We start from the raw sequence: 144,179 nt of genomic DNA on the forward strand, positions 1-144,179 counted from the left end.
TTCTCATGTTAGCTCAACTAAATGTTTCCTCTAGTATTAACTAAAAAATGTCAGTTAGTATAACTAAGAATTTACAAAAGTTGAGTGAACCAGAAACAATTCAGGGAAATTCTGTACCAGGTTTTTTTTGTTGTGCAAGCTAAACAAATTTTACAGTGTTGAGACTGTGTGATAAAGTGCGTCCCTCAACCTGGCAGTATGCTCTGGCAGGGGACACACCTTATGGGTAGCGCAGGGGAAGTGGTCCAAGTAACTGTCACCTTTATTTACACACTAACACTCAGGCTTATATACATATTTACACGCGCACACATCACAAACGAAAACAAAACGAAAATAGTCTCTACAACTATGCAACGGACCAATGACTGCAAAGTCATATAGGTCTAAACTCATCACCTTCACTCCTCCACCGAGCTGAAAGAAGGGATTTTTTTTCCCCTGTACCCTCCAGTAATGCTTCTTATATTTGGGGTGCTCCTCCCCTAGAATATACCATTACTGGCCCGGGTTAAAACAAGTGCTTCAGCTATTTAAATATATTTACATTCAACAGTAAATTATTCATGTTCTTCACTTATTGATCAGATTTACATTCACAACGTCATTAATATGCATTCGCAATACATTGTACACTTCTTAAACAGTTTTACTCTTCTTGCAGGTTTTGTCCTTCCCTCCTCCTCTACAAAGGATGGACTCACCCAGGTAAGTAAATCACAGGTGAACCTGTTCAGTTCTCTTTGCTCCTCAAAGCAGGGATAATCAGTCAAGTAAGTACAGGTAAGTGTTTACAATCACAATTATACAATTATACAATTATAATGTGATGTGTAAAGGAGTACTTTACATCATCACAGACTGAAATATGTAAATGAGTTCTGTTCTGATTGGCTGTCCTGCATTGTGTCTCTTTCAAAAAGCAGTTCAGGGTGAAACACTTCTTATAACTTCAGTGTGAGTGGGCGGGACTAAACTACCGTAGGGTGAATGGATGTGTTGGTTTTCATGAGGTTAGAGAAACAACGAACAGTAACAAAAACAGCCAGTTATTTCTAAGAGATAAAGAGAGAACTGGACTCAGTAGCTCCTGCTGGTCTGTGATTTCCAGAGGTGGGTAGTAACTACATTTACTCAAGTACAGGTACTAAAGTAAAATATTGATGGATTGTACTTTCTGGAGTATTTTCAGATCATAATACTTTTACTTCTGCTCAAGTGTATTAGTGAGTAAAGGAATCTACTTTTTACATTTTTGCCATTCATATTTAGCTACTAATACCTTGTTTAACTGCATTCTGTTTTGTTAGGCCACTTCTAAGCCACTTATCCTTCTGGGTATGGCTCATCAGATGAGCCTCAAAAATTACTTCATGTAGTAACAAACAATTGAACTGGTTTTGTTCTAAAACAAAAGGACATTGAAAGAATCAGTCATTCAAACTATTTATTTGGGTTGAATAAAACTAGTTAATTTACTTCTTACCATATGAAGTAATTCATTAGGTTGATCTGATATTTTACAGTGCAGAGCTGAACAATGTTCAATTCCTGTGCTGATGCTGGATGCATTAAGATTTTCCACTGCAGTTCTTTCAATTGAGTGATTAATTTATACAAATATCAATACCTTTACTTTAGTATGTGTTCTGTCTGCTCTGCATTAAAAAGGTGAGATGTGTTGTCTCAAGGAATTTTATTGAGTTGTCAGATTGACTTCATCAGTGTTTGCTTGGTTAGTGTAATCTTGTTGAGTTAAACTCAGCATCTTTCTCATTAGCCCCGTCATCTTTTTTTTTCAACAACATTTGTTATCTTTAAAAAGTTTTGTGTTCTCTCACAATAGTTTTGCATTCTCTTGCAAAATCCTTTGTATTTGCAAGTGAATGCAAAACTTTTGTACAGAAATTATTACGAGGGAATGCAAAACTGTTGTGAAGAATACAAAATTATTGCTGTGACACAAAATCACTGCGAGGGAACACAAAATTATTGCGATACAAAATCTATGTGAGGGAACACATTGCCATTACTAATCTATTTTGTGTGTATCTTTCTTATACTCCACAGATAAGCGCCTATCTATATTATTGTTGGCTGTAAGTGCAAGTTACCATGTACCCTACAGCTGATTGTAATTCTATGACAGCTCAGTGGCACAGTAATAACTCAACGTAACTACACTGTAAAAATGGCTCTTCAATTCAACCTAAAAAAATACTTTATGTGGTAACAAGAAAATTAACTAGTTTCATTCAAACTAAATAAATACTTTGAATTAATGATTCTTTCAATCAATGTAATTTTTTGAGTTGAATAAATCTAGTTCAGTTGTTTGTTACTACATGAAGTATTTTTTTAGGTTGATCTGACGAGACGTTTTTTACAGTGTATATAGATCTAACTTAACCCTATTAAGGCAAGGCAAGTTTATTTATAAAGCACCTTTCGAACACTGCTGTCATTCAAAGTGCCTTGCAAATGAGAAAATACAGAGTCAGAATACAGATTTGTTTTAAAAAAAGTAAACAAGAGTAGAAATTAAAAACATGATTAAAACACTAGATTTAAAAGAGAAAATCATCAAATTAAAAATCAAATTAGAAATAAAAATTAGGATAGTTAAATCAAATTCAAAAATTAAAAATTGAATTAAGTTATTAACTGTAAATTCATTTTCTGCTGGAATTCGCTGACCTCGTATTATTTAACTGAGCATCTTATAAGTTACTTGACACAGTTGCATGGAACCACTTAACATTTTGAGTAAAACCATTCATTTTTGGGTAATACATAAAAATGATCAATCATGTTCATTAGAATTCACTTAAATCATTTTATTGTGATTTACTCAAATTCATTAAGTGCCTATTACTCAATCAAGTATCTTAGAAGCTACATTACACACTTTGTGGAACAATTAACTTAACAATTACCTTTTTTTAGGTAAATCCAACAATTTATTTTGCTGAGTGAGCTCTGCTGGTTTCCCTCGCTACATCATTCTCGGATGCTGAGTTGTGTGGGACGTGTTTTCTGCTAAGCTGCATCTTCCACAGCGCTCACTGGGAGATCCAGACACTTGCACGACTTTATATGACTCAATCTCCAACTTCTGAATACATGTGCGAGCAGCATCTTTCGCTCTTTTATTTTTTTTTTTGCTACCTGAGGATAACTTTCATGATTTTATGACTCGTTGACTATTCAATGCACAATGTACTTCCTGATATTTGATATCAGTATTTGTTTTTGTGTATCTGGGTTTGATACCTGCTGATAACTTACATGATGTCATGACTTCAAGGCTACAGTTTGCTGTCCTATGCAGTGACTGTTTAGTACATAATGTATTTCCTGGTATTATTTGCATCTTCATTGCACGCACAAGTATAAGAATGAATAGCCCAGTCATGTACATTAAGCCATGTGAGTCTGAAGACCCCACTCTCCTCTGTGTCTAACCACTTACTGTAATTGTGTTGTAGAACAATAATGCACTAATCTCCCTTTCTTCTGGCACATGTTGAGACAGGTTTTAGCACAGTTTAAGATGACTGACAGGCTGAGAAGGCGACTGATTGAGGTATAGAATGCACTGTTAAGGAGATGGAGGTGAGACAGACTGGAAATACATTCTGATTTTTATTTCCGCCTGAAGAAAACAGCCTCCTATAAAAGGTAAGCTCAACTGCAGGCTGCTGAGTCATTCACACACTGAGAGGACGGCTTTTACAAACAGGTATGTACCGCAATAATAATAATAATAATGACAGTCCTTTGTATATTTTCTTACCATACATCAGTGTTATATATCAGCAGTAGTGTCATTGTGCTTTACATAAAGCAAAAGAACATCAGCGCAGGAACTACAGATTTTATACACATTTTGTACAGATCTAAAAATTTTACAAAAAAAGACGAAATTTTTCCAGGTTTTATTTTTGCAGCCAGCTATTTTCACTGTTGAAGATTTTTAACTGTAGTCACTATCTTATGTTTATTTGACCTTTTTTGTTTAACTTTTACATCTTAACAGTCAGTTGCATTTGAGTTAAGCTATGAATGAAACATTCATTCACAACTTCAATAATAAAAGAACAAAATTTGGACGGAATTGAAAATAAAATGCTTTGGTTTATAAAATAAAATAAAAACTATTTTGAAAAATTAGGCATAGGGAAGCACCCTGAGTGAGTGAGAATATCACCTGTCAGGAAAACAGGTGAGCAGTTAACCTCCAAATGAGCTGAATGATCAGCAGTTAATAAATTGTTGGATTATCCCTCTGAGACAGTAAAACAGATGAAAAGGTATCTGAGAATCAATAATAAAGTGCTAAAAAGATGTAATAAAGAAAGTTAAAACAGAGTGCAAATTAGATAAACAATTTAAAAAAGTGAAAAGTCTGGACAGAGAGTTTCACCATCAAAGGCACGGCAAAAAGAAATGTCTTTAGTCTGGACTTAAAGTTGGCCTTAATACACTTAATTTAATGAAGAATGCTGGATGGTCAGTGTTGTACTTTGTCGCCTCCTGAACCTTTAGGCTGCTTTTAAAACGCTTCTCCAAATTTCTTCAAATCTTTCATTTTCCTCCATTCAGCAGCTTTATTTGACCAATTTCTTTATTTCTTTGTTTTCACTCTCTTCCTCGACTTCACTGCCTTCAGCAAAGCTCCAGCTCTTTATTTTTATTATTGAAGTCCATTTCCACCACATAGCTTATGTTGAAATAATGCTGTATTTTCTCAGTATTTTGGCCTATTTGTGAGATTTTTTCCCTCACAATTATGACTCAAGTTGGTAATTCTGTCATTCTGTTTCGAGATGCTAAGTTATTAGTTTGGAATCAGAAAGCTGAACTATTTATCATTTTTATATAAATGTTAATTACAGAAGCAGTTTTATTTATTTATTTATTTTCAAAATAATGCTTTCAGAAAGAGAGAAGGGAACAAACAGGCGTTTTTTTCTCTCTTTCTAGCAAGAAAACACCTTCCGTACTTTTTATAAATCAATCTTGTTTCATTAATGACAGCATTTTTAAGGGGAGTAAGCACAGGAATGACAGTTTTTTTTGTTTTTATACAATTTTGAACATATTTAAAAAGAAACAATTTTAAACATGAAGGAAGACATGTATGAAACACATTCACAAGCAATAATAAATTAAATTAGATTAAAATAAAAGAGAAAGACACAGGACTATATAAATATATATATATGTATGTATATATAATGTGTCTATATGGGGAGAGAGCGAGAGAGAGAAATACATGCTTTATTTTTATACTTATTTCATTGTTCATTGAAATAAATAGTAAAAAATACTTTCTGTTTTTTATGTTGATGTCGCATTCTCTCTTTATTAGGCTGTGAATAATGTATCTGTCCTAAACAGTCTATTATAGAGTTTTGCTTTGACAGCCAAGAAGCAGCACTTTTAAGAAGCATTTCAAACTTTAGGCCGGTTGAATGCAGCATATTGATATGCAGTCATCCATGCCGAATAAGAGCTGGAATTATGGAGCGATAACAAAAAGAAGAGCAGGGTTATGAATATTTTGCAGTGTTTTAATGTTGTGACAGGTTCTGCTAATGAAAATGAAGTGAGCCACACAAGGTTTTTGGGGGGGGCCCAAAATTCCTTGTGGCACCCCTGTTTTATGCTGATATTATATCTCATATCATATCTTATGTCTTATATTTATAACTTTTATCTGCAGAAACACACAGCTAGACTCGTTTTCGATCCAGAAACCATGAGGAGGCGCGCATGCGCGCAGCTTGCCGTCTGGGCTCTGCTCATCAGCTTCTCAGGCAAGACACTGTGTTATAAACTAGCTCTCCCAGCATACAGTTCACACAGAACACTGTCAGTAATAGTTAACTATGTTTAACAATGTCATTCACAGCCTTTTAGTTCAACCTATTTATTAATTTCAATCATTATATTAAATATGTCCCTCAGGAGCGCAGCGTGTGGACAGAGTAACCCCAAATTACGGCAGCACAAACGGAGCGACGCGGCTCACCATAGAGGGGCAAGGTAAGCAGAGGAGGACAGAACGTACTGACATTTACTCTCCTTCATGTAAATAAAGCGAAGTTTTTGCTGTTTTGATGGATTTGTACATTTCTGATTATGTTCAAGCTGTAACATTCAATATATTTGTGTGGAAAATTCTGTTTTCTCGATTGCATTTTACTCATTGTTGCTTCTCTTATGAAAAAGAGCTGTAGTAATACTACTGAAAGAATCTTACAGTAAATTCACACATTTATGTTAGTGAACAATATTAGAGAGGTATGATAGATTGCAGAAGACAATATTATAGGAAGAATATATAGTGCAATTTTAGATACCATTCTAACGAGTATATAAATAAGTTATCATTTAATATGTGGTGTCAGTGCAGAAGGAGATGCAGAGGATACCATTTTTCTGTTGCAAGAAGTGTACTTTATTTGCACCATACAGAACAGACACACATTAACACTGCTCTGTCACCAGTGGCCATAGGCAACCAACCCATGGTGACTGTCCCAAAACACAAAACCACCCGCAACTGCCAACATACAACACACATAACAATACACAACATAAACAAGAACCTGAACAATCCATCCCTAAGTCCCTCAGCCCAGCACAGAGCCACCACAATATAATATTAAATGGTTTACATGTAGACAAAGCCACAAATGTTCCAATTCAGAGTGTTGTTCACAATGGTGGTGATAGGAACCAGACATCCACCTCTAAAAGCTCCCTCATATGCTGCTTGATGCCTACGACATTGTTTTATTCTAAGGATTAGGCCTAAAACATATTTTTATAAACCATTCGGTACATGCAGAACATTGTAAGGCAAAATAGTCCCCAAAGAAAATTTATTTTTTCAGATGTACCACTATTTTACCGTCATCAACGTTGCAAAAAAAATCATCACAACCACTGGTTCCTATCAGCACCACTGTATCTCTACCTCAGCATGTCTACAGCAAATCACAGAAAAGTGTTTTCGCAGGAAAGTGTATCTACATTATTTACATCTTAATGACTGAATCATGCAGAAATTTTGAAAAATCAGTGGAATTCCCCAATAAGTTACCCTGCAGCTCTTTATGGGAACTCTGCGCTCCAGGAGTTTTTAGACCTGATACATTTATAATTCCTCTCATGCTGTTTTTTTGGGCTACTTTTTGTTATAATTGTTATTCTACTAAAATGACAGCACATATACTGGCGTGTGGATTTAGCCTGTATCTATGCCTTTGGTTCTCTGTAAGATCATTACAAGTGTCTTGTAAATGATGTTGACCTGTTTTTCTCAGGTTTTGCCCAGCAGAGTCAGTTCAGTCTCAACATCAACGACCCCGACTTCGGCAACTCTGTGACTTTGGTGTCCAGAACCAGATCCTTTCCCTGCGATGTGGAGAGAGATGCCAGTGTCTCCAACAAGATAACCTGCTACACCAGGTATCCCTGCTCACACGCTCACACAGGAGGATAGGCCCTTCAGCACTGAGTTTAAAAATATCAAAAGAGCTTCTCATTCCACCATACAGCTCATTATGTCATCTTATTTATTTATTGTTTGTTTAAAATTGTTTAGGTTTTCATTCTGTTCTTTCTTAAATAGTGTATTTTTGCAGCACAGTGTTGCAAACTTCTGAGCTCACATTTATTAACATGATTTTTTTTAAATGTGTATGACATGTAACACACTGAACAGACCAGACAAGCAAACAGACTGTTAACAAAGTATTTAACTAAGGGGGAAAATTAAAAAAATAAGGTAAAGAGAAGTCTGAATACCTGAACATATGCAGATAAGAATACCTATACAAATGAAGATCTGATGATACTATAAAAGCTGTTATGTACAGAATATTACAGAATGATATGAATATTTGTAAAAATGTTACATCTGTACAGTTGTGCAAATAGGTATTATATTATAGAGGAGTTACTGTAATGCATTAAGTAATACATTGGTGTTAGTTTGAGCTAAACACTGATAAAATACCAGGTTGCTAATTGCTGACACTTAACTATAATACCGTGGAACAAACATTTGTATGATGTCAGCTTGTTTTAACTTTTCATGTTTCCAGTTTTACATGTGAGGAGTTTACACTCTGAGAATCTCACTTCAGCTTTTGACAGCATTATTTCACTGGTGTGTTCAGCTACATGGTGTGTTCAGCTACATGGTGCGTTCAGCTACATGGGGAAGTTTTGTTCATTTTCATAGTTCACAGTGAGTCATACTGGGTCCTGAACCACACTGACAAGTTGACGCCACCTTTATGAGCACATGAGTCTGGTTTGAGTGGGTTGATAGAAGTTTTGGGGATGTATTTACAGAAAAGATTTGGGTGACTATTGACTTCCAGTGTGTGTTAGCAATGTTTGTCTCAAATATCTAGTGCTAAACTAAAGAAGCAAAATTTGGACATTGTGTTTTGGCAGATTGACCAAATTTGGGTTCAGTGGAAAACTGTGTGAATTTGATATTTTTTGCTGAACAGTTATTTAAAGTATCATGATGTTATATTGGTGCCACATCACCCACTCATAATTATGAACGCACAGATCTCTAGTCTGATGTGCTCAGGTAGGAACACATTGTTGAATACATAGCTATCCTACTATAGCTTTTACCTAGACCAGTTTTACACTCCATCAGCGATTGTGTAGATGCAATATGTTTCATTCATGTTCAACCAATTGAATATTTGAATCATGTAAATACAGACCACTATTTTTTAGTTTATCATAGTGAAATACATAAAACTATGAAGTTAAATCCGTAATTAGCTAGCTACCCAGTTGTTGAGAGATACTTTGAAAATGTTAATGGTGCACTTCTGTCTTTTCCAGAGCGATGCCTGAGGATAACTATGAGGTCCGTGTTAAAGTGGATGGCATTCCCATTCCTGCTAGTAGTGTGTGTTGGGGAATTCCATGGTATTACTGGTGCAATTTCTATGTAAGTGTGATTATTATGGTTTTTATCCAGAGCTGAAGCTGTCTGCTTTACGTTTTACCTTATAACACACGTTCGTGATTGATGTTAACACATACATGTTGCTCATTCTCAGACTCGATCGTACAACACGCCCTCTATCCACAAAATCACACCTCTGACCGGCCTGCCAGGTGCAAATTTTCCCATTCTACATTTTTCATATATAGTACTATAATGCACTTAAAGGACCAATATCATTAGAATTTTTCTTACAAATAAAAGAGGTAAATATAGTATGTAAAAGGGTTCATGTTTCAAAGCATACCATTCACTCCCCAGTCCATACAGTCTATATATGAGAGCAAAGCTGGAACAGCCCATTTTGAGCTGTCACATAAACCAGTTTATTTATCAACACATGCCTTTTAGTTTTTTCTGCTCCCACCACACCTGATCCAATTAACCAGCTCTATAACAAGCCCCTCCTGAGTAGTAGTGGGTGTGTTAGAGCAGGAAAACACAAAAATGTGCAGGACAGGGGGTACACCAAGACGAAGGTTGGGAGCTTGTGTTCTAAGGGATGAAGAGAGGCTGGAAAACGGTCATGTAAAAATGTTTTTGGTGTGAAAAACAACTCAAACTTTACAAGTAGAGCTCAAGTAAAAATGCAAGCAAAATGTAGGACAAGGGCCCTTTTTATTATCTCACACTGATTTGACACATGCATTCACAGTTTGATTCTCTTCTGTCCAATATGCAGGCACTCTGGTTACACTCCAAGGGAGAATTATAACTGATGTTTACGGCAGCAGCACTGCCACAAGCTCAAATGGCAGGAATGCACGGTTTGTGAGGTACTGAAATTTTCAACATTATGTGAAATAAACTTAGGCCCAATCCCATTTCTTATTTTTACCCCTACCCTTGGTTTCAAGTGTCACCTTGCCTCTTGGAACTGAGTTACAAGAGGTAGTGGTTGAAATGTTCCCTCTGAAATGAGACCCTCAAATAAAAAGAGCATTACTTCATTAACAGCTACCAGCGCTGCTCTGTAGGCGACCCTGCCAGTCTGCAGTGACAGCAGAGGAGGGTAAAGTTCAGCTCCTCACTGCTGGGCTTTAGTTACATTTAGGGAATCATATGCCTTCAAAGAGGGGGGCTGCGATAAAGTCAGCTATTCGCCAGCTTCTTGTTTTAATTTTCACATTTTATCTTAAATGTTGCGTTTAAGGTGGAATGAGAACTTTAGCTTGCTAGCTACTGAGACATTGTCATATACTAGTGATTTTTTAAGCTTGTTATGAAGAAAAGGACCATAATACTTTGAAACGACATTAAACTAAAATAATACAATGGTTATCGTAATTTTTAGCTGAGAAAATACTCACATTTATGGGTTTGTTTGGTCGCTTGCAATTAAAAGTCACTCTTTTGATCAAATTTCATGTTGTGTTGATTTTCTGTGTGAAAATAAGTTAACACCTCCTCTGCAGAGAACACACCTCGCACATTTTAATGCACTATTACTGTTTATTTGAATTTTTAACAAATTGGAAAAAATAAAACATAAAATGGGGCCTGTGAAAAAGATATGGCACATTTTATGTTTTATTGTTTTTTCCAATATGTTAAACTTCTACTTGTGTATAATAATTTGTGTTCAAACATTTGCATAAATGACATATTTCAGGTGATTTATTAAACCTGCCATTTCTCTTTGGCATACAACTCTGTTATCACACATTTAGCACTTAGTATTTTTCTTAGTATCTGCTCAGAGGTGAGATGATGTGGGTGCCTGGAATGAATTTATGATGTATTCATCTAAACTAGCTATTGTTTAATTTATTTTTCCAAAATCATCTAAAGTTCTTTGCTGATTCAAATTTTGCGGCTTAAAAAAAGACAAAGCTTTCAAAAACTAAATAGAAAAACAAATTCCAATGTAACAAATCAATGCTTGAGTATTCAAAGTATTCAGCCCATCCCTACAATATAGTAGTTGTTTTTACTTAACATCATATGATAAAGAACTATTGTTCATTTTCTATTTTGTTGTAAAATGTTTGAGGTACTAAAATGGGCAACACTATTTTTTTCAATGTAGCTGTGCATCAACAAACTTTTAATGTTCATAATGCTTTCTATGCTGCAGAGCATACATGGGAGGAATGCCATGTGTTCTCCTGAAGCCCAACTCAGACGAACTGTGAGTGCACATCACTTTAGTTTAAAGGACTGAACGACCATATTTTCAGTGCTCATCATGTGCTTTCCTTTCTTCATCAGGTATGGCTTGAGATTGGATTATATGTACAGTGACTGGGGATCCATGAGCTGTAAAATGACTGGAACGTATGTGGGTGAGGAGATGGGTCATTCATTTTTGGCAGCAATGAATTCAACTGAAGCAAAGATCTGATATGTGACATACTGTACAGCGAAGATAACATTCTTTTTGTCTCCACTAGGACACCATAACTTCAGCTACATCCTAGACGGTGAATTTGGCAGGTCAGTAAAGTTCCTTACCTGCTGAAACATTCATATGTCTATTATACAAACCTCAATTCCAAACAGTTGTGACGTGAAAAGTGAAGAAAAGTCCAAAAGCAAGTTGTGTAAGTCCAATTTCACTTGCATTTAAACGACAGTATTACAAAGACAAGATATTTAAGCCGGATGTTCACTTCTCAAATTTCTGGGCTCAGGTTCATCTGAAATGGACTTATGCGCATTTGAAACATTTATTAAGGTCTGAAGAGTCAAGCTTTCAGACTGTTTATGGAAATAATGGGCATCGTGTTCTCCGAGCCAAAGAAGAAAAGGGCCATCCTGATCGTTACCAGTGTAAAATTCAAAATCCAGTGCCCGTCATGCTGTGGGGTGTGTTAGTGGGTAACTTGCACATCTGTGAAAGCGACTTTAATAATATATATATATATTATATCAATATATCCAAGTCAGTGCCTAATTGAACATTACAAGTGTGGGAGAGTGTGGGAGCTAGACTGGCATGCCTGTCTCCCATTAACCCCTAAATGACCAGGGCTCACTGGTGGGCCCAAAGTTTTATTACACACTTCTCTAACTTAAGAATTGCTCAGCCAGTTTGCACTGACGTCCCTGTAGTTACTAAATAATAAGCTTTAATATGTAAGAAGCCTGGGATTTTAAGGGGTTAAAAAAATGTGTTGCACATGATGAAGCACATAACAACAAAGGCCATGTATTGGATTAGTTTGTGTCTTCGGTTCCCATTAAATTATTAAGTGCTGTTAAAACTGTCCCAACTTTTTTGGTAAATTTTGCAAGCGTTACAGTCGGAATAAGCATATTTTTACATAAAATGGTAATAATTTTAAAGGGTAAAACATAGAATATTGTGTTTTTCTACTGTTCTAAATAGAATACAGGTCAGACAGAATATACTACTACTAATTCACTGCTCTCAGTTTTTATTAGCATTAGCAACATTCTGTCCCAACTTTGTATATTGTCCCCAATTGTATATTAAAAGTTTTCCTGTTTTATAGGAGCCTGCCAGATTTTCAGGTCTACAGCGTGTCAGCACTGAACAAGATCTCAATGTTCCAAACCTATGCAGGTATTACAGTGAATTCAGCATGAAGCATGAATGAATTGCCACATGGATCACTGTATACAGGAAAAAGCTGTTGGGCAGCTCTAATGATAATTTGCATTTTTATTGCAGAGGTCACTGGAGTGTCCCCTTCTGAGGGCAGTACGCTTGGAGGCACATTGTTAACAATTCATGGACACTACTTTGATGAGACAGACCGTCCAGCCGAGGTTTTAGTGGGAGGTAATTTGGAAAAAAATATGACTGCTGGTGGTAATGTGCTCATTTTGTTGTAGAATAGAATGGATTAAAATAGAAATGTATTTTCCAGCTATTTTATCTCAATTTGTCCTCTGTTAAAACAGCAAGCATATAACTCTTTAGATGGCCAGCAACCGCCCACAGGTTCAGATATCCATATGACGCTCTTATATCTTCTCTTAGCTCAAAATTTCCACACAGTTCAGTCACTGAGATGTTAACAGAGTCGTTCAGAGTGGTTTGGTGTGAAATGGTTCATTGTAGAGACTCAGATTTCTTTACAGTGGTGGTGATAGGAACCAGGGATCGAAATGACTACAACACAAATATAGCTGTTTTATTTACTATCTAAAACCTCCAGTGCACCTACAGGTACCTTCTGATGATGGCAAAGTAATAGTTCATCTGAAAAACGTTTATTTGGGGACAATTTTGCCTCACAACACCCTGTACCACTCCACCAAGAATGGCTTTTAAAAATACAATTTAGCTTGAAATGTTCTTAAAACTATCATAAAACAATGTCTCAGGCAGGGTATTCATAACGATTTCATGTAATAACTTTCTGTGAGGGAGCTTTTAGAGGTGGACGTCTGGTTCCTATCACCACCACTGTGAACAGTTCACAATTCAGACTCAGTAAGTTCCTCTAGAACAGAGCATTTCACACCAAACCACTCTGAATGACTTTATAAGCATTTAATTTAATTATGAAATTCCCCTTTAAGAATAAGTACAGATTGTTTTCCATGTATTACCTATTAATGTGCCTGGAATGTTAAAGGATTGAACCACATACATTTGTGTAATAATAGTGCATAAGAAGCACTATATTAATATATATACGTACAGTTTGTCCTCTTATTTATTTATTGATGTGTTTGTATTTATTGTTAATGCTTATTTAGTTTTAATGGTTTGTAATGGTTTATTAATTACTAATACTAGTAATTTAATATTGGATGGTTTCTACCTGAAAAAAAACTACATTGCATATTATACTGTGCTTTAGTGATGGATTAACCTCTGCACATTTATAGTAAATAACCCTTTGTTTTTGTGAGGTCGTAAATGCGAGGTACAGAGTGTGACGGAGGAGACAATCACCTGCAGAACTCCGGAGTATGAATGGAGCAACAAGACAGTCTTTCCAGGTACAGCATCACTTGACCTCTGCTCTCACATTTGTGGTGCTGTTGTCCGGTAGGCAGATACTGTGTCAGAGTGTAGCAGTGTGTCCAGTAAAGCCCATTGCAGCACAGTGCCTTTGTGACAGTGTGGTAGTAGGATGTGATCTGATCTGTGATTGGATGCTCTGAACTTGTGAACGAGTCTGTCATCCGGCTGATAAGTGTTACTCATGAGCTACACTGAACTGTGTCAAACAGATCTAAATTTGGAGTGCAGAGTTTTATCCCTAAGGAGACAGTTATTATCAGTAATAACAAAAGCATGATGTCAATTGATGTTAATTATTTGTTACTCATAATTTGTTGAAACAAGCAGAGAAATTTAATCCATACCACATTAGCATTTGCAAGTATGCATGGACACAAAAATGGCATATTTTTCAATGCTGAATATTAGAATGCATGGGAAAAGGCATTACTGCAGATTTGAACCTGTCAATACAGAATACAATTTAAGTGCAGAGTATTTCATTGAGTAACTCACCTAAAGTATTGTGATATAATATTTTTTGCCAAATCACCAACCTCTGAGGCAAACCTCTGAATTTCATGTAATACAGTAGTTATAATAGTTACTTCTCGTATAATTTCCATATGTATTGTTTTCATAATTTTCGTATAAACAATTGCTGAGTCATGTTTGTGTGTCATGTTTGAAGGTGGCAGAGGTATCAAAATGGAGATGTGGACTAATACCAATGTGCAGTATCTTGAGGACGTTCTGAACTATACCTCCAGTCGGCCTGGTTACACTGTCCAGTGGGTGGACTCTCTGTCCTACGAGTGGCCCAGTGAAATTGGCTACTTTGTGGCTCGATTAAGTGGCTTCTTTGTTCCCACGGAGACCGACAACTACTATTTCTTAATCAAAGGAAATGACCGATTTCAGCTGTATTTCAGTTTGACTGGTCGACCTCAGGATAAGGTAATGCACAGGCACTTTAACAAACTCACTATATTTTATAACAAGGGGAGAAATCGGACATTCCTCATTTTCATCCTGCCTAGTATTGATTACAGTGTTGACCTCTTAAATGGCCAGAGCCCACCAGGTGGGCCCAAAGTTTTATTACACACTTTTATAACCTAAGAATAGTTTGCATTGAAATCCCAGCAGTTACTGAATAAAAAGTCTTACAATTTAAAGAGTCTGACAATTTAAGGGGTTACATTATACCTTCATGCCTAAAGTACTTACGTTCTATTTTTAATGCTAAATTCATTTTCATAAGTTGCACCATTTGATAATTACAACTCAATTATGTGATTTAGGTCAAGATTGCATATCTAAATTATTGGAGCTACAGTTACTACACCAGCTCTACCCAGAGGTCTGAAGTTATGCACCTGGAGAAAGGAAAGGCGTAAGTGTGACTCCACATACTGTATTCAGCAGTTTTAAACTCATGATGTAAATTGTACAGTACTGTGCAAAAGTCTAGGCCACTGTATTTACCAGGGCAGTGAGTGCTTTTAAAAAGCTATGAATTGTTAAAAATACAATTTCACAGTTTGAATAATATAACAAATTAAAAGTAATTAAATTAAATTAAATTAAAAGTAACAAGAAATTAAAAGTAACAAGAAAGTCTTATTTTTTTTTCAAAAAAGCTATTGTTATGAAGTGCGCTGGATAGAGGATCACAAGTTTGGTTCCTCTTCTCTGTGCTGTTCTAGCTATTGCATGGATTTGTTTAGTTCCACCAGCAGCACACCTGATTTAACACAATGAAGGATTCATTAAACTGATACAATTTAAATAATGATTGATGTTAATGATTTACTTTAATGAAGCTTTGATTAAACTGATTCTATTTAAAGAGGGATTGATTTAAATTATTTACCTTAATGAAGCTTTGACTAAACTGATTCTGTTTAAAGAGGGATTGATTTAAATGATTTACCTTAATGAAGCTTTGATTAAACTGATTCAGTTTAAAGAAGGATGATTAAACTGATTCAGTTTAAAGAAGGATGATTAAACTGATTTAACGTAACGAAGGATGGATTAAACTGATTCAACTTAATGAAGGATTGATTAAACTGATTTGTTATAATGAAGCTTTGATTAAACTGATTTAACCTAATGAACAATTAAGTAAACTGATTTCACTTAATAAACGATTTATTAAAATGATTTAGCTTAAAGAAGGCTTGATTGAACTAATTTAACTTAATGAAGAATTTATTAAACTAATTTACTTGAATGAAGCTTTGATTAAACTGATTCAATTTAAAGGAGGATTAATTAAACTGCTTCAACGTAATGAAGGATTTATTAAACTAATTCAGCTTAAAGAATGCTTGATTAAACTAATACAGGTTAAAGAAGCATTGATTAAACTCATTTAAATAAAAAAAATATTGAACAGGTTTAACTTAATGAAGGCTTTATTGAACAAATTCAGCTTAAAGAAAGAATTGTTAAACTGATTTAACTCAATGAAGGATCGATTAAACTCATTCAATCTAATGAAGGATTGATTAAACCGATTAAACCTAATGAAGGATTGATTCAACTGATCCAGCTTTATGAAGATCAATTAAACTTATTCAGCTTAATGAAGGTTTGATCAAACTGATTCAGGTTAAAGTAGCATTGATTAAACTCATTTAAATTAAAGAGATTGATTAAGTTGATTTAACTTAATGAAGGTTTAATTAAACAGATTTAACTTAATGAAGGTTTGATTAAACTGAAGAACGTATTGACTAAACTGACTTAATTAAGCTGTTTATACACCGTGAAAGAGGTTAAATTGATCTACCTTAGTGAAGAGTTGAACTGATGTAACTTAATGAGAGACTAATAGAAGTTATTAAACTTAATTGAAAATTGATTAAGCTGATTAGCCGAATGAAGGAACTTGCTGACTCAGATTTCTTTACAGTGGTGGTGAATAAAGTGATTTTTAATTGATCAAAGTAATTGAACTTCAAACTGAATAGAACTTTGATTAGTTCATGTATGTATTGGATGATTACTGTAAATACTTCATTCACAAGTCTTTGAAAATCAAAATTACTATTCATTTTCTTAACATTTATTTACATTTATTCTAACGTTAGTGTTTTCGGAGCAAATCAACTCCTCAGAATAACTTTAAATACACTTTCCTCAGGTGGCCCAACACTTTTATACAGTACTGTGTGTCTTTTTTTGTCACCCTGTTTAACTACTTTACTCACACATGTCTATGCAGGTACTATATTGAAGTCCTGCTCCAGCATTACACGATGACAGCCTCGATCGATGTGGGATTTTTCAAAGAAAGAAGCCCCTTCACAGCTCAGCAGACTCAAGAAGCTGTTAACGAGAAGCAGGTCATACAAGCCAGCTACAACGTTCTGGATGAGAAACAGGTTTGTCAGAGACGTGTAGTACATGGGCTCAGCCTCAATGGTGATGTTAGTGTTTTCGACCATGCTTTTCCTTATAATGGTTTTGAAATATGCAATGTTTGATTCCATCTCAATTGCTTACAGCATGTAAGTAAGGAAATAAAGTTGTTTTGTACCTATAGCACTTTTAAAACAACAACCTACATTGAGTAAAAGTGCTTTACAGCCTCAAATCAGCACGTCACAAACAAAAAAGAAAAGTTACGCTAAGGTTCAAAAGTTTGGAATCACATTGTCATATATATCATTAATGTATATCATTAATAAAGTTTGGAGTGTAAATTGTAAACATTAGAAGGTCTTTTACAATTTTTCATTCAGTATTAATTTTTATGTGAGCTGCAAAGAATTATTGAATTACAAGTAATATACTGTATATGCAGTAATTGTCTATTCACAGTCATATGCAAATGTTTTGGCACCCTTGGTCAAATTACATGTGAAAATAAGTTAACACATCCTCTACAGAGAACACACATCTGCACATTTTACTGTTTATAGTGCTAAATTAAACATCGGGGAAAAAAATAAAACATAAAATTTGGCCTGTGCAAGTGTTTTATTTTTTTCGAATAAATAGAAACTTGCAGAAGAATGCAACATTTAAGGGCACACACACACATCTTCCAAGCTGCTTATCCTTCTGGGTCGCGGGGGGGGGCTGGAGCCTATCGCAGCAGTCATCGGGTGGAAGGCAGGATACACCCTAGACAGGTCACCAGTCCATCGCAAGGCAGACAGACAGACATATACATTCACACACACTCACACCTAGGGGCAATTCAGCATGTCCAATTAGCCTGACTGCATGTCTTTGGACTGTGGGAGGAAACCGGAGTACATTTAAGGGCATTTTATTATAATTTATAACTTCATTCTCAATGTTATACAGCTTTCTTAATAATTGTATATAGCTCTGTTCATCATTCTGAACACATCTAACATAAATTAATTTTTTACTGCTTCCTATTAATTAGGTATAAACCGATAAAGTTGTGAAGTTGTAAAAGACTAGCATGATTTTAGAATCATTTTATACATATTCATGTAAAAGATTGTTTTAGTAGTATAATTTTCAAGAGGGGTGTGTGTGTGTGTGTCTGTGCTCATTTGTTCTAGTGTGTATTTTTTGTGCTTTTAGGTGGTTCGTTTCGATGGCTGGAGACCAGCTATTCCCGTCCAGGAGGTACAGACTGTGACAATCAGCAGTAACTGCTTTTCAGTGGGCGGTTGTGATAATACCTACTACGCCCTCAGCTATGGAGCCCAGAGAACAGGTTCCATTCTTTCAACTTAAGCTATGTGGTGAAAGTTTGTTAGCGTTGGTCTGAGAGTATTTTTAATCTCTGTTTGTTTGAAGCCAGCATTCAGTTTCTCTGATCAAAAGTGTCATATTCCCATATTGTGCTAACAAAAGCAACACGATCCCTCTACAGGTCTAATCCCCGTCAGTGCACCTGCGCAGGTGGTGCAGGCTGAGCTGAATGCTCTATGGACCATTAAACCAGACACAGTCACAGTCACAAAGCAGGATCTGGACACTCAGTCACAGTACAATATCACTTTCAATTCTAACAGAGGTAAGGTTAAGTCTGTCACTGCTGCAGTGACTTAGTGGTCCTTTTATTTAATGATGGACCAAACAAAGGGCACAGTAATTCTAGCTTGTACAAGTGAAAAATCACTAAAAGGGAATTCCAGCAATTGTGTCTGCATAATTTAATGGTTGAGATGTAAACAGAGACATTCAGAGTGATTTGTTTCATTTCCTTACAACCTGTTAAAAAAGCATCAACAACTTAACAATGCCTTCTGCCAAATGACTGCTGGGGTAGGCTCCATCACCCCCGCAACCCAGAAGGATAAGCGGCTTAGATAATGTGTGTGTGTAAAAATCAGGCTTGGGCGATAATGTAAATTTAGACGAAATTTTAACGATTATAGCCTCCAGAATTATCGCGATAAACGATATTATCGTGTTAAAAATTAATTTACGAAGAAAACCCAAGTGAGTGGGCTTTTCAGTCACGTGATAATTTTATTGCAGCCTACGTAAGTGAACTGCTGCATCTCAGCGGGACAACAAAGGCGAATTATAGCAGTGAGTCTTAATTCTGGAAAAAACAGTTATGTTAGAAGAAATAATAATAATTATTATTAATATTATTATGATTATAGTTTTTAGCAACCTAGATTGTTTCATACACAATTAACAGTTTTATACATCTCATGCACCGCTGTCTTGCTGAAGTATTTACGGCTTGGCAGCTTGTACTGTGAAGTACTTACTGTATTGCCGCCTTTGGTGATCATCAGTTTTCTGCGTAGACGGCATGGAACACTTTAAACATCTAACAGTTCTCAATGTTCGTCTAGTTGGAAACCAAAATATTGCCAAACGGGCGCGGTAACACCCTTCTTCTGTACAAGCTCATCCATTTTTCACCGTATAGGGAGACGGTCAAACGTAGCAGTGTTTCATTTGCATATACCCAGAATTCTTTGCCAGACTGAAAAGCGACATTCTAATCTTTTCAAGATTATACAAAATGTATATTTGTAGTTAATTAGTTATGCTTGCATGGTCTATACTTAAATGCCATCTTTTCTGTTAAGTCTAAAATGTTAACCTACCATAGATTAGAATGCTTGTATAAAGTCAATTGTTAAATATAAAGAACGACAAAAAAAGAAAAAAGTCACATAGCAAGGGTACATGATAAAAAATAAAATGATAATTTGCTTAATATTGTCACTGGTTGAAATTATCACGATATTCGATAATATTGTTTATCGCCCCCAAGGCTAGTAAAATTCCCCTGTAGTAACACCTTTAGAAACAAGTATTTTGGTTCACAAGCTTAATCAGAAAATGCGATCCATTATAGAATGTAAACGTTTTGAATTCAGTTACACTGCTGTTCAGAATTTTAGAAAGTGTTTTTCATACAACAAACCATTTTATTGCAGAAAAAATCTGTAATTCTGCTAGTCTGAAAGCTGTAAAGCATCACAAATAAAGCCTCTTTCCAGAATCGTTTTTTCAAAAGTTTTGAACAAATCTTGAAGATCTGACAAACATGTTAAGCAGTTATAGATGATTTTAAAGTCATAGATGTGATTTGCGTTTGTATTGACTGTATCTGGTTGAGCGTCACTGAGAGAAGTGATGTTTTTTGTTCACTCAATTCAAATGTGAACATCAATCAAATAAAAAAACATGTTACATCAGCACAGTTATTGACAAAATTACATAAACTGAAAGACAGGAACTGTGTTGATGTAATACGTTTTCAACATTTTTATTGCATTTGCACTGAAGTTTTTGACCCATAGCGTATGACTCTGTAAAGCACTGTGACTTTCAGTCTGCATCCAAAGCCATGCTACTGTCTCCCTGTCAGGTGACTTTGATGACCTTCACTACTGGACAGACTGGCCAGGTGTAAACATCACAGTCAGTGAGGTCACGAAAGGAAGAGCTGACCTGAACACATTTACCCTGCTGTGGGGAGGCATCCCGTCCAGCCCTCTGCCTTACAGCGCATCAGAGACTCAGGTGTGAACATCAGCAATCATTCTCCAGATGTGTTGATGAAATCCTTCTGATTCACCTCTGTAGCAAAGAGAATGTTCAAAACAGCAAACCTTCTTCATCTGGGTCCATTTACATCAACTTGCAAGCAATTTTCCGACAAAGGTCTGATTTTGGCCACTTACTTTGATAGTCTTGTGAAATATTGTTATTCCATTTGTGAAAAGTCTATAGTGCTGTGCAAAAGTCTTAGTTAGCCATGAAAATGTTTCTTGATAATAACAATATGTTAACATTACAATAGAATACAATCAAACACAAATAAACTAAAATGTAACTAGAATGTGTGGTTTTCAGTGAAGTTATGAATGGGTAGGTTAGAAAAATGCAGGTTTGTTTCCTCACTGCACTCCAGTCATTGCATGGATTTGTTCAGTTCCAGCACCTGATTTGATTTAATGAAGGATTGATTAGATAAACCAGATGTTGGATGAAGAAAACTTGGAGTCAGAATTGTTCACGGTGGTGGTGATTGGAACCAGACGTCTGGAGAATGTAATGCCTCTAATACTCTGCTTGATACCTGAAACATTTTTTTACATCAGTTTTGAGGTACATTTTGGGCTAAAATAAATCTTATTTTGAATAAAAAAGAGCAGTATAAGGCAAAATAGTTCCCAAAGAATTTTTTTTCCAGATTTTCCACTATTTCACCATCATCAACGTTACATATAAGTAGAAGACACATGTAGGTTTTTGACAGTAAATAAAATGGCTGTATTAGGTGACCTCTGGTTCCTATCACCACAACGATAAAGAAATCTGTCAAAAAGTTTCTCTTAAGTGAATCATTTCACACCAAACCATGCGGAATGACTTTGTTTAAATCTTAGAGCCTAAATTATGCAGACATTTTGAAAAGATGAAAGCAACACATTTACAAATAGCAGCCTATTCAGCCTACAGCAGTTGAAATCCGCTTATTCACTCAGAAGTTATGAGGAGTGTTGCAGTTCTGAGTGTTTTTTTTAATAAGGCACAATACAGGGTCCAGTCAGAACAGGGTTCATTTACATATACCATTCTTAAAGGCACTGTAACAAAAACAGTCAAATTTAAGCAACAAAGAGAGGTTGGAAAATGTAGAAATTGAGTTATGAAATATGTATCTTTTTTTGTATATACTTCTACACAGAGTTCATAAGTGGACCTCAGGGAAAATAATAAAATCCAAAAAATATGTAGGTTTTTGGGCAGTTTTAAGACTTTTTCAGTGTACTTTTTTAATGTACATTTTTAAATGTGAAGCATCTCATTGACCTGTCTTGAAACTCGCTCACTCACATTTAGCAGGCTGAAAAAGCTCCACAAGAGGGCACTATTAGCATTAGCTTTTGGTCTTTAGTAGTGCAGTGGAAAGTCTAAATTTGTTCAATTTATTGTTGATTCAGTAAGGAAGACCGACCCTTGCTTGAGTCCAAGATAAGGTCAAGAGAAAGAACATAGAGAGTCCATGTATTCTCTCCAACCTCCTAGTTTGTGAAACACACACACACACACATATATATATATATGTGTACGTATATATATATATATATATATATATATATATATATATATATATATATATATATTTATACGGCAGCTGTCAGACAACTCTTACACCTGCACCCTCCCCTCTCCTTTACTGTTCTTCAGCTCCCCCCACAGCCTCTGGCCTCTCCATCCTACCTTCGTCTTCCTGCCTGAGGCAGCAGGCCCAAAGTTTTATTACACGCTTCTGTAAGAAAAGCTTCATTAGTTTGCATTGAAGTCCCTGAAGTTATTGACTAATACGCCTTAGTACGAAATAAACCTAGATTGTTAAGGGGTTAATAACATCTTCACTATGTAAGGAGTTAAGGTCAAGAATAGTTTGTTCTTGCATACGTCAGCAATTCCCAGATGTTTTCCCCTTCCTTTCTTTTACTGCTGCTGACAGATTTAGTCTCAGAGTAGACGTGTTTCAATCAGATTTCAAATATCAGATGGTTATGCACAACGATTCTAATGTGAGACACAGAAATGTTAGACACAGATTTGCATTTTTTCCTCACAAGTAGGAGTGTTGCTTCACATTAATGACACTGTTTTTTAACTACAGGTTCTGTCTGCACTGGGTGAAATGATGACTGCCAAATGTCCACAGGAGCTTCTGAGTGTGGAGAATTCGGAAGTGAAATATTTCAGAGACTATGAGAGTGCTTACGCAGGGGTAAGGGTGATATAACAAAACACAAATGCTTACTGTTTTATTTTGTACGTGGGCCTCCAGCCTCAGAGTTTAAAAAGTAGAGAGTCTAATAAGAGCGCTCTATTTAGAGCATCGCTGAAGGCGTTCCACATCAGGGGCCCCCAGTCTCAGTCCTGGTGAAACTTTTCTATGCACATTTTTGTGTTTTCCCTGCTCTACATGCATGACCCAGCCAACAAACTGCTTCAACAAGTTGAATCAGATGTGCTTGGTGAGAGAAAGCACAAAACTGTGCATGGTGTTTTGTCGCCAAGACTGGGAATGGAAACCTTTTACTGAGAAAGGTTCTAACTTTAGTTTTAGAACTGTCATAGACTATAATAAAGCCAACAAGGAGCTGTGATTTTACCTTGAAGTAAAGAAAGGATTTAAATGTTTGGCATCCTCAGTTTGCAGGTGATTTGAGCACCAGAGGGACGATAGTCGAAGACAGTGAGCCATTCTGCGGGCGATGGTCTTTGATGAACCCAGCTGTTCTGTTTAGGTGGGATGATGACACCCCATCTGGAGCCAACTACGAACCTGTGCCTCTTCAGCAGTATGGAACAGTGAGTGTATCCTAAGATCATTTCAAAACAAGAGTATATACTTGACTAGTGCAACCAGCACTTGGGTTAGGCCCCACATGTGCCATAAATCAGTGGTCCCCCAGGTGAGGCAAGGAAAATTGCCAGACGTTCCACTATTAATATTATTATTATTACAAACCTCATTTCCAGACAAGTTGGGACATTTTGTAAAATGCAGTGAAAACAAGAATCTGTGATTTGTTAACTCTCTTGAACTTTTATTTAACTGTAAAGAACATATTTCCAATGTTTTCACTGACCAACTTAATTATAATTTGTAAATATAAACAAATTTAGAATTTGATGCCTTCAACACAAAGAAAAGTTGGGACAGGGGCATGTTTACCACCGTGTTACATCATTTTTCCTTTTAATTAAACTTTTTTATCGTTTGAGAACTGAGAATACTAACTGTTGCAGCTTTGCAAGGTGAACTTCTCCTAATTCTTGTTTGAAATAAGACTTCAGCTGCTGAACTGTCCGTGGTCATCGTTGTCTGATTCTCCTCTTCATGATACGCTACCCATTTTCAATAGGAGACGCATCAGGCCAGTCAAGCTCACACATTCTGTATCTACGAAACTATGCTGTTGTAGCATGTGCAGAATGAGGCCTGGCATCTTCTTGCTGAAATAAACATGGACTTCCAGGGAAAATATGTGATCTTGATGCAGCATGTTTCTGTAAAATCCTAATATTTGCCTCGGCGTCGATGGTAGCTTCACACATATGCAAGTCACCCATGCTGTGGGTGCTGGTGCATATCTAAACCATGACAGATGTTGGCTTTTCCACCACCGTCTTTGGCATGGAGAACTCGATGTCTGCTTTTCCCAAAAACAAGCTGAAACATGGACTCATCTAACTAGCACACATTTGTACTGTCTTTCGGACCATCTGTGATGAGCTTGGGCCCAGAGAACTCGGCGGCATTTCTGCATAGAATGGCGTTCTCCTTGTGTAAAAGAGTTTTAATTGCATTTCCTGACATAAACATTTTATGAAGTACCCTAAAGAAAGTTTACCAGTGGTTGAAGTGTCGAAGTCCTTTTTTGGGGTCACTGTATGTCTAAATGCATAATTAAAGGTAATATTTACCTTCCTTTTTCTGTCCTAGCTCTGCTTGGCATATAAAGGCTATCTACAGAACGGACTGCAAGTGCTGTTTACCTACCAGACAAATGCAGGATATACCTATTCACAGAGCACAGTAATCTCTCAAGTGTTTGAGTCAGGGAACGTGTAAGTTTGAACCTCAATACAATAAGAAAGCTATTAACTGTCTATTTAAGCTCCACAGAGTTTACAAAAATAGTAAAACAGTGACCACTGCATAATATTTTGTTTGCAGATGGCAATACACATGTGTGGATCTTTTAGAGGCTCTGCAGACAAGCTACCCTGGCAGCAACTACAGACTCCAGGAACTGCGTCTGTACAGGGACACAGGAGATTACTATATAGACGCGGTTCAGATCAGAGCAGCCACCATAACTGACATCAGTGGTGAGTGAAAATACTTTGCTTTTCATTTCATTGCTGTTGTCTTAAAGGACCTGTATCATGCAAAAACGAATTTGAAAATAAAAAAGTCTAATGTAGTATGTAAACATTGTTAAAATGCTACAACATACTGTTCACTCCCCAGTTCTTACAATCCATATATGGAAAGTAAGCTGCAAAAACAGCCTGTTTTGAATTCACTGTTTGTGTGATGTCACAAAAACCCGCATGTTTACATATCTCTGCTTATTCAGCCTACAGCAGTTTAGCTCTGCCCATTCATGCTGAAGTTATAAGGGTTTTTTCAGCCTGGATTGCTTTTTGAATGAGGTGCAATACAGGACAGCCAATCAGAACAGAGCTTGCTAACATATATCAGTCTTAGAGGCACAGTAACAAAAACAGCCTGTATAATTTTAAGGGATAAAGAGAGGTAGGAGAAAAGAAAGAACTACTTTTTGGTACATAAATCTGCGCAGAACTGATGTGTCAACTTTAGATTGATCAAAAGAACAGTGCAGAACATGGGCCCTTTAATTAACATCTAACAACACAGTCCAAATAGTTATAACTGTAGATTTGTTCACTTCCATCCTATTTCTCCATATTTCAGGTGCTCTCCAGAGGAGAAAACCTCCTGCTCTGGCCAATTCTGGTCATTTCTTTCACCGGATCTCGGTGCACAAGCTGAGCAACACATCGCATGTCAGTTACGAGATCACAGCCTCTCCTTATAACTGTGCCTTTGGTGTCCCTCTAATGGAGGTCGGCTTCCTGCAGGTAAGTGTGAATAGAAGTAATTAAATGATCTGAGAGAGTTGTAGGCCATACAGGGAGGAGTGAAACTGTGAGGTGGCATCACTACTGCACTACTAGACAGTACTGCACTACTAGACCAAACACTGTTAATAGCCAGACAAAACATCAACAGATACATATCAGGTGACTTGTATCAGATTCTAAGTATGCTAGCAGGGCCTGTGCTATTACACATCAGTAAGCATAGACATCATGTTTGTCAAAGGAAAGTTATTGCCAAACACGATGTTGCCTGCTGGAGTGTCAAAAAATACAGTTGCATGCAAAAGTTTGGGGACCCCTGGACAAACAATATCAGCCTGAATGAGAAGAGTTCACAAGGAAGATTGGGTAAAATTCCTAAAAGAAAAACAGAAAGACTTCTGGATGGATACAAAAAGTGTTTACAAGCTGTGATATCTGCCAAAAGTGGTGTCACTGAGTACTGACTTCTAGTATGGTTTCCAAACATATGCACATGCCACAGTTATTGTTTTCATCCTTAGTTTTTAAATTCATCAAATATAAAATAACTGTGCATTGACATTTGTGAAAGGGTGGTCAGGGGTGACTAAACCTCTGCTGTAATTCTTATAAGACCACAAACTTTTGCATTGTTTTTAAGAGAAATCTTACAAACTTAAATAAAGGCAATACCAACGAAAGGGCGTTCCTCTTAAAACTTTTAAATGTGTTCCATTAGAAAAACTTTTTTCCATTAGAAGAACAAGCTGGTTTTAGCAGAAAATGTTAATGTTAAAAATTAGAGCCTCACATGCTCCAACTATTTTCATTTTTTTCTGTCCTAAAGAGGACAGGCCCTTTTACTGAGGACGCGCTGGTGCTGGTCCAGAACAACGCCACTGTCAGTGTGACGCGCACGCAGAGAGCCAGCCCTCCTCTCAGTGGCAACTTCAGCGCAGAGTTCTTCGGCCAGCGTGTAGAAGGTCAGCAAACTGTCCGTGTTTTCTTTCAGGAAATTATTATCTGTGATTTATATTAGATGTGGACATTATGACTATATTAGGGCTGCATCTATTGAATATTTTCATTTTTTAATAATATAATGAACATGTATACATATATATACTATCAAACATTACCTGAAATATTTGAATATTCTTTAAGAATAAGAATATAATAATAATGATAAGGATAAGTACACAATATGTGTTTCACTTTCAAACATCAAACGTTTTTTTTTAAATAATTATCAAGTATAAGCTGCTTAGGCTGAGCACATGCTTAACCCGTATTAGTCTTATCACCTGGTGAAGTTTTTTGCTGTTTCACACGGACATAGGGGCGCGCAATATGATGATATTTTATCGTTATCGCGGTAAATTGTCACACTACGCTTTTCTGAGCATATCATTTTTCTTGTCAGTGCTTAAAGAATGCTGACCAGTTACATGTTTCATTACCAAGTGAGCATAATTAGGCATTATTATTATTATCATTATTATTATTATTATTATTATTATAGTAGTTTGTGGCAGGTTCTCTTTTGTCTGTTCCAGCTTATGAAATATCATGATGTATGTCATGTATCATGAAAAAGTCTTGAAGTATTGTGATATAATATTTTTGCCATATCGCCCACTGTAGATGGACAGCTCATTAACTAGCTCACTGTTGTTAACTCTCAGAAATGCAGTGGAGAGCAGCTGGCCAGCTGTCCAGAGCAGCAGGAAAAGCATTTGGACTGAATCGGGCAATTAAAACTGACCATATAATCTCAAAGTAGAGCTTTAACACAAACAGTTAGGAACAACTAAGGAGTTTCACCACCTCTGACTACTGCTGGAACATCACCCTTGCTATAAAGCTCATTGAAATATTGTGATAGATATTTTGTATTTGGCAATGTGGCTCACCCCTGCCAGTTTATTGACTTAGTTGTCTGTGGGCATTTTTATTTGATGTGTAGGCTGTTGTGTATTGGCTATCAATAGCTATGATCTCTTGAGAAAAAGGTACTACTGCCTTAAATTATGCCCCACAGTGTATCCCTATGGGGGGGTAAAAATGCATTGATGCATTATAATGTGTAAATCTAGAGGTGTTGAATCAATTGCATTGACTTTGGGATGTTAGAGTCCATTAAAATTGAATATAATTAAATTCAACAAAAACGTTTGCTCTCATATTACACTACTACCTCTGGTTACATTTGTGAAATCGCTGGAGATTTAGAAATAATTCTGATTTGTAGAATCATTCTGGGATCTGAGCTTTGATGAATCATTGAATAATTTCACAAAGAATCAAGATTGAATAGGATCTTTGTGAGGTCAGAGATTTAAATAGTGAAGGTAGTGAAGTGAGGGCAATGTGTTTGTGTCTGTGTCGTAGGTCTAGCTGTGGACATCAGCGCCAAAGACCTGCAGTACGCCCTGCAAGGCATTCCAAAGATGGGCCAGCTGAGCGTGACGAGGACAGGAGACTGCAAAGGCTACTCTTGGGATATTGAATGGCTCACCATGCCAGGCAGCCAGCCCCTACTGCAGGTGAAATCAAGGGGGTGTGCGGGTCCTTATAAAGTATCAGTCTGAAATTATATTTTACAACTTTAACTTTAACTAGTTCAGTTGTTTGTTACTGCATGAAGTAATTTGTTTCAAACTGATAACCCAATTTTACCGTCTACTGATAATATTGGGCTTCCTCTAGACGAGTTTAAGAAATGATTAAATTAACAAACTGACATGACTTGTCACGATCATTAGTTTTAGCTGACAATTAATTGCCATAAGTAATTGCCAGTAACAGTTAAATTGTTTGTTTAAAGTGCAAGGCTAAAGTGTCCAAATTGGCTGACCTGGCTACACTGTCCCAACTGATGACAGAAATGGCTCAAGGTCAGATAAACAAACATTACTGTCATGTTAGGCAGACGAACCAGATGCTTGTGGGAGTAAAATGAGTGAGCTTTATTGAGTAGTCAATTATCCAGGCCAGGTCAGAACCAAGAGAGCAACAGACAGGTACATCAGGAAACCGAGATCTGAGTCCATAAACAAGCAAGAGTCAGCAGCCAGAGAAACAAACACCAAAACCTTCAAAGTAAAAGGAAAATCTGACATGGTACATCAGGGCCAACAAGGATCAAGAACATAGGAGGCAAATACAGCAAGAATGCTCAGTATGCAATAGACAAGGCAATTGGCAATACTTCACAATGTACACGAACAGAACTAATGAGAACAGGTGAGAGTGATTAGAATTCAGAAGAGAAGAAAATGTGTAACAATTCCACAACTGGTTGATGGCAGGCTTATGGCTGTGCCTTTGGAACCAGATGCATTATGGGAGTTGGAGTTCACAGGTGACCTCAGGAGAAATGGGCAGCATGACAGTTACTCAAATAAACAAACATCTGATGAAGACACACTCAGTTCATGTTCTACATTGTACACTGTAAAATGGCTCATTAATTCAACCTAAAACAATTAATTAATGTGGTAAGAAGTAAATTAACTAGTTTTATTCAAACTAAATAAATACGTTGAATGATCAATTATTTCAATCAGTGTAATTTTTTGCATTGAATAAAACTAGTTCACGAATTGTTACTACATTAAGTAATTTTTTTAGGATGATCTGACGAGCCATTTTTTACAGTAGCCACGTTTACATGCAGCCTAATAATCCGTTAATCATCTCACTAATAGCTCAATCGGAATAGAATACGTCCATATATACACCTCAATCACAATAGTCTAGTCCGATTGAGGCCATTCGGAATACAATTTCTATCCGATTGATCGAGGTGGGTAATCCTGTAAATAATCTGTTAAATAGAAGAATAATATCCGTGTAAACACCTGTATCTGATTACATTCCCTATCAGAAAGTTTAAGTACGTTCTGATCATGTTCGTCGCGTCATAGTGAAAGTTTATAATGTTCAACATGGCGGAGCAGAAACTGGTCTGCAGAGGAGACGAAGTTTATGCTCTGATCTTTAAAAGACGGCGGTGGGACGGACGTCCAGCTTATGAGTCTCAGAACACGACGTCTTCCTCTCGGCCTTCTTTAATAAGGACATGTGAAGGACGTTTTCCTGAGTCTGACATCATTTTAAAGCAATTAAAAACACAAGCGCTGCTCACTGCTGCTCATCTCACTCTGACTGGACTCATTAAATGCTGGAAGGATTAAATGCTTTAACTCATTGCTCATTGCAGTGAAGCTAGTTTCTCCTGCATGTTGAATATGAAGTATGTAACATATTTTTTTGTTCTTTACTAGATCAACGACTCTGCTGTAACCGGCGTGAACCCCTCAGTGACAGCACAGGTTAAGGAGCAGGGAGGGCTTTTCAAGCAAAGCATAATGGGAGACTTCCTGCGTGTCCCAAACAATACGACACAGGTGTGTTTATTACTTTCTGGACCTGGAAACAGAATAAAACACTCCTTTATCTACGTGTTTAAATAAATCTGTTCTGCTGGATGAGAATCTAATTCAGACATCTCCTGAGGGCAGACCGGTATGTTATTACTATGTTTTCATTTAATAATAGAAATGAATGTGTTGTTTGGTTTTTATTCAGTTAAATTTAGGTGGTGATTCTGAATAAGTTTTAGAGATGAAGGGACAGTGAAGAACCTCACCATCATTTTCTTCCGAAAGTTCATAATTTAGGCTCTGTGTTATACAATGTTATATTTAATAATGTATATGTTATATTTATTTTATTTCTTATAGTAAAATATACTTTTATTTATTAATATATAGCATATATAATTAATGATAATGAGACTAGATTGAACTACAAACAAATTTCAGTTTTTCCCCTTCTGAAAAAAATCTTAATCTTAGTCTTGGTCTCTGTCTTGACTACAGCACTACTTTCTGCTACTCCTGTAACTCAGCAATGAGGTGTTTACCTAGCATGTATTTGTTTTGCCACTTGTTTAAGCTTTGTTGCCTCGATATCATGTTATATGAGATGGAATGGGATGTTTAATTATAGACTGTTCTCAGATTTGTGTGTGTATAATGGGAATGAATTGTTAATTGAGGATTACTGGTTGCGTGAACCATTAAGGTCACTTTACTTGTCCAAGCTGGTGCGTTAATCTGCTTGTGGTGATTGTTAACATATGACAGATTAAGGCTTGTAAACAGTAGTAAGACATGGATAATAGCTGCACTGGAAAAAAAAAGATTTGTTGTTTTAACAACATGAACCCAAATGACCTGGAACCAGGAAAACAGCTCGTGTAAGTCTGCTGGCAGAGTTACGCCGCATGCATGTTACATTGGCAACAATAAAAACATTCTATCAATTCTATCAATGTAGAACAGGAGCTTTGTGTGTGCTACTGTGGTTTCTATTACAGCATAAACAGAATTCAGGTCAGCAAGAGTTCATTGATTTGTTTATTCAGATTAACAATAGCTTCTTTAAGTTAGCCTCCTTGTTTCTACACTCATTGTCCATTTTATCAGCTCCACTTACTATATAGGTGCACTTTGTAGTTCTACAGTTACAGACTGTAGTCCATCTGTTTCTCTGCGTACTTTGTTACCCTGTTCTTCAGTGGTCAGGACCCCCACAGGACGACCACAGAGGAGGTACTATTTGGGTGGTGGAACATTCTGAGCACTGCAGTAACACTGACGTGGTGGTGGTGTGTTAGTGTGTCTGTCCACTCTATTAGACACTCCTACCTTGTCGGTCCACCTTGTAGATGTAAAGTCAGAGACGATAGCTCATCTGCTGCTGCACAGTTTGTGTTTGTCATCCTCTAGTCCTTCATCAGTGGTCACAGGACGCTGCCCACAGGACGCTGTTGGTTGAAATATATATTTATCATGAAACTTTGACACAATGTAAAGGGCAACAGGCCTTTTCAAATTATGTCAAAAACTGAAAAACAACAAAATTGGAGATATGAGGTTTTGTTCCGACAGCAGCGATATATTCCTATTGCAGCAACAGTGCTGGGAAATCGTGAAATTGTGTTATTAACACAAAAAAGTAGATTAAATGGCAGATAAAGGGTTAAAAGTTTAACTTCAAAATCCGACTGGCTTATTGTTTTACACTCACCAAAATCGAAATGTTGTTAAAGATGTAGCACTGAATCATGTTTACTTACATTGTGAGCGTCTTCTGATAGTAGTAAATGGATAACAGAAGGCTGGTTTGATCAACATTATCTAGAAAGTAATAATAATAATAATAATAACAGGATTAAAATGTCTTTTCAGGTAGAAGTTCTTATCAACGGCATTCCATCTAAGTGTTCAGGTGATTGTGGCTTCACCTGGACTGCGGCTAAGACCCCGACTTTGACCAGGATATCACCATTGCAAGGTAGAGCAGATGATCAGATGTCTTTGAAGTGAAAAACATTGCTTGAATCTGGACAACAAAAACTCTGATACCGTTTTTAGTCAGCCTGCTGTGGGCCTTCAGATGAAAAATGTAGAAGGGAGAGTATGTGAATTGTGTGGATATTTTTAAAGGAGCCCTTTAAAACATTATTCTGAAAGAATGCGATATTCAAATTTAAAAACAAAGAAGGCTCAAATATATAAATGAAACCCTGAATATTCAAAAGCAGAACGTTGATTCTTTTAAACACATTTCACAGTGCAAGCAGTGATACTGATACTGAAGTGCTGCTGCTTACACTAACAACAAGTACTGGACGATGTCTTTTAGGGGCCAGTGCTCTGGGAACAGTTCTGACCATCTCAGGATCTGGATTTGTTGATGGAAATGCCTCAGTGCAGATTGGAAACGTCCAGTGCTCTGTCCTCCAGGTTACCAGTAAGTTCAAGGAAACTTCTAGTAGCTAAAAAGACAAGCTACACTTGTCATTCATGTTGCTGTTCTGTTGGAGAACAGAAGAAGGAAATAAATTTAATTCCACCTTTAATTCAACAATGAAGTAGTTTTACCACAGAACATTACACATTTTTCAATACAGTTACATTACAGTTTTTACAGAAAACACACGTTTTTGCAGAAACAACTTTTAAAACCAGAGGTTAAAAAGTTATATCTAAAAGATGTTGTGTTACTCAGTTTATTTACATGATTTACAGTGAAATTAAAGAATTTAATTAAATCAGTTAATGCTAAAAATCATGTAAGTTAAAGAGTAAACAGAACTCAGCTGAAGAGGACCGTGCTTGTGTTTCTCTGTTAATCTGCTGAAGCTCAAACTGTTTGAATCTGTCTATGCTGTTCAACATCATTCAAATGATTGGTTAAGTGTTACGTTTTGACATTTCATTGTAGACTCAGGCGATCTCTTGCTTTTTTCAGCCAATGTTTCTTCATTTATTTCTTTTTAAACAAAAACCAAAAGTGTCAAACATTTTTGTGTGCTGAAATTTCAGTGCATCTCTGTCAATCAGTACATAAAATCAGAGTACAGGATGTATTTTTCTGTTCATACAGCTTTTGCAAGTTGGTTTAAGTCCCTATTTTTTTTATAAAATGCTTTGTGGTTTTTTGTTTGTGTTTCAGATACATCTCTGACCTGTAGAGTTGGCCCTGCGAGTGCTGGACTGTATCCAGTCTCTGTGAGTTTTCCTGAGGTGGGCTATGCTGTGTATTCAGGTGGCACCCCCTTCAACTTCACCTACCAGATGGGCGTCACCTCCATAGAGCCAACAGCAGGCAGTGCCACCGGTAAACTGCACACGCCACATATGTGACACTGACATAGCAAAGTCATTGCTATGAATATGAATCCCATTCAAATTGAAGAGGAAAAACAAACACCAGACAGTAAAGTTCATGTGCTGAAGCACTGAATGGTGTAGGTATGCTCATATATGACTGTAATTAGATATACAATATATTCAGTATGTGAGTATGTCATGGATATCATTAGTAATTAGCTGCTTAATTATTTGTCATGCAGCACAAAAAAGTCATCATAGTTTGCCATGCAGATCCTACAAATGTAGTGATGCATGTAATATCAAAGTTGCATGCAGATGTTTGTCTGTTTCTGGTCACATTGCATGTATTTGATTTCCTTAGTGAATATAAATTCATGAACTTCATTTGCTGAATTTAACGTATTGGAAATGTGGCCTGTTTGTAGGTTATGGCACATTTAATACAGTTATTATTTTGTTCTGATATGTAAAAATCAGAAAATAAACTAAAATCAGATAGAAGTCTGGAGAGACCATGAGTTGTTGCTGTAATTTTCTGGATTGTTATCTTGAGATAATGAGTTAATTGTCTTGTGATCTCAAGAGAACAGTTAACTCGTTATCTCAAGATAACAATCCAGAAAATTATAGCAACAGCTCATTTTTTTTCTTGTGTTCTCAAGATAACAACAAGGTTGTTTGTCTTGAGATCACAAGATAATTCATTATCTCAAGATAATAACTTTATCTTGAGAAAACAAGATAGTTAACTCATTATCTCAAGATAACAACTTTGTTATCTTGAAATCGCAAGATAATTAACTCATTATCTCAAGATCACAATCCAGAAAATTATAGTAACAGCTCATTTATTTTCTTGTGAACTCAAGATAACAACTTTGTTATCTTAAGATCACAAGGTAGTTAACTATTTATCTCAAGATAACAATTCAGAAAATAACTCATGGCTTCTCTAGACTTCGGTAAAATTGTGCTCTGCAATTTGAAAAAAAGTAAAAGAAAGTGTGTTCTCTGTTGAAGGTGTCTTATTTCCACTGAAAATTCTATAATAATTCTAAATATAAATTCTCAATAATTCTAAATTATTGGTTAATGTCAAAAGATCAAAATGAATCAAAATGATTATTTTTAATAAATGATTTGATAACGTGAATAATTATTAATTTTTTTCTCTTATTCTTTGTAGACTGAAGTCAGCATTATACTTCAAACAATGAAAGAACTAAACCAAACCGAGCCAGCACCAAGCATGCTGTTATACTTAAAAAGAATTCAGTGTATTCTTCTTTCAGTGATTAGGAGTTCTGTTTAGTAAGCAGCACCGTATGAACTTAAACGCTGCATCGCTTTGGCCAAAAAGATGTTGTTTTGCTTGGAAACGGCACCTGCGTTTGAAATACACTGCTGCTGTTAGTCCATTGGCCTTATATAATCATTCTACTGGGTAGCACTGCAAAATATCCTATAGCTAACATGGCATCCTGTGCTCTCTTGCTCTGTAGGAGGAACGATCATTACCATCTCTGGTTATGGCTTTGGTTATGACACTGTGGCCACCGTAGGGAATGCTTCTTGTGATGTTGTTTATGTGGATTCAAGCCAGCTGAGATGCAGAGTGCCTGCTGTAAGTGAATAAGTCTGCGTGCTGCTTATGGATTTTGCTCTGTTAGTAAACAAAACAGATGCATAAGAGCTGCAAACTTCAACAGTGCTTAAATATTAGTGCTTATTTTTACACAGCAAATTGTACAGTATTAAGTGGGTGAATTTAACTTTGTTAATGTCGTTAGTAATGTTTATAGAATCATGTTTTGCCAGAGTTGCCAGTTTATTAGTAATGATAAAGCTACAGTATGTGGGAATTTAGTCAGCTGGCAAAAAAGGCAGTGTATGCTGTGACTAATCGGTTTACTAGTGAGATGCACTGATATAATTGTCGGTTGATACCAATATCTGATGTTTCAAGTACATATCTGCCAATGCTGAGAATAATGCTTTATATAATTTAGAAATTAAGTCAGCTTGGGGGAGATACAACTGTAGGGTTACAAGTGCAGTAAAGTGAATATAATACATTATTTGAAGGTTCTTTAAAAGGTTCTTTACACACACAAACATCGTTTTTAAACATTATTTGGGGAACCAAAAGTGCTTCTTCCATGGCTTTGCTCAAAGAACCTTTATTTTGAAGGGACTTTTAAAGGGTAATTTCATTCAGATGTAAACAGAGTCATTCAGAGTGGTTTGGTGTGAAATGGTTGATTGTAGAGACTCAGATGTGGTGATAGGAACCAGGGGTCACCATGGCTACAACACAAATATAGACATTTTATTTACTGTCCAAAACCACCAGTGAATGTGTTTTTTGTTGATAATAGTAAAATAGTAAAAACACCCTCACCTTACAACACCCAGCATGTACCTCTACACCATGAATGTATTAAAAAAAAGGTTTTGTAAAAGAGGGACCTTTTAGAGGTGGCCATGTGAACGATTCTGACTTGGTAAGTTTTTCTAGAACAGAGCGTTTCACACCAAACCACTGAATGACTCTGCCTATACCTGAACCGTTTATTTATGCAGACTTTTTTGAAAAACTGGTGGAATTCCACTTTAAGATTTAACCCTAAATTAAGGTGTGATGGCAATTTTTCATGAACCATTTCATTTGAGTGAACAAATTGCATTTAAAATGTAAAGTTGAGTTTCTGAATGCTGGTTTGTGTCTCAGGGATCAGCAGGGGCACAGAGAATAACTCTGAAAAGTGGAGGAATGGAGGCCACAGCAAATGACTCATTCACATATGACAACGCCCTGACGGCTGTTATTACTGATGTGAGCCCTCAAACAACAACAGTGTTCGGTAAGATCTCTTTCTAAAGAATTGTGCACAATGTGGCTGCAATATACATAATAATCATGTCTTTTCATTATGCAAATTGGGCTTCAGACCCAGTTTTGCTCAATACTTAATCCCATGTGCAATGGCCAGAATTAATCCATCCATAAAACTAAACACCAGACTCATTTCACCATGCTAATTTTACATATAAAATTTAAAGGTATCATCCCATTTTTAGCTGCATATGGGAAAATGAGCATGCCAAGCCTTGGCTGACCTCTTGTCCGGTTGGTGATTCTTCATTGAAGAGCTGTATACACCACAGTTCTGCTGTTCTAAGAATCTCTGCATTCACTGCAAATAATTTGCACTTTGAAACTTCCGGTTTGTCATTTCCCTCAATTGTGTTATTCATTAAGGCCCAATCCCATTTCTTATTTTTACCCCTACCCCTTGTTTTTGAATGACATCTTGCCCCTTGGAACTGAGTTACGATGGGTAGTGGTTGAAATCTTCCTCTATGAAATGGGACCCTCAAATAAAAAGAGCGCTACTTCATTAACAGCTACCAGCGCTGCTCTGTAGGCGACCCTGCCAGTCTGCAGTGACAGCAGAGGAGGGTAAAGTTCAGCTCCTCACTGCTGGGCTTTAGTTACATTTAGGGCATCATATGCCTTCAAAGAGGGGTGGCAGGCCATTATTTATTATCACCCACCCCTAATTCTTCAGTGATATGAAGCTGAAGTCAACAATTCACCAGTTTCTTGTACGAATTTTCCTGTTCTACCTTAAGGTGGAATGGGAAATTTAGCTAGCTAGCTATTGAGACATCATCATACTATTAGAGATCTTTTATGCTTGTTATGAAGAAAACGACCATATTACATTGAAACGCCACTAAACTAAGATAATACAGTGGTTATCATAATTTTTAACAGACAAAATTCTCACATTTGTGGGTTTGTTTGGTCGCTTGCACAGCCATCTTGCCGTTTCGCTTTTTTCCTCATAACACTCTGTTTGGAGTGTCTCTGAAAAACCTCCGTTTGGAGGAACATGTGTCCCTAACACTTCGCCCTCTTAACAACAATCGGGACACCCTACCCGTACACATGAACGTGCAAAACGGAGGGGTAGGGTTAAGTGGTAGGAGCGAGGGGTGAAATGGGACTGGGCTATGGTATGGCTCTCTTTGCACAGCCTGAATTGTGCAACCTGACCCTGTAATTCAAAGTGTCAGCAGAGTGCTTTAGGTTGTTACAGTGTTCATAAGTGATAGTTTTAGCTGAGCAGTTAAACCCTGCTCTGTAAATATTGTGTATTTTCTCTTGTGTGGTAAAGGTCTCAGGACTCTCATCATCCAGGGACAGAACTTTGAGGACCAAACTAACGGCAGCTCCGTCCTGATTGGCAGTGTGGACTGTGTTGTGCTGACCTGGACCAATAAAAACATCACCTGTCTGTTACCCTCACTCCCTCCTGGTGTCTACGACATCAGTGTAATAATGGGGAACAGGGGCTATCCCCAAATCAGGTACAGTCCTGCACACTTTACAGCGATTATCAGTGCTCACGTTTATTTAGTCCCTTCATCCTGAAGCAAACATGTAGTTACTCTGCTCTTTGTCTGTTGATCACGTGATTTCTCAGTGCTGTTGAGGACTGCCGGATTAAAAGTGAATAGATGTACGATGTTCTCTCGTGACATGAATTTTTCCATACCATGGATACTGTGAAAAGCCCAAAAACAGTGAACCACAAACAGTGCCACTAAACATGAGCATGAACAGCTGAAACATCTCTTAGAAACTCAAAAAAAGTGTTTTAGAAAAAATAAACATGAGGGGAGACCATAGGAGAAAATGACTAAAAACGGCTATAATAATAACCTCAACAATAATAATAATAATATTAACAACAACAAAAATAACAATAATAATAGCAACAGTAGCAATAATAATAGTACTAGTTATTTCAATGATAAATGTTTTTATGGCAGTATTGGTTTGTTATTGTTATTATTATTTTTACTATTACAAATGTATTCACATTTATTGACATTGTGATGTCACATCTTTATTGTCCGAATAGTAGAAACTGTGATGTAAATTTGAGGGCTCTTCGTGGTCATGGGTGTGTATCATTGAGTTTTAATGGAGAACATATCACTCAAAATAAAGTGATGAAAAGTGAAAAACCTGTAGGGAAAATCACTTTTTCTCGGTCACTATTAATTGACCATGGTAAGGCCTTTTAAAGGCCAGATTTGTTTTTTTTAGTCTTGTCTCTTACACTGAAGCTCAGAAATTTGATCTCCTTATCAGAGGCTTTGGCGCAAACTTGTAGTGTCTATGCTGTCATTAAAGCAAAAGGAGATACCACCAAATACAATTAAATTCTTTCCAAATGTTCTGATTTTCACTCAAATTGTTAAATTGATCATTTGTAATGAAAGTGCTACATTAAATATGAAAAGAATGCTTTATAGGAGCATTTTCAGACTTTTGGATTTAAACATAAATTTACAAAAAAGCAGTTCCACTGCTCCACAGCCCAGTTCTTGTCAATGCTTGGGTGACTTTAGGCTCTTGTGCGGCTGCTCCAGAGCGTCTCATTCTGTTGCTTTTCTATGTCAGTACTTTTCTAAAGTTCACCAAAATATCCCTCTCAAATGTAGTCGTTTAACAAACCAACATTTTTATTTCTGTAGAAAAGATGGTTTTAATTATAGTAAAAGCTCACTTCCTACAACGTATATCATGAAAAAAATGAAAATCCATTTATTTATTTTTTTGGATTTTCCCCCCCAATTTTTCCTCAATTTAGTCATGTCCAGTTCCACCCAGGACTCCACCAATCACACAATACCACAAGCACTAGGAGGGCGAAGGCTAGCACAGGCTTCCTCCGAGACCTGTGAAGCGCCACCTACTGCTACTTCACTCATAAGCTGTTGATGTGTCATTGATAATCTGTTAAGAGTTTATTAACCATCTACAAAAGGCCACTCCAAATAAAGTGTTACCGCTTAGGGGTGACCATGCTTTTTGCGGTCGCCACTCTGATGCTGTGGAACAATCTACCTTTAAATATTAGAAATACCTCTTCTGTTACATTTTTTAATTCAAGACTTAAAAAAATTACATGAGCATTTTGAAATCTTGTAATTCTTCAAATTCATCATATTTTTTGTTGATCTTAGTTTATTTTATTATTATTACATTTTGTTTTACGTGATTGACTGTTCAATTGTTTTTATTCTGACGATTCAGGTTTTGGTGGTTTAAAGGCTTTTATGCTAAATTTTTTAGGATTGTTTTAATGCTGGCATGCTGAGGTGCCAAACAAAAATGTTGTTTATTGGTTTTGCCAGATATGAGGTTTTGGTCATGTTTGTGCAAATTACAAGCAAATTTAAAATTGCATTTCAAAAATTCAGATGTTTCATGCATAAATAGAGCAAAACATTGATTAATAATTATTTTGTTCATTGATTTTTTTTTTAGACAATTTTTTCAGACGTTTTTTCCATATGTAAATTTATTGGGTTGCATTACTTTAACAGTTATTATGTAAAAATACAGATAAATACTGTCATTTTGCGGTAATATGTTTTTTAGTGTATGTACGGCATTTGGTAACTGTTGTTGTTTTAAAAGTGCTTTAAAAATAAAGTGTATATACTTTTACTTTTGCATTTGATTTTACCACAAACACAGTGCTGGTGTGAACGCCACCATCAAGTATGTCTTGCAAGTGAGCGGCCTATCCCCTCAGCAGGGCTCTCTCTACGGCGGCACCACAGTGACCATCACTGGCTCTGGATTCAGCCCTGATTTAGCGGACAACACTGTAACACTAGGTACGGTTTATAATGTTTGGAACCTTTATGTAAGTTTATGGTAATTTAAGTTGATGATTTGAAACAGATTTAAAAAGCAGTGATCTTGCAATAACTGGGTATAGAGGTTTTTATTTAGTGTTTCACTGCATTAAACTTATTTAAACAGGACTGATTCTGTTCTCTTTGTAATGAAAGCTTCAGTCTGTGTGCATTAACTGCTAAAATATCCACAATACACTCAGAAAAGTATATTGTGATGTAATTTATCATGATAATGATAAAATATTGTCATATTTCACACCCATAATTACAGCCATGGTTTGAACAGTAGTGGTGATTCACTGTCAGTTTGTACTGCACTTCTGTCCTGTAACAGCACTTTATTATCCTAATTTAGTTCTTAATTAGATTTTTATTTAAATGATTAATTTCCTCTCCTTTAAAATCTGGTTTTAATTGTCCAAGTTTAATTGGCCAAGTCAAGCCCGTGGCACAATCCTATTTGGCCTGCAAAATTATTTTAATTTTCTATTAATATTGGCCCATTTCACCATGAGCTGCACTAGAGTTTCCAGCATGCACTGCAATGTAATGTCTGCCCCAACAACGATCTATGGGACAGCATCATAAAAAAAAACTGGGGACATTTAAAGAGTTCTAACAGTGATCTGCAGCTTATGTAGTCTGCTGTTATATATATATAACGATTTGTTTTCATTTAAAATTCTTTTTCAATCATTCATGTATTCACTGCCTATTTTTTATCGTTGTAATTTTGGCATATTTTGCATAAACAATGGCCAGTTCGGTTCATGCAAAATGTTAAGTAAAAATAAAATAGAAATACAGCTGGCCCACAGATTTGTTGAGATTTTTTTAATATGGCCCTTTTTGGTGGTTGTGTTTGACAGCCCTGTTTTATATGCCTCTATCTAGTTATTTTCTCATTTGTATAGCACTTCTAATGACCACAGTGTGTGAAAGGTGTTACATAAATAAATTTGCCTTGCCTTTTCCACAGGCGGTACACGCTGTGAGGTGACTGCAGCCTGGGAACATCGGTTGGAGTGCAGGACCCAGATAGACGAGCAGACGCACATTGTCACAAACCAAGGCGTCGACCTCAGTAGGTTTACACCAACAGCCAACAGCCCCAAAGCTTGTTTTCCCTTATTCACTAGAATAACTGGCTGAGGGGGTCATTCGTTTAGAGCATGTGCTTGTAAGAAGTTGAGCAAAGTACTGGTAGAAATAAGTGAGACATTTATATTAGGATAAACAGGATTCCAGTCAGAATGGCTTGCGCCTCTGCCGCTTTGGGGGGCAGTTATACTGATTACACACAGTCGTGTGCAAAAGTTTGAATACTTCAAATGACATTTTGTTGATTTTGTCTTTATTTGCTGAGTTTAACATTAATTCATCTTCTAAGCCACTGATCCTCCTGGGTGCGTTTTCAGACTACGATCAGGGGTACGCATGGAGCCCATCCACAGTGATGGTGTCTGTAGGGGACACAGTGGTGTGGAGGTGGAACGCTCCAGATTTTGTTCCAGGCCTGGGCTACAGGGTCTTCAGCGTGGCCAGTCCCAGCAGCACCGAGTTCGACAGAGTGGGCTTCAACAGCGGAAATACCAAAACAGCCACAGGTACAGAGACGAGAGCAGCTTACACGTACTGTGGACAACAAATCACCCCATATTAACCCCTTACATGCTAAGAACCCATCTGTGTTTCTCACGATTAACAACACAGCTTTATAGTAGCTACTGAGTTACTGAATGTTAAGCTAAAAGAGTAACTACACCCCATTATTTCCACAACTGGCTCAACTTTGAAAAATGTTCAAAAAATGGGAGGGGGATGTTAGCTACCAGAAAATATGGAGAGTGACAGAATCAAACAGCACTTTTGCTATTTTTTTTCTCCACTACCATCCCCATCTTCGACAAGGGAAGGTGTTTCTGATCAGGCAGTGAATCTTGAGCCTTAACAGTATGAGCCACGGACTCAAGCAGTCGAAGAGTTAACATAGTGCCAGAAAATTATCAGCAGCAAGCGGGAAACCCACGTCCCGATTTCTTAGATGTACCGAATTTCGAATGAATAAAGTGGATTTCTTTGACGTTTCATTCAGTCTGACATTAAGGTTGCAGACTGCATCACTGGTCAGCCAGGGTTTGCTGCAGTGGGCCTAAATACTTACATTCAAGTTGCTTGTGGCACTTACTGGTGTTACATCCGATTCAGTTCCCACTCAAATTCACGTTTCCCTTCATATATCGAACTCTCAGGTGCTGCACTCACTGAACAGAAATCAACAGCAAGCAACACTGGAACTTTGGAAAGCGAAAGTTCAAGACTAATGTTCACAATGCCATCTCTTAATGTTTCATGAGGAAAAACACTGACACAACTGTTTGCAACTCATGAAGCCGTCAGTAGCCAAATTTAGCAGAAAACTGTTTACTTCTCAGAGTTAATCTTCTATTGAGATATTCATCCAAGAGGTGATTTAAAACACCCAACTTTTTTTAAAAGGCATTTTATGTTTCTGTAACAACACTGACAAAAATCTTAGGACAGGATTCATTATCAAAATACAACTGTATTTATAGGCTTAAATCATCTTAAGATAGGACAAACAAGTTTAATGCATTTTTGTGATTTAAACTGAAAAAGAAGCGTCAAAACGACGCTTAACATAAAAATAATCTGCTGTTTTCATGTATTTCAACGACTAAAAATGAGAAGAATTAAAAATCAAAAAGAAGAAATATTATGTTTTATTTGGTAGATTTATAAATAGAACAAAGGATACACCGACAACAGCTCTCTGTGCTTTGTTTTATTTTGAGTTCATTTTCATGCCTATTCAAAGTTGGGGACACCATTTGCCACCGCCGTGGTAGAATGACCTTTCTGTGAAACAGGTTTAGGGAGGTCTTTACTGTGAATAATGGTTTTATGTACTCACACTAACCACTGCACACCTATAATTACATGCCTAATTGTCATTATGCTTATAGCAGCTCAGTGCTCTGTGCTCATGCCTGGTTGGCAAATATCTGATTATCTGAATGTGTTCAGTGCTAAATTTAGACGCTTTTCCTAGCAAGCGTTGAGAAGGACAATGCAAACTTCTCTAAGCAACACAATGCCTTCAATTTAGAACGAGGTAAAAGAATCTCACTGTGCTGGAATGTGTGTGTGGGTGTGTGTATATGTGTGTGCGTGTGTCTTCTTTTGTCCACAGGGTTCTTCAGCTATCGATTCACAGCTCCTGGCGTGTACTATTACAGCAGCGGCTACGTCGATGCGGCCAACCAGAGGACCCTGCAGGGCGTGGTGAACGTTAGGCCTCTGGAAGAGAGAAGCAGTGGGCTACAAGTCACTGTAGCCGGGTTTCAGGCCCTTCGAAGTCTAGGTACAAATACATCATCTAACTGGGCTTCTCTCTCAAAAAACTGTGTCTGCAAATGTTACAAACCGTTCGCATTCACACTTCACCTCATGCTTATGGAACCAAATCTCACCCCGTGGTTCGTTTTGAGAATTAGGCTTGTAAACTTGTTTAAATCTGCTGACAGAGGAGTTAAAGTGCAGAACCTTTTTGAAAATGGTTCAATATAGCACCCAGAAAGGGTTCTTCTATTGTTACGGGGTCAAGCTTGTAACAGTTTTCTTTTTTTTTCTTGTATTTTTTTTAAGTGGAGACATTCGAATGCAAGAACAACACACAATTCCATGTTTGTGATAATTTCCAATTATATATCCTTTCATACATCTTGTAATCCATACCTCTCCCTCTTTTTTATACTTTAAAAAAATTCCCTCTTTTTGACATTCTTAAAAAAGATGCCTGGGGGTAAAAAAATAAATAAAAGGGAAAAATAAAATAAATTTAAAAAAAACTTTCAGGGAAAAAAGGGGAGTATTTACTCATATTGTATGTCTACAAACCCTGGCATTACAGACTTCATATAGTTGACCCATTTTAATCATAATTTTACAAATTTTGTCATCTTCAGCCTAATAGAAAAAGTATTTTTTTCCGTTACACCATTGACCAGGTTTATCCAGTCATCCACTGTTGGGGGGTCACATTCATGTACATTTTCCATCAGTCTGAGGAACTCTTTCATGATGCAAAGAACCCTTTAATCATGCAAAGGGTTATTTGAGTGTTCATGGTTCTATATGTAGTCAGTCAGCCAAGACAAGAAGTCAAAAACATGCAAAAACATGACATTTGCTTCTTTAGTTGTGCAGTGGAGCTAATGTGGCTAAGTAACAGATAGAGGTTTATACTCCTCCAGTTAGCTTCTGCATGCTCACCACATACTTGCCATAAACTAGGTCAAGTTGTGAATCTCAAACAGACCTGCTGATATGGCTTCTAGCACTGACATACTGTTATCTGTAAACATGGGCAAAAGTACAGCACGTAGCTGAAGACAGCAGTAGCAAATTATTTGGAGCCTGTATGTCGGCTAATTGTTGGGGTATAGGCTTCTATCATTTCACTGAAAAAAATTGGGAATGTGCTTTAAATTTTGAGTTATTTGAATTTTAAATAATACTTTGACAGGGCATGAAACACAGATTCTTGTTCTATTAACTTACTATTCAAAGTTAAATAAACTCAAAGTGTACCTAACTTTTTAAACTTTGTTATTATCTATAGTAGCTCTAGTGTAAATCTAAAAAAACAAACTTCAGAAACCAAACATGTCTCGTTTGACTGAACTTGTTTGGGGGTAAACAAAGAGTGGAAAACGTGGGTAACGCTGATTTTTTGCTGATGTATCCTTTTTAAAAGGAAGACTAACTACACTGTAAAAAGTGTTTTGTCAATTCTACCTAAAAAATTACTTCATCTGGTAACAAGCAATTGAACTACTTTTACTTTTATTTAAAGAATTGTTTATTCAAAATATTTATTTACATTGAATGAAACTGGAAAATTTACTATATTTATTATTTATTATATATAATCTAGATACAACTGTCTTAAATTTGTACTCTCTTACAACTGTCTCTGTAGATTCAGCACATGTGATCCCGTCACCATCTGACTGTGTGGCCTCCCCTGAGTGCTCTGGCTCTAACACCACGTCTGACAGCTTCTCCTTCAGTTTCTCCACCTGTGCCAGCCCCACTGTCGACTCCATCTCTCCCTCGCAGGGCACAGTGCACAACCCCATCGTCCTCCAGGGCTCCGGCTTCAGCAACATGTCCTGTGCCAACGAGGTAGGGAGAAACCCAGAGACCTGAGTTCAAAACTGAATATGTTTAAGATGTGAATAAAGATGCAGTTTACTGCCTTACTTTTGAACTTACAATTAGCACTGTGTTAATTGTAAGGATATACGTTTTCATTACACAAAGCTACATTAGCCTCAAGTTTGGGTGCAAAACTAAAGAAGCACACTTTGTCTTGGCTGATGTACTACATTTCAGGTATGGGGATAATTGTGAAATTTTTGAACTTTTTTTCAAGGAATAAATGTGAGAGTCCACCCTTCATTTATTTAATGTCCAGCCAAAATAGCCTTTTAGTACAAGTCATTCATTTCTGAGGTGATTAGATCCACCTGCATAAGGAAGGAGAAAGTCAAAGTGAAAAAGAAGTTGGACCTCAAAAACTGATTAAAAGCTACAGAGAAAATGGGACTCCTAGCAGCCCTAACCCTTGAAGACCTGGTGGACACCAAAACTGTCCTCATCAGATAAACAACACTTAAAGCTTTCATCTTTGAGAGAGAGGAGAAAATCAAGCTGCTTCAGATCTGAAAACATCCACATCCATCCTTCCACAGTGAGAAGACGACTCGGTCTGAAAGGATGTGTAGCTGTCAAGAAGCCTCACTGAGAAAAGGAAAGAAGAACATTTGCATTAGAACATTGAAACTGGAGAGATGTGGAGAACTGTAAGATGTGGAGTAAGCTTTTATGCACTGATGAGTCTGAATTTGTAATTTGGGATTTCTTAGATTGTGAGAAATAGAAAGTAGAACCAACTTCTAAGACTGAACTTTGGAGGTGTGTCTGCAGATTTCTTTGAGAAACTGAAAGTGAGTCTCCTAAAAAGAGTAGAAGCTGTAATAAAGGTAGAGAGGTTTCAAATATGTTTTCTGCTTTTTCCTGATGCTGAAAAATGGATAACTTGTACCTAATGGCCATTTTGACTGGACGGTAAATAAATATAGGGTTGTCTCTGACTTTGTACAGTACTGTATACCACTTACATCATCATGTTTCTGATTCATTGTTCTTATAAGCCTTTCTGGCTCTTATTTCAGGTCACAGTTGGAAATGCTTCTTGTCATGTGACCAACAGCACCTCCACTGTGATCACCTGCCTCCTCAGCTCTGACAGTGGAGCGCCCGTTGGCGTCCCGCTGCCCGTCCGAGTCCGGGTCAACAACTTGGGAGCCGCGATGCTCACAATGCCCAGCGAATTGAGCCGGCGTGTGGTGATTCTACCTGTGGTGGACTCCATCTCACCATCAGCGGGCAGCACATCTGGTCACACACGTCTGACCGTATCTGGCTCGGGACTGACCGGTGGGGTGGTCACTGTGGCCGGCGTTCCATGCATCGTGGTATCCAGCAACTACACTCAAGTCTTGTGTGACACTTCTCCATCTCCGCCCCAGACTGGATCCGTCACAGTGAGCATCGGTGCGGTCAGCTCGTCCTGCAGCTCTGACTGTTTTTATGAATATTCCGCAGCTTTGGCTCCGCAGGTGTCTTCCGTTTACCCCAACTCCATTAGCGGAAACCAAACGACTGTCATTATATCTGGTAGCGGCTTCGGTAGCAGCCTTGAAAACCTTGCCGTGTTTGCTGATGACTTCATCCTGGAGGTCACGAACATCACAGACAACAACCTCACGGTGTCGGTCGGCGCCCTGCCCGCAGGTCCACATTCCCTGCAGGTGGTTGTTAGAAACAAAGGACTGGCCATCGGAAGTGTTACACTGACCAGTGAACCTCTGGCCAGTTTTAGGCCCATGTCAGGCAGCCTTGCAGGAGGAACCCTGCTGATGATCACAGGGAATGGCTTTGTGGCAGGAAACACCAGCGTGATGGTGGGAATCTACCCCTGCTCCATCCTGCAGGTAACTCCCAGCACCGTGCAGTGCTTGACACATTCCTACAGCGAGCAGCTGGTGCAGGTGAAGATTCAGGTGTTCAGAGTGATTTACCCACTGCTGAGCTTCAACTACTCTCAGGAACAGACGCCGAAGATCACCAGCGTCAGCCCCACAACAGGTATTGACGAATTGAATTGAATTTTTAAATCACATTGCAATTTTACTTAGTCATATTTTATACCGTAATCCATATATTTTTAGATGTTTTATTCAGTATTTCACATTTTAGGGAACAGCAAGAAGTTTTTAAATGATACAGCTGTCTTGTAATTATCCATTTGTCGCAATTGCCAATTTACGTGCCTCCAGGCTTGACCTTATTTGAAATGTATGGCAGTTTGGATATTAATTTTATTAAAATTTCATTCTGCATGTTAATTATTTTAACCTTCATTCTATAAATAAGTTATTGGAATGTCATTCTAATACTAAATTGTAATTCATTTATTGGAATTTAAATACAATTAATTAAACTGTTAAATACATTTCCAGAATTTAATCTAATTTTATTATTAAAATTATATTTTATTTTTGTCTTTTTACAGTAATTGGGTATAAATTTTATTATAATAATATTTTATATATTATAATAAGTAATAATATATTTAATAACTAAAATGTAATTATATTTGATATATATTATCTTTTATTAACTATTTATTTTTATAGATTATATATTATTATTATAACTTATATTTTAGAACTTTATTCTGGAGACGAATATTTAAGAATTCATAAGAACCTCACTCTAGATAACAATTTTATAATTTCTTAGAGCTTCAAATTGGATACAAATTTTATTAGAACTTAATTCTGAATGTTTGAGCTAGAATGAGCTTCATTCTAGATATTATTTTCATCCCAATTTCAATCTGGAAATTAATTTTATTAGAACTTCATCCTGGAGGTTAATTGTATTAGAACTTTCATTCTTGATTTACTGCAGCTTTCTCACTTATTGTAGAATCATCCACAGCTCTCTCTTCATTATTCTGAACACATCTAACGTTTCCTGATTACTATGTGAAATCCATGATGTTTTAGAGTAGCGCCTTCTAAATTGGTTTTATATTACTGAAAACAATGTAAAGCTTTGGAAATATTTTACATTTTACATATTTATAAATTAAATATTTTATATATAATAATAAACCTTTCAACTCTTTCAGCTAACCTACTGTGTTTTCATGTTTCAGGCCCCAGTGGAACACCGCTCACCATCTCAGGCTCTGGTTTTGGCTCAGACGCCAGCCTCGTTTCAGTGAACATAGACGGCGTGCCGTGTACCGTGTCCTCCATCACAGACACAGAGGTGCAGTGCACTGCGGGTGAACATGCTGGAGGAACGTATCCAGTCACAGTGACCCACCAGGTCAAAGGTCTCGCTCAGAGCCAGTCCAGCTTCACCTACGAGCTGCAACTGACCCAGGTCTCACCTAACGAAGGTAACCAGAAGCTCTCAGAGTTGACTGTGGTTCTCTTACAGAGCTCAGAGCTGTTACAACAACTTATAATAATAAGTTATAATAACTCCACAGTGGTTGTACGATATATCAGCGGCTGATATCTACCAATAAATGAGAAAACGTAGTTTTGTCGGCCCAATTTTCAAAATGCAGTCTGTGATTACAATTGATAACATAGCGCCCTATTTTTAACCTCTACATGCACTGACATGTTTGGTAATGCAAGGCATTTTCATTCTTTTCAACATATCAAGTGGCACATATCACATTTTACCGTCTTTTTTGTATATACAAAAGAATTCTAGTTGGAGCAAATAAATAGAAATGATGTGTGCTAAAATTTGCAAAATATTCCTTAGTTAAGTGTGTCCCCTGTAGAGGATGTTTTGCTTTTGAAAAATCATAAAAACTTATAACAAAACATGTAATTTGAACCAGGTGTGCCCAAACTTTTGCATATGACTGCACATATAATAACATAAATGTTAATTAAGTGAGATTTAGACAGGTCGTGTCCATGTAAAATGTAAAATGTTTGTCTTTTACCACACTTCATACATGAATTACAGGTTTTCTAATCGGCTATGGTCAATATACCTAATAATTCTCATTATGAGATTGAGGATAATAGAAGATTATTTAACCTAGTTTTAGACATTTGTTTCCTTGTTGTGAGTTTATCACATGAAACTGTCTTATTCTTTTGGCAGATATTTTTTCTTGTTTTAAAAATTCATTTAAATGCAAAAAGACATGTTTTGTTCATTTTTTTAAGTGAAATAAGTTACACATCCTCTACAGACAAAGCACTTCTGCACATATCAATGCACAATTACTGTTTCCTGAATATAACATATTACGTGTCCTGTACAAATGTTATATTTTTCGATATGTTGAATAAATAGAAATTGTGCAGAAAAATACTGTATTTGTAGTTAGAGGATGAATGATCATATGCTATTCTTACAGTTACAATCTCATTATTAGAAATATTACATACATTCACGTTCGTTTAAAATGATTTCACTTCCCAAAGTACATTTTTTGCAGTGAATCCCTGTACAGCAGGGGTTCCCAACACTGGTCCTGGGGGACCCTCAGCATTTTTGTGTTTTCCTGCCAAAACTCCCGCTTCAACTCAGAAAGGGCTTAGTAATTAGCAGACCTGTTGGATCAGGTGTGTCAGGAGCAGAACAAACACAAAAATATGCAGGGCAGGGGGTCCTCCGACACCAGGATAGGGAACCACTGCTATACAGTACTGCTCACTAACAGACACCTTCCCTTTGCTGCAGGAAGCTACGCCGGAGGTGCGGTGGTGGCAGTCCAAGGCACCGGGTTTGATCCGTACTCCTCGAAAGTTCTAATCTGCAGTAAAGAGTGTAGCGTCAGGAGAAACGTATCCAGCTCTACCACTCTATACTGTGAGGTTCCGCCTAACAATGGTATGTATGAAGATCGGTCACGTTTCAATGAAGGTTTATCTGAAATCCTTTTTCTTCATCCACCATCATATGCAGCTTTATTTTAAACACCGTCAGAGAGGTATGTGATCAGAGTAAAACATGCCAGAGAAGTGTCCAAAGCCACAAGATGAAGGAAGATTGTGTTTTTATGAAGAGGTCACAGACAAATAAAATTAGAATCACTTTGTTACACATACAAGGAATTAGTCTTGGTGAGTCACACATGTACACTGTTAAAAAAGATTGTTCTTTGAGGGTTCTTTAGTAAAGACAATGGTTCTATATAGAACCACAAACACAAAAACGACTGGTATGCTTAAAACGTTCTTTGCATCATGTAAATGTTCTTTAGATTGATGGAGAATGCATTATATATGGATCTACATAGCACCTTTTTGAAAATCGTTCTATATAGCACCAAGAAGAGTTCTTCTAGTGCAACAATGTCAAGCTTGCAGCAATAGAAGAGCCCTTTTTGGTGCTATATATAACCATATACACCACATTCTCCATCAATCTGAAGAACGTTTTCACCATGCAAGGAAAGGTGAATGCAGAAGGTTCTTTGAGTGTTCATGGGTCTATGAAGTACCATTGTCTTTACTAAAGAAACATTGAAGAACCATTTTTTATAAGAGTCTATGACATGGAACATACGGAACAGAACAGGCAAGCGCACAGACTGTTAACTAAAGGGACAAAAAATAAAAATACATTAAACAGAATAAAGAATAAGGAAGAGTAATAAAGGGCCAATGTGCAATGTGCCGAAAGCTCTTAGAAGATGGATGGATGGATGGATGGATGGTTTAATGGTTTAGTTGTAAGTGTAAAGTGTGAGGTGTCCACTGTGGTTAATGAGCTGCAACTCTGGGGAAAAAGCCATTAGCATGTTTGGTTATTCTGGCTTTGATGGCTTTGAGATATAAGCTGTTTACATGCCTGCGTGTTTAGCCCTGTGATGTCCTCTGTGGCAGGAACTCAAGCGGAGCAGGCCTGTACAGTGATGGTACTGAATACTTACGCATCAGCTAACAATACGAACGGCTACACATACAAATCCAGCCTGACTCCCATCATCACAGATGTGTCGCCGCGCAGGGGAGGAACAGCCGGAGGCACTGTGCTCACCATCACCGGCTCTGGTTTCAGGTCTGGAATTACTACTGCTGCACAGCAAACAGAAAAAACAAGATCTTCATGACATTTTGCTAATTATTTTAGCCAGGCTATTTACGGTATTGAAAATAATATCTCTGTTTTATAATTATGCTGTCATACACGAAAGACCCACAATACAGAAACAAGTATTAGTTTTTTCTGACTTCATAAATATTTTACAGTTTAGCCAATTTTCCAGCATAACATGTTTATTGATATCTGGTTTGGCCAAAGCCATCTGCTCCAGAATAAAACAAACCATAGAAATAACTTTAGACTTTAGATTATATTAGTCACCTGCTAAAAATTAACCTGTGCTGTAAAACAAACTATAGAAAAAAAACATATTAACCCCTTACATGGCCAGCGGCTACTGGCAGGCCTAAAGTTCTATTGCACACTTTTATAACCTAAGAATAGCTCAACCAGTTTGCATTGAAGTCCCTGTAGTTACTGAATAATAAGGCTTGGTATGTAATAAGCCTGAGATTTTAAGAGGTTAAATTAATCCCAAACTCTAAAACAAACCATAAAAATAACTTCATATTATATTTATCCCATGCTAAAAAACAACAAAAGAAATAACCTCAGGTTGTATTAATCCCATGATGTAAAACAAACCATAGAAAGAACCTCACATTATATTAATCCCATGATGTGAAACACACCATAGAAATAACCTCGGATTATATTAATCCATGCTATAAAACAAACTATAAAAATAATCCCAGGTTATATTAATCCCACAATGTAAAACAAACCATGGAAGTAACCTCATATTATATGAACCCTATGCTATAGAACAAACCACTGAAATACCCCTGGTTTTATTAATCTTGTGCATAAAACAAACTACAGATATAACCGCAGGTTGTATGATTCCTGTGTGAGTTGCCGTGCTGAATATTCCATCAAAACCTGTGAAGAAGATTTCTTAAGTGTGAAATGTCGAAGAAGCGTTTACTCGTGTTCTACTTGTGAACAACTGAAACATTTTTGGAGTAGCCATGTCTATCTCTGTAATTCATACCAAGATTTCTTATCCTTATGTGAATTGGTCATGAACATTACAGACATCCTGTGGGAATATATACATTACTCTACTTCACCATGCAAGACTAATCCTGTCTGAATAACACTATAAGAACATATTACTGTCGGTTATCTCCTGACAAAAGTTAGGATCATGTTTATTTTTATGAAGTTAGTATTGCTTCCAAGCTTTTGTCCTGTAGTGTAGGTTAATAAGATCATATGGACCATGTCGAAGAGCTGTGTGAGAGGATACCCACACGTTATCACCTCTGTTCTCTTCCATGTGTTACAAACAGTGGAGGGAATGTTACAGTGACGATCGCAGGGTCAGTCTGTGATGTCCGATCGGTCAATGAAACGCAGGTGATCTGTGTGACCAATGCCCAGCCCAGGTCCCAGATGGCCAAGGTCCGAGTACAGGTTGGAGACAGAGGAATCGCCCGGATGGTAAACTTAAACCCTTCAAGCAAAAAAATGACATCAGTGGTCTTTTTAAAGTACTAATTATTTCCCATATAATGCTATTCCTCCAGCGAAGAATGCTGCACATGTTAATCTGTATTCATACTACATATGATCTTCAGATTTTTCGGTTCTTCTGTTGTGTAAATGTTGCCTCTGCTAATTGTAACGTCCGCTCTTTCATTTCAGGATCGTGCCGACTTCTTCTACATCGATGTGTGGTCGTCCCGCTACACGTGGGGCGGCGAATCCCCCCCTGAGAAGGGCACATTCGCAGTCATCACTAAAGGGCAGACTATCCTCCTGGATGTCAGCACACCTGTGCTGAAGATGCTTCTCATTCAAGGTGCTGTAAAAACCCAACATTGTTTTATCCTGAGTCTTTCAGAGTGGCTTGATGTGAAATGCTTAATTGTAGAGAAACTTGCCGTCTAAGTGGTGGTGATAGGAACCAGGGGTTGCCATGACTACAACACAAATATTGCCGTTTTATTTACTATCCAAAACACCAGGGAACCTACACATGTCTTTTGAGGTTTTATTTGGTAAAATAGTGATAAATCTAAAAAAATTATGGATACTCTTTGGCCTTTGAACACACTTTGTGTAATTCTCTGCTATGTAGAGAATGTACTTATAAAAAATATATTTTAGGCCAAAATCTTACCTCAAAATAATATCTCAGACATCAGGCAGCGTATTTGTAGCCATTTCATGTAATAACTTTCTGTGAGGGAGTGTGATGTGACAACAGAATACAGACGCATATGGATGTAAAAACGGGTCAGTCAAAATCAGGCAACAGTACAAGAGGATCAGGCAAAAAGACAAAGTCAAGAAGAACAAAATGGAGGTCAGCAAAACAGAATACAGGCAGTCAGAAAACAAACGCTCAGTAGGTCGTAACAATACAAAACTTCACAATGAACCTAACTCAAGCCCGGGCTTATAAAGGAAACTAACTAGTCATATGACCAAGTTCACAGGTGTCCCTAGTTAGTACTCTTGGGAGTTTGAGCGCTGATTGGAGTGCGAGCGAGAGTCAGGAGTCATGTGATCTCCCCTTGAATTGTGGGCAATGGGGTCCATGTCTGAATCCGAGTCAGACGAAAGTTGCTCGGTCACATGACTTCCCCGAGGATTCTGGGAAATGGAGTCTGTCTCCTTGTCAAAGTTCGCTGAATGCGTGACAGGGAGCTTTTAGAGGTATTTAACTCTTCAGACACCTGGTTCCCATCAATACCACTGTAAACAGTCCTGACTGTAGAACAGAGCGTTTCACTTTGAACAACTCTGAATGACTCTGAAATGCTTACATCTCAATTATGCTTAATTATGCAGAAATTACACAGAACTATGCAAGTATGCAAAAGCTGGCTACTGGGGTTCAGATTTATTTATGTGGAATTAATACTAAAAATGAATCTATGCTGTGGATCTATGCGCAGTGGGTAGCGCTGTCGCCTCACAGCAAGAAGGGCCTGGGTTCGATTCCCCGACTGGGTGACCACAGTCCTTTCTGTGTGGAGTTTGCATGTTCTCCCCGTGTTTGCGTGGGTTTCCTCCCGCAGTTCAAAGACACGCAGCCAGGTGAACTGGAGCTGCTCGGTGTGTATGGATGTATATGTGTGTGTCTGCCCTGTGATGGAGTGGCGACCTGTCCAGGGTGTTTCCTTCCTTCTGCCCAGTGAGCACTGGGATGGCCTCCAGCACCTCCGCGACCCAGGAGCATGAGTGAAATGTGTGTGTAGGTAATATCAAGACAGCCCAGACAAAGCACACCTAAAAAGGCCTTAGTCCTCGAAAAACCCATCCATGCTAGTGGTCTCTTAACTGGACTTCCCAAAAAGACTGTTAAACAGCCACAGCTCATCCAGAGCGCTGCTGCTAGAGTTTTAACCAGGACCAGGAGAGCGGAGCTCATTACTGCAGCTCTAAAATATTTACACTGGCTTATAGTTGCTTACAGAGTAGAGTTCAAAGTGCTGCTGCCAGCCTATAAATCACTGAATGGTTCAGGCCCAGAACACATTTATGATATCAATATATCAAACTAATATAAATATATATGATGTAAAAAATATGAAGTGAGTTGGTGTCTTAGATCTATGGTTTCAGGTTAGCTAGTAGAGCCCAGAGTCCAGACTAAACACAGTGAAGCAGCATTTAGCTGTTGTGCTGCTAGAACTGAAACAAACTGCCAAAAGATCTTAGATGAGCTTCAAATGTAGCCATTTTTAAATCCAGGGTAAAAGCAGTTCTCATGTGTCCGTAATTGAGCTCAAACACTTTATTCTTACAGCTCTTTACCTTTAATAAGCTTGATTTAATATCACTTAAGCCCTGTAGTCTTTGAATTCCTTTTTATTTTTTTATTCTGCTTTTATGCACTTTTGAGTACCTGTTTTTATTTTTTAAGCCATGGTCACTTTATTTGTATTTTTATTGTTTTTCACTTAAACACTTTCTCTTTATTTTTCCTTTTGATGTTTTTTTTGCTTTATGTAAAGCACACTGAATTGCTTTTGTGTATAAAATTTGCTGTAAACAAACTTGCCTGCCTTGCTTTAAAATAGGATCTTCTTGTATGTTGATCTGCCAAGAAGCGTCTTCCTCTGATTTTGTTTTATAGACGTGCTTCTCTGTTCTCAGGTGGAAAGTTGATCTTCGATGAGGCGGATATCGAGCTGCAGGCGGAGAACATTCTAATCACAGACGGCGGAGCTCTTCAGATCGGAACAGAGGACCAACCGTTCCAGCACAAGGCCATCATCACGCTGCACGGCCACCTGCGCTCTCCGGAAATCCCCGTATACGGGGCCAAAACACTCGGCATCAGGGAGGGAGTGCTGGACTTGCATGGTGTGTAAATTAAACCTTCACATTTTACATCAGGTAGGGCTTGAAGCTCGCTCAATGGCAGTGCAGGAAAGCTGTGTGATAAATGCATCAATTTTTGGGTATGAGAATTAAAATGTCTACATAATATTAAAATAATACGTTTCATTCATCGAGCCCCTTCCATGCCTTAAACTGCAGCTCTGAGTGCTTTACAAAGAAGGAGGCAAAAAAAGCAATAAGCATAAGAGAAAAAATAAATACTAATTTAATTAAATAAACAAAGTTAAAATAGTAAAAAAGGTGGCAGCAAAAATATAATAAGTCAAAGAAATGAAATATTAATAATAAAAAGTGTAAAATAGTGAAGGCTTTTAGTAGAACATCCATAAACACAAGGTTGAGCACCCCTGGTCAAATGAAAAGTACAAATCAGTTAACACATCAAATAAAGAAAACAGAACCCATAAGTAAATGTGCTATGACAATTATGACACCTAGTGTTTAGTGGTTCTCCCCACAGTACACAGATTATCAGGTTCTATGCAGTTTACTCGAACTCATTAACTTATCAAGCCCTTTATGAGTCAGGGGTTGTGCAGTGAAAATACTGTCCCGTGCAATGCAGTGGTTTCCTACAACAAGACCACTGGGTGAAGGAGTTTTTCTTTAGATGCAATCCTGGGAGGTGTTCTGATGTCATATTTATACATCACCAAATTCACCAACGTGGATTTGTGTTCTAAACCTGCTCCTTTAGGTATTCCGATCCCTATCCCCTGGACCCGACTTGCGCAAACTGCCAGAAACGGCTCCAGAACTATCACCCTGATGGACGCTGTCACCTGGAGGGTCGGAGATGAAGTTGTCATTGCCTCCACAGGACACAGGTATACAACCATAATCAGCAGGACTTTTCATAAGCTACTGTCACACAGAATATACTGAGCTCAGTGGTACACTCTTACAAATCATGGTTTTTCAAAGGTTCTTTAGTAAAGAAAAGGGTTCTGTATAGAACCATGAACAAAAATGAGCTTTAAAATTGATGACCTGCCCATAGAGATATTAATATATAAAGTCTCTGTGTGGCTTAGAAAAGCTAAATATCTTGAGCTGCTGTACCGTCTTGCGTCACAGACTTTATCTGTGTTTTATATGTCATTGTGACTAACTTTGCAGGCACAGCCAGATTGAGAACGAGGTAAGAATAATTGCAGCTGTGTCGGCCGATGGTAGGACCTTGAACCTGACTCAGCCTCTGAAGTACACCCACCTGGGGGAGTCCATCACCCTGCCTGATGGGACTGTGTTTGAGGCGAAAGCCGAGGTGGGTGTGCTCACCAGGAATGTTGTTGTACGTGGATCCATCAACCAGGACTGGAGTGATCTAATCCCAGCTTGCCCTGATGGGTTTAATACAGGTAGGAATGGATTTTTTTATTGTTTATGCAGAAGTTTTGCTTTAAAATCAGGTCATATTTTGCATATGGTTAGAATGAAATGTGTGCATCTAGACCAGGGGTGTCCAAAATCTGGCCCCAGGGCCAAATGCAGCCCAAAGACAGTTTTTAATTGGCCCGTGGCTCCTGTTTCAGAGTGTGTTCAGAGAACTTAGAAAAAACTGTAGAAAAAAGGAAACATACAGGTGAGTTTTCTTTGCTTTTTTAGTGAAATACATCCTCCTACTTTCTAAAATTAAAGGAAAGTTCTGGGCGAGTGATTAGAAACTATTTTAACTTTTAGTTTTTAGCCGTTGAGCTCCATTTAGCTCCCATTCATTGAGGACTCGCTCGCAGGCGCCCTCTGCTGTTTTGCTGACCTGTTTTTGATCTAACGGAGGAAATAGGAAATGGCCAGGCTCTTTATAAACCAGCTCTGGTGTGTTATAATTGCCCTGCCAGCCAGTTTGTTGCAGTTTTTCCTTTCACCTGATGGTGGCAGCAGTGCTGTAAAATTACAGCATAATGTTCCACACTGTGGTAACAAAGTTAGCTAAAATTTAAGGGTCTTTTTCTCTGACTAGACCTGTAGCTTCATTTCCTGAACGACTTTTAGTGAAGACCGCAGCCATAAAGCACAAGCTTAACACTGAGACCCGCTGATTTTGGTGAGATGGAAACTTGAACATCACAGTAAATGTTCATGAGAGAAACTAAAGCAACTGCAGCTCCCTGAGTCTGACAACACCAACTTCTTATCAGAGCAAATTCACCAGTTCAGTAAATATTAACCCTTTTTGGCTGAACAATAAACCCTTTTTATGCTTTTTATTCTGCTCTTCTTGCTTAATAAAGTGATTTCTGAATGCTGTTGCTGCATTTATTTGACATGTAAAGGATGTTAACAATACAAGAAAATGTAGATTTTTAGTGTGTCTCACAATCTATATTTTTGAACAATTAAACACATGAATAGGAGTTTAATTAATACAATAGACACATTTTATTGATACCCTTGAACAATGTAATTGTTTTTTATGAGCGCTTACTGATCCAAACTCCTCTGAATGAGCAGTCAAACAATAATCTTTTATACAGCGATAGGATAGGTAGCTCAGAGAAAGCTCTGATTCTATGCACTGATGTTTTGAAAGCTTAATATTTTGAATAATTTGTGAAAAATATTTCAGCCCTCAGGTATTTTAGCACTGTATGAACTAGTCCTCTTTGAAAAATGTTTGGACACCCCTGACCTAGGCGAATACCCATCTTTGAAGTTCAGAGCATTCAGTTTTACATCCAGTTTGCTTACTCTTCCACACCTAAGACTGTTCATATGTGATTATTCTTATCCTCAGGGGAGTTTGCCACCCAGACTTGTTTCCAAGGGAGATTTGGGGAGGAAGTTGGAAGTGACCAGTTTGGAGGCTGCATTATGTTCCATGCACCTCGACCCAATGAAAATCTGGCCATTGGCAGAATCGAATACGTGGAGGTACATAACAATATCTATAGGGGGATATAAACACACACAGGCCTCTTGAGGCTGTGGAGGCATCCCAATCACCTTAACTGCAGGCTCATTATTCAGTTATTCATTTTAAAGGGATGATTTGGTGAGAAATCAAATTCACACGATGTTTTACTTACTCTAGATGTACAATCAGCCAAAACTTGTTTGGTTTCCATATTTTGCTTCTTCTTTAATTTTATCACTCACAGTTTGTCATACTGTGTCCTAAACCACACTGACAGGTCTGTACAGCCTTAATGAAGAGTTGGAATAGGTTTGAGTGGGTTGGGAGAAGTCTTGGGGAATGCATTTACAGAAAAGATTTGAGTGACTATTGACCGAACTTAGTGTTAGTTAGCAACATCAGCCACAACTAAAGCTCAACTAAAGCAAAAACATATCTGGGCTGATTCACTAGCTACCTTTGGGGTAATTGGGTAAATTACGTAAATTTGATTTTTCCATATTTTTAAGACTTTATTCTAAGATGTTATTCATTACTATGAATTATCCAATAATTACCAAGAAAATAATCAGTGTAGTCGTGAGCATCTGGATCCTCAAGGGCTTAATCGTATGTCATGCAATGTAAAGTGTGCAGTTTCACTGTATCACCACTTTGTGTCTTTGGTCAGATTTTCAATGCTGGTCAGGCGTTCCGTCTGGGCCGCTACCCGATCCACTGGCACTTGATGGGTGACCTTAAGCTCCAGTCATACGTTCGTGGCTGCTCCATCCACCAGACCTACAACCGCGCCGTCACCATCCACAACACGCATCGCCTGCTAGTGGAGCGCAACGTCATCTACAACATCATGGGAGGAGCCTTCTTCATCGAGGATGGTATCGAGACGGGCAACGTCCTGCAGTACAACCTGGCCGTGTTTGTTAAGCAGAGCACCAGCCTGCTGAACGATGACTTGACACCGGCCAGCTACTGGGTCACCAACCCCAACAACACCATTAGACATAACGCCGCTGCTGGAGGAACCCATTTTGGTTTCTGGTACCGCATGCACGACCACCCAGACGGCCCGTCCTACGACAGCAACATTTGCCAGAAAAGGGCGCCTCTGGGAGAGTTCTACAACAACACAGTGCACTCGCAGGGCTGGTTCGGCCTGTGGATCTTCCAGGAGTTCTTCCCCACGCAGCAGGGCACCTGCGGCTCCTACACACCTCAGCCGGCCGTGTTCCGCAAATTCACCTCCTGGAACAACGATAAGGGTGCTGAGTGGGTGAACGTGGGATCCGTGCAGTTCAACGAGTTCCTCATGGTGAACAACGAAAAGGCCGGTGTGGAGACCAAGCGCATCATCGAGCAGTACGTGAGCGGCTGGGGGCTGAACGGAGGCGCAGCGCTGGTCAACAGCACCTTGGTGGGACACATGGATGAGCTGGGCTTGGGCAGCAGCTTTTGCACCACCCGGGGGCTCATCCTGCCACTGGATGATGGCATGAGCGTCCTCAACACCAGGTTCATTAACTTTGACCGGCCTTCTTGTGCTGCCATTAGCGTGGCTGCAATAGCTGGAACATGCAGTTCCCTCTGTGGAGGCTGGAGCGCCAAATTCAGCGGAATCCAGTTTTACCAGACGCCCAACAAGGCCGCCTTCAGATGGGAACATGAGGTGGTTTTCATAGATATTGATGGAACTCTAACAGGTATTCATTATTCGAAAATTATCATTTGAAAATAAGATTAGCGCATGTAAGGTAATATGTTGTTGTATTGTAATGCAAATTTAAATGAAAAACAATGACTAAAAAATTCTGTTTGACCTGTGTTCAGTTAAAAACAGTACATATTACTTATAATATACCTTGCAGCTCATGCTTCTTCTAAATTTGTTACCTGCAACATGTTTCCAAAAAGTTGGAACAGGAGCATGTTTACTGCTTCAATACATCAGCTTTGCTTTTAACAACACAATAAGGGTTTGGGGATTAAAGACACCAGTTAATTCTTTCTTCTGTTATACAAGTCTTCAGCTGTATGGGGCCTGCAGTGTTTTGCACTTCATGGATGTCCCACGCTTTTTCAGTGGCAAAACATCTCATAGCAGGAGAAGGACCTTAATCACAGCAGTTGCTTGTATCTACACAGTAAGTATCTCATGTAGTAACCGATTGGTTTTTCTTAAAGGTAACCCTGGATACAAAGTGCTGCCAAAGAGCAACCTGCTGGACCCAGCCCACTGTTCCTACAATGCTTCTTGGAGCGTGGGCTTCCCTGGGTCAGTGTGTGATAACACCACAAGCTTCCACCGTCTGGCCTTCAGCAACCCCTCATACATGCTCTATTTCAGGGATGTCATACTCACCAACGCATACGGTACAGTATCAGAATGGGGCTTCATGTCCATGTACTGTTTAAAAATATCTAAATCGCTGAGCTAATCCACGGAGCCCTGCTGGTGACAAACCCGTATAACTTCAAATAATGCATGGCGAACTAGATAATTAAGTCATGGCCACAACTTAGTAAGGTGTGGGAATGAGAAGTATAAGCCTACTTAAAAACCTTTAATGTTGTTAAAAACCACAATTTTTAAGTTGTTTTATTAAGTCGTGGTGCTTTTTATGTCGTTAATAGAGATCATGCCTTATTAATCTGTGGTCAATGCTTAATTATCCCATTCCCACATCTTACTAAGTTGTGGCCATGACTTAACTATCTTGTTCCCATGCCTTACTTAGTCATGGTCACGCATTAGGATCTCTTTCCCACACATTAATACGGTGTGGCCACACTTTATTTTTATTTATATGGGATCTCAGCAGTAGGCCTCCGTATTAATCTGTTAATAAAGTGTGAATTGTCTAAAGATTCATACATTTTTATAAACCTACTGAAAAACCTTTTATGTCATTAAAAAGCACAATATATGAAAACCATTGGTTAGCATAACATTTTCTCTGTCATCTTATTCCAGGTAGTAGTGTTGTTCCTTTTGCGTGGCAACTGATTACCCATTGGTATGGTTGGATGGCGCTGCTACCATCTGCCCAAACCTACAACTGGTACTTCCGTGACACCTCCCAAATTACAGACATCTCATACAGTGCGACATTCTACGGCTTCAGGGTAATGTCCTAGTAACAGTCACCTATACTAGTCTAGTCTGAATCCTATTTTACTAATTATATGTTTCGTATGATCTGCTGAAGATGTTACTTAAAGGGTCCATTTCATGAAAAAAAAAAAAATTAACCTCAATTTTTTTCAGGAAAAGAGTTGATGTGGTATGTAATCATGCTTAAAGTTTCTAAATGTACATTTTACTGCATGTGCCATACAGTGTATAGACAGCACTGTTCACTGTTTTTGTGATGTCACACATCTAGCTATTTAGCCCACAGAAATTTAGTTATAATGTGTCCAGACTGCTGGTTTAATGAGGCACGATAAAGAGCGGCCAATCAGCTGTGTTGTATTTACAGACATGAGTCCTAAAAGTGCATGAAACAAGAATAGTTTGTTCAGTTCTAAAGCATTAGAAAATGGTCTTGAAAAAATAAATCATTCCTCTTCTTGGTATATAAAACCACACAAATATGTTTATATTTATTTGTATTTTTCTCATGTTATCTAGAGTTTTTAAAATAAGAAAGAAAAAAGAAAACAATAAAAATGTAGCATATGGGGCTTTTCATTGCACTTTAAAGGAATGGTTCACCAAAAAACAGTTTTCCCCCTCACTCCAGATTCAATCATTTAGACGAGACAAGTTTAGTGTTGAAGTTGGCTTGTTCAAACCTGATTTTTGGATGAACTGTACGCTCTTAAAAAAGATGGTTCTTAAAGGGTTTTTAGTAAAAAAAAAAAGGTTCTGTATAGAATAGGGCTGCAACAAACAATTAATTTGATAGACGAATAATCTATCGATTACTGAAACAATTAATCAATTATTCGGATTATGAATCACTACATTACCAGATAACTTTTATGTTGTTTTTAGCTTTTAAATTTAGCTTTAGGTTGTTTTATTTATTTGCTAACTAACAGGGAAGACAATAAAGATGAATAACATTCAAGAATTCACTGTTTTAATGAACTCTTCTGCTAATACAGAAAATAAAAAAGAACTCCCAATGTATTTTTTCTGTCAAAGTTTATAACGAAGGATGTGCAAATTAGCAGCAATAAAATATAACAAAACGAAATCAGTTTTTCTTTAATCAAATAAATTTTTAAAAAATCTAAATTTAAATGTAAAATATAAACAGTGCAGTCTGTGCTCTGTGCATTCTGTTGTCTGTCTACACTTTGCTGCAACTACATTCTGCAGTCACAGGTCTTTATTGAAACGGAGGAAAGTCAGCGTCTCTCCGTGCTTCTGTGAGAGACTCGCTCTCCTCTGAGAGCAGATACTCCCCGCTGCAGAGGAGGCGCGCTCTGAAGGAGCGGATGGGAGAGTGGCGAACGTTTGTGGAAAACTTCTCTATGAACAGTTAAATATGAACGATTTTAGTCTAAACGCTTCATTTCAACGGTAACCCTTTGTCCAGCTGCCCTGTGTGTTCATGGAGAACTACCTCCTTAAACTGTTAACGAGTGGAGCTAAACGTTCGCGGAGAACAGAAACCTGTTTGAAAACGCTCTCTGTGTTCGCCGAACTGAACGCACCAGTAGCCTCGACGTTAAGACGACGATGCAGTGTTTAAAACTGTAAACGTTATCTGGAAAATGAACAGAGTCGCTGTGAGTAATAGTCACTTGCTCCTCTGTTCCAACTCCGTTAACAATTCCAGAGAAAATGCATTTCGAAATAGAAATTGTTACAGCTCGGTTCACAGCATGAAGTAGGACGGCTTTTAGCAATAACATTAGCTCGGATTTTGTTCTTGAGGCTGACATCGCGCGGCAATGTCAAAACTCTCCTAGTGAGTGGGAGAAAGACGCGTAACGACGTCACCAACTAATCGACTACTAAATTAGTTGCCAACTAATTTGGTCGCCGATTTTAGTCGACTAAGTTGAATAATCTTTGCACCCCCAGTATAGAACTACGAACACACAAATAACCCTTTGCATGATTGAAAGATGTTTTGCATGGTGAAATGGTTCTTCAGATTGATAGAGAAGTTGCTGTAGATGATTCTATAAAGAACCTTTTTGAAAAAAAGGTTCTGTGTAGCACAGAGGGGTTCCTCTGTTTTAAACAGGTTCTGCATAGAGCCATCTACAGCACATTCTATATCAATTTGAAGAACCATTTCACCATGCAAAGAATCCTTTAATCATGCAAAAGCTTCTATGAGTGTTCATGGCTCTATATAAAACAGTTTTCTTTGCTAAAGAATCCTTGAAGAACCATTTTTTAAGTGTGTACATGTAATAATGTTATGTATAATTCATACATTCCCTTTGTAACACCTTAATTGGTCAGGTCGCTAAGGAAAATGTGACTCAGTATGCGAGCACAGTATTTTTGTATTTTTATACAATATATTTTTTATGCATTAAATTAGTGTAGCATGTTTTATACTGTTTATAGTTACACGATCCATTTTTTCTAAACAGCCTCAGGATTATTTGATTGTGAATCACAACCTGACCAAGAAGCCTGACTACGTTCGCATAGTGGACAACAGGAACAGCTCCTCAGTGCCACTTAACTACTCTGTGAATGTGAATGGAGATTGGTACTTTAACAAATCCTCCAATGACCTCTTCTACATGGGTAAACCTGCTGATCTGTTCGTTGAATGTAGCATATATTGTTGCTGTAATACAAGAAACCAGATAAACGCTAAGAAGGTTTTTCTGTCGTATAGCAAAGGTTGTGAACACCCCTGGTCAAATTACACGTTTTGTTGATTTTTTTAAAGTAAAAATAAGTTTCTCTATAAACCAAAATATGCATTTTTCTGCAAAATATAGTGCACAATTTCTGTTTATTTGCTGAGTTTAACATGTTGGAAAAAATCAAAATATAAAATATAACGTGCCATAGCTTTTGCACAGGGTACATTTTCCCCAGTATGTTAAATTCAGTAAATAAAAATTAATTAATCATTTAAATCATCTGTAGATGATAATTTGGCCAGGGGCACCCAAACTTTGCATACGACTGCATAAGCTATATTAAACATATACAACCCATGCAGTTTTTCAGATGGTTGCTTATTGCATAATAAAAGTCGACTGCTATGGTTTTCTGAGCTTTTCTGGATTCTGGTTGTTCTGATGTTGTGTACTGTTGTTTCCTCAGTGTCTGGCAGAACGAGTAGCGCTAGTAGGGGGAAGCGCAGTGTTGACAGATCGACAACAGACATATCAGTGTGGTTCAGTGTGTATAACTGCTTCTACCCCAACTGTGTCGCGCCCCCACCGCCTCCGCCAGCCACCCTGCCGCCCGCACCCAGCCACAGACCTTTCGGCTTCATGTATGTCACAAAAACTCAGTAAAGAAAATTATACACTGCAGCCCTAGCAACCTAGTCTACTTTCTGCGTAATTCAGTATTTGAGATGTGAAGTCATTCAGAGTGGTTTGCTGAGTAATAGATAATTGTAGAGAAACTTGTTGTAGAGTATTAAACACTTTAGACGTCTGGTTCCTATCACCACCACTATGAACAATTCGAAGCTGGTAAGTTTCTCTAGAACGGAGCGTTTCACACCAGAACACTCTGAATGACTTTGTTTACATTGTAACCATGTAATTATGCAATTTTGAAAATTCAATGGTATATACCTTTAATTATCAACAGTGTTTGATAGGGCTGCACAACATTTGTTCCACAATTGTTATTGCGATTCTCGGCAATACTGACATCACAGAAGTGTGCAATGTGCAAGTGAGTCTCAGTTCCACTCTAAACATTGCTGGAGTGATAATTAGCTCCATTTAGAAATAGATTAGGTACATTTGTGGTACATTTTTTAATCATTTTTGGTTTTCAAATTTCACAACGCTTATTACAAAGACTTAAAATGTCATAATGTGACATTTTTGCTAATTGAATTACAGTTAGCATAAGTACAGAGTTAGGTTTGGGTTCAGATGTTTAATTAAAGTTAGGTTTAGGGCTTGAGAAAAGTTCAGTTGAATTTTATACATAATTAGTTAAAGATATGGTGAGCAACTACAAAACGTAATAGATCATCAAAATAAAGTGTTAATGAAAGAACAATGTGTGAAAATATCTTTCTCTATGTAGTTATTGGTCCAATGAGTCATTTTGGAATTCGTCCTTTGACAACGACTTCTCTGTGCCACAAGAGGGCGCCAATGTTGTTATTCCTGCAGGTACTCTTTTGTAAACTACTAACAAACTGTTAACAGAATATTTTTACCTGCTGCTTTTTGTTCTGAGACCTCCATTCTGGTGTCCACAGGTATATGGATGATTCTGGACATTGTGATCCCTTCCTTAAACAAGCTCACAGTGGTGGGAGTCCTGGAGATTCCAGACACCATGAACAGCACGTCCAGCAGCCTCCCCGAGTACAGGAGCGTTGTCCTGAATGCCACTTACATCTCCATCCAGGTACATTATCAGTGATAAAACTCATAAGAAGTAGGTCTTACAATCAAAACTTGGTTCTTAATCTGGTTTTTCATCTCTGCAAAGCCTTGACAGCTTAACACTTAATATTTGCATTGCTGTTTTTTTTTTTGCAAAATCTTCTGCTAAATTTCAAAAAGCAAATGGCCAAACAGCTGCAAAGGCCAAATAAAAGAGAGAATGAATAGAGAGAAGCAAACCAGTCTTCACCACACTGCACCAGTGTCCTGTTCACAATGACTTGATGAAACTCAATTAGTGCATTTTTTAAATTAGCATAGATTAAAATGTACCTTTTCATTTCTCAATCAATCAGAAGGTATTAGTTGGCAATTTTCATGATGACCTTTATCCTGCTGCCCTCTCTGATAGACATTTTACCACATTGTTTGATGCATATAGTCATAAATATCTATCTATCTATCTATCTATCTATCTGTCTGTCTAACTAACTCTAATAATTATTAGCAGAACGTTTGATGACTAATATAACCAGTTTAACAAAGTTTATACACGGTTTACATAGATTTATTTACATACTCCTGTAGGGAGGACGACTGATCGCAGGATCAAGCGACCAGCCCTTCAGAGGTGACCTGCAGATCATTCTGAGGGGAAACCGCACCACACCTGAATGGCCTCTGTCTAACGGACAAAACCAAGGGTCTAAAGTGCTGGGTAAGAGCATAACTTACCATAATGATACAATGTAATGTAAATATGAGTGTTCAGTTTATTTCTTAACCATTTACAGGCTCTATTGCAGCCAGTTATCCATGATAATTCATTGCAAACAATGGCATTAAACACTAGCGTGATGTTAATTTGATGAGAATGGTGTCTCTTTCAGGTGTCTTTGGTACTCTTGACCTGTATGGACTGCCACATAATGTATATCGCACTAAACTGGCCAGCACTGCCCAGGCCGGCTCTAACTCCATCTCACTGCAGGAGCCTGTGGATTGGCAGGTGAGTTAATTTCATAGAATCACTTTACTTACGCTATATGTCCATCGGTATGTGGACACCTGACTATTGCACCTTGAGCTTGTTGGACTGCCCATTCCAAATCCATGGGCATTATAATGGAGTTGGTCTCCCTTTGTAACTATAGTAGCCTCCACTCTTCTGGAAAGGCTTTCCACATGATTTTGGAGAGTGTCTGTGAGAATTTGTGCCTATTCAGTTAAAAGAGCATTTGTGGGTCAGATACTGATGTTGGACGAGAAGGCCTGGCTCACAACCGTTCCAGTTCATCTCAGAGGTGTTCAGTGGGGTTGAGGTCAGGATTCTGTGCAGGATGCTGGAGTTCCTCCTCACCGAACTCCTCAGACCACGTCTTTATGGAGCTCGCTTTGTGAACAGGGGCCCAGTCATGCTGGAACAGGAGAGGGTCTTCCCCAAACTGTTGCCACAAAGTTGGAAGCATATAAATATCTAAAATGTCTTTGCATGCTGTAGCATTAACATCACCCTTCACTGGAACTAAGGAAACTGAAAAACAGCCCCAGACCATCATCCGTCAGACTGCCAGATAGTGAAGCATCATTCATCACGCCAGAGAACACTTTTCCACTACTCCAGAGTCCAATGTCAGCATGCTGTACACCACTCCAGTCGACGCTTGGCATTGCGCATAGAAATCTTAGGCTTATGTGCAGCTGCTGAGCCATTGAAACCCATTTCATGAAGCTCCTAACACAGTTCTTGTGCCGATGTTGCTTCCAAAGGCAGGTTTGATCTCTGTAGTGAGTGATACAACAGAGGATAGGCGATATGCTTCAGCCCTTGGCAGCCCCAGTCTCTGAGTTTGCATGGTCTAAAGCTTTGTGGCTGAGCTGTTGTTGCTCCTGTATGCTTCCATTTCACAGTAATAGCATTTACAGTTGACCAGGGCAGATCTTGCAAGGCAGAAATTTCACAGACTTGTGAAACTTGTGGCAAAGATGGCATCCTATGACAATACCATGTTTATAGTCACTGAGCTCTTCAGTACCATTCTACTGCCAGTGTTTGTCTACGGAGATTGCATGGCTTTGTCCTTGATTTTATACACTGTAAGCAATGGGTGTGGCTGAAACATCCGAACTCAGTAATTAGCAGGGTGTCCACATAATTTTGGCCACATAATGCATTTCAACATGTGTGCAGAATATAGATGTAAAGATACACATGTTGCCAGGTTTCATATGATTTTTATGATTTTTTGTCATTTTCCTAACTACTCCTCTTGCTTTAACCAGGCTGGAGATGAAATTGTGTTGTCCACAACCAGTTATGATCCAGGTCAGACAGAGACCCGCACCATCACAGCAGTGACGAACAACAACCTCACACTAACCCTGGATCAGCCGCTCGCCTTCACACACATCAGTGAGTCCACATGTTTGAGTTACTGCAGTGCTAACACTTATGTATATGTTTTTCTCATATACTGTAAGACTTCTACATGACGCTGTATTTATAAACCTGCTTCTAATGATCAGTATATCTGACGCTGTAGGTGAGAGCTACACGGTGGATGGTACATCACAGAGCTATAGGCTGGCTGGTGATGTGGGTCTGCTGAGCAGGAACATTAAGATCATTGGGCAGGAAAACCCAACCCTGTTCACAGAGTCATTTGGAGCCAGGGTGCTGGTGGGAGCTTTCTCCAGAGGAGGAATCAGCTACAGAGGTATAGAGCTTCACCACTAAAAGAACAAAGGACGTCATTCACTAATATGTTCCTACGTTTTTTCTTAAATGTGTTCTTGAGAAAGATCCTAAGAAAAAGTCAGGGCGTGTTCTTAAAGCACTGAACTGTTCTCACCTTTGTAGCACCACTCACTAATGTGCAAGTAAAATAATTACATACTGACATCAGAACTACAAGCGTATTTTTCAAATAAGTTTGGTCAAATGACGTGTGAATAAAATGTGGCCAGTGCAAAAGTTATGGCACACTTCATATTTTATCTTTTATTTTTTTTCAGTATGTTAAATAATTGTGTTCCTTGTAGAGGATGTTATTTGACTATATGTGGTAGTGTGATAACAATATAGTGTCCATATCATGCAACCCGGTTATATGCAATGAATTAAAAATGAATAACAATTCAAGGACATTTAATTGATTTTCATCGCTTTATTAAAGGTAAGGCCCAGATAAGAGACGTAGAGTTTTACCACACTGGCCAGGAGGGATGGACAGACTACCCTGATCCTCGCTACTCTTTGGCTTTCCTTAACCTGGGACTGGTGAGACAACCAACTTATTTACTGATGCTGTTAAAACTCAATGGGCCGGCTTCATAAAACACAGCGGTAAAAGTGCTTAACCACACAAAATGTGCACCAAGGTAACTAAGAGCTAGCTGTTCATAAAGACACTGTGGTGTCTTTATGAACAGCTGTGGTTAAATTAAATTTAATTTAATGTTAAAACTTATATTGACATACTAAACTCTAAATTGCTATGGCGGATCATTTTAGCTTTTATTTTCTCTGTTTTGTGGTCTCAAGAATTCGGTTTACAAATGTGGAAATTAAGTTTCAACTGGTTAATGTTTAATTCTTGATATCAAAAATTGAGTTTGCACATGTGAAAATCAAAATTCCACTAGTAAATATTAAATTTCAACAAGCAATAATTCAGTTTTGACTGATAATAAATACAATTTCACTAGTAAAAATTTCAGTTTCACCTGTATAAATTAACCTCTTTTGTAAAATCCTGTGCAAATAAAAATATATGATTAAACGCTAAAACTGCTGTCTTCTACTTATTTAGATTAAGAGCTTCTTTCCACACACAGGAGGGATTAACCCCACATCAAATATGATACAGGAAGAAAAGGCCATTTTAAGTTCAGTGCCAGTTTAATCTGCCAATCTGAGATCCTGATCAAGCAAGTCTTCTTCCTCCTCCTTGTGTGAGCCTGCAATGGCAGTTAGAAGGTTTAGGTAATAACTGTCTGAGTGGTTCAGGTGTTATCATTTGTGGAATTGTGTTGTGTTATGAATATTTCCCATTGTCGCACTCGTAGTTTCTAGGCAGAAACAGTGAAGAGTACAGCATTATTGCTATGATGTATAATCAAGGCTAATAAAACAGGAAATGTAGTTTTAACTATTTAACAAGCTGCTAGAAATCCCTTGTGTCATTTAACCTTGTGAACCCACATGCATCTCCCCCTCTTCATATAGCAATACATCACGTAGTGAGAGGGCTAGCTGCAATCATGGCAGCAAGTCAAGTCAAGATGTTAACTACCTATTATTTATTTGGTAACACTTTACTGTAGGGTACTGTTCATAAGGCTTCATGACACATACATAAGCTTGTCAAGAGAAGGTGTAATATAACCAGTGAGTGGTTTCCGCTCACCTTGCACTTAAATTGGCTTTAACCCGTCATGGTAAATCTGGCAGTGCGTTTTATGAATCTGGCCCATTGGGTGATCTGTCTGGGGATATTGATGCTTATATGTCTGTTAGTTTTCTGTATCACAAGGGGTCAATGCGTGCAGTGGAATTTGTTCAGTTGAATAATTTGGATATGATATTTTCCCAGGTGGGTCAGAATGAATCTTACATCAAGGGCTGTGCTTTCCACCATGGCTTTGCTCCTGCTATCGGAATATTCAGAACGGATGGACTGAGTGTTGATGACAACGTCATCCATCACACTGTAGGAGAAGGTAGCTTTCCTGTTACGCCTCAGTTAATTGGAAAAGTCGATCAGCATACAGTGTCGAAGCCTGATTTTCTCTATTAGTGTGTGTTTGTGATATACGATTAACATTTTTGAAATATGCAATAATAGATGTAATCACAAAGGCAGCAAGTACTTTTTCATGCACTGTACCTCTGAAATGGCCATTATCTACTAAAAGAAGTCAAATTATACATCTTAACTAAAGCTACATCACTTGTCCTGCCTAGACACAGGAGCCATCTGCCCCAATCACATACCCACATATGCAAATGTGCCTTCCCCCAAACACATCACAGCAGCAGTTCATGGTCATTATCATGGCCAACCCACACAAGTACCTTCTTTTTTATTATAAAAAAGAACCATGTTTTGTGAGTGGTGATGTTTTGAAGCAGATTTCCTTCTTCACTAGCTTTCTAAAAAAGGTTAACATGCAAAATATCTTGTTAGCAACCAAGACAAACAGACTGAAATTAAGAGAGTATGTTTTTTTTTAGACCATTGTAATAACTATGAGAGCTGAACAGCAGTCTATATTGCAAGTGGCAGCCGTCAGGGTCCAGGGCCTTATCCTCACTCATCCAGTTAGTAATTTTGCTCTAGGGCTCCTATTGGTGTCGCCTGCCCGGGCAGGGAATCGAACCTGGTCTGCTGCATAAAGGGCATCAGTTTTACCCAATATACACCGACTTCTAACTATCTGAAAAGGAAAATGTTGGAATAGTTATGAAGGAAAATTTCTAGTTTATGTAACAACATATTTTTCCTAGCACTTTGCCAAGTCATGTGGTCTATATTAGAGTTACGCTGCCTTTACATATTAGCAGAAAACAGATAATGACAAACCAGACATCCCATTGTTTTTAACTGAAAATTCTGCCACTGTCGGCAGTGATGTTCCATCTTTCCATCATCATCCCTAAACTGCAGTCCAGTTTTCACAGTACAGGAAGAAACAGATGATCTTTCCAAAAATAAAATCATTGTTGCCTTTTCTAAAATTAAAGGAAGCATGCCAGTAAACCAGTGTTCTCTGCACTGTAGGAATCAAGGTGTGGGGCAATAACAACGTGATCCGGAGGAATTTGGTTACTATGACACTCAGCTTCAGCTGGAATGCTGCTATTGAGGTGTGTAGAGGAATTATACATTAAAGCATCTCATAAAGCTGTCTTTGTTAAAAGTCATTTTAAAGATTTTACATTTAACATTTTATTTTTCAAGGCAAGTCAGGGAACTAATGTAGTTCTTCAGGGGAACATTGTCGCTGGTTATGAAAGAATTGGATTCCGAATCGACGGAGAGCCATGTCCAGGTAATGGGAGAATACTGTATCTTAGTAATGTAATGTAATTCCTGTGTACACCCAATCACTCTATTAACAATTAAAGGAAAATCAAATTTACACAATCAGAGAAATGCTGTTTCGTTGTCTTCCCAGTAGAGGATTTGTTAACTGTATTTCACTTAGAAAATCAACAGAACATGTAATTTAACCAGGGATGTTCAAACCTCTGCATTAAACTGTATACCTGTGTGATGTGTGTGCAAAGAGTCAGGAGTTCAGCACAACACCTGTTGTCTAAACACGGTACACGGTAAAGTTTTGTTCATTTGTATAGTTCACGGTCTTTAACCACATCAACAAATCTGCTGACTTTAATGAAGAGCTGGACGAGGTTTGAGCAAATTGAGAGAAGTTTGGGGAATAAAGTCACAGAAAAGATTTGGGTGACTGTTGACTTGTATTCGTTAGCAGTGGTAACCTGCTAGAATTCAAAATATGAAGCTTTAACTTTGTGATATGTTATGTCAACAGGTTATTTCAGTGCTGTGGATCAATGGAAGCAGAATGAGGTGCATGGGGGTCTGTATGGAGTCTACATGAATGGGGATGGGCTGCCTGGCTGTTCTCAGATCCAGGACTTCACAGTTTGGAGAAGCTATGATTTTGGCATTTACTTCCAGGTAAGATCAGTGATGCTGCAAACTTACCTTCCAGCCTTTGTTTTGTTACGCTCTTCTTTAATGAGTTCCATTTCTGGCTGGGAAGGTAATAACAAACTATTATTTTTTTATTCTATTCCATTTGAATTCAGTAATTTAAGTGCTAAAAATTTCACAGATTTGACAAACACGATAAAAACTGTTGAATTTGAGTTTAATTTTTAACTGAGGATTTTATTTGTAGCTGAGTTACATAGAGCTTTTTCAGAGTCCATTCTATAACAAAATAAACCCCAAAAATTACAACTCCTGGAATTCATAAGCTTTTCTGAAAAAAGCCCAGTCCTGCTTATTTTTGATCATTTATGGTAATTTCCATGTTAGATGGTAAATGAGAGGGGCGTTTCAAAACTTCAGACATTAATTTTTTTTTAACTATAAGGTAATATTTCTGATATTGCTGAATTATTATTTAAATTACTAAATTATTTATTTATAGCTAATAATTATTATTTTCATTCATCCGTTATCAAAGGAAACAGGATAGAACTGTTGATACATCATTCAAGGATAAAATACTCTGTTGTAGAGGAGAGCGGGGCACAACCTAACACATTTGTTTTTTTGTGAAATAAAAAATATTTAAGTTGGAATAATCATACAACGGCAATTCAAAAAAAGTTGGGATGCTGTGTAAAATGTAAATAAATGTAAATAAAAACAATGCAATGATTTGTGAATCTCATAGACCCATATTTTATTCACAGTAGAACATAGAACACATATCAGATGTTGAAAGTGAGACATTTTACCATTTCATGAAAAACATTAACTCATTTAGAACTTGATGGCAGCAACGCATCTCAAAAAAGTTGGGACAGGGGCATGTTTACCACTGTTTTTCATCATGTCTTCTTTGAACAACATTCCGTAAGTGTTTGGGAACTGAGGAGACCAATTGCTGGTGTTTTGAAAGTGATATATTTTCCATTCCTGCTTAACTTAGGATTTCAGCTGCTCAACAGTTTGGGGTCTCCTTTGTCGTATTTTTCATTTCATAATGCGCCAAATGTTTTCAGTGATGATAGGTCTGGACTGCAGGCAGGTCAGTTTAGCACCCGGACCCGGACTCTACTTTAATATGGAGCAATGCTGTTATAATACATGCAGCTTGTGGTTTGTCAGGTTGTCCCCTGAAAAAGACGTCGTCTGTAAGGCAGCATATGTTGCCAAAACATGTATATATCATTCAGCATTAATGGTGCCTTTACATATGTACACGTTTATGTTTCGGTAACGCTTCTGACAAAAAATTGGGCAAAATATTTTTCATCTTCATATATATGATCATTTTAACATACAACAATTTAAACTGAAAAACAAAAATGAAATTTGTTGTTTCACATAAAAAGAATACTTCTGTGAAGTCACAGCTGTTTTTCATGCACAACATAGCTAAAAATGAATAATAAAATTAAAATTCCAAAAGAAAAATTATCTCTTTTATCTCATATATTTTTTTGTTCATTGCTCTTGGAACAGAACAAAGAAATGCACAGACATCACTTTTCTTTGGATTATTGTTAGTAGTAGGATAACCAGTGGTAGGATAACCCTGCTATAGTTTTTCTTTGCTTTATCAGTCTAATTTGATTATCCGCAAGTTATTATGAAAGAGCTTCCATTATGACTGAGCATTAATTAGCAATAAACTCCATTCTCTTCTGCCCTTGTTCAGGTGTCCATGAGCATGATCGTGTCTAACGTGACCCTTGTTGATAACGGTATGGGCATCATGTCCTTAATCTACGGACCCCCCTCGCTCAGCCATGTATACTCCAACAAAACTGTGCTTGTGCAGGTAAGGAGCTAAATATGATCTTGGCATGAATATAAGACACAGTATTAATCTTATCAATGCAGAGTCTGAATGTACAGTACTGTGCAAAAGCCACCAGAGAACATTGTTTATAAGCATTTGCCTGGACAGTGTCTGTGTTTACATGCAAAGATTTTTGACATAAAATTACTGCTTATTTTATTAATGTTATTTGTTTTATGTTAATATTAATGTTTTGTTGAGTAAAAATGCTTACTGCCCAGTTTAATAGCTTTTTAAAAATCATTTTAGTAGCACAGTATGTACATTTCTTATTTTATTATTTGTTCAGTGTCTCATAATATGCCCTTTTCTCTTCTAGAATGCCTTAATTGTTGGCAGCAGCCCCAACTTCAACTGCAGTGACAGTATGTCTATGGATACCAACATGTTCCAGAGTGCGAGCAGTAGAGCCCCTCGGCCTCCTAATGGTACACCAGTCTTAACTCACTAACGTTCATAAGTATAATGTTAAATTTCCTTTGGCACATATGCTGTCTGCGCTTGTTGACTATTGATTGTACCCTCGATCTGTGGCAGGCGGCAAGTCTGGAATCTCCTGGCCAACATTTGAGTCCGCTCACAATGGAGCTCCAGGAAATGCCCACAATGGACTCACGAGCTACAGCACCATCAGTGGACTCCTGAGTGTGACTGGTAGGATGCCAGATGTATTTAAACAATGTTGTGTAGTATATGGCTGATTAATCTGCCGTATGAAGTCTGCATGGAGTTGATTTTGTATTCGTCTTCCAGATACCACTTTCGCTGGGTTCAGGAACGTGTGCTCGAGCCAAACTAATTACATGTTCATGACAAATCCGGGCAATGACGACCTGCAGCACCCTGTCTATGTTACGAGGATCACCAAGAGTGACAGCACAGAGGAAGCTCAAGTGTTCATTCATCGACCAGATCTGAGGTGAGTCTTGTTGGTCCAGTTGGTCCAAAAACAATACATTTTTTGTTTGTGAATCGTTATTGCAGTATACTAGGTAATTATTGCAAAAATCACTCAGATAGTTTTTACTTGCTGTATTGAAGGTTCAAATCCTATTTTTTTTTCTGTTTTAACTTTGCTCCACGTTTGTCCAGTTATTACATTTGTGTGGTTTTATGTACCGAAAACATTATTAATTTTTATATTTGCATTTTGTCAAACCTGTCTTTACTTCTTAGCATTACACAGGCATTATGTCAGTCCAGGCTGAAACATGCCTTATAGCTAAACTGCTGTGGGCTGAAGCTGAATATGCTGAAATATGTTAACACATTGTTTCTCGTTAACATCACAAAACATGCTGTTTTTGCAGCCTAATTTACATGGACTGGGAAATGAATGTTCTGTTTTGAAACGTTAACTATAAGACTCATAATTAGTCTTTTATTTAAAAAAAGTGAGGAAAAGTCAGTTTTCAGTTTTTTATGACACAGGCCCTTTATCTCAAGTTTATACTGAGCCACGGCTTTTTGAAACATTAATTAAATAACAGCCAGAGTGGAAGCCTTATAGAAGCTTTATAGAACCTAAAGATTAGATGTTCTTTTCTAGCATAATTTCCGTACCATGAAAGCTGCAGTTTTCATCATAGCCTACATTTTCAACAGAGCTCCCTTTACAAGTTTAAGGTTGGGGCATTTAACGTAATAACACAGAGCTTGTGACCCAACTGTACCTGTTTCAGACCAATCAGAAACAACCAAATATGCTGTATACATGACAACACAGTCACATCTACTTGCCAGTCTGGACCACCATTCAAGCCTCAAGCCAGAAAAAGTGGATATGCTGGCCTTCGTAGCCAAAAAACAGAAAATATATGGAAAACACAAGCAGTTTAAATCACAGGCGCAATATTGGTCAATATTCATGTCCCAATCCATGATTCGCTTTCTCTCATTACAGCAAGGTGAACCCATCCGACTGTGTAGATATGGACTGTGATGGTAAGAAAAAGGCCCTGTTGAATGACCTGGACGGTAGTTTCCTCGGGGCAGTGGGGGCAGTGATCCCCCAGTCTGAGTATGAGTGGAACAAGGACCCCCGACGCGGGCTGGGAGATTACCGTATCCCTAAAGTCATGCTCACCTACCTCAACGGCAGCCGTATTCCTGTCAACCAAATAGCACCAAACAAAGGTGTGCATTCGTTTTTTCCTCTTTAAAGTGATCCAGATAACGCCAAGTGGAATGAATCTTAAAAGCATTATTGATAGGGTACCTTCTATTGTGATGTGTTTCTAAAGGGATCCTCTAAATTTACACTTACTTACACATGCTTATTTTTTTTTAAGTTCTTTTTGATTTCTTTTAAAGTGAAGATTTATAATGACTTTCATTATATGTGCATATATATAAATGTAAATATATATATATAATGCACATATATATGTGTGTATATATATATATATATATATATATATATATATATATATGTGTGTGTGTGTGTGTGTGCAAAACATACTGAAACAGAGTTTTAGTTTGTAGGCGGAGCCTTATTTTAGCCACGCCCCACCCCTGCATTTGCTCACTCAAAATGAGCTAAAACTGTCACTACCAAAGCAGTCACTACTAAAACCACTGAAATAGTAGTGTTATGACTATTTTGAATGTTCAGTCATTTTAATGAAATAAACATAATTAAGGGATAGGGTCACTCATAGCAAAAGGACTTTACTGTTCTGAAGCCCCACTTGAAATGTGAATTCAACTCTGACATTGAACCAGTTTGGTAGAATGACCCGTGAATGGCATTGCAGGTATAATCCGGAGCTCTAACTGCACATATATGAGCACCTGGCAGGCCTACAAGTGCTTTGGGCTGACCTACAGGATGCTGGTGATCCAGAGTCTGGACTCAGACACTGAAAAACGACGTCTGTCTCCTGTGGCTGTGCTGGGAGACGGCTATGTGGACCTGCTGAACGGTACGTCTGTCCCAACACTGGACTGGATATTTTGGTGTCAGCATTTAGATTTTTACTGTACACAGTCCTATGCAAAAGTCGGATGCAGAGAGTGCACTTCTGCTGGAGTTGATGAACACTGTGTCCACTCACTGTCCACTCTATTAGACACTCCTACCTTGTTGGTCTACCTTGGAGATGTAGAGACAGTCAGAGACAGTAGCTCATCTTTTGCTGCACAGTTTGTGTTGGTCATCCTCTAGTCCAGGGGTGTTGAACGCAATCAGTAAAAGGGCCATATTAAAAATCTGAACAAATCTGTGGGCCAGAGAAAAAAATGTTTTTATTTCATTTTTAATTAATGTTGTGCCCTTATTTATTAAAAATATGCACAAAAACTCCAACAGTAAAAAATAAACACTTGTAGCAGACCTTGTAATATTACATGGACGTTAAAAATGTTCTATAATTAAATGTCCCCAGGTGCTCAGTCTTTTAAACCTGCCTGTTTGCTTGAACTGGACTCCTGGCATCATTTCTTTACTGCAGGTTTATTAAGACTTGGGCTCAGTTTCTGAACTGCTGTGCAGCCGTTAGGCGTTCATGTTGGTTGAACTGCAGCTGAAATGCAGTTATTGTGTTTGGTGATTTGACTGATGTAGATCTATGTAGCATTGTGGTGTAACCGCTGTCCCATAGACTGTTGCTGGGGTAGGAGAGTCAGAGCACATTACTTTGCAGTGCATGCTGGGGACTGTAGTGCAGTGCATTGTGAAACGAGCTAACATTAATAGAAAACACTCTAACACACCACCACGTCAGTGTCACTGCATTGCTGAGAATGACCCACCACCCAAATAATACCTGCTCTGTGGTGGTCCTGTGGGGGTCCTGACCATTGTAGAACAGGGTGAAAGGGGGCTAATAAAGTATGCAGAGAAAAAGATGGACTACAATCTGTAACTGTAGAACTACAAAGTGCACCTATATAGTAAATGGAGCTGACGGAATGGACAATGAGTGTAGAAACAGAGTGGTTTTAAAGCTATAGCTTGTTCAATATTGTATGTTTTATTTTTTCCAATATGTTAAACTCAAGATAAATGGAATAATATTGCCATATATAAGTGTGTTCTTTGTAGATGTGTTAACTTATTTTCACTTAGAAAATCAACAAAACATGTCATTTTGTTGATCAGATGATTTTGTTAAATAACAGATTTTGACCTTTGGAGGGGTTGCTGTTAATATGATAATGTACGGTGTGTCCCATCCTGTCTGTTTGCTCAGGCCCACAAGACCACGGCTGGTGCTTTGGCTACGCATGTCAAAAGAGAGTGTCTCTCTTCTACAGCATCATAGCCACAAACAAGTCCTTTGACGTCTTTTTCACCAGCACAACCCCACAGAAACTGAGACTCATGATGCTCAATGCCAGTCCTACTGAGGTACGACAGATCACTACCAGTATACACTCTATATTCCCTCGCTATGTGTCGCTAACAACTCATTGATCTACAATTCCACTGATTTCTAATGGTTGAGATGTAAACAAAGTCATTGAGAGTGGTTTCTTGTGAAATGCTCTATTCTAGAGAAACTTGGAGTCAGAATTGTTCACAGTGGTGGTGATAAGAACCAGACATCCACCTCTAAAAGCTCCCTCACAGAACGTCATTACATGAAATAGTTGCAAATATGCTCCCTGATGTCTGAGACACTGTTTTACAGTAGTTTTGACGTAACATTTTGACCAAAAAAAAAAGTATTTTTTTAAATCCATTCATAGTGGGGAGCCACCCATCTTGCAAAAGTTGTCCGCAAAGAAACTTATTTTTTTCAGATTCATTACTATTTTCCATCATTAACATATAACAACTCAAAAGACTCGTGTAGGTTCACTGGTGGTTTTGGATAGTAAATAAAATGTCTATATTTGTGTTGTAGTCAAGGTGACCCCTGGTTCCTATCACCACTGCTGTAAAGTAATCTGAACCATTTCACACCAAACCGTTTCACACCGAACCACTCTGAATCACTCTGTTTACAGTTGTATTAATTTAATTTAGTAAAATCAGTGGAGTTTCCCATTAAGGCTAATGAGGTTGGGGCTGTCAGTTATTTAGCCACTTGTCTCTTTTTGCTCTTTTTTCAGACGGTTCGAGTTGCTGTATTTTACTCAAATCCTCAGCGTTTGGACGTCTATGTGAACAACCGCCTGGTCGCACCAACCAACGCACAGTGGAATAAGGACAAAACGGACTACACCCTGCTGAAGCCTTCCTACCCAGGTACAGTAGAGCTCAAAAGTGATTTGATAAAATCTGCTATTGTGAGTCAATAATCGTGCTTGCTACAACATCTAGAAATCTAGTTGTCTGTCTGTATCACATATGTTTTTAAAATCAGTCATAAATACTCTCACTACACAGACTAAAATTCCTACACTGCTGAGTGACCAAAACCAGATTTTTTAACCTACTTGAGTTTACATATAGGTCACAAAAAAGCTTAAAGGTCCCATATCTTGCATTTTTATTGTTTTTTACTTTTCTGAGGTCCATGTATGACATTTGTGAGGTTCCATATACCAAAAACAATTTAAATTCATGTTTATGACTACAGTTGTCTGCAAAAGTTTGGACACCCCAGTCAAATGACATGTTGATTTTCTAAATGAAAAAAAATTAACACATCATCTACAGAGAACTCACTTTTGCACATTTAATACACAATTACTGTTTGTTTGCTGAACTTAACATACTGGAAACATCAAATGTGGCCTGTGCGAAAGTTATGGCACAATTTAGATTTTCTGTGTTTTTTCTTTCCAGTAAGTTAAACTCAGCAAATACATAGAAATTGTGCAGTAAAAATATGCAGAAAAATGTTTACTATGTTTCCTGTAGATAATGTGTTAACTTACATGCCCTTAGGAAATAAACAACAAAAAAGTTTGACCAGGGGTGTTCAAACTTTTGCAACTGTATGTAAATTACCTGTATTACATCTCATTCCTTATAACTCCTTATAAATTCAGCTTCAGTGGGTGGTGCTAAACTGTAGGGACTATAGGCAGAATAGGAGGATGTAGGTAAATGAGTTAGTTTTCATGACATCATAAAAACAAAACTGAGTGTTTTTTGCAGCGTAGTTTCCATAAATGGACTGTTTGGACTGATAAATGATTGGTATAAAGTATTTTTTGTCGTGGTATAAGCTCTTTAAAAAGGAAAAGATAAAATTATGTCACATAATTTTGTGAAAAATAGACTTCGTTGATGTTGAAATATTTTGAATGATACCCAAATCTATAATGTTTTGCCAATTTTTGGCTCCAAGCTTTAATTCATAGTTAGTCGTGTTTGTATGTTGGATCATTGTAATTCTTACTGGTGCCACAAAAGCAAGATACATACATGAAAGACGTGGCTCACAGTTTGTATCTGCCAATTTTATTATCCTCTCCGTCCTCCAGGTCAGTACATGCCGAGTCTGAGCTCCACTCTCGGCTCCAACTTCTTTGATCCTGATTACAAAATGATGCACGTCCTGCTGCGAGGCTCCGACCCTGTTGATATCCGCACGTCTCCGGTTCTCTTCGTCGCCTTCAACCTCCCGTTCATGACTGAGGCGGAGTTCTTCGGGGACAAGCTGGTCACCAACCTGGCTGCCTTCCTGAAGGTTCCCCCCAACATGATCCGCATCACCAACATTATTCGGGAGGGCTCAGCGCGGCGGAAGCGCTCCACTGGGCTGAGCGTTCAGGTGGAGATCAAACAGCCTCCAGTGAACGAGACGTCCACCAACAGCACCAGTGAGCAGCCACTCACCACTAACAGCAGAAATTACCATTAAATGTTTGGGAATGATTGGCCTTCTTTTGAAATTTTTATCTTTAGCTTTTGTTTTCCATTTAAGCAAGCATCCTCTACAGGGAACAAACTTTTATTTATCTGCATGTTTTTATTCTATTTCTGTTTATTAGCTGAGTTTAACATGTTTGAGAAAAAAAAACTAAAAGAAAAACATAAACATAATTTATGTGCCATAACATTTGCACAGGCTTTTGCACATTTTATGCCTTTTTTCCCCCCAGTGTTTAAATTCAACACATAAACAGTAATTTTGCATAAAAATGTATAAATATGTCTCTTTTGTAAAGGATTTGTTAGCTTATTAAGTTTTGTGTTAACTTATTTTTAACAAAACATCTTTTGACCAGGGGCACCCAAACTTTTGCACACAACTGTTGCCGCAAGTCAGGGGAAATGTAATGTGTTTCAGTACAACCTGAATTTAACTGACCTAAATCATATTGGATCAGGCCTGAATCAAATGGTATGAACTGAATCGTATTTGATCAGTAATGAATTGAAGTATATAGTATCAATGCCTTCTTAACTGTATCATTGTGGTACAGTAGTGTAAACCAAGGCCAAGTGAGCAATATGACCATATTCATTGATATTGTGGGGCAGTTGTGGGCTGGAGGTTAGGGAACCAGCCTTGTGACCGGAACGTCGCCGGTTCAATCCCCTTGGGCGACAGTGCGTTACCGAAGTGCCCCTGAGCAAGGCACCCAACCCCCAGCCGCCCCCCAGTGTGTGTGTTCACTAGTGTGCATATATGAGGGTGTTTCACTGCAGGGATGGGTTAAATGCGGAGGTCTAATTCCTCTGTGTGCAAACACAGTTGGCTAATGGTTCTGAATTCAGATTTTATCACAATATACTTTTCTGAGCATATTGTGGATATCGTCAGTATTACGATCTGTATGCTTCACTGTAAAAGAGCATAATTAGCCATGTTTAACTAGATTTAGTGCAGCACACTAAGGAAAAATCATTTGATAAATGTGGCACTGCTGGTTCTCTTTTTATGTGTTCCAACATAACAAACCTCTGAAAAACAAAAAAATTGTGATACATGATTTTGTGTTGTGAAAATTCCTCATGATATATTTCTGCCACATTGACCACCTCTTCCTGAAAGTGCTCATGAGTGCTGACGTAGGGATAAAAAATGAGTGGCCTTTGACTTTATTCAAGATAGCTTTATTCACTTTTACTAGATCTAAACAGCCATCTAGTGATACAGCCATTGATGTGAATGCTGATGTCTGCTTAGCAATAATATAGAAAAAAACAAATGAGAATCATTTATACGTTGTGCATTATTTTTATCATTATAGGTATCATCTCTTTATTATTATATCTTTACCTCCGCACCTGGCTGACCTGTCTGTGTCTCTCGCAGGTGAGGAGCAGTTTGCGGTGCTGAAGAACATCGCTGACAATCTGGGCCAGGCTGCGGTCTCCGGCAATCTGAGCCAGTCCATCGGTTTCAACGTGTCATCAGTGGGTGTCGTTCCCCCATCTCCTCCGCCCAGCGACCCGTCCTGGAGCCAGGTCAGATCAATACACACTCATATTAGCCATTACTAATAAAGAAATATATTCACATACGTTTAAGATACGAAATATATCTAGCATAATAATACTGGTTTCACATGGCTAAGTTAGTCTGCTTCAGTTTAGTCTCTGCTCAAACAGGAGTTGTTGATATAGTGGGGTTAAATGTAACTGACTGAGGGGTTGGTTGTAGCAGCTCAAAGTCATAATTTGAGGAAAACAGAATTTATTCAATATAGTTCTATGTTTTTTGAACAAGAAGAGTTTTCCGACCTAAATTCATAAAAATATATTCATCAGAAGAAATATGATTGGTCAGAAGAGGCTGGCAAAATTGTTTTGGACCAAAATGCAGGAGAGAAAAAATGAGCACAATACATACTATGTATATATTGTGTATATATTTTATTTACATTATATCTAATACATTTCTCTGATGAATATGTGCATAAGAACTTAGAAAAGACAGCTGTATTTAAAGGCGATGGTATGGATTTCTCTCATTATTTATTTTAGGAGACATGTAGTTAACAGTGTGTTAAAAAAAGCCACATAGCCTGGTAATACATACAGTTCTGAGAGACTCTGTCTCTGTGGGTCAGGTGGCCAGTCAGGAAGTGACGCGCCAGGATCCACCGGTGCAGACGGTGAAGAGCGTGTCTTCTCTGATCGTGGTGGAGCAGCCGGTAGCTGGGGTGCAGCCTGGACCTCTTAGCGTACAGCCGTGCATCATGGCAGCGGACCAGGAGGTGAGCTTCTCACCAGCACTCTGATGAGAAGAAGAAGTCAATGATATCAGATTTTTACTTAATTAGCCCTATTCAAAAGTTTGAATGCCCCCTCGTCAAATTTACTACAGGGACCAACCTTTAATTTGGCATTTTTGGGCAAATTTCTATTTATTTGCTGAGTTTAACATATTGGAAAAAGCATGTAATATGAAATGTGCTGTAGTTTTTGCATAAAGCACATTTCACAGCGGAAAAAAATAGCACATACAGATGTGTGCATGTTATGCGACTCATGACTGGACCATCTTTGCTCTCGGCAGTCAAAATCAAGCACAATATATAAACGTGTTTGGCTTGTTGTAGGTGGTTATATGCTGTATCGTCACTGCACTAGTGATGATCTTTACTCTAAAACAGCTCACAAAGAGATTGTGATACAGCAGGAACATTTTCAAAATATGCAGTAAAGAGGGCCTTAGCGCTGACGCTGACAGCCAAAGTTATGCAGCATGTGGAAGTCTGTATACTGTATAAATCTCCCACTGAATGCCGTCGGCCTTTGTCTCTAGGGGGCCTGTGTATCAGTGGGGGTGACGACTCTAACAATTACAGCCGTGCTCAAAGACGCTAATGGGAACCTAGTCGATGGCCTGTACGGAAACACCACCATCCCCTTCTCAACCTGCTGGGCCAATTACACCGACCTGGCCATCTCTATCCCTGGTAAGTGACCTCAAAATCAGCCAATTTTACCAAAGTTCTGCATGATTCAGTGGTTGAAATGTAAACAGCCATTCGGAGTGTTTTGGTGTGAAATGGTTGATTGTAGAAACTCTTTACAGTGTAGATTTGTAGATTTCTTTACAGTGATGATGATGATAGGAACCAGACGTCACCACAAATACAAATGTAGCCACCAGTTTCAGAAAGTAAATAAGGTGTAACTTCTGATTTTTTTATTGTTGATGGTAGTAAAATATGGTAAATTTGAAAAAGTAAGTGTTCTATGGGGACTGTTTCACCTTGCTCTTTCTCTGCTATGACCGTATTTTCAAAAATAGGTTATTGCAAAACTATCATAAAACAATGTCTCAGGCATCAGGCATCATATTCATAACCATTTCGTGTTATAACTTTGTGAGGGAGCTTTTAGAGGAATTAAACTCTGCTGAGGTCAAACAATATGCAGAAATTTTGAAATGTTGGTGGAATTCCCTTTAATTATAATCTGTTGTAATTGTTTTCGAAAAGTCCAATCTTTCTGCTTTGGTTATAAGAGAAACATATAGTCCCCTTTGTGGAAGCTGTCTTCATTGTCCAGTTTTTTCCCACAGGGAGGAACCTGAAACTGGCTTTCACTCTGAACGACTGGAGCGCTCAATCCAGGTCCTTCACTGTCCTGGCTGTGCCAGCTGTAGCAGGTAAGTCTGCTTCTCCTACACTGCCCTAATATACATAAGAATTCTGCTACTTCTGACTCTAACGCCAGCCACCTCATCTGCTGTACTACAGCGTCACCCAATGCTTTACTTACAACAGCTTAATCAGTTAGCTTAATTGTTGTTTGTAATGGTTTCTAAAATGAATAGTTCCAGTTTTAAAATCTGTTTCAGAGTAAAAGTCATGTCCAGTGTAAAATGCTCAAGATATACTCCTATTACTGCACATCAGTTAAATTCTGTATTAATGTGGCAGGTTTTAAAAATCACTATGCTATCCATTGTTGTTTGGCAACCATAACCTACTGTCAATGAACTTCACTGCTTGGTGAAAAAATTGCTTACTGTGATTATTATTGATAGTGCTGGGTGATATTGATAAAATTCAATATTACAGTATTTTCAGAGTATATCAGATGATTTTTAAGTCAGTGTTAATAAAGTTAATGTGCCCAAGCTTCCTAAGTGCTGCTACTTTCTTATAAATCTGACCAAGCTTGTTCTGATTGGACTGGTCTGCTTTTTCTCTTACTGTAAACATTAGCCAAATAGAAAGCATGTGTTTACAGAAATTAGTAAAAGTACTGTTCATTCAGCTTTTTATGGATTTTAAAGAGTTCCTTCAAAGCAACCTGAAGCACATAGCAAATTGTGTCAATACAGCAATAAGCCACAAGAAGCCATGCCTTACAGTGATTTTCTCATAGGGGGGTGTTCTTAGGTACGATGCAAAGTGGAGTAAAACCCCCTTAACTGTGATAAAATCACTAAAATAAAAAGGTGGAATATTGCTTCTATAAAACGAAGGACAGCATAAAATATGATACAATACACAAATTTTCAAATACGTTTTCATTATTATTGATAATCAAGATAAACACTTATTCTGCCAAGAATGGGACTGTGTTGTTGTTTCAAAGTGAACATTCAGTCGCCCCTCACCGTATATTGCAGCATCAAGTATTAAACCTTTTGTCGTATAACAATAAACGCATCATAATGGCACAGTTTAATGCAAAAACCTTCACTAAGTAGTTTTTGCTTACCAAATAACCACTTCAGTGGCAAAGCTAATTTTCCACTAGTGCCTCTATGCAATTTCTCTTATGTTAGCACCAAGCTAACGGTTTTGGACATGCCTTTTCCCCGCGCTTGGGCTGAATCTCAAATGGCTCCCTGCTCCTACACAGTCAGAAGGAAGGTACTGTATGGGTACATTTTTGGTTTTTCAAAGTACAGTCAATGTAAATGTGCCCTCAAAGGTACAACAGTGGTTTCAAGGTCCACCAGTGTACCTTAAGTAATTCTATATCAGGGGGAAAAAACATTTGTACCTTTTCATAACCGAATGTTTTAAAACAGAACAATAAAATAAAAAGCCTGGAGACGAGACGGGGTGTGTGGAGTCAGTACAGCTTAAAAAAAAATAATTCCAATGAATTATGGGACAGTTATGTTCCCTAATTAAAGGTACTGAAGACGTACCCTTGAAGGTACCACCCTAGTGACAGTATAGTACCTTTTTTCTGAGAGGTAGGAATTAGAATTCTGGCTCCTGCAACAGTGCCTAGCTAACAAACAGCCATTTGGGATACAGCCACGTGTGCACAAGTCCATACTGTGTATCAATATTATGGTATGCCAGTATAGATGATATATGGGCCAATAGTCACTATTATTAGTTAATTAAGTTATTTATTGGAAATTGGTGTGTTTTATCATATTGTATAGATTCATCCCATAACGATGGTAAAATCACTGTAACACAGTCCCTCATTCTTTTATTCTGGTGATGCCCCCTCTGTCATACACTAGCCACGCTTACGTGCAGCCTGATAATCCGTTAATAATCTGACTAATAGCTCAATAGGAATAGAGTACGTCCATGTATACACCTTAATCGGAATAGTCTAGTCCGATTGAGGCCATTCGGAATATAATTCCTGTCTGATTGAACGAGGTGGGTAATCCTGTAAATAATCTGTTAAATAGAAGAATAATATCCGTGTAAACGCCTGTATCTGATTACATTCCCTATCGGAAAGTTTAAGTCCGGTCTGATCATGTTCGTCGCGTCACAGTGAAAGTTTATACCGTTCAACATGGCGGAGCAGAAACTGGTCTGTAGAGGAGACGAAGTTTATGCTCTGATCTTTAAAAGACGGCGGTGGGACGGACGTCCAGCTTATGTGTCTCAGAACACGACGTCTTCCTCTCGACGCTTCCTTAATACATGTGAAGGACGTTTTCTGCCGTAATTTTAAAACAATTAAAAACACAAGTGTGCCAGCTGAAAACTCTTCTCACTCTGACTGGGCCTCACATGATGCTCGCTGTCATAGTAACGTCTACACAAAGTGGTTCTCTACACATGTGTGTCATTTTGGATTGGATTACTTGTAGTGTGAATGTAAACGAAGATTTTCTATCGGGTTGTTTAGTAGAGTGAGAATATAAACACCTCAGTCTGAATCTGTAATCGGAATGTATTCAATCAGATTGGCAAAAATCTTTGCATGTAAACACAGACACTGTTAGTAATAAAGGTTCTGTTCAGGTACATTTTTCATTCATGAAGGTACAAACAGTGTAAATGTTCCCTCAAAGGTACAACAGTGGTTTAAGGTCTGATTGTGAACCTTAAATACGTTTTTCCAGGTGAAAAGTTCGTATTTGTACCTTTTCATAACCGAATGTTTTAAAACAGAACAGTAAAATAAAGTCCTGGAGACGAGACGGGGTGTGTGGAGTCAGTACAGCTTAGAACATATCATTTCAGTGGATTATGGTTCAGTTATGTTCCCTGACTAAAGGTACTGAGATGAACCCTTGAGGGTTCCACCCCAGTGGCAATCAGGGGAACTGCCCCAGTGACAGTTTAGTACCTTTATTTCTGAGAGTGTATCATCTAATGTTCTACTGCTTCTTCACTCATCACAGGCACTCAGAGCTCAGTGGGGGCCACCAGCGCTAACAACGCCAGCATCTTTAACTCCAGTCCTCACTACACAATGGGGACCGTATACATGCTGATCCTACTGAGCATCCTGCATCTACTGTACTGCACAGTGTAGAACAGGTGGAGCAAAGACGTCCTGCCTGTTCAGCCTTAACAGATTTCTCCTTTTTCTCTAAAAGATAATATATTTCATGTTATGCTCTACAAAAATCAAAATGCCTTAACACCTTGACCCCTAGCCTTCAGCTCAGTTATGAATCAGTTATTCAGTTATTAGTAATAATAAGACTCATTACTCAGTAGCTGCTATGATACTGATATGTAAGTTATGTGTTTATGAGAGTTTAAGGACGTTTCTATATATTTATCATTCTCTAATTAAACTGAAGTTTCTTTAAAAAGTTCTTTATTTGTTGCTAAACATGCTAAATAACTTCAGTCTGTACTTTGTAACTTTTTGATCTGTCCCTTGACAGGATGTGATGAAAATGTTGAGGGCTCTCCAGAATTATTGGCACCCTTGGAAAAGAATGAGGAAGAAATTTAAAAATGCCTTTGTTGTTTAAAAGCTTTCGTAATCAAGACAGTCATTGGTGGTTATTAGCAGTACTTTCCACACCCTGGAAATATAGATAAATTATACATGCAAACGTTTGTAGACACCTGCTGATCCAGCATTTCTTCTGAAATGAAGGGTATTAATAGTGAGTTTGTCCTCTTTTGCTGCAGTAACAGCCTCTACTCTCCTGGGAAGGCTTTACACTGGATGTTGGAACGTTGATTGCATTCAGTCACAAGAGTGATAATAATACTTTGTCATTATCAATTTTTAGGGTTTTTACTTTGAATATTTTTTCCTGACTAGATTAGATTCCTCTCATAATTTCAGTTTAAGATCAACCTGATGAACAAAGACTTCATAACCTTTTTTCTCATCTTCACTAAGGATGACAACAATTCTGGAGTTACTACATATAATGTGGCAGAAAAGTTTACCACGATGTACCTGCATTCTGCATATCCTGCATCCAATCAGTGCAAATGTTTCACATATTTCACACTTTACTACAAATTTCACTTCAAAGAGATTCTGTGATTTTCTGAGATTTTTATGTTGTGGAAAATTATCAATAAAAGTGAACAGCAAAAGAAACGAGTGTGTCTTCATCTACAATTTGTGTGCATTTTACAAAACAACATACAAGTAGACTTGGAGTCTGAATGTTCATGGCATTTGAGGAACCTTCAGCGTTTTTCTCATTTTTTATTTTATTTCTCTCAGATGTCAACATTTATGTGGATTTGTGTACCAAAACGATCAGAATTCATTTTTACATGAACATTTTCCAACCTTGCTTTATCCCTTAGAATGAAACAGGCTGTTTTTGTTGCGTCTTTAAAGCTGATGTATGTAAATGAGCTCTGTTCTGAAAGACTGTCCAGCCTGAAATACTTCTTATGAATTCAGCATAAATGGGCGCCACTAAACTGCTGTGGGATGTCGCCAGCAGGGCTCTGTATTGGCTTCTTATTTGCCAGCTTCTTATTTGACTTTTGCGGTGCACCTTAAGAGACGCAGCAGTGACCACATGATGGTGCACTGGTGCCTGAATGTAACAGAAATTTGAATAAGAAGCTGGCAAATCTCAGCTTCATCTTTTCCACAACACTCTGTGAAAGAGGTTGTTTGTTTTTGGTTTTGTTTTTCGTTCCATGTACTGATTCTGATCATTGTTTATTGCAACCCCAATTATGTGGCTGGCGTTAGCATTGTTTGGCCCATTAAAGAGCAAATGATATGATCTTTATTGTGACTTTGGATGATAGAAAGTTCTTGAAAAGTTCACTGTGTTTTATGTGTTTAGCTATTTTCAAAATCAGCAAATTTGTTTGTAAAGAAATCAGAATAGGACATAAAAACTCACGAACTGTGAATCTCTAATATCATTCAGATTTAAGTATCTGGGATTATGAGTGGCTGTCGGAGGATTTTGGAAACCACTAGATGTCCCCACATCACCGTGGACGTGATAAAGACCAGCGAAGGAAAGTAGATTGTTTTCAATAAGAGAAGTACAAACAGCTAGGCCTCAAACCCAGATGACCGTCATCACATGACCAAAACAACAGTCCGATTTGAGGTGTTTTTGGGAAGTACGTTTAATTGTACTTTAGTTGTTATTTCACTGAAGCATGAATGTGGATTTAGGCCTCTCCACACCATTTAGGCTATGAAGTGCTGCTTAAGAGAAAAAAAAGGGGGAAAAAATGTAGACAAATTTATCATCGTAACTCGTTCATAATAGTTTCTCAGTCGAAATTGAAAATTGGGATGGGCTCTGGAGCAGTCATACATGAGCCTAAAGTCACCATGCCCAGAGGGGTGTTAAGCCCCCCAGCATTGGGCTGTGGAGCAGTGGGACTGTGTTCTCTGGAGTGATGGAGCTCCATCCAGTACCTTTGGGATGAGCTGGAGTGATCCAGAACTGACCATCCAACATTAGAACCTGACCTCAATCAAATCCTCACAGCAATGTTCCAACATCTAGTGTAAAGCCTTCCCAGAAGAGTAGAGGCTGTTACTGCAGCAAAGAGGGACAAACTCACTATTAATACCCTTCGTTTCAGAAGAAACGCTGGATCAGCAGGTGTCTACAAACTTTTGGACATACGTATGGTGCCATTTTTTTGATGGACAACTTTTCATACTTACTCAATCAGCCTCTCCATTCATATACATTGACCATGTGTGAAAAAGTTATGGCCCTCTTAGTTACTTAACCAATAAACCAAATTTAGTTGATGATTGGGATCCGTTAAACTAGACATATGCATGCTTGATTACTGTCAGCCCTGTTGAATACGTACAACGATCAGGCATAACATTATGACCACCTCCTTGTTTCTACACTCATTGTCCATTTTATCAGCTCCACTTACTATATAGGTGCACTTTGTAGTTCTACAGTTACAGACTGTAGTCCATCTGTTTCTCTGCATACTTTGTTAGCCCCCTTTTACCCTGTTCTTCAGTGGTCAGGACCCCCATGGACCCTCACAGAGCAGGTACTATTTGGGTGGTGGATCATTCTCAGCACTGCAGTAACACTGATATGGTGGTGGTGTGTTAGTGTGTGTTGTGCTGGTCTGAGTGAATCAGACACAGCAGTGCTGCTGGAGTTTTTAAACACTGTGTCCACTCACTGTCCACTCTATTAGACACTCCTACCTTGTCAGTCCTCCTTGTAGATGTAAAGTCAGAGACGATAGCTCTGTGTTGGTCATCCTCTAGTCCTTCATCAGTGGTCACAGGACGCTGCCCAGAGGACACTGTTGGCTGGATATTTTTGGTTGGTGGACTATTCTCAGTCCAGCAGTGACACTGAGATGTTTAAAAACTGTAAGTAAATAATTGCCCCCCCTCTTTGAAGATCATATGCCCTAAATGTAACTAAAGCCCAGCAGTGAGGAGCTGAACTTTACCCTCCTCTGCTGTCACTGCAGACTGGCAGGGTTGCCTACAGAGCAGCGCTAGTAGCTGTTAATGAAGTAACGCTCTTTTTATTTGAGGGTCTCATTTCAGAGGGAAGATTTCAACCACTACCCCTTGTAACTCAGTTCCAAGGGGTTAGGGTGACACTCAAAAACCACCAGTTGGAGTAAAAAGAAGAAATGGGATTGGGCCTTAATGTGATGAGTATAAAAAACAGAGTGAATCAGGTGGGGCGAATACTTTTTCACAGCACTGTATGCATTACTAATTTGAAATCGAGCACTTTCACAGCATTGTTGAACTCTGTGGAACAGGTTTATATATTCTAGTGCATTTTAGTAAAATATGTAAAACAAAAGTGTTTTTTAATGTAAACTGTTTCAGTAACTGCATTTGCACAATTCCTCACAGTTTGGGATCTTCAGTGCTGAGCATGGTGTCTGTGGGGTTGCAGGCGTGGGTTCAAACACTGTCTTTTCACGCCACGTTAAGCAAACCGATTACCACCCCCACGAGAACAATCCCATCAGTGCTTATCCCATCCCATGTAGGAGGACCAGGATCATGAATTTAGCTGATAATATTTCAAATGCAAAAGCTCACAGTGCCATCAGAGCTGTGGGAGGCCATCACATACATACAGCCCTGCATACGCTGTGAAAACTGGACCATATTTGTTTTTCTTTTTACTGCAGGTCTGAGGTTCACTGAGAAAAGTGAAGCTTTGGATTTACTCGATGTGAGTGTGTACATCATTTCCATATAAGTCTATGTCCAAGAGTTTGTAAACACCAGCATTTCTTCTGAAATAAAGACTATTAAAGGGCCCATATCATAGTAAATTGTCCACTTAATCAATGGGTTTTAGACTGTTTGTGTTGGTTTAATAGCCAAATAACCATCAGAATTCAATTTTATGTCCATTTTCCAATATTTCTTTATTCCTTAGAATTAAACCACCTGTGCCTTTAAGCCTGATATATGTAAAGGTCTGATATATTGGCTGCACTGTGTAGGGCCTCATAGACACACTCTGTTCTGATTGGCTGCCCTAAAATAAATAAAACCGTTTACATCTACATCATTGTTGTCTTTTAATCTACTTCTTTTGGCAATAATTCAGTAAAAATATCACATTTTTTACATCTGACACATTTTAAAGGGGAATTCCAGTACTTTTTCAAATAACTTCTGCATAATTAAACGGTTAAGATGTAAACAAAGTCATTCAGAGTGGTTTGGTGTGAAACGCTCTGTTCTAGAGAAACTTAGAGTCAGATTTGTTTACAGTGGTGGTGATAGGAACCAGACGTCCACCTCTAAAAGCTCCCTCACAGCAAGTTATTAAATTGAAAGGCTATGAATACATGACACATTGTTTTTACAGTAATTTTGAGAAAGTTTGGTCTAAAACATATGTTTATAAATAAATATAAATATGTTTATAAATCCATTCATGGGGGAAAGGTACATGCAGGAAGTACACTGTGAATGACATCTGGATCCCTGAATTATGCAGAAATTTTGCAAAGTTGGTGGATGTCCTCTTCAGAGCATCACACTCCTAAAAGTGAGTGTTAAAGGGGAATTCCAATGGCTGAAATGTAAACAGAGTGGTTTGGTGTGAAATGGTTGATTGTAGAGAATCAGATGTCTTTACAGTGGTGGTGATAGGAACCAGGAGTCACCATGTCTACAACACAAATATAGCCATTTTATTTACCATCCAAAACCACCAGTGAACCTACACGAGTCTTCTGAGTTGTTATATGTAATGTTGATGATGGGCAAATATAGTAAATCTGAAAAAAAGGTTTCTTTGGAGACTATTTTGCCTTAGAACACCCTTCATATACCCTCCACCATGATTAAAATAAACTGATTAAAATATGTTTTAGGCCAAAACCTTATCACAAAACAATGTCTCAGGTATCAGGTTGAGTATTCGTAAGTATTTAATGTAAAACATTATGTAATGGAGCTTTAAGAAGCATTAAACTCTTCAGACGTCTGGTTCCTATCACCACCACTGTGAACAATTCTGATTCTGTCAGCTTCTCTCGAACGGAGCATTTCACACCAAATCAGTCTGAATGACTTTTTTTGACAAATGACTTAATTTTGAAAAATCGATGAAGTTCCCCTTTAACCATTGCACAGATTTTCGGTGGAGTTGCCCTTTAATGGACGCGCGCTCCTCGCCCAACCAACCAGCGGCTGTCTGTAGCTCCTCCTCCTCCACCGAGAGAGGAGAACATGATTTATATCGCGCATGATTTATACAACAGGAGACCCGAACAGACCCTGCTGCGCTTTCCGCACGGAGTCCGCACAGCTCGGCTGCCGTTGAACCGGTTTAATCGGTGTGGTGCGGAGTGAAGCCCGGAGCGGCGGAAGAGGATGAGAGAGAGGAGCGGGGATGACAGGCTGCCTTCAGCCGGAGGCTGCCGGGAGAAGCAGCGGTGACGGACGCGCTGGAGCATGCGATGGCACAGCGATCCGGCTAAACGCGTGATATTATGCCGTTTTATCGGGACAAAACAGGAGTTTATGAACACCCTCGTGAGGCGGATGATCGAAAATTTCGCTCGTCAAACGTCAATTCCATCAAACCGGAGGAGAGAAGCGACGGAATCGCACATCACCGCGCAAACAGTAAACTAGTTAAGCATAGTGATCCGGATCATCTGGAGTCGACTCCGACTCTCAACTCCTGTCGTTGGAACGGTGAAAAAGGGATACAGCCGATATTAAACCACGCTAAACGTAGTTGTTTGAGTAGCTACCGATTAGTGATATGATGGAATTTCGTATATAATACCCTGTAATATTAGGCAGCTTTGACAAAGGATTACAGCTGACAAACGTCCCTTGAGCCAATTACAACGAAAAAACACGGGAGTCGAAGAGTCGACTCCAAGCATTTCGACACTCCAAGAGTCGGCCCCGGCTCCCAGGCGTGCTGGAGCCAAAGAATCGACTCTTTTGGAAGCGACTCCCCATCACTAAGCTAAGCGCGTAACCTACATGTACGGCTGACTCACGTTCTGTTTTCCCTGATACATTTGTGCTCAAAAGCGAAGTCAAAATGGACAAGCCTCAGCTGGTTGCTGGCTAATAAACTACAACGACTGTTGTAGGAGCTTATCTTCGCATGGAGGTCGACAAAAGCGAACTGATATTTGATATTTGGGTGAATTTAACGGGCGAGAAGCGATTCCGGCAGATGATGAGCCCAGTTTACCGTTAGTTAGCTAGCATGCTAGCGTCCTCCTGAGTAAACAAACAACTCTTGAAACATTTTTGCAGGCTTTGAGCAAACACGATAAAAAATGTCCATAAGTATGAAAAACTGCGTGTAAGGAGGCCACCTTCTGTCAGATTATCCGTTTATCAAATGAATGGCTGAATATACCGGTGTTATTTCGTATTTTTTGTTATAATTCTCATTTCATAAACCCGCGTATCGCCTATGACGAGAAAGCTAATGCTAGTTTTTCAGTAAACAACACAACTCTGAGGTAAACATTTTCGCGGGCTTTGAACAAACACGATAAAAATGCCCATAAATACGAATAAATTGCGTGTAAACAAACCACTTTTTGTCATATTAGCTGTTTATCAAAGAAATGGGTGAATATACTGGTGTTATTTCGTATTTTGTGGTGATTTTTTCGGTTTATAAGCCCGCGAATCGCATGACGAGAAAGCTTAGCATTAGGTTTTTCAGGAAACAACACAACACTGAGAACATCTACAAAATACATGGGAAGAGTTTTCTATCAGAATAACCGTTTATGAAGCGAAAGGCTGAATATACTGATAAACTTTTATGTTTAACATATTTTGTGGCGTTTTTCCATTTAAAAAGACTTGATAGCATTCAATTTTTCCTCAGAAAACAACACTGAGGAGATCATTTACAACAAGCATCTCCAAATAGATGCATGAGGTTAAATGGCGTGTGGAGAGAGTTTTCTGTCAGATTAACCACTTAACATATGAATGGCTGAGTATATTGGTGTAATTTTATACTCTTTTGATTTTTCTTTTGTAAATTCTCACGAATGTGAACTAATACAGATATGGAGTTTGGCTTAATGGGTTGGAAACTGTATCATCTGGACTGAGTTTATAATCACATTGGCTGAACATGGGGCCATATTCATGGCCATATATTGACTAAAAATCATTGTATTCACAGTTTTCTTAAATGTACCACTACTGATGCTTTTTTGCTGATTCAACTCATCGGATATCGGAGAAAATATTGTGACATTGAGTATTGTGATACTATAATTTTGCCATATCGCCCACCTCTAGCTGACCATGTGGCCAAGTAGCCAACAAATGTGAATACCTGTAATCGAAGCTAACTGAAACAAGCTTCAGAAAGCCATAGTAGCCTAGTCTACGTGAACGTTGTCTTCACGAGCCTGCAGCAATGAGCAGGCTGCGCAAGAAAGCTTGTGTGGCTCTTTTCCTGTTCACTCTCTTCATCTTCGGGACCATGATGGGCTTACGGACCCTCAAGCCCAGCGACGGCTTCTCGGACCTCGCTCCGGGGATGGAAAGGGCCCCGTTCGCGGCCGAGAGAGCCGAGAGGCGAGCCGAGACAGAGAGCGACGTTTCGGACACTAAAATCGTCTTCTCCAACTCCGGCCACGAGCACAGCATCTTCTACGACATCCATATCTTCTACTACCTGTGGTACGGTGCGCCTCAGACGGACAGGGGCTACATCCACTGGGATCACGTACTGGTTCCTCACTGGGACCCCAAAATAGCGGCCAGTCACCCCAAAGGCAGGCACAGTCCACCCGAGGACATCGCCTCCAGCTTCTACCCTGAGCTTGGACCCTACAGCTCCAGAGATCCACACATCCTGGAGTCGCACATGGCCCAGATCGAAGCTGCTGCTGCAGGTTCAACACATTTACATGCATTTGAGTAATCAGATAATGGGAAACTCCGGGTCTAGGCAGTAATCAGATTTCTGCTTTACCAATAAACTCACGGACGTGACGTACACATAAAACACAAACTTCATGCCGCATTTCTTTTTAAACATCGCGCAACTTTACCTGAAAATATGAACATACATCATCTAGAAGATCAAGAATATTTAAAAGCTTTATTTCGTGTTTGGTTTCAGCGCCCCGCTCCAAAAGGCGGTGCTCCTTGCTTATTTCTGGTACTGCAGTCTGTTTTTGCACATGCGCAGACTGAGAAATCCGAAAGAAATCAGAGTAAGAGTTTACATGCACTGAGAAATCTGATTACTGAGCTAAATCTTTATCAGATTTCTAGATCGGAGTATGGTGTTTACATGAACCTTTGAATAATCAGACTGCAGAAATCCAATTATGATCAAATTATTGAGTGCATGTAAACACTGAGTTTTTTGTGTCATAACAAAACAGTAGACAGTTCACACTTCATTGTCAATAAAGGTATGAAATTGCTGTTAGACGTTCATCCAACAGCAATTTCATACCTTTATTGACAATGAAGTGTGAATTGTCTACTGTTTTGTTATGGCTTTTGTAAATGGTTCTTGCCTTGGACGTACAGTTCTAGGAAAACCTTTAATTAGTGTAGAACCTTCATTACTGTACTTTAAGCTTCTTTAAAAGTCATTGTCACTCCTTTAGTGGTCAACCGGACACGCTTAAGAGAGTCGCACATAAGTGCAGATACTATATGTTAGCTAGAAGCCACTTGACATATGATTTAAACGTTTGCTTAAATTTCCTTGGTTACCATCGTCTTTTCTAAATGTTAACATTCATCCTAAATGACAGCAAATCAAGTCAAAACCGTTGGTGGCAATTATTAAATATAAATACTATGGTATTGTACAGGCAATACAGACAATAATAGAGTTAAATACATGTTAATTTAAGTCTGGTAATATTGTTTTATTTATTATTATTATTAAATTGTTGTATTTTATCAGATACCAAAAACAGTGACATGATGTCAGCGTTGTATATCGGCCATCAGTGGCCCTGCTCTCTAAATATCTGCATCAGCATTGGCCATTGAAAATTAATGTACATATCAGATATTTTAAATATAGATTTTCCTTGGTCTATATGTTATCTGAGCACAAATGAATTTTCTCAAACCAGACTTTCTAAAATGAGTTTCTGTCATTTTTTATATACAGCCCCATTTCCAAAAAAGTTGGGACGCTGTGCAGAATGTAAATAAAAATAGAATGCAATGATGTGCAAATCATGTGAACCATATTTTTAAAGGGAAATACTACAAAGACGACATATCAGATGTTGAAACTGAGAAATTTTATTGTTTTTTGAAAAATATATACCCATTTTGAATTTGATGCCAACAACACGTTCCAAAAAAGTTGGGACGGGGGCCTGTTTACCACTGTGTTTCATCACCTCCTCTTTTAACAGCACTCTGTAAGTGTTTGGGAACTGAGGAGACACTGCTGTAGATTAGAAAGTGAAATGTTTTCCCGTTCTTGTTTGATACAGGATTTCAGCTGCTCAACAGTTCAGGGGCTCATTTGTTGTATTTTTGTATAATGCGCCACGTTTTCATTGGTGACAGGTCTGGACTGCAGGCAGGTCAGTTTAGCACCCGGACTCTTTTAATACGGAGCAATGCTGTTGTAATACATGCAAAATGTGGTTTTACATTGTCTTGCTGAAATAAGCAAGACCTTTCCTGAAAAAGACGTCGTCTGGATGGCAGCATATGTTGCCAAAACATGTATATATCATTCAGCATTAATGGTACCTTCACAGATGTGCAGGTCACCCATGCCATGTGCACTAATGCCCCCTATAACATCATGAATATGCTATTTTATGTTGAGAAACATTTTTCTTGAATTGTTGCACTTTTCTCCTGCGCAGTCTTTCACAGAGTCTTTCTCATCTTTACTTCTGAAAGACTGTGATGTTACTGACCTGGTGACCATACATCCACCAGGTGTTTTTTTAGTATTACACAACTTTAAACACTGTGTTGCCCCCGTCCCAACTTTTTTGGAACATGTTGTTGTCTTCAAATTCAAAATGGGCAAATATTTTTCAAAAAACAATAAAATTTCTCAGTTTCAACGTTTGATATTTTGTCTTTGAAGCATGTTCAATGAAATATAGGGTTTAAATGATTTGCACATCATTGCATTTTGTTTTTATTTACTTTATTTATTTTGCACAGCGTGCCAACTTTTTTGGAAATGGGGTTGTATTAAGAATGTGGATCTGTATGTCACTGAAAAGTGTGTAGACAAGGTCCACATACTGGAAAAGAGAATCCCAAGAGTTTACTAATTCTGAAAACTGAAGGTTTATCTTTCAAAAAATTAAATTGGACACCTTAGGAGACCTAACTGGCAGACCTAATATTTATTATAAAATCTTACAAAAAAAAAAAAATATATATATATATGATATATATGGTAAAAAAAAAGTGCATATAAATGAATGTGTCCATCAGGCTGTGTTTCTTACTGTATGAGAGGGCAGTAGTAAAATGTAAAATACACATAATTATCTTGCACATTGCCCACTAATCACTGCTGATTCGTAGAGGAGGTAAATCTGGCGTACCTACTTCGGATACATACTTTTAAAACCTATATTCTTAATTGAGTAATTATAACAGTCCCGATGGATGAAATTAACATCTTCGCTGTTTTCTGGAATGCTAGGTGTGGTGGTGCTGTCCTGGTACCCACCTGGCGTGGCAGACGAACACGGAGAGCCCACTGAGGATCTGGTGCCCGCCGTTATGGATGCTGCCCATAGGCACCGTATCAAGGTAACTGGTGAGAAATGATCAGATCTTTTTTCTATTCTAATCAGTTTACAAAGGCTACGTTTACACAGCAGGTAAAAGTGGCCCAAATCTGATTTTCTCACCAAATCCGGTGTTTTTGTTTGGCTGTTCACATTATCTTTTAAATGTGATCTGTATGTGACATCAGTCTGAACAGATCAGCTCCTAAACCGACCCGCATGCGCAAAAGAACAGAGCTTTACGTGGCTCATCCAGAGGTATGACAGCCAGCGAACTCCAGTCACTCCTGGAGCTTTCAGTTTCGTCTTCGCCAGCATCACAGGAGCGAGTATAAAGTTCCAATGGTTGACAGCTGGACTCGTCACCCAGAATGTGTTGGAGTTCGCCGTAAAAAGTGCACGTTATTCGGCCACTTCTTTGGTTCGAGTCCTCAGATTCTTTAAACTTTTTTTTTGATGCTGCAGCCTCGGTCTTCTCATTTCTTTCTAAACCTCTTCAAACACGGAGCGGTTTGATGAGTCTCTTCTGATTTTTTGGTACAGAATCATCAGTCTAAATGTTTGAGTCTCAGCAGCACGAAATTATGACGCATGTCGCGTTGGATTGACGTAAAAGTCACATGAATTCCAATCTGGCTGTTCAGACTGAGTCGCATCCCCGCAGATTGGATACGTATCGGATTTCAGTGCCACATATGAAAGCGTCTCAAATCGGAATTGAAAATGTCAGATTCAGTGTGTTTATCTGTTCACACTGACACAAAGACACATCTGTGTCACATATGGAGAAAAAGATTGGATTTGGGCCACTTTTACCTGCTGTGTGAACAAAGCCAAAGACACTTCACATTGGCGAGTGTTCACTGTTGCACGCATCTCATACTGTACTGCTTTATACACGAGTTAAGAATTTATCTTAACCCTGTCTCTGTTGATTGTTGGTGTTAATAATGTTATTGTGTATTATTGGGTGTACGTAATGCTGTTTATATTTCAATCAGAGTGCCCAGCATGTCTTTAAATAAGCTTGATGTAGCGTGTAAACAATGTTGTAGTTTCCAAAAATACTGTTCATACAGTTATTACTGTTTTTGGTAACTGCCATAAGTGGACAAGAAAAATGTAGGGCATTGCCTCTTTAAATCACAAAGATGTTGTGTTTTTTAACCTAATTTCTTATTATATTTGGTATTTGAGGACTGCCAGGTTCTGTGTTTGGTACTTGAGGACGGCCAAGTGGTCAGACTGATAGAGGAATAAATTAATTAATGCAGTGCAGAGTTTGGAACAAATCAAATCAGTCAGTACAAAAGACAGGACAGGAAAGTACCGACTGCTTTCTGCTGTCTGAACCTCCTAATTGAGCTCCTGCCCCAGGGCAGAGCTGTGCCTGCTCGGGCTTTAAGAGCCTCCAGCATCCTGATTTTATTCCCCTCATCAACCTTCTGCATTATTCAGGGCAAGAGCTGCTGTCAGTGTATGCTTTCTCCTTTATACACTCAGTCGGGAATTTGAAAGCAGTTTTGAAGTGTTGAGAAGGTTCTTCTGTTTATTTAACGTTTTGGGGCGTTGACTGTATACAATGGTGAAAGAAAGCAGGGTAAATCTAGCCTTTAGAGTCAGATGATTAGGCTAGGCTTGTTATGCACAGCTAGCACTAGCCTCTCAATGTGTATGTTGGTGGACACAAGTTTTTAGCGCAGCCCAAAGCGGGTGCAGAGAAGACTGCCGGGTCACTTTTGTTACAAATTCAAGTCAAGAGCACCTTAACCCTTGTGTGGTGTTGACGTCTGTGGGACCCATTTTCAGTGTTCACCAAAAGAAAAAAATTGTGATTTATTATTATTTCAACCCCAGATTCCTCCTTATGACCACCTCCTTGTTTCTGCGCTCATTGTCCATTTTATCAGCTCCACTTACTATATAGGTGCACTTTGTACTTCTACAGTTACAGACTGTAGTCCATCTGTTTCTCTGCATACTTTGTTAGCCCCCTTTACCCTGTTCTTCAGTGGTCAGGACCCCCATGGACCCTCACAGAGCAGGTACTATTTGGGTGGTGGATCATTCTCAGCACTGCAGTAACACTGACGTGGTGGTGGTGTGTTAGTGTGTGTTGCGCTGGTTTGAGTGGATCAGACACAGCAGTGCTGTGATGAACCCCAGAGCGTCTTAACTTCTGTTTTAACCGTCTGTTTCTATTGTTTTATTCAGTGAGAGGCAGCTCAGTTCACTATAACCAGCATAATGACGCCACATTTATCTACACTGAAAACGCTGCTTTGACTTTGACTTGCAAGTTTTTTTCCTAACAGCGTTCAAAACCCCAGACGCTGCAGACTCGATCTCCACCGTCCCTCTGATTACCTTCGTGTGTTGATGTTGATGATGAAATATTACAGTGATGGTGGTGAATAATGAGGAGACGGAGCTGAACGTGTGTCTGTTTATTAGGAGGAATAACGTTAGCGTGCTCGGCTAAAGCATTTGGGAAATGGAGACTGAAACTGTGGAGCAGCGACTGATAAACAGCAGGAAGCGCTGAGACAATATTCATAACTTTCAGTTTATCGCGCTTTCGTTTTATTTGACCTTTTCTTTACATCAGTAATGGTAGCTAACGTTAACTAACTTGATTACGTGTTTACGTTTCAGCTGTGTTATGTTGCTAGGTAACAGACACAACAGCTGACTGTCGACTTCAATCAAATAAGTTAAGATTTCCTAACTTTCCTAGATAAGAAAGATAAGAAAAGATGCTGTAAGATAAGATAAGATTCTTAAGATCAGATTTGCTTCTGTAATACGTGACCTAACTTGTCAGATCTTAAGTTAAGACAAAAAGATAAGAGTTTTCTGTAATACGGCCCCTGGGTTGTAGCGAATAAAGGTTCTGATTCTCATTCTGGATAATAGAATATCATATTTAGTCAGGATGCACATCCCTAATACAAAACGCCTCTGAATTTCATTCAGTAAGGGCAAAAATTGCCACTTAAGAATGTATATTATTTTCAGCCCTGGCGCCAAGATATGTGCAAATAGCTCTCATCATTTATTTCCTGCCTGTAGAGGTGAAAGGAGGGGCACAGATAACAGGGCTTAGAGGATGAATGAGAGTGCAGAGTCCCTTGCTTATGCAACAGCCTCTACATCTCACGCCAGCCCCAAGGCCCATGCCTCATCCTGTGCGCCAAGACACTCAGAGGGACGGAGCAGTGAGAGCACAACTGCCCAAATTATAGGGTTTCCTCTCTGAAGATCTGCCTGTGTTTATATGCATAAATCTATGTGAGCTACCATTCATCTGGCTCAAGGAATTGCAAGGGCCTTTATCAAAGAGATGCGTCACTCTCTGGAGACGTTCGCTGTCTGTATCGCTTAACCCTGAAGTACTTTAAAGCGTCTTTGTCTGTCTGTGGAAAATTACAGCAACAGCGGGAGAAAGAGAAGCAGTGTTACAGGACAGGGATACATCGATACTAGGGTGCAACGATTAATCGACTTGGTCGACTAAAATCGGTGAACAATTAATTGGTAGTTTATTTAATAGTCGATCAGTTGGTGACATCATCACGCATGCTTTTTGCGCTAACTAGGAATGTTTGACCGCTTACTGGACAGCCTCATGAAAAGAAGTGTGGGAGCATTTCACGCTAAACTCAGAAGAAAAGGTTGTCAGTTGTGCTGTTTGTAAAGCCGATCTTAGCTGGCATGAAAGCACATCCTCCATGTTGGAGCATCTGAAGAGGAAACACGTCTCTGTTCCAACGTCTCCGTAGGAGCGGTCAAACTCCCTGATTTTGGTCTGAAATATCTGAATCTGCCAGTCAACATATCATTGCTGTCGAAGTCAAACTTTGTTACGTCGTAAGTTAAGTAGAATGCAAAATCATTCATAACTTTCAATGTAATTTTAAGCTGCACTATGTAAGATGGAAAGAAGAGGCGTTACTGAGTCAGTAGAATTAAAACAGGCCAACATATGGTGAGCGTGCTCTGCTGCGAGTCGCCCTGTAAAGCCTGAAATAATTTAATAGACAAAGGCGCTGGATTGGATTTTCCGGGAGCTTCCTCAATGTTGAAGCATCTGAAGAGGAAACACATCTTTTCACTGGGTGAAGAAGATTCATCTCCATAAGTTTGGCTGTGTTAGAGAGCAAGTTAGCTAATGTTAATGTTAAAAGCCGTCGTACTTCATGTTGTGAGCCGAGCTGTAACAACTTCTGTTTCGAAATGCATGTCGTCTGGATTAGTTAATGGAGTTGGAACGGAGAAGCAAGTAACTGTTACTCACAGCGACCCTGTTTTACGTTCCGGATAACGTTTATAGTTTTAAACGCTGCGTCGTCGTCTTCACGTCGAAGCCACCGGTGCGCTCAAATTGGGCAAACATAGGACAAAGTTGCCAAAGAGTTGCAAACAGTTTTCTCTTTGCCTTGAGTTCTCCGCTAACATTTGCCACCACTCGCAAACAGTTTCAGGAGGTAGTTCTCTGCGAACATACAGGGCAGCTGGACGAAGGGTTACCATCGAAATGAAATGTTTACACAAAATTGTTCAAATTTAACTGTTCGTAGAAAACAAGTTTGCCACAAACATTCACCACTACTTGCCGAATTTGAACGCGCTTCACGTTTACGGCTGGAGATTGTGATGCTCATAGATATAAATACATAGATGCCGCGTTTGGTTCAGCCAGGCGCGTCAACGGTGCCGGCATTCGGGGCGTCAACATCGCTGCTGGCCTGCATTCAGTACCATTACAGAGCGGCAGGTTAAGAAAGATACTGTCCAAAATTACACTATTTCAAGAATATTGCTCTCAGAAAGCGGGACAGGATTATATAACGGAGGGAACGCGGCGATCCACGCTCATGTTTGTGTGATGTTTATGTGTAGATATGGCCGTGTGGTTGGTGAAACACAGAGAACCTGTTGGTGTGGTTAAGGGAAAACGGATTAAGTTTTGTTAGATTTTATTGCTGCTACTTTGCACATCTTTGGTTTTAAATTCAAAATCTTTTGTTAAGTTAATTAAAATAGTGTATTTTTGAATAAATCATTCATCTTTATTGTCTTCATTGTTAGTTAGCAAATGCATAAAACAACCTCAAGCTAAATCTAAAAGCTGATAGCTACAGAAGTGTTATTTGGTAATTCAGCAGCTCATAATCGTTATTCGTTTCAGTAATCGATATATTATTCGACTATCAAAATAGTCGTTTGTTGCAGTCCTAATCCTAATGAGTATCCTACTTAGATTTAAGTAGTCATTAGTGTTATTATTAGTGCAGTGACTGCAGTGTACCTCCACAGTTATATCGTTAAAATCTAGCTGATATTAATTGAAGTGCTACGTTACGATAGTTACCGTGGAGAAAAGCAGGTTTTGTTCCACATCAAAAGTGCACATCAGTACAGCTGTAGGTCATAGTTTTGATCTCCGCTCCTCATCTTTGTCTTTCAACGACAGTCTCTGTAGCACAGTGACAGCGAGAGACCGAGGCTAATGCAGCCATTGAGTTGTTTGTTTATTAGCTTGGCAGCAAACACTAGGCTTACGTCACTCGGTATCAGGTGCTCTCAGATGTTGATATCGGTACGTTTTTTACAAGTACGAGTAAAGGAGCATGGTGTTGGGCAGACACCTGATTCCAGGGTCGGTATTGATGCATTCCTGCTTTATTGAACTCAAAAGGATTCAGTATGGCAAACATTATATTGCGATACTTTTAGGCTTTTTTATTTACTTTGATATCTTGGAACAGACAAAAGTATGATGAAATATCTTTACACATGCTGTAAGTTGGATTATATGATTAATATAGGCCCAGTCCTATTTCTTATTTTTACTCCTACCCCTTGTTTTTGAGTGTCTCCTTGCCCCTTGGAACTGAGTTACAAGGGGTAGTGATTGAAATCTCCCCCTACGAAATGGGACCCTCAAATAAAAAGAGCATTACTCCATTAACAGCTACCAGCGCTGCTCTGTAGGCGACCCTGCCAGTCTGCAGTGACAGCAGAGGAGGGCAAAGTTCAGCTCCTCACTGCTGGGCTTTAGTTACATTTAGGGCATCATATGCCTTCAAAGAGGGGGGCAATTATTTATTATCACCCACCCCTAATTATTCAGTGATATGAAGCTGAAGTCAGATATTCTCCAGCTTCTTGTTCGAATTTTCCCGTTCCACCTTAAATGGTGCAGTAGGTTTGATGCCTGTGGTGCCAGAATGTAACTGCTACACCATTTAAGGTGGAACGGGCAATTTAGCTAACTAGTTACCGAGACATCAACATACTACCAGTGAATTTTTATGATTATTTTAAAGAAAAGGACCATAATGCACTGAAATGACATTAAACTAAGATAATACAATGATTATTGTCATTTTCTAACGGAGAAAATTCTCACATTTGTGGGTTTCTTTGGTTGCTTGCGTCACCATCTTGTCAGTTTTTTCTTTTTTCTCGTAACACTCTGTTTGGAGTCTCTGAAGAACTCAGTTTGGAGGGACATGTAGCCCTAACACTTAACCCTATCCCTCTATCTTAACAACAGTTGGGGCACCCTACCCCTAGAGGTGAATGCACAAAACAAAGGGGTAGGGGCTAAGTGGTAGGGGCAAGGGGAGAAGCAGGATTGGGCCATAGAATGCAAGAAATGGAGAAAATTCTGTTTATACCATCCAACAACCTCTTCCATTGCGTAAAATGGGGTTCCGCATACAAACGCAAGCCTCCAGCATAACAGTGACAATGTTGTGGTTTGAAAAAATATGACTAAAACATGTTCGTGTGCTGCAGCCGCCGCTACTGACATCTATTTGTATTTGGCATGAGTTGTGCGTCGTCCCATACCGACATGTATCGTAGCAGCAGTTACATTCCCTGATTTTGGTCCAGAATATCCATAATAGTCAACATCAACATGTCATCGCTGTCGAAATCAACCTTTGTTTCTCCAAAACGTAAGTTAAGTAGAACACAAAAACATTCACAACTTTCAGTGTGAGTTTAAGCTGCACTATGTAAGATGGAAAGAAGAGGCGTTACTGAGTCAGGAGAATTAAAACAGGCCAGCATATGGTGTGTGTGCTCTGCTGCGAGTCGCCCTGTAAAGCCTGAAATATTCATTTAAAAGACTAAGACGCCGGACTGGATTTTCCGGGATCTTTTCAGACCACATTGCTTGTCTTTATTAATATTTAGGTCTCAAATGCAAAATCAACATTATACTGATGAGGATATGATGACAGTAGTAGATCCTTGGAAGACAACGTCCTTCACTAAGTATTGACTGAGGTCTTTTTGGTTTACTAATCATCAGATTCATCCACTTGGGTGCAGGGGGACCGAATGACAGGCAACGTTACCAACACATTACACTACATTTACATGCCACTTTTAAGCCAATTAATCGATTATTAGACAGTTAACATGAATAATAACCAATCAAAACGTGTTTTTGCAGCCCTGATCTCATGGTCTGTATGTTTCTCCATTTGTGATCAGATCACTTAACACAAATGTTATTTGCTTCAAAAATGATATGCATTGGACAGATGTTAAGATTTGACTTGACGATTTTCACGATTAGTTCGGTTAATTTGAATGAACACTTTCACATGATGTTAGAAATGTGACAATCGAGATTGTACAAGTTTACATTGCTTATACATTCAAGACGTATTAAAAACACATCTTAAATAAAAAACTGCCGCCTGTCACAGGTCAGTGCGCTGACCTCGGCCGCGCGTGGTAGAAAAAAACACACAAACACTCCAAGATAGAGACCGGCGGCGCTTCGCGGAGGAGTGAGCTCGTACCAAAGAAAGGTGGAAACATCAGTTCAGTGGGATGGAACTGCTGAACAAATTCATGTAGAGTGTAATTTGTGTCGACAGACAGGTGCAACCAAATGTAGCAGTACGACAAATCTGTTCCAGCACTTAAGACACAAACACCCAGTGGAACAGGAGCCATGCGTGAAACAACATGATGAAAATGAGCGAGTTTTCTGTGCGTCTGGGAACGTTGTCACCTCTCAAGCCTAAAACAGTAGACAGGCTTGTGTTCCTTTCAAGAAACCTCTGAAGAACTTGGTGGTTTTGCACTTTTTTATAATGTAATGCTTGTGAGCTGTAAGGAAGCTGCTTGCTATTCTTACAAGAACATCACTAATTAAGACGGTTCTTTTATGTGTAAAAATTTTTGTTGTGCTTGCACAGTTTGAGTCCCTTGAAAGGATATTTAAAAGTACCCACTGTTTGCACAACTTAATAATTATAGATGGTGCTGTTACTATTTTTGCATTATGCAAGAACCAAAAAAAAATAATCGAACCGAAAATAATCGAGATTTTACTTTTTTTGCAATATCGCCCAGCCCTAATTACAAACAGATACTTGATGATGTATTTATTGTGTTCAGCAAGAGCAGAAATGTTTAGGCAGGCGGTCCAATGTGCTAAAATATCAGACTTTTATGCATCTTACTTCATTTTTACCCCTACAAAAGATGTTTTTTCTGTAGTTCTAATCCAGATCTAGTCCCAATTTCCCAGTTTTTTAAAAGGTTATGCTTTTGCATCAGTATTGGCAGACATGTACATGAAAAGTATCGGATGTCAGCATCAGTGCACAGTTCTCATATTGGTGCATCCTCAGCGTAAGTCCTTTTATTTTGACGCGTGCAAGTTAAGCGTTCTGAAATTACTGATGATATCGGTGTTATTCCTAAAAAAAAAGCTTATTGTGATCTAATGTGTTGTGATAACAATATCATTCCGTCACGCCGTCCCACCTCAGATACGTTCCGTTTACTAAACTTGTTGTGAGTAATTATAGGCATCCTTCCTGCGCAGCACCCCGTGGCTCTCGACTGACAAAGTGCCAGCTGGCACGTAAGGGGGGGAGTCATTGTAGAGATGAAACCAACATGACAAATTCCCCATCCCTCACATTTTTGCTTCACGTTAAAAGCGCTGACTCTTGAAAGAGAGCATCCCTGGCATCCAGCCGGGTGACTCAAGAGAGGCGAGGGGAGAATTGACACCTCTAATTTTGCAAATATGTGTCAAAGCAGAAGCAGAGCGCAGAGGAGCGTGGTCTCCTGTCATGTATCATCAGAAGAGCTTTCCACCCTCCCACCCACAGTGAGTGGGGGAGGGAGGGAGAGAGAGAGAGAATGAGAGGGAGAGAGTGAAAGACAAAGAGGCAGACAAAAAGGGGAGCGCCAGATTCTGTTGTCGACAACAGAAACGCGGTCCACGGCGCGGTGGGCCGCCGACAACAGGAACTTCTTGATCTGGACTGTGATGTTCATGGAGCGGAAGGCAACCAGACTGAACCGTATTTTCCCCTTTTGGTCTGTACCACTTCGAGCCAAGAGTGGTGTTCGAAATGCACGGCGCCTGCGCTGTATTGCCATGGCAACGGTTTGTGAAGGCCTTGCAGTGTGGAACAGTGGTGGGTGTTCCTGCCTGGACTCTTCAGTAGCTGCACGCTCCAAGGACTCCCGTTTAGACCATCTTACCTAACGTAACATCACGTTGGCGGGTGTTTGTGTTTGTCTCCTTAAATCATTGAAATCTGCCCCCCAGAGTAGTTGGTGTGCATTGCATGTCCACGTTGGCCAAAGAAATACTGTAGCCAGAATTTTGTAGTGGCCTGTTAACAGGTTTGGGGAGCTTATGTCCCAGAGAAATCACTTAAATGAGAATAACAACCACCAACTAGCCTACTTCATTGTAGCAAGTCAGCCCTGCAGTGACACTGATGTTGTGGTGGTGTGTTAGTGTGTGTTGCGCTGGTCTGAGTGGATCAGTGCTGCTGGAGTTTTTAACCTCAGTGTCACTGCTGGACTGAGAATAGTCCACCAACCAAAAATATCCAGCCAACAGCGTCCTGTGACCACTGATGAAGGACTAGAGGATGACCAACACAAACTGTGCAGCAGCAGATGAGCTATCGTCTCTGACTTTACATCTACAAGGTGGACTGACAAGGTAGGAGTGTCTAATAGAGTGGACAGTGAGTGGACACAGCGTTTTAAAAACTCCAGCAGCACTGCTGTGTCTGATCCACTCGTACCAGCAAAACACACACTAACACACCACCACCACATCAGTGTTACTGCAGTGCTGAGAATGATCCACCACCCAAATAGTACCTGCTCTGTGAGGGTCCATGGGGGTCCTGACCACTGAAGAACAGGGTAAAAGGGGGCTAACAAAGTATGCAGAGAAACAGATGGACTACAGTCTGTAACTGTAGAACTACAAAGTGCACCTATATAGTAAGTGGAGCTGATAAAATGGACAATGAGCGTAGAAACAAGGAGGTGGTCAGAATGTTATGCCTGATCGGTGTGTATAATCATAGATGTTTATTATGTTTTGATGTAGCAACTTTTCACTACAAAACTAGCTCCCTGGTGATACTACAGCCGTCCGTGGCCGGGAGTCCAAGAGAGCACAGTTGCACCTCGCTCTCTCTGGGTGGGCAGGATGGCTCCTCCCTCTCCCCCCCATCACTCAACGTGATGCTAGTCAGTGCAGGCGTCTGTTAGCTGACGTAACAGTTCTGGCGGTTGGCGCTTTCCTCCGAGCACATTCGGCTGTCCAGTGACGTTGTGTGAACAGCAGTTCGAAAAGATGCGGTGGCGCTTCATAGGTCTTGGAGGAAGCCTGTGTTAGCCTTCGCCCTCCTAGCACTGGTAGTATCGTGTGATTAGGGGGTCCTAACTAGTGGGGGGAATTGAGACGACTAAATTGGGGGGAAAAAAATTGTGTTATTTTATTATGCTTCATTTTATCAGTAACCACAGTAACCCACTCCCTTCTGCAGCTTATTGCAATAGAACAAGACAGATAAAACAAAACATACACAAAATCTACAAGCTCAGGAAGGCCGGAGAACAGCATGGTTCACTAAGACTTGATAAAATTGCCCAATCAAGTGTGGCTTTTTCTCGGTATGACTTTTGTTTACATCTTTGGGTTCGATGTCAGTATGTCAGTGTGAACACTAAGTGAATTAGAGCTAAAATGCAGCAATATATGATTTTCTGCTTTTGTTCAGACTGACGGAACCAAAATACAGATATAAACCGCAACCTAAAAGGGAAAAATTGACACTTTTTGCCTTAGTATTAAAGGGTTAGAGTCTACAGCACTCTGAGGCTCTTGTATTGCTGACAGAGAGTGGCTTCTGTCACTCAGCAATCCTGCAGGGCAGCGTTATGACTGCTCTCCAGGCCTTTCATCTGTCAGAATGCCTCAAGGCTTTTAGTGGATCTGTAAAGGTTATATAAGTGACTCAGATATATTTTTATGCTGCCTTTTGAGAGTCTTAAGCCTCTTTGTGCACTGCTTTTCAAAATAGATATCATGTCAGCTTCATGTTGTTCAAAGTCAAAGTCGTTCAAATACAGCGCACTTTCTTTTGATCGTTATATCTTAAGTCAATGTGTGATGTTTCGTGTCGTTGTTTCTGTTGATCTTTGCTCGCTCTCAGAGCTCAGTAGTAGAAAGGCACAACGGTGTGTACTGTATGTTGTCTAGATCGTTGTTTACTGACTCGCAACTCAAAAATAGGATTTTCCAAAGATAACTATTTTTAGAAAATGTCCCCAGATACCACTGATGATATTCTAGAGGCCCATTCTCTGTAAGAGGCACTCTGTGTGACAGGATCAATAATCGACCAAGCTTCCTAAATAACGGCTGTTCTTCAATGACAGTATCAACTGAGACGTTTGAGTCTCCGGAAAACCACAGATCACAGAGAAAACCACTTTCGATGACCTTAAAATTATTTTACACCATAACCAGTTTATGATCAATTAAACAATATGGTGGATACTGGTTTTCTGGATAACAGGCTGGCTATAATGACGTTACAGTGTGTGTCAGGGAGTGATGTAATGTATTTGCATAGCAATTAGAAAAATATTTGACTCAGGAAGTTACTATATTCTATTATTGGATACATATAATATACGAGATACATGCTGTCACTGGCTGCCCTGATGTAAATTACGAACAAATTAAACAAGCAGTGAAAGCTGTCTGGTTTATTGATGAGCAGTCCTCCTGATTATAGTCCAGCAGGTCCAGATTTGATTTTGTAACCAGAGTCCATGTTTGGAGACAACTTGTTAAAATATTGGTACCAGATAGTGGTGAAATCTATCTCTAACAAGGCCACGCCTACAGGCTGTCCTTAGAACTGGGGGCATATTACAGAAACTTCTTAAGTCTGAAATCTTATCTGTCACCATGACAACTTGAGTTAGGACTGAATGTAGGACAGAAGTTATTACAGCACAACAGATCTTAAGTTCATGATCTCATCATTAACTCCAGATAAGAAAACCAGTATTGCAGTATTTCTAACAGTGTTTTAAAAACCCCAGACGCTGCAGACTCGATCTCCACCGTCCCTCTGATTACCTTTGTGTGTTAATGTTGATGATGAAATATTACAGTGATGGTGGTGAATAATGAGGAGACGGAGCTGAACGTGTGTCTGTTTATTAGGAGGAGTAACGTTAGCGCGCTTGGCTAAAGCATTTGGGAAATGGAGACTGAAACTGTGGAGCGGCGACGCTCTGATAAACAGCAGGGGGCGCTGAGACAATATTCATAACTTTCAGTTTAGCGCTTCAGTTTGACCTTTTTTGTACATCGGTAACTGTAGCTAGCTGCCAAGCTAACTAGCTTGATTATTTTGATTACGTATTTACATTTCAGCTTTGCCCTCATTGTTGGTTGCTAGGTAGCAGACATGACAGCTGATTGTCGACTTCAATCAAATAAGTTAAGATTTCCTAACTTTCCTAGATAAGAAAGATAAGAAAAGATGCTGTAAGATAAGATAAGATTCTTAAGATCAGATTTGCTTCTGTAATACGTGACTTAACTTGTCAGATCTTAAGTTAAGACAAAGAGTTAAGATTTCCTGAGTGGAGCTAAGATGCTGTGAAATAAGATTCGTAAATCAAGATAAGATTTGCTTCTGTAATACGAATTTGTGAAAAATCATATCTTAAGGTCTTCAAAATGGACAATAGTCTGTCTTTTGCTCCTCACTTGAAGACATTCTGCCCATTTGTTCTTTTTTTTAATAGCAAAAACCACATGGCGAAATGTATTTTTTAAATAATTGTATAATGTTCTGTCTGAATAGTATTGGCGTTAAGAAAAAATTCCAAATACTTTGTATTTTCATGTTGTTTACTTAGGCTTAGAGATGAAACGATATTAAAATTTCATATCACGATTATCATGACCAGAATTATCACGATTATCGGTATTATCGTGATATTGTTCAAAGGCGTTGAAAAGTAAAATAAATAAATACTGATACACAAACTGAAACTCGTTTCACCAACTTTTATATTAACACAAATAGAATTGGTAGCAATATGCATTTTTTGTTTGCGTAAACATTAAAAAAAAAGGTCAATATATTTTTAGTATTACTTTTGTATTTCTTACAATACTTGTAATACTCTGTAAACAAAAGAATAGCAAATGTATTATTATTACTGTTATTATTATTATTATTATTATTATTAATTACAATAACTAGGGATTTCCCTACATAGAGAATTAAATCTGGACCAACTCTGAGGTGTGCGTGACCGCGCTGTGAGCTGCAGACAGTGTAGACCTCACACAGTGTGTCTTCACCTGTTGAGCTGCTTCTCTAAAAGCATTTTAAAACTAAAACATAACTTAAAATTAATGCGCATCTGAGCTGCGGCAGAAACACTCCTAAAGTTTAATCTCTGAAACTCTGCTTTTCCTAAAAGCAGCACACAGCGTTTACTCACGCGAGGTCCCATCCCAAAGCACACTATCTTCCCTATGTAGTGCACTTTGTGGATCATGAAATAGCAAATCCTTCACCCAAAGAGTGCAGGAAACGTTCGACTAAGTCATCTATAATCAACATTAACAACAGGTTACAAATTCCCTATTTAAAACTCAGCTGCTTGTTAATGATGATTGTATTTTTTGAACAGTAGCGCCCTCTGTAGGGGACACTGAGTGATTTGAGACGGTGTTATTCTCTTCTCAGACAGTAAACACTGCAAGCGAGACGAGAAAGGGGAGCTGTGCAGATTGAATATCTGCAGCGTCTCGTTCCGGAGCTCGTGTGACTGATAACTCAGAGCTCATTTTGGAGACTCTGCTCCACAGAAATATGTGTTAAAAGCTTTAGTTTCGATTTACAGTTGATTCACCGATTGTTTTTCTTTTTTTGACGCTAAAAGCTTCATTGTATATTATTAACGAACCATAAGCATAGGTTAAACCACACAAACCATGACATTTCTCCTATTTCGAAGTCCCCACAGACTTCTCCGTTAAAGTTAACCTTGCATTCTTGGTGGTGGTCGCGAAGATGACTCGTAAGGTTTGATGTGTTGCCCCCCTTTCTCCGCTATTTTATTTCAGCCTGTTCTGCAGACAGGGTGGTCATCTTCAATTAACTTTCCTTCTGCATTCTCATAATCCCCAAAATATGACCAAATGTCAGACTTGGTCTTCTTCGAAGGCTGAAATATCTCCGAATCTCACCGCGGTAATCGACCGCGGTTTTAACGGTACTTTAAAGTTCAAACGGTACTACTAACCGTCATTAATTTTACCGCGGTTTACCGTGAAACCGGTAACCGTTTCATCTCTACTTAGGCTACGTTCACACAGCAGGTAAAAGAGGCCCAAATCTGATTTTCTCACCAAATCCGATTTTTTTTTGTTTGGCTGTTCACGTTATCCTTTAAATGCGTTCTGTATGCGACATCAGTCTGAACAGATCAGCTCCTAAACTGACCCGCATGCGCAAAAGAACAGAGCTTCACGAGGCTCATCCAGAGGTAAACAATCACGACCGCCAACGAACGCCAGTCGCTCCCGGAGGATGAGCTTCATCTTTACCAGCATCACAGGAGCCATCATGAAGCTTCACTGACTGACAGCTGGGCTCATCACCCAGAATGTGTTCGAGCTCCATAAAAAGGGCGCGGCCACTTCTTTGGTTCGCGTCCTCGGATTCCTTAAACTTTGCTTTCAGACGTTTATCTATTCTTTGACGCTGCAGCCTCGTTCTCCTGCGGCCACGTTCGGACATTTCTTTCATAACCTCTTCAAACACGGAGCGGTTGCGATGAGTCTTTTCTAATTTTTTTATATAGAAATATCAACCCAAATGAATGTTGAGTGGGATTGACATAAAAGTCGCATGAACTCCGATCTGGCTGTTCAGTCTGAGTCACTTTGCCGCAACAGACAGACCAGCTCACAAGGCGTTTGACTGGTTTTGAAGTGTCATACTCAGTTTGTTACGATCCTAATAAGTCTGTATTCTGGCCTTGCAAGACTATCCGATCCAAAAAGAAGCCCAAATAGCCCATCCGTGCTTTCAGTAGATTTCATGGTGTTTAGCTTTTATGTTAGATGTGGCCAGATGTCATAAGCTCTCTGTTTTATAGGCTGGACTGTTCTCCACGGAGAGGCACCCTTTCAAATAGCCTCAGGCGTACAGGCAGATGGTGCCCTGTAGCTTCAGACCCACTTTCAGGAGCAGCAGGCACTTTCCACTGGGTAGCGGCAGCTCCAAGCTATTCCAAATATAAGCAAAAGCAAAGCCTCATAAGTTTCCGGCTGAGTGAACCAGACATCCTTGCTAAAATGACTTTGCTGGCCTCGTACACTTCTCAGAATGTTTATCACACATGCAGCTGATGTTTGTGCTTGTTTTCTTTGGAGGGAGGATGCAGTATCCTGACTTGAACTTGTTGCATGGCTACATTTTGTGTTTCTTGATGTTCACCGATGTGTGGAATTCAGATCAACCTGTGTTGTGTTTACAGGTGGCGTTTCACATCCAGCCCTACAGAGGCCGGACGGAGCTCAGCATGCACGAGAACATCAAATACATCATTGACAAGTAGGTTTAATGTCACTACTCAAAATTTACACTGAATCCACTAAGTATCTATACTATATAATCCAGTATAGATACTTTGAATTGACATTGGCAAATGAATACAGTGTATTTTGCAAGGGACGGGAGAGAGCTCTAAAACTGGGCTGGAGCTCTGGCACCTTCTGTTCAAAGCTAGAAGGCTGGACCCCTCGTTTTGGTGGTAGGACTGATGGATAGAACTGAGGAACAGGGAGGAGTAGATGGAATTATTAGACTGAATGTATTGTTTTTCCATTTTATACACATTAGCATGCTACACAGGAGAAACACCATCAGAAACAGCATTTTTCACTCTTAATTATAGTTCAGTGTTTAGTCGTTGGAAGGCATTTTCACACCAATTTGATTTTTACGGATGAAAAAAGAAGATGCACCGAAACTTTCACCCCAGTGCACTTCTGTGCAGTACTTGATAAAAAGGAAGAATTGTTTAATTGAGAAGTGACAGAGTTAGTTTTAGTTAGAGTACAACAAATATAAATAAAAAAGAAATCAAGTATCAGTTTGAAATATCAGTCAAATCAAAACAACTGTCGCTTTTTTTTCTTAAAGCTGCTATTGCAGGTCAGGCCTGGGCGATATCTAAAATTATGCAACAGTTAGTTCCGGCCACGCAAGCTGATTGGTTGAGAAGCGTTCTAACCGTGCTGATATTTCGCCATAACATCACAGGTTTTTCACAGACACTGTATCACTCCGCTGAGATGCTGTTGCTAAGCAGCGACTTTGACAGCTGTAGGAGACGCTCAAGCCATTTGAACGTTTTTACTTCTTTCTTTGCCACAAACAGAAAATGGACACTTTTAAGATCACATTTGACCGACAGCCGATTTGGTCAGACTCTGAAGATGAGACGACACTAAATTCCCAAACTGTCGTCACCACTGAGCAGCTTTTCAGTCGGCGGCTGTGACAGAAGAACAGCTAAACAACCTGGAATCAGCCAGAAATGAACCCAACACCATTCGCCAAACTAAACGGGCTGTAAGATGCTTTACAGACTGGCTGGAACAAAACAACATTAATACTGATCTGCAAAAACTGACAAAACTGAGCTGAACTTGATATTGCTGCAGTTTTATGGCTCAGTCTGATTTGGTCAGACTCTGAAGATCAGAATACACGTTTGGCGAATGGTATTGGGCTAATTTCTGGCTGATTCCAGGTTGTTTAGCTGTTCTTCTGTCACAGCTGCCGACTGAAAAGCTGCTCAGTGGTGACGACAGTTTGGGAATTTAGTGTAAGGAGCTGGAGAACGAACTGCCGGCTGTGCAGCGAGTGGGCGGAGCTCGTTACTCTGACGTAGCAACAAGCTGCTCGTTAAGGAACTATAATTTGGTGAAGGAACTGCGAACATTAAAACATATTAAACGCCGCGTTCACGGCCCAGTTTATTAATTTATTACTTTATTTGTTTAACTGTTGTATAAAAGCAAAAGAACACTCGTGGTCGTGTGTTATCGCGAAAAACATCACAGCTGTGACAATCTACAGCAAATCACAGCTGTGATGTTATTTCGTGATAACACACTCCCTCTCGTGTTCTATTGCTTAAATAATTAGCATAATATTTTCTAGTTAAAAAATGTGATTATCGATATGATCAGCACTAACTTTTAGTCAGTTTAGCTCGTTTTCTTTACTGCAACAAGTCTCTTTGAGGCAAGCTGAAGCTCCAAAGCACATCAGTATTCATTTTTGATTCCATTCAGATCAGTAAAGCTAGCATTACAGTGCGTAACAGAGAGAAATAACACTTATATATAGGCACTTTGTCTGTGAAACTGACTACTGGTGCGTGAAAAGGCACACTTCTTAAATGTGAACCCGTTTCCCTACGTATTTTTCAAGCTGTTTAATGGTCAGTTAGTCCTCTCTAATTCTATCTTTCTTTTACCAAAACGGCGACTATCTCCTTTCACACATTGCCATTGGGTTACTTGTCCATCATCGTCAATATCCGATTACATTGCCCTATCGCCCAGACCTGTTGCAGATATTATTCCGGCATCATTGCGCATTCCCAGTTTTAAATAATGACAGTGTTGTCTTAGTCAGCCCAGCCCCAGCTGAGCGCATTACTTTTCATTGCGCCCTTTCCACACCTTCTCAGCAGTGGAGATCAGAGAGCCCCATGACTCCAGCCTGCAGCTGAAGGGCAGACTGTTCCACTGTCCACATCAATGTCTTTCTGTCTTTGAACTCGGAAAATAGGGGAGGAATTCCATCCAGGCCGACAGAAGAAACGGGCTAAAAATAGAGCTATATTCTTGTATATTCGTAACACGCAGAGGTAGCTCTGGACCTGAGGTTACTGCTGTAATCCCACTAGAAGATGATGAGAGAAAGGTACCCAGGTCTGTAGCAGTTTCGAACATGCAGAGTCACCATTCAGCTCTGAGACAAAGGTGTGGAGCAGTGAATCATCTAATGGGTCATTTACACATTACAGCCGTCAGCTGTTCTCCTCTTAGGCTAATTATCTGCAGTCATGCAGGTGAAGAATGAGATTCTGTGAAGACTCTGCACTGGCATAGTGAGAGTGTTCATGTGCTGAGATAGTACAGACAGATTTGTGGTGTCATTCTGAGCGCATCATCTGTCTTATTAGGAGTATGAATTCAAGACTTAGTGACATCATCAGTTATCAGCATTTGCATAAATAGTATTTTATTTAAGTTGTGCAAGATGTGTTTGTTCTGAATCTGTATACACAGATCAGGCATGACATTATGACCACCTCCTTGTTTCTACGCTCATTGTCCATTTTATCAGCTCCACTTACTATATAGGTGCACTTTGTAGTTCTACAGTTACAGACTGTAGTCCATCTGTTTCTCTGATACTTTGTTAGCCCCCTTTTACCCTGTTCTTCAGTGGTCAGGACCCCCATGGACCCTCACAGAGCAGGTACTATTTGGGTGGTGGATCATTCTCAGCACTGCAGTAACACTGACGTGGCGGTGGTGTGTTAGTGTGTGTTGTGCTGGTCTGAGTGGATCAGACACAGCAGTGCTGCTGGAGTTTTTAAACACCTCAGTGTCACTGCTGGACTGAGAATAGTCCACCAACCAAAAATATCCAGCCAACAGCGTCCTGTGGGCAGCGTCCTGTGACCACTGATGAAGGACTAGAGGATGACCAACACAAACTGTGCAGCAGCAGATGAGCTATCGTCTCTGACTTTACATCTACAAGGTGGACTGACAAGGTAGGAGTGTCTAATAGAGTGGACAGTGAGTGGACGCAGTGTTTAAAACTGTACTTTCAGTACAATATCTTCATTTCAGCCACAAGACTCACTCACTGGCTTGGTGACCTCAGTAGCCAGGGCAGATTTATACGTCTGTCGACCCTTAGGTTCTGATGTTGGAAGAGGTCTGGATCACAACTCATCCCATGAGAGCTCTGTCAGTCCAGAGAACGCAGTCCCACTGCTCTACAGCTCAGTGCTGATGGGCTTTATGCTCCTCTAGCCGACTGGTGACCTTAGGCTAATGTGCAGCTATTCCAAAGCTATAATTGGGCACTTGAACGCACCTTACAGTAGCTGAATTCACTCATTATAAGGGCTGTCTGGATACTTTGGACATACAGTTTAGCTACATTACTTCAGTGTTGTTTTATTTAACAATTTTTTACGCAGGTATGGAAAACATGGCGCTTTCTACCGATTCAAGTCCAGCACAGGGAAAGTGCTTCCCTTGTTCTACGTGTATGACTCTTACCTGACTCCACCTGAGGCCTGGGCCGAGTTACTGACCTCCCGAGGCTCCCACAGCGTGCGAGGAACTCCGTACGACGGGATCTTCATCGCCCTCATTGTGGAGGAGCGCCACAAGCACGACATCCTGGCCAGCGGCTTTGACGGCATGTACACGTACTTCGCGTCCAATGGATTCTCTTTCGGCTCCTCTCACCAGAACTGGAAGGCCATCAAGGCTTTCTGTGATAGGAACAACCTTCTGTTCGTGCCCAGCGCTGGACCAGGTTACGTAGACACTGCCGTGCGACCGTGGAACAACCACAACACGCGAAACCGAGTGAACGGACGGTATTATGAGACCTCACTACAGGCAGCGCTGTCGGTGAGGCCAGATATCATCACCATAACTTCCTTTAACGAGTGGCACGAGGGCACGCAGATCGAGAGGGCGGTGCCTAAGAAGACGGTGACTCGTCTGTATTTGGACTACAAACCGCATCAGCCTGACCTCTACCTGGAGCTCACCAGGAAGTGGGCGGAGCAGTTTAGCAAGGAGAAGGAGCAGTGGCTAATGTGATTGGAGATGACTGCTTTTGAATTATTACATTTTGAGTGACTTTCATTGGACCCCAAACTCACATCTACCACAAATCCCAGCTGCACCATATTATAACAAAGGAAGATCAACCTGTTCCCACAAATGAAGTGTTCAGTTTCGTACGAGGCGGTTTATTGTTTTTCTGTTCCCTCTGGCCGGTGTTTCAACATGTTTGCTCATTTTTAGTACATGGGACAAGCACTAGGCACCAAGCAGTGTCTGTTATTTGAAAGGGTTGTCTTAACATTGGTAATTGTTTTGTTCCTCTGGTTGGGGGTGATATGTTTACCCTGATTTTCCTTGTAATCACCATGTGCTTATTGTGACTCAAATGTTTGATAAATAAATAATTAAACCAATACACTGTTTTCTCTTTACACTGTCCATCCACAATATTAGACATACCTGACTGGCTACACCTGCTAAAGGAGAACCCTACGCTGGACACTGGTGATATTTCAAACATCTGGTATTTTTATATAAATTGTTATGGCTGTATTGATTTAAAAGCCAATGCGGTGGGTCACCAGACCACTGAGTAGCAACATCAACACCACAGAATGGTTAAAATCTAAAATGAGTGAAGATGATTTTCTCCTCTCTCAAAGACGAAAGCTTTAAGTGCTCTTTATCTGAGGGGAACAGTTTCGGTGGTCAACCAGGCTTTGCACAGATTTTAATAACTTTTTAATTTAATGGAAACTTTTTCACTTGCTTTGACTTTTGACTTCTTTTGTCTCTAATCTCTTAATTAGAATTAGACCAAAGATTATCTGACAATGTTTAACTTGTACTTAATGGCCATTTTGACGGGAAATGAAATAAAGGGTGGGGTCACAGATATTTTGGTCACTGGTCCATGTAATGTGCAAAATAGTGACCGTTTTTCTTCGGCTTGGTAAAAATATGACTGGTCCAATCATCCATTAAGCCGGAGTTATTCATCAAGCCGGGCTCCGACCGATTTTGGCTGCGGCGGCGCTGCTCCATGTCGGGTGAATGATTGCTGCTGCTGTCACAGCAGTTCGAGAGCAGTGAGGCAGGCAGCGTTGCACAAAAGGAACACTGAAAGCCTACATGCACTTCAGAGACGTTGCGTAACGAAGGCGCAAAGAGTGCGATAAACCAGCCTGTCACCTGTATGTGTGCTTATGTTGGCAGGCAGCCAGGAAAGGTGGCATTTTCATTGCAGAAACTAACAGTAATAAATCATAACTCTTCCAGTGCAGTGCTTACCTCATCAAGGATAAGGTGGACCAATTGCAGTAGTCAAAACGTGCACCAGAAGAAGAAGACACCCAATACCTTAATGGCTTTTTATCAACCCTACACTGGTTGCCAGTTCGATATTCTCTTACTGACTTATAAAGCTCTAAATGGACTCGCCCCTCAGTACCTGAGTGAACTTCTCTCCCACTATGAACTATCACGAATTAATAAAGTTACGTCAGGGGGGAGAACCTTCTCATACAAAGCCCCCCAGCTTTGGAATAATCTTCCTGTCAGTGTTCGGGACTCAGACACAGCCTCAGTCTTTAAGTCTAGGCTAAAACCTACTTGTTTAGTGGAGCCTTTGGTAATTAGTTTTCCCTGTCAGATAAAAGGTGCAGATCTGGGGGTTCATGGTCATAGAGTATTATGGTAAACTGGGAGTGTTGGTGCCGTCGTCCCACTTTTCTCACGCGTTCATTCAAGTTTGCTGACAGTGGAGTGGAGGGGCGCCAACATCTCAGGGAGCCTCGTGTCTCTGTTACCTTCTGGCTTCTCCCTTTTAGTTAGGCTGTAATAACTAGACCTGCCTAGTTAGAACTGACTCTCTGTGTGTTTTCCTCTCTTTGCTGAGTTGAACAGCTGCCCATCCTGTGCGTCTGATGCTGTTGCCTCTTCTGCCTTGATTGGGTGCCACTGCTCGCCAGCCTTCTGGACCGGCTTGACCACCATTGAACTTCATGCTGTACAATGCTGTGCATACCTCACCTTGATGAACTGACCCTCCCGATGCTGCTGCTGCTGCATAAACAAAAACTAACCTAATTAACCATTACTCCTCCTGTTTTCCCCGTTTTGTACTACAATACATAATACTAACACTGTTTGCTGTCTGGTGTCAACCAGAGGAGGACGGGTTCCCCTTCTGAGTCTTGGTTCCTCTCAGTGTTTCTTCCTCCTGCTCTTAGGGAGTTTTTCCTTGCCACTGTCGCCATTGGCGACGCTCATGGGGGCTCGGACCCGGATTTTTCCGTAAAGCTGCTTTGTCACAACACCTGTTGTGAAAAGCGCTATATAAATAAACTTTGCTTGCTTAATCACAATTAGGAAATGACTGAAGAGCTTGAGAACGGTCTCTCCCCCGAAGCTGACCGTGAAGTCGTTCTATTGCTCTGACTCTGGAGGTCACTTGAGACCCACTGGGCCACAACTGATGTGATAAGACAGTCGAATAAGCCTTTGCTCCTCACCGGAGCATGTTTAACAGGCTGAAGGCGCGGTTCAAGCCTAACCTGCCTCCCGGAGCTGGGCTGGTGCGGTGCTCCTGGTCGCGGGCGATCTTTTTTTTCAGGCGCCTGAATGTCAGAAGGACTTTGAGCTGTGAAACGGTGAACAGCAGCTGACCCGAGGAAAGAAAACACAGCACTGTCTGCTTTGTGAGGAAACCATTCATGCCTGAGCTACACTTTACATCAGTGGTGTCAAACTCAACCACTAAAAGTGCCATATTAAAAAATCCCAGCAAATCTGTGGACCAGAGAAAAAAGTTTCATATTTAATTATTGTTGTGCTGTAACCCGAACTGGCCATTGTTTATTTAAAATATCGCTGCTGTCGGAAGAGAACCTCGCATCTCCAAAATGGTAACTTTACAGGAGAAGGAAAAAATATACTTTACTTTTAATGTAAGTCAATGGAACCAGACTTTTTCCAAGTCATTTTGGTCATTTCATTTGGTCCATTCATCATGAAATTTACACACAATGTAAAGGGTAACAGGTGTTTTCAAATTATGGTAAAAACTGAAATCGTCAAAAATGGAGATACGAGGTTTTCTTCCGACAACAGCGATATGCAAAAACTTCAACAGTAAAATACAGACACTTGTAGTAGACTTTGAAATATTACATGAACACTCAAAATATTCAAAACTTAAACGTCCCCAGGTGCTCGGACTTTTAAACTTACCTATTTGCTTGAACTGGACACCTGGCATCCTTTTTTTACTGCAAGTTCATTAAGACTTGGGCTCAGTTTCTGAGCTGCTGAGCTGATTTTAAGTGTCTATATTGGTTGAACTGCAGCTGAAAAGTATTTTGGTGATATGACTGGTGTGGAATTGCACAGAATTGTGTAGAATTGAGGTGTAACCTCACATTATGTTGCAGTGCATGCTGGGAACTGTAGTGTAGCACACTGTGAAACGTTCTAGTACACACACACACACACATTTTCTGAAACTGCTTATCCTTCTGGGTCGTGGGGGAGTGCTGGGCCGGACAGCATTGTGTGGCGGGCCTGATTTGGCCCTTGTGGCCTTGTGTTTCACACGTGGGCCTTACATCCAGAGAAACTTCCACATGAACCAGGACTTTTCTTCTGTAGTCAAAGTCAAGTTATATAGTGTTTTTTACAACAGGCGTGGTCACAAAGCAGCTTTGCTGAACATCTGGGTTCAAGCCTTAAACGAGAAAGCCAAGGGCAACAGTGACAAGAGAAACTCTCAAAGAGCAGGAGGAAGAAACCTTGAGAGGAACCAAGACTCAGAAGGGGAACCCATCCTCCTCTGGTCGACACCGGAGAGCAAAACAATGACACAACAGGAGCAAAATGAACAGAGAATAAGATTTTAGAATTAGTATACAAAATTATATACAGAAAAAAAGAAACCGGCCTGTCATCGGACAGTATTTAGATTAACCAGTGATGACTGATGACGACTGTTAGAGGCCCATCAGAGTAACAATGAGTAGATCAATGAAAATCAGTCACTGTTGCCAGTGGAAAAACAGTGACTACTGTTAGGAGTGAATCAAAGTGAAGATAATAGTTAAATCTGAATATCAGTGGCTACTGTGAGAGTGTAAGAGCTCAGTAGATTGTGAAGCAGGTGAAACAATGTCTGATTAAATAGTTTGAGTCTGCAGCTGCTGTATCATCAGGAGGGTCGGTTCATGCAGGTGAAGCGTTCTGCACAGCGTTGGACAGCAGGAAGCTCCATGGTGATCAATCGGGTCCAGAAGGCTGGCGAGCAGTGGGCGCCTGATCACGGCAGATGAAGCTACAGCATCAGACCACACAGGATGGGCAAACAAACACACAGACAGTTCTGTTAGTTCTGAATGGGAACCATATAAAGTGTTAACAGAGCGTAGCAGAGACTCCAGCAGCCTAAGGCCCGAAACATACTTTACGCAAGGGCGTGAACGCAAATGACAGCGCTCGGCCAACGCACTGCAAACGTTTGGTCCTTCTGTATAAACTCACCACGCGTTCTTACGTTGTGTGGAGGTTAAAACACTCAGTACTGAAGGGGGCGATAGAGTTCAAATCAGAGATATACTGTTCTACTGTTATTCCAACAGCTAAACGTGGACAGTAGAGGAGAGTGAGCTGCTTTACCTCTTCTCTTGGTTTGGAAATGCGATAATTAATCATATTTTTATGCCGTCTGTGTGTGAGACTCAACTGCTCGTCTGCTATGGCAGTTGAGAAAACACGCTGGTGGTACAAGACCGCTTGGTCAGGCTTGGCTGTTGTTGTAGCGCCCCTTGCTGTGACGCTCAGAATGCATCGTGACACATTTTTGAACGCTACTACGCGTGAAACCCCATCTGCGTAGCTCGAAGCTTCTGCGTTCGCGTCCTTGCGTGAAGTTTCGGGCCTGACTGAAAGAGAGTCAGAAGGTAACAAAGATGTGAGGCCTCCCTGAGATGTCAGCGCCCTTCCGCTCCACTGTCAACAAACCTGAGTGAGCGAGTGAGAGCAACGGGACACTTTTGATAGGAAAAAAAGGGAAAAAAGACTCACATACTTATAGGGCACTTTGTTTTGTCTCATTTGCACACTGTTATGGTATGTGTAACATGCAGCAGCAACTACTACTTAACACTATCCTTGCATCATATATCACCTACTCATATTGTTGGAAATATTTTGTACATGCAAAAGTTTAAATACCCCCGGTCAAATTACATGTACATTTGTTGGATTTTCAAAAAAAGTCAAAATAAGTTAACATACTCGCTACACAGTACAAACCGAAATTTGGCCTCTTTTTTGCTGATTTTAGTGCACAATTTCTACTTATTTGCTGAGCTTAACATATTAGAAAAATACAGCGTGTCCCAAAAAAATTGACATCATTTCATGGTCTAATAACAGCCAATTCTCCCTCAAATGATCTCAAATTTTAACAAAATGTGTAAAAACTCACCAAGTTTAATTTTTAATGTTTGTTTTTCAGGTTGAAGAATGGCGTTCACTAGAAATGAAAAGGCATTTAGTGTGTTAGAATATGCTCAAACACAGTCAAACAAGAGTGTCCAGTGTGCATTTTCGAGAAAATTCAATAAAAATGCACCAACTGGAAAGCAGATTTGGACACGGCACAAAAAACTCAGAGAGGAAGGCTGTCTGTGCAGGGCGAAGGGATCTGGACGAGCACCAGTATCGGAAGATATTACATTTGTGAAGCTTTGTGAAATCGTTATAAAATCTCCATCCCTCTGAATTTCTTGTTCGAATTTTGATCAATAAATCTTGTATTGTTCAACATGAAGCCTATTTAATTTCGTTTGCCAGGACATGTAGTTACTCAGATACTCACATCTCAAATGATGTCAATTTTTTTGGGACACCCTGCATATATAGGCCATATTTTCCAATATGTTACATTAAGCAAATAAACAGCAACTACTACTGATCGGAGTTGCAGTGCGTTACACAGTTTACGCAGGATATTCTCATACACCACTATGAGGTGGCTCCCAAAATGGTGCACTATATAGTGAATTCTGAGTGGTTTGGGACACAGTCGACAAACTCCTCATACATTCAAGTGTACTTGGCCAATCAGGTGATTCAGAGAAGTCATTTCTAGTGTTTCTAAGCAGAATTTGAGGCCTGCATGCTTGCGGTCCAGTTCTGTTCCTCTCTGTGTTTGATATTTAATCACTTGACCGTTTTTTTAGGTCTGTGTCTAAGTGAATGTGTGCTCGTCTAGTCTTGAGATGTTTCTACAGAGTTTAAGAGCCCTTTAAAAAGCTGCGGTACATTTTTCTTGTTCAATAATGCAGAACGGAGGGAAGGAATTAAGGGGAGTTTTTACCCAAAGCGCGGCCGCCGGGTCCCTCAGGGCTTTAAATGCTTTCACTTACGCGTAAGGCAAAGGCTACGTCTCACTGGCTGCTAACAAAGGAGGCGCATTGCCATAGAAACGCATCTGTCCACAGAGAACAAACGGCCACTTCATGACAAAATGACAAATGTGACAAGAGCGCAGCTCGGCGCCACACATCGTCATCCTGTCCACACAGAACAAAGAAGAATGTCACAGTCTAGACCCTCTTTGGTTCTGTATAGCACAAAGGGTTTTTCTGTTGTTACAAGCTTGACATTGAGCATTTTCATACAGAACTGTATACAACACATTCTCCATCAAGCTGCAGAGGCATTTCACTATGCAGAGACCCCTTTAAGCATGAAATGGTTCTATATGGAACTCATGGTTCTAAGTAGAACTATTCCCTTTAATAAAGAACCCTTAAAGAACCATCTTTTTGAGAGTGTAGGCCAACTCACCAGTCACAGACTCACACATTTTCAAAAAGGTTCTCTATAGAACCGTATACAACACATTCTCCATCAAACTGAAGAACCATTTCACCATGCAGAGACCCACTTAAGCATGAAATGGGTTAATAACGGATTAATCGGATTAAACCCGTATCTTCTTTTGTTCTCTGACCACTGGGATGACCAGCTCTTAAACTCTAGCTTTTATTACTTTTTGCTTGTAGTAAATCAGCATGATCAGGGCTGTTTCTTGCTTTAAGTGGTGTGTAGATTTATTTATTTATTTATTTAATTTTACAAGACACACTGATTATGACAAACATAGCAGTTTATTTTATTTATATTTTTTAATATTTTATTTATATGGATCATTCTACCAAATTGGTTCAAAGTCAGAGCTCAAAATCCGCTTTGACCTGATTATGACCCCACACCTTAATAATGTTTATTTTATTAAAACAATGATTGAACTTTCTATTTTGTCACTATTGTCACAATTATTTGTCTATTTGTCACAATTTTAGCTCATTTTGAGCAGACCTCAAAAACTCTAGCCAGTACATGACCAGCAAACACAGCTTTGAACAGCTGTTCACACATAAAATCGGAATATTTTTCATCATAACACAAAAAAATCACTTAACTGCAGAAAATATGTGTTTCGGTAGTGACAATTCTTAATGTTCCACACTGATTTTCAGATTTTGAGACACATTTACTTCAAAACAATGGGATCTACCGGCTCACCCTGTGGCCATGAGGGACAAGGATGCAGCCTCACTTCCCGCTTTAAAATAAGGCTCCGCCCACTGAACAAAACTCGTTTTGTTTCGGTAGTGACACGAAAACACAGGACAGCATTTTTTACTGAAAATTAAGCTCGTGACTCAAATCTAAGTCTTTCAATTTTACATTAAAAAATCTAAAATATATTTAAAGGCAATGCAAAAAATTGTAAAAGAAACTAAAAAGATCTTTCAAAAGTCAACAAAGAAGAACAGACACCTCCCAATAGAAAGGACCCTGTAAATGATTATTATGTGTATATTTAGCTTATTACTATCTCTATGTTAATGCCTTTAATTTAGATAGATCAAAACATAATCCTTGTAAATATCTAAAGTCTGAATAATTCATTGTTTTTATTTTTTTTTTACTGTGGAACCGCATACACATCGTTTTGTTTGACATGTATATAGTTCATTGTTGGTTTATTGTGTTTAGCATTTTATTTATTGTTTAAAAGTTAGCATTATTGTTTATCTGGTTTACAATAAATGAAGTATTTGAGTGTTGAAAGGTATTTGAGCAAAATTAATAATTTGTTTGTTGGTAAAACTACCCTACACACCTCTGATACAAACGAAAACGTAAATTTTGTTAGGCAAGGTTAATTGTAATGGAGGATGCAAAAGACTTTTAAAATTAATTCGATAAAATTCTATGTTGTCGAACCAGATGAGCTTGGCACATTTAATTTTGACCACAAAGTAGAAAAATCACAATAAAAAAATAGATTTTAACATCACATTTTTGATTATTGTGTGCATAAACAAATTCTAAACCAATTGATTGTGTTGAATGTATATATGGATTTATCTCATTCTTTACTTTGGGGGTCTTTGGGGGTCAGTTGTAACAGCGTGTTAAACTAACCCCCCGATGTAGAGGCTGTTCTTTAGCCTGGCTAACTCTCGCTGTGAGCTGTTTATCTGCTCCTAAACACTGCTATATTACAGACACTGAGAGGAGATTAAAATAATACAGAATTTATTCACACAACTCAATAACCAAAAACCAATAATCAAAAACACGATGATGAAAATGACTTTTATGGTACAAAAACCTCAGTTTTCATTGTGAGTCTAGAGAAATATCAGTCTGATATCTGTAAAAAAGTGAGGGCTGGCCAAATGGTGTTGCTATGGGGATGTTTAGCTACAAAACATGTCCATGTTACATTTCACCCCATGTTAATTTGTGCTTCGCTCTACCTTATTAATACTAATTCTTGCACACAGAACAATAAGATCAAGGTGAGTGGGGGCCCCAAAGTAGGCCCTCCTCAGGATAAGAGCTCTGAGATGAAATGTTTTGAAAGCCTGCACTTCAACAAGAATTACTGCAGGTTCTTCTGCTTAATATGCACAAAACATCAGCCGTATGCAAAGTGGTGCTTTTACTCGCCGTAATCTAATGCATCACAGCATTAACATTTACCTACCATTTCATCCTCACTTCCAGCTTTATTACTTGATTTGTTCTACTAGACTGTTTGCTACAGAGCTCACAGGTTGGATTTTGTGCTACATTAGTTGCTCTTTACTTTGTGGAGGCTGTGCTGAGGGCATGTGGCCTCGGCAAACTGCACCTGTTAACCAGCCATTAAATCAAACCTCCTTACACTGACAGCACATCTGTCAAATCTGCTCAGCTGAGTGATTGTAACACACAAACTGTGATTTGGTTTCCTTTATTTCTGAAAATATAAAGTACAATATGATAAAATATCCAACACATATCTCATTTGCTTCAAACAGTGTGGAGATGATCAGTAATAAAAACACTGTATGACTCACTGTTATCTATAAACACGGAATTATGGTCAAAATTCAGGCTTCGGGTTGACTGCCACTAGTTTTGAGCTAAGCAATATTTTTCCCATGTTTGTGGATAACAGCACATCATACAGTGTCGGAAAGCACGTAATCAAGCCTGTTAGAGATTACTGAAGATTTAGGCAGGTGTGTAATGATTTATAATTTATAATTGTACAAGCTTCTTTGTTTGTTGTTTGCCAAATCTTCAGTTCAAGTGACAAAAAAGAAATTTAAATATTAATAAAGTCAGAGTCAAGATTTCTATCACCAGCTTTGACTGATGAGGCACATTTCCTAGTCTGTGTATAATGCATACAATCTGCATGAATATGAATGAATATGTTAGGTGATAATTTTACCTAATGGTAGGATATGCATGAATAAAAGTGGTCCCAGAACAGAGCCCTGTGGCACACCACTGATGCAAGCAACTGTATGCAAGATAATAACATATTTATTATGAACGAGTTACATGGATGTTAAGAATGTTTGATAACATAAAGTAAGGGACCATCATGAAAGCATGTGATCATTTTTATCATTGTAAACATCTTACACTGAGGGTAAGTAGTGTGGATGACTCACCGCCGCCTTTCACAGGTGTAGACATTGAGGAAAGCTGCTGCTTCGACCACTGAGCTGCTGGCACCCAAAATACAGTAAATATCTGCTAAATAATTAACGCTCAGTGTCAATGGCTCTTGGCAAAGCAGCAGGTTTGTTTAATTAAACGCTGCAGAAGGTCAGCAAGCAGTTGTACTGGAAGCCATCCAGTCTACGAATGATATGAAGGCCTGTTCTGTAGGTTAATTAAAGGCTCCACACTGTGAGGGTTTCCATCAAAACTGAAATGAACTGAATGAAAGCACAAACTAAAGCTCCAAAACTGCTCATTTATAATCTCTACAAATGCAGAACCGTCAGCGAGCTTTGAAAGGTCTGTGTTGGACTGACTGTCTTTTTCACTTAGACCGGGGAGGATGCATCTCATCAAGCTATGTCCTTGGCACTGGTTTCCATAGCAATGGTTCAGTCTGAAACATTTGGTTTGTGGGAAAATGCAATTCTTTGCGTAAAAAAAACAGCGGATAAAATTATGTTTCTTAGGTAAATTTGAGTGATTCATACCGGTCATAAGGTCAGCAGTGAAGCATTGAGTATGTGATAAATGGGTTAAAGTAATGAAAGCTTTCCTAAAAAACACAAACACTAAGAATGTTCTTCTCAAAAAAATTCTCAAATATTAAAGTCTTCAGAAAATGTTAGTTGTTTTTGTATGTAAGTACAGATTAGTCCAGAGGTCCAGAAATGATATCCAGAAATCATCATATTTCGGTTACCCGGTAATTCAGTTTAATCATCAGCACCCGAGAACAGAAAAACAAAATCAAAAAACAAAACAAAACATAAAAATGAACTAGAGGTGTCGGAGGAGGAAGCGGCCGACAGGGAGATATTTTTTGACACTTAAGCAAATAGGAAAAAGTTGAAAGTGCAGACTCAAACCTGTCGATACAGAAAGTAAATCAAATGTAAATTCAATTAATTACACAATGAATTCAGTTTACATTTGATTTACTTTCTGTATTGACAGGTTTGAGTCTGCACTTTCAACTTTTTCCTGTTTGCTTAAGTGTCAAAAATTATCTCGCTGTTGGCCGTTTCCTCCTCCGACATGTCTTGATGGAATATATTTCAATGGAAATCCATTCAGTGATTAGCAAAAGCAGAAGCGAGCTAGATTTCCATCTCCGTAGGTGAGCAAGCAAGTCAACATTTACGAACCTGTTTTTATTGTATGTATTGTGCTATTTTTTTGTGGCAGTATTTTTATACATCGAAAGCCAAAGAGCTGTATGTTTATCTTGGCATGGGTTTGTGGAGGGGTGTGAATTGTTTTTCACAGCAGCGGGTTCTCACTCCTCCCATTTCACCCATGGTTCTGCACTGTTAGAAATAAAGGTTCTGTTCAGGTACATTTTTCATTCATCAAGGTACAAACAGTGTAAATGTTCCCTCAAAGGTTCAACAGTGGTTTTAAGGTCTGATTGTGAACCTTAAATAAGTGTTTCCAGGTGAAAAGTTCGTATTTGTACCTTTTCATAACCGAATGTTTTAAAACAGAACAGTAAAATAAAGTCCTGGAGACGAGACGGGGTGTGTGGAGTCAGTACAGCTTAGAACATATCATTTCAGTGGATTATGGTTCAGTTATGTTCCCTGACTAAAGGTACTGAGATGGACCCTTGAGGGTCCCACCCCAGTGACAAGAGGGGGACTGCCCCAGAGACAGTTTAGTACCTTTATTTCTGAGGGTAGTTTATATGATAACAGTTACAAGGAACGTTTTGCTGCTGTTGGAACAAAACCTCGTATCTCTATTTTTGTTGTTTTTCAGCTTTTGACATAATTTGAAAATGCCTGTTGCTCTTTACATTTCATTTCATTAAAAAGTAAAGTATGTTTTTTGCTTCTCCTGTAAAGTTACCATTTTGGAGATACGAGGTTTTGTTCCGACAGCACCGAAATATTTAATTAGATTACATTAACTAAAATATCCAAGTTGTTTTTCATTCCACCACCCACTAGGGGTCCTGCTGAGGTTAAATACCAGTAACTGAGGCATTACATTGTTCAAAACATCTTCATTGCATTTGAGTTACTACCTATAAGTGCAGTATAAACCCAACTGTTAAATTACTCCAGCTCTTCCTCCTAAGGCCACATAGACCTGTCCATGTGGTTTGGGACGTTCACCAAAGGAACATTGTGCCCTGGTCAACCAGACACAGAACCAGGTCTGCACTAATCTAATTTTCGGCCGGTCCAGCTGCAGTCCATTTGGGACCTCGTGACCCTATGAGCTTCTGCAAGGGACCTCGACTGGTAGCAGGCAAAACCTAAAATGACAAATTGCAGCGGTGCTGTGGAAACTGAGCGAGATCTCAGCAGTTTGCAGGATGTGGATAAATAGGCTCATCAGGCCAAGCTGACACTGCACATTGAGGATAGATTGGGAGAGAGAGAAAGAGAGGGAAAAAGAGAGAGGGAGAGAGAGAGAGAACTGGTCAACACTGAAGGCCATTTCATCCTGACAAAAATCAACCCAGAATGCCTCTGACACGACCCTGAGCTTTGATCTTATGGGTGAAGAGAGCGCCACAGTTCTTCAGCTCATGGTCATTTACCCCAGTGTAGACTCGGTCCATCATTCTGTAGAGCTAATCGTTATTTGTCATACTGAGTTTTGCGGTTAGTTTTGAAAATGAATGACCTAATGAAGGGGAAAGTGTCTGTCTCAGCCTCATAACTGGTCAACAGGGTCATGCTTAATGGTCCTAAAACCAGCTGAAGAAGTTGCCAAATTTAGTTTTTAAGTGGTCAGAACTTTGTGCAGATGAAATGACTGCAGTCCTGGGAATTATAGACAAGGTGTGAAATACAGGACCCCCAAATTGACCTCTTAAGCCCCCTAAATGCCTCAAAATCAAAAAGATTTTAGATGCCTCAATACAATTTCAGTAAAAGGTCATTTTTTAGCTGCTTTACCCACAATCAGCGAGTATCTGTCTTTGGTATTCTTACTAGAGCTGCAGCACTGCTCTGCCTCCGGGTGGCGCTGTAGCAAATTGGTTCACCCAGGTGGTCCTTCATAGCCTAGCAACTGTAACTATGCCCAGGACACCTCTGAAAAACTTTACATTGTGACCTTACATATCTGTAAATCTGACAACTTGCACAATTTTCACAAGAGACTGGAGGAAAGAGTGACTGTTCCTGATTTCTCACATAGAAGAGGAGATGAGGAAGATCTCAGTTAATGTGAGGAAGAGCGCAGAACCTCACTAGAAAAGAGCATCTCCAGAAGAAGAACTGTAAAAGCAGACATTTTGCTGCCATCGAAGTTGGCCTTAGCAACACTATGGCAAGTGAGTAAGTAGCCAACATGGGACCCCCCCCGAAATATAAATATATTTTGCACACTGATTATAGACGTAAAACCTCTGACAACTGTTCTTAAATTGTCGGCTATTTTCAGCTCAATGCGATACACACAGCACAAATGCTTGGGTACTGATACACCTAATACAACCCCATTTCCAAAAAAGTTGATGCTTAAAAAAACACCTGGTCGTTAATGGGCAACATGTCAGTAACATGATTGGGTATAAAAAAGCATCACAGAGAGGTGGAGTCTTTCAGAAGTAAAGATGAGGAGGGGTTCACCACTCTGTGAAAGACTGCACAATCAAATAGTGCAACAATTCAAGAATAACGTTTCTCAATGTAAAACAGCAAAGAACTTTTGCTTTTCATCATCTACGGTACAAAATAACATTAAAGATTCAGAGAATCTGGAGAAATCTCTGTATGTAAGGGACAAGGACAAAAACCAGTATTTGCTGACCGTGATCTTTGGGCCCTCAGGCAGCACTGCATTAAAAACAGACACGATTCTTTAGTGGAAATCACTGCATGGGCTCAGAAACACTTCTGAAAACCACTGTCTATGAATACAGTTCATCACTGCATCCACAAATGCAAGTTAAAACTCTAAAACGCAAAGCAGAAATCATACATAAACAGGATCCAGGAATGCTGCCACCTTCTCTGGGCCCGAGCTCATTTAAAATGGACTGAGGTGAAGTGGAAAAATGTCCTGTGGTCTGACAAATCAACATCTGAAATTCTTTTTGGAAATCATGGACACTGTGTCCTCCGGGATAAAGACCACCCAGCTAGTTATCAGTGCACAGTTCAAAAGCCGTATTCATGACGGTATAGGTGTGCATTAGTGCACATGGTATGGGTGACGTGCACATTTGTGAAGGTACCATTAATGCTGAACAATATATACATGTTTTGGCAACATATGCTGCCATCCAGACGACGTCTTTTTTAGGGAAGGCCTTGATTATTTCAGCAAGACAATGTCAAACCACATTCTGCATGTATTACAGCAGCATTGCTCTGTATTAAAAGAGTCTGCACTACACTGGCCTGCCTGCAGTCCGGACCTGTCACCACTGAAAACATTTGGCGCATTATAAAATGAAAAATACAGCAAACGAGACGCTGAACTGTTGAGCAGCTAAAATCCTGTGTTAAGTAAAAATGGGAAACATTTCACTTCCAAAACTACAGCAGTGTCTCCTCAGTTCCCAAACACTTACAGAGTGTTGTTAAAAGAGGAGGTGATGAAACACAGTGGTAAACATGAACCTGTCCCAACTTTTTGGGAAAGTGTTGTTGGCATCAAATTCAAAGTGGGCATATATTTTTTAAGAAAACATTAAAATTTCTTAGTTTCAACATTTAATTTGTTGTCTTTGTACTATTTTCAAAGAAATATAGGGTTGAAATGATTTGCACATCATTATATTTTGTTTTTATTTACATTTTGCACAGCGTCCCAACTTTTTTGGAAATGGGGTTGTAGATTACTCATGTCTTCTGCCGTGGATGTTCAGGATAAATACTCCATTGATATCATTTGTTCCTGCTTATTAAAGGGCTCATTTAATGGAAATTACCTCACCTCACTAAGCTGAAAAAACAGCATTCTAAATTCATTGTTTTTCTGATGTCACAAAAACAAACTCATTTACACACATCAGTTTAGCCCCGCCCATTCACAGTGAAGTTACAAGGAGTGTTTCAGCCCAGACTTCTTTCTGAATGAAGTGCTATGCAGAGCAGCCAATCAGAATAGAACTCATTTACATATATTCATATCACCTTAAAGGCACAGTAATCAAAACAGCCTTTTTAAATCTAAAGCAGGGGTGTCAAACTGAAAAGCTAAAAGATCCATATTAAAAAATCTCAACAAATCCACAGGAGTGTTTATATTTAAATATGCCAAAACGTCAACAGCAAAATATAGGCCCTTGTAGTAAATGTTCAAATGTTCAAATATTCAAATGTTACATGTGAATACTTGATTTACAGGGTGATTCATCCGATTTCAAAATGATTTATTTCACTTGTAAATCGTTACAGATCAATGCAGTAAACTGTAAATGGTTTAAATGAGCATAAAGTTTATTATGTAATTTTACAAGGTCTCAGTATGAACCTCCTCCAGCTGTACAGACAACATCAACGCCACAGTCAAATTCATCCCATACTGGATTGAGCATGTCGGGTGTCGCTGCACTCACGGCTCTTTCAGTGTGATTTCGGAGATCATCCAGTGATGTGGAACCAACGCCGAGCGCTCTGAGCTGTTGGAGCTTCACTGCTCACGAAAATCACACTGCACAGCTATGACTGATTCACTCTTATTGAAGTGGAGAACGCAGAACGCTTTCTGTTCAGGGGTCTCATCTCCTCTCAGACTGAGGGGAGCCATCTTTCACTGATGGTCAGAAACTCTGTGACCCCCTCTTTCAATTGGATTGTGATTGGTTCCTAGGCACCTGAAGGTTGTTGGGGGGTATGTCAGCACAAATTATGTTGCAGTGCATGCTGGGGACTGTAGTGCAGCTCATGGTGAAACTGGCTAATATTGATAGAAAATCAAAATAATTTCATGGGCCGGAAAGGATTGTGCCACGGACCTGATCTGGCCTGCGGGCCTTGTGTTTGACATATGGGGTTTGAAGATAAAGAGAGGAAAATGAATATAGCACTCTGCAGAAGCATCTCGCTGCTGTCGGAAGAAAACCTCACATCTCCAAAATGGTGACTTTACAGGAAAAGGAATAAACCTACTTTACTTTTAATGTAAGTCAATGGAACCAGACTTTTTCCAAGTCATTTTGGGTCATTTCTTTTGGTCCATTCTTCATGAAATTTACCCACAATGTAAAGAACAACTGGCCTTTTCAAATTACGTCAAAAACTGAAAAACGACAAAAATGGAGATACGAGGTTTTGGTCTGACAGCAGCGACATAAATATTAATACAAAGTATAGCCTCCCCACTCCATAAACCCTTCATACAGTGGGGGTCCAAATGTTTGACACCATTAGAGAAAATGCATCTATTTTTCATTCCACTCTAATTTAATAGTGTTTTTCTTCACAAATTCTATTATCAGCATAACAATCTGAATGAAATGTATGATGTAAAACATTTTTTTGTTTACTCGTCTGTTTAACTTACTAACACAAATCTAGTAACATACTACTTCTTATATAATCCCGAGTTACTGAGATAAATCTAGTTAAGATCAATTAGGTTCTACACACTTAAGAGTCCTTTTTTGCACAGAAAACTTTTACTAATCACATTTGTTTTGATGGTTATATTTTGTATGTATTTATGTTGGGAAGCTTCGCTGATTCAAACACGTAATTGCATTGACGTCACTGCTTTTACATCATTTTTCCAGACTTTTCTAGTGAATCTGAAAACTCACCCCTCAGTCTGTTCCAGTTAACCCCCTACAGGGTGAGTAACGCTTTCACTCGCACCACTTCAATCACTTTCTGAACATTCCCAGTGTTCTAGTGTGGTGTAATGTTTTCTACAGCAATTAACACTCAGGAGCTCTTTTTCTGTGATAACAATGATCGCAGTGCAGCACACAGTCACAGAAAAAGCTGTGCTAGATATTTTCTGATAAATTTCTCCTCCAGCCCCCCCAGCCTTTAAGGACTGCAATATTCTGAGAACAGTGGTTATTTCCTCACTATACACATCAGCATTTCTGACAAGAGAGAAATAATTAGAAATTTGAAAACGCCTGCAGAACAGCAGGCAATGTGTGATGTGTTTCTGCAGGTGGCTCAGTCTGTGCTGCACTCTGACTGCTGCTTTGTTAGAATGAAGTCGCTGACTTTCTAGATGAATGAAAGACGGCTCATAATCAATTCCCCCCAGAGTTCCTCATTCGACGTAAGCTGTATTTCACCAGGGGGCGTCACGATATCTGTGCATCATTCAAAGCACAGCCGTGAAGTCATCAGTTCTCCATTCAATAAGCAGCTTGTATAGTCTTCATAGAAAAGCATTGACCAATAGAACAGGATGCTCTGGCGTAGGCTAAGGTCACAATGCCCCTGGGCTAGAGGGGTATAAAGCCCCCCAGCATAGGGCTGTGGAGCAGTGGAACTGCATTCTCTGGAGTGATGGAGCTCCATCCAAGACGAAAATCCAGCTTTGCCTCTGATTTTATGAATCATACATATTTTCACTGAAATATATTCCATCAATGTTAAAAAATGCAGTTGGAGCTCCAACATAAAAAGCTAGTGGCTAATTGCTAACTGGTTGGTCGTGTATAACCATAAAATAGAACATAAAACGCCTCTCACTTAAACACAATTATCTTTTTTGGCTTTGTAGTAAGTCGTGGTGCTTCACTCTTATGTTAGCTATCTGGTTGCAGTTCAGGGCGTAACATCACTCTTGTGATAGTTGGGGAGGTTTATCAGCCCCTGAATCTCTCTTAAATCCCACAAATGTTTAGAAACTCTCGGACAGTCTAATTACTGAAGGTATGAGGGTCACTCTGCCATCACTGTCGCTGAAAGGGTTCAAATATTGACACATAGTTCAACTGTAAAATGACAGTCTTTTATTTTGAACAGCATCAGTAAAGTTACCACAAAATCACCTAAATTTGAGCTTTTCTAAAGCCATAAACCCAGTTCCAAACAAGTTGGGACTTTGTGTGAAATGCTAATAAAAACAGAAAGCAGTGATAAGTAAGCTCTGTTTGACATATATTCAATTGAAAATGGCACAAAAACACAGCATTAAATGTTTTACGTTATGAATGTCATTGTTTTTTGTAAATATATGCTCATTCCAAGTTTGTTGCCTGCAACACGCTCCAAAAAAGTTGGGACAGCAGCATGTTAACCACTGTGTTATATCACCTTTCCTTGTTACAGCACTTAATAAACGTTTATGCACTGAAGACGCAAACTGATCCAGTTTTGAAAGAGGAATTCTTTGCCAGTCCAGCACCCACTGATTACGCAATCATGCTGCTGTAACACGTTCAGAATGTTTCTTGGTGTTGTCATGCTGGTATTTTCAACTTTACACTGGTAACAATCTGGATGGTCGGTTTGTTCTTTAGCCTGGAGAACATGATGTCCATTATTTCCATAAACAATCTGAAAGGTTGACACGTCAGACCACAATACACGTTTCCACAGAGCATCAGTCCATTTCAGATTAACTTGAGTCCTGAGAAGTGGGCGGCGTTTCCCGTTGTTGATATGACTTCCACTCTGCGTAGGACAGTCTTAACCTGCATTTGGATGCAGAGATGGACAGTGTTTATTGACAACAGTTTGTCGAAGTATTCCTGAGCCCATACATCTCCATCACAAAAACAGTGCAGTCCTGTCTAAGGGGTCAAAAGGCACAGGCTTTCAGCTGTGGTTTTTGGCCTTGTCCATTACACACAGAGATTTCTCTAGATTCCCTAAATGTTTTGAAGATATTATACACTGTAGAGGGTGAAAAACCTAAAAATCTTGCAATTAGATTTTTTGCTGATGCATTTTTTGGCAAAGTGGCGGGACTCGACCCATCCCTGCCCATAAAGGTCTTTCTTCAATGCTCCTTTTATATCCAAGTATAATTGCTTATATATAAAATCACTTGTTTAAGATGTTTTTTTTTAACATTTCACAACATTTCTAGTATTAAATCGCCCCTGTCCAGACTTTTTTGGAGCATGTTGCAGGCATCAATTTCAGAATGAGCCCATATTTACAAAAAACATTAAATTTCTTGTCTTTGTACTGTTTTTGTTCAAATGCAGGTCAAAGTAGTTTTATAAATCACTGCTTTCTGTCTTTATTTGCTCTTTACCTACTGTCCCAACATTTTTTGGAACTGGGTTTGTATAGTCACTTTAGTTTCAAAGTGTGTAGAAAATGATGAATGTTGCATTTGTGTTGTTATTTCACTTCAATTTCAACATCACTTTTTCACGAGTAACACCACTGACAGTCTTTTTGCCCCGGTCTGTTTTTTTAGTCATTTTTTTCTGAAATATAAAGAGATTTCAGTAACCGTGGACTTCTCAGAGTCTTTCTTCCTTTGAGATGTTCATACAAGAATTAATTCAAAAGGATCGTCCTGTTTTTTAATGATGTAATGTTTCTGTAACACCACTCAAATGACTGTTTCATGTTAAAAAAACAGTACTTCAGTATCTGTGAAGTTACGGAAGGCCAGAGAGGCCATGAGGTAGTCTGAGCTCAGGACTGGCTTTCGCTCTAACCTATCTGTAACTAGCAAAGATAGAGATAGAGAGAGAGGGGAGAGATAGAGAGAGAGAAGGGGAGAGAGACAGAGACAGACAGAGAGAGAGAGAGAAAAGGGGAGAGAGAGACAGACACACAGAGAGAGAGGAGGGGAGTGAGAGAGATGGGGAAAGAGAGAGAGAAAGACAGAGAGAAAAGGGGAGAGAGAGAGAGACAGACACAGAGAGAGAGAGAGGAGGGGAGTGAGAGAGAGAAGGGGAAAGAGAGAGAGAAGGGGAGAGAGAAAGAGAAAGGGAAAGAGAGAAGGGGAGAGAGAGAGAAAGAAAGAGAGAAGGAAGGAGAGAGAGAGAGGAGAGGTAAATGAAATAAAATCAATTTGAAACTATCATTTGATGGTCTCAACATGTATTTTCAGCTGAAAATGAACATATAAATAGTTAAATGATTAATTTAATAAGCTTAAACAGGGCAACTGGAGTCAAATCGGTTTACGGAAGAATGGAGGGGTGGAGAAGGAACAAATGAGAGGAAATGGTGCATAACAGTTATGGATGAGTAAAGTAAGGAGCAAGGAGAAACGTATGGTGTAAGTATTGGTGTAACGCTCATATTTGGCTGTTATTTTATTCACTATGAGATGTAGGTCACATTTCTGCAAAATGAACCTCACTAAAATTCTGATCCTGATTGCTAAAAATCACGAAAGAATAAAAAAAATCTCACAGGTTTTTGCTGGTTTGTTAAACATTCTGTTTTTTATTTTGAGATCCATCAAGACATTTCTTGCCACCGCAGCTGTAGACCGACGCATGAATAAGTGCTGTGTGTTTACGATAAACTGCAGGTCTTATGTAGCACTGTTTAACACTGCTGAGCGACCTGAACACAAATGGTGCAGCACAAACACCATCCAGAAACAGGGAATGCTGTGAATCTCAATCTGTCCCATCTGAAAACATTTCTCTTCTAACACATCCAAACAACAGCACCACCTCATGGAGGAAGGACTAGCTGTTGCTGGTGGTTACTTAGCAACCATATAGGACTGTCTTCCCTAACCCAGTGAAGTTAAGATTAGCCACGTTTACATGCAGCCTGATAATCCGTTAATAATCCGACTAATAGCTCAATCGGAATAGAATATGTCCATGTAAACACCTCAATCGGAATAGTCTAATCCGATTGAGGCCATTCGGAATACAATTTCTATCCGATTAAACGAGGTGGGTAAACTTCTAAATAATCCGTTAAATAGAAGAATAATAGCCATGTAAACGCCTGAATCCGATTACATTCCAATCGGAACGTGTAAGTATGTTCTGCGCATGTGCGTCGCGTCACGGCGAAAGTTTACACCGCTCAACATGGCGGAGCAGAAACTGGTCTGGACCTCACGTGATGTTCGCTGTCATGGTAACGTTTACTCTAAGCGCTACTCCACGCATGCGCGTCATTTTGCATCGGATTACATGTAGTGAGCATGTAAACGAAGATTTTCCATCAGATTGTTGAATAGAGTGCATATAAACACCTCAGTCTAAATCTGTAATCGGATTGTATTCAATCGGATTGGCAAAAATCGTTGCATGGGGTAGAATAGAGTAGAATAGAATTCAGAACCATTGGCCAACTGTGTTTGCACACAGAGGAATTAGACCTCCGCATTTAACCTATCCATGCAGTGAAACACCCACATACACACACTAGCGAACACACACACTAGGGGGCAGTGAGCACACTTGCCCAGAGCAGTGGGCAGCCCTATCCAGGCAGTTGGGGGTTAGGTGTCTTGCTCAAGGGCACTTCAGTCACGTACTGTTAGCTCAGGGGTTCGAACCGACGACCTTCCCGTCACAAGGCTGGTTCCCTAACCTCCAGACATGAGGAGTGTTACCTCTGAAAGCTCCCTCACACAAAGTTATCACACGAATGGCTATAAATACGCTGCCTGATGTCTGAGACGCTGTTTTACAGTATTTTTAAGATAAGATTCATGGTGGAGGGATACATGCAGGGTGTTGTGAAGCCAAATAGTTCCCAAAGAAAACTCATTTCTTCAGATTTTCCACCATTTCACCATAAGCAACATTCCATGTAAAACCTATAAGACACATTTAGGTTCACTGGTGGTTCTGGATAGTAAATAAAATGTCTATATTTATGTTGTAGTCATGGTGACCCCTGGTTCCTATCACCACCACTGTAGAGAGATCTGAAGCACTATGTTTACATCTCTACACTGAATTATGCAGAAATTCTGAAAATTCGTTTGAATTCTCCTTTCAGTGTAGTAACACTTTAGTATTTTCTCTCCCAAATTAATGCTGAGGAATTCAGGATTGGGTGAAAAGAGGAGAAAGAGGACAAAGAGGATGATCTATGTTGATATGAGGTACAATCATAACCATAATATAGCAGTTTCAGATCTCAGGTAAGTGACTCACCTCCTCAAACTGCCCCTGTTTACATCGATCAGACATAACATTATGACCACCTCCTTGTTTCTACACTCATTGTCCATTTTATCAGCTCCACTTACTATATAGGTGCACTTTGTAGTTCTACAGTTACAGACTGTAGTCCATCTGTTTCTCTGATACTTTGTTAGCCCCCTTTACCCTGTTCTTCAGTGGTCAGGACCCCCATGGACCCTCACAGAGCAGGTACTATTTGGGTGGTGGGTCATTCTCAGCACTGCAGTAACACTGACGTGGTGGTGGTGGTGTGTTAGTGTGTGTTGTGCTGGTCTGAGTGGATCAGACACAGCAGTGCTGCTGGAGTTTTTAAACACCTCAGTGTCACTGCTGGACTGAGAATAGTCCACCAGCCAAAAATATCCAGCCAACAGCGTCCTGTGGGCAGCGTCCTGTGACCACTGATGAAGGACTAGAGGATGACCAACACAAACTGTGCAGCAGCAGATGAGCTATCGTCTCTGACTTTACATCTACAAGGTGGGCTGACAAGGTAGGAGTGTCTAATAGAGTGGACAGTGAGTGGACACAGTGTTTAAAAACTCCAGCAGCACTGCTGTGTCTGATCCACTCAGACCAGCACAACACACACTAACACACCACCCCCACGTCAGTGTTACTGCAGTGCTGAGAATGATCCACCACCCAAATAGTACCAGCTCTGTGAGGGTCCATGGGGGTCCTGACCACTGAAGAACAGGGTAAAAGGGGGCTAACAAAGTATGCAGAGAAACAGATGGACTACAGTCTGTAACTGTAGAACTACAAAGTGCACCTATATAGTAAGTGGAGCTGATAAAATGGACAATGAGCGTAGAAACAAGGAGGTGGTCAGAATGTTATGACTGATCGGTGTATGTGCTCAGAGAATAAAATAACAGAAGGACAAAAGAGACGAAAGGAAGTAAAAGAGGAGCTCAAACAATGACGAATGCTTCGTCTCTGAGCAGATGAAGAAATACGGCCTCCTGAAATCTTAAAGGAGAACACGCTGATGTCTGGTGGGAAACAAGTGAAATATTAGAGCAGCACAAAAACTGACAGGCTGTTCACTATACTGCATCATAAAGACTATTTATGGACACTTCAGAAACAGAATGGAAGCCCAGAGTGCTTTGGAGAATTGATAAAAAAGGTGAATCATAATTCAAAGAGCATGACAGTGTTTAACTTCAGGCTCAAGAAAACAAAGCTATAGGTATGTGACTGTGTTCACTACTGACAGGCAAAATGATTTGCTTTGGAAGAAATGTTAGTTCCACTGGCGGCCTCACGAATATTAGTCACAAGCAAAACATGGGTGTTTCCAAAAAAGTGGCCATAGTGTGGACAAGCAAGGAAGCGTTTCTAATAAAGTGGCCACTGAGTGGACATACAAAATAGTGTTTCTAATAAAGTGGCCACCGAAAGGACATAAAAGGAAGGTGTTTCTAATACAGTGGCCACTGAGAGGACAAACAAGGCATGTGTTTCTAATAAAGTGGCCACTGAGAAGACATAAACAGTTGGTGTTTCTAATAAAGTGGCCACTGAGAGGACAAACAAGGCAGGCGTTTCTAATAAAGTGGCCACTGAGAAGCCAAACAAGGTAGCGTTTCTAATAAAGTGGTCACTGAGAAGACATATAAGGTAGGTGTTTCTAATAAAGTGGCCACTGAGAGGACAAGCAAGGCAGGTGTTTCTAATAAAGTGGCCACTGAGAGGCCATTGAAGGAAGGCATTTCTAATAAAATGGCCAGTGCTCGTAAGTACAAGGTTGTGTTTCCAATAAAGTGGTCAGAGAACAAACAGAGTAGGTGTTTCTAATAAAGTGGCCAGTTAGTGGATGCACAAGGTAGATATTTCTAATAAAGTGGCCTTTGAGTACAAAGCAGGTATTTCTAACAAAGTGGACATCGAATGGAAGCACAGTCTGATGTTTCTAATAAAGTGGACGATGAATGGAAGCACAGGCTGGTGTTTCTATTAAAGTGGCCACTGAGAGGACAAACAAGGAAGGTGTTTCTAATAAAGTGGCCACTGAGAAGCCAAACAAGGTAGTGTTTCTAATAAACTAGCCACTAAGAAG

The 144,179-nt window shown here is 39.1% G+C and overlaps 2 protein-coding genes across 2 annotated transcripts; both read left to right on the forward strand.

Moving 5' to 3' along the window:
- The first annotated feature begins 5,764 nt into the window (after window positions 1-5,764).
- LOC118804975 (fibrocystin-L-like) lies at window positions 5,765-88,636 on the forward strand. Its single transcript, XM_036565566.1, has 77 exons — window positions 5,765-5,822; window positions 5,974-6,051; window positions 7,338-7,482; window positions 8,890-8,998; window positions 9,111-9,168; window positions 9,738-9,831; window positions 11,133-11,186; window positions 11,267-11,340; window positions 11,449-11,491; window positions 12,514-12,584; window positions 12,693-12,803; window positions 13,886-13,975; window positions 14,671-14,936; window positions 15,284-15,375; window positions 17,215-17,374; window positions 18,555-18,690; window positions 18,850-18,993; window positions 20,818-20,972; window positions 23,092-23,202; window positions 23,631-23,789; window positions 24,928-25,052; window positions 25,162-25,313; window positions 25,927-26,093; window positions 26,923-27,058; window positions 28,467-28,621; window positions 30,365-30,487; window positions 32,336-32,441; window positions 32,793-32,900; window positions 33,606-33,770; window positions 35,269-35,390; window positions 36,498-36,630; window positions 37,951-38,143; window positions 40,329-40,471; window positions 41,475-41,579; window positions 41,914-42,102; window positions 43,710-43,880; window positions 45,507-45,706; window positions 46,759-47,734; window positions 48,813-49,061; window positions 50,378-50,527; window positions 51,526-51,700; window positions 53,041-53,191; window positions 53,396-53,552; window positions 55,859-56,068; window positions 56,805-56,934; window positions 57,227-57,468; window positions 58,845-58,981; window positions 59,635-60,664; window positions 61,146-61,334; window positions 61,936-62,087; window positions 64,527-64,686; window positions 65,218-65,392; window positions 66,169-66,257; window positions 66,347-66,498; window positions 67,065-67,194; window positions 67,367-67,485; window positions 68,760-68,889; window positions 69,020-69,193; window positions 69,653-69,756; window positions 71,072-71,198; window positions 72,260-72,345; window positions 72,440-72,530; window positions 73,035-73,183; window positions 74,901-75,023; window positions 75,364-75,472; window positions 75,582-75,698; window positions 75,798-75,963; window positions 76,948-77,180; window positions 77,801-77,968; window positions 79,238-79,395; window positions 80,103-80,238; window positions 81,426-81,764; window positions 83,207-83,358; window positions 83,964-84,110; window positions 84,662-84,815; window positions 85,427-85,513; window positions 88,472-88,636. The coding sequence occupies exons 1-77, from the start codon at window positions 5,765-5,767 to the stop codon at window positions 88,603-88,605; spliced, it is 12,558 nt and encodes a 4,185-aa protein (XP_036421459.1). The 3' UTR covers window positions 88,606-88,636.
- Window positions 88,637-94,260: 5,624 nt separating this feature from the next.
- Window positions 94,261-120,431, forward strand: si:ch211-30b16.2 (glycoprotein endo-alpha-1,2-mannosidase-like protein). The gene is made up of 4 exons (XM_036567661.1): window positions 94,261-96,908; window positions 99,677-99,786; window positions 115,653-115,729; window positions 119,415-120,431. The coding sequence occupies exons 1-4, from the start codon at window positions 96,428-96,430 to the stop codon at window positions 120,049-120,051; spliced, it is 1,305 nt and encodes a 434-aa protein (XP_036423554.1). The 5' UTR covers window positions 94,261-96,427; the 3' UTR covers window positions 120,052-120,431.
- The last annotated feature ends 23,748 nt before the right edge of the window (window positions 120,432-144,179 follow it).

The sequence above is a fragment of the Colossoma macropomum genome, unplaced genomic scaffold (assembly GCF_904425465.1).
Source record: "Colossoma macropomum unplaced genomic scaffold, Colossoma_macropomum, whole genome shotgun sequence".
Lineage (NCBI taxonomy): Eukaryota > Metazoa > Chordata > Actinopteri > Characiformes > Serrasalmidae > Colossoma > Colossoma macropomum.

What these genes read in the sequence shown, in the direction of transcription:
- si:ch211-30b16.2 (XM_036567661.1), top strand. Translation starts at nt 96,428, where the DNA reads ATGAGCAGGCTGCGCAAGAAAGCTTGTGTGGCTCTTTTCCTGTTCACT. An exon ending in GATCGAAGCTGCTGCTGCAG is followed by an intron (nt 96,909 to 99,676) that starts GTTCAACACATT and finishes CTGGAATGCTAG; the next exon opens with GTGTGGTGGTGCTGTCCTGG. An exon ending in ATCAAATACATCATTGACAA is followed by an intron (nt 115,730 to 119,414) that starts GTAGGTTTAATG and finishes TTTTTTACGCAG; the next exon opens with GTATGGAAAACATGGCGCTT.
- LOC118804975 (XM_036565566.1), top strand. Translation starts at nt 5,765, where the DNA reads ATGAGGAGGCGCGCATGCGCGCAGCTTGCCGTCTGGGCTCTGCTCATC. An exon ending in CGACGGAGAGCCATGTCCAG is followed by an intron (nt 72,531 to 73,034) that starts GTAATGGGAGAA and finishes TTATGTCAACAG; the next exon opens with GTTATTTCAGTGCTGTGGAT. An exon ending in GGCTGTGCCAGCTGTAGCAG is followed by an intron (nt 85,514 to 88,471) that starts GTAAGTCTGCTT and finishes CACTCATCACAG; the next exon opens with GCACTCAGAGCTCAGTGGGG.